The sequence below is a fragment of the Protomyctophum parallelum genome (assembly GCF_964188405.1).
Source record: "Protomyctophum parallelum genome assembly, chromosome: 14".
NCBI classification, from domain to species: Eukaryota; Metazoa; Chordata; class Actinopteri; order Myctophiformes; family Myctophidae; genus Protomyctophum; species Protomyctophum parallelum.
In genome coordinates, this window is record NC_139709.1 from 14,342,486 (window position 1) to 14,486,664 (window position 144,179).

The 144,179-nt window shown below is 41.9% G+C and overlaps 5 protein-coding genes across 8 annotated transcripts; 2 read left to right on the plus strand and 3 right to left on the minus strand.

Annotated features, from left to right (window-relative positions):
- Positions 1–14,551: 14,551 nt before the first annotated feature.
- rpe65a (retinoid isomerohydrolase RPE65 a) lies at positions 14,552–23,167 on the minus strand (the record flags this gene model as incomplete). The annotated part of the gene is made up of 14 exons (XM_083782624.1): positions 14,552–14,743; positions 15,891–16,002; positions 16,652–16,746; positions 16,970–17,084; positions 17,203–17,332; positions 18,100–18,239; positions 18,334–18,466; positions 18,599–18,680; positions 19,676–19,823; positions 20,416–20,557; positions 20,929–21,036; positions 21,176–21,322; positions 21,465–21,571; positions 23,144–23,167. The coding sequence occupies 14 exons, from the start codon at positions 23,165–23,167 to the stop codon at positions 14,598–14,600; spliced, it is 1,629 nt and encodes a 542-aa protein (XP_083638750.1). The 3' UTR covers positions 14,552–14,597.
- Positions 23,168–28,543: 5,376 nt separating this feature from the next.
- Positions 28,544–45,024, plus strand: LOC310870125 (uncharacterized protein). Of its 3 annotated transcripts, XM_083781186.1 has the most exons (12): positions 28,544–28,836; positions 30,959–31,092; positions 33,333–33,448; positions 34,200–34,292; positions 34,385–34,422; positions 35,186–35,316; positions 35,412–35,496; positions 35,872–35,991; positions 36,608–36,670; positions 38,082–38,168; positions 42,973–43,147; positions 44,358–45,024. In XM_083781186.1, the coding sequence occupies exons 1-12, from the start codon at positions 28,715–28,717 to the stop codon at positions 44,547–44,549; spliced, it is 1,356 nt and encodes a 451-aa protein (XP_083637312.1). In that variant the 5' UTR covers positions 28,544–28,714; the 3' UTR covers positions 44,550–45,024. The 3 variants fall into 3 exon arrangements, with proteins under 3 accessions (XP_083637312.1, XP_083637313.1, XP_083637314.1); XM_083781187.1 differs by lacking the exon at positions 36,608–36,670; XM_083781188.1 differs by lacking the exons at positions 28,544–28,836; positions 30,959–31,092 and adding an exon at positions 31,132–33,052.
- A 1,835-nt stretch (positions 45,025–46,859) lies between these two features.
- On the minus strand, positions 46,860–64,304 carry LOC310870124 (ankyrin repeat domain-containing protein 13C-like). Of its 2 annotated transcripts, XM_083781184.1 has the most exons (13): positions 63,541–64,304; positions 63,270–63,311; positions 60,813–60,917; positions 55,937–56,022; positions 55,362–55,407; positions 55,104–55,170; positions 54,801–54,945; positions 54,138–54,269; positions 53,584–53,745; positions 50,253–50,332; positions 50,052–50,150; positions 47,571–47,671; positions 46,860–47,477 (listed from the first exon to the last, which is right to left on the minus strand). In XM_083781184.1, exons 1-13 carry the CDS (start codon positions 63,917–63,919, stop codon positions 47,347–47,349), a joined length of 1,575 nt encoding a protein of 524 aa, XP_083637310.1. In that variant the 5' UTR covers positions 63,920–64,304; the 3' UTR covers positions 46,860–47,346. The 2 variants fall into 2 exon arrangements, with proteins under 2 accessions (XP_083637310.1, XP_083637311.1); XM_083781185.1 differs by lacking the exon at positions 60,813–60,917.
- Positions 64,305–64,774: 470 nt separating this feature from the next.
- On the plus strand, positions 64,775–66,164 carry znf830 (zinc finger protein 830). Its single transcript, XM_083782951.1, has one exon. The coding sequence runs from the start codon at positions 64,820–64,822 to the stop codon at positions 65,879–65,881; it is 1,062 nt and encodes a 353-aa protein (XP_083639077.1). The 5' UTR covers positions 64,775–64,819; the 3' UTR covers positions 65,882–66,164.
- A 61-nt stretch (positions 66,165–66,225) lies between these two features.
- efcab14 (EF-hand calcium binding domain 14) lies at positions 66,226–73,811 on the minus strand. Its single transcript, XM_083782950.1, has 9 exons — positions 73,023–73,811; positions 72,483–72,631; positions 72,191–72,336; positions 71,905–72,003; positions 71,554–71,664; positions 68,429–68,593; positions 68,234–68,336; positions 68,022–68,147; positions 66,226–67,869 (listed from the first exon to the last, which is right to left on the minus strand). The coding sequence occupies exons 1-9, from the start codon at positions 73,196–73,198 to the stop codon at positions 67,850–67,852; spliced, it is 1,095 nt and encodes a 364-aa protein (XP_083639076.1). The 5' UTR covers positions 73,199–73,811; the 3' UTR covers positions 66,226–67,849.
- Between the last annotated feature and the right edge of the window lie 70,368 nt (positions 73,812–144,179).

Genomic DNA, 144,179 nt, shown 5'->3' on the forward strand with positions numbered 1-144,179 from the left:
GGCATCTGTTGACAAAAGTCTGGAGTTTGTTGGTGGTAATATTTGTCTCTGATCCATAGAGGAGAACTGACTTGACGTTGGTGTTAAATATTCTGGTCTTATTTCGGAGGGACAGTGCCTTGGCGTTCCAGATGGGTCGTAGCGTGGTGAAAACGTGTCTGGACTTGTTTATTCTGCTTTTCATGTCATCATCTGATCCACCATCCTTGCCCAGTATGCTCCCAAGATATGTGAAGCGGTCAGTCTTTTTGATGTGGTCTCCCTGTAGTTGGACTGGGAGGTCCCGTTTGTTGTTTACCTTCATGAGTTCTGTCACTTATGTGCTCACAATGAAATTAAACTTAGCAAACGTTTCGGTCCTGGGACCTTCGTCAGTGCACTAGCAGCTTTCCTCATATGATAGTCTTACAGGTGTAAAGCATTTTTGTTATTTTTTGGTGCACGCTTCATCATTTTGTAGCATTGCGTGAGAAAAGAGAGGTAGAGCGGGGGCAAATGCAAAGACATAGAAACAGGTTAAATAACAAATAAAGATACTGAATATCTGATCGCAGGTATATACACAACACATACAGCATTATCTGCGGGTGTGTACATAACGTGCTGCCAGGCTGGGTAAAACAAATACAAAATTAAATAAAGGAGCAGACAAACAGGAGAGATATGGAACAAGAAGAAACAAAATGTGAAAAGGAAATGAAGAAAAGGCATAAGTCTCTCTCTCTCTGTCCCGCGTGTGTGCGCTTACGTACTTGCATCGCCTGAGTTGGGGGTCTTTGATGGAATGGCCCAGTTTAACGCAGTGTTCAGCGGTCTGAGCACTGAACACGTCGTTGATGTTGTCTTTGTTGCGGGCCAGCATAGACAGAGTGCCTGATGATAAACCACATGAGGACATTAACAGACATTCACTCACAAAAACTACAACTATACAAATGCCACAATCAGAGGAATTTCAGGAGATCCGTCTCAGTCTGAACGCAGTAACCTGATCTAAATCGGATTCCATGTGACTTTGTGTTTAGACTTATTTAAACTAATCGGATTCCGGTCGATACGATAGGAAGACCGCCAACGCAGTGTCCAGGACCACTGACCTATGGCCGACGCGGCCAGCTCTTTGGTTTTTGCAGATGAGAGGGTAGACTGCAGGGCCTTCAGCATAGTATCCATCAAGGGCTTGGTAGCAATCACATCTGTCACCAAGAAAAGATTAAGGGAATGACTCATTTTATCGCATCCCGTTAGATTTCTTTGTTGTAAAATACCACTTTCAGGATAAAGTAAAATTATATCTGGGAGTGACAATGCAGAATAAGGAGAAAAAGCATGTACAGATTTAAAAAGAGTCTTTGTGATGAAGCTGGTAAAAGCACCATTATATTTGGTATGAAGGCCGTTATGCCTTGAAGGCATGAATAATATGTGTAGCATGTTGACCTTTTGTGTCATCGACTGAAATAAACACCAAAGCACCAAAGTTATCCAAAGCATTTTCATTTTCATTTAGCAGTCACCGTGGGCGAGTGTCTGTGCAAAACTACACAATGGTTGTTCTTAAAATACCTCTTTACCATGTAAAATATGTCCTAGTAATACTAATACATTCAAGGGTACCATAAAAGCTGCTATTCAATTGGCATAGTTACTTAGATTAGAAGTCAGTTAATTATTGAAAGATGTACAGTGATACTCTTTTTTAACTGGAGGTTGTTGTTCAATCAACGCGCAATGTCACTAATGTTCGACATCCTGCATCATTAGTCAGTTGGTGGGTGTATGCCTGCTATACCGACAGCTTGGTGCAAAGAAGACAACACTCGATGGTTACACAATATAAAGGTTAACCTTTACCCGATGGAAAACCCCAAAAAGGCCATTCGAGTCAAGGCCAGTTCAGTAGTTACCATGCAGTGGCAAAGTGCCAAAATTTTTGGCTGCAGCCGGGTGTATGATTTCGTACAGTAACAACAACACCACACACTATAAATCTTACCCATTTCGAAGTCTTTCCAATGGTTTAGTCCATCTTCTCCCTATATGACAGGGTAAGGGTAAGGACAGCTGCAGCTAATTAAATTGATAATTGAAAACAATCCTCCTAAATTCTATGCAACCTTTACACCTGTCCTTGATTATGGTAATATTAATTCGATCCCGTCCAAAGCCATGTGTTGTACGTAAAGTATGTCTCACTTCTTGTCTCTCTACACTCGCCTATCTAAATAGTATACCACGATAAGAGCCCTCGTTCACCAGAGGTGACCTACTGTGTTTCGCGTCCCCATTTTTCCTACCCCATTTCGCCCCAGTGAGCGGTGGGAGGGAGAGGCGTCTGGACGGCAGACGGCTGTGTCGCAACACAAGGATAAAGGAAACAATCAGTACAAATGTTTGCTAATTCACAAGAGGATACTACAGTGAAGTCGGTTCACGGTCACGGAAGTTGTTGTATGCTTATCTGACGAGGTACCATTTGAGTGGGCAAAACCTTACATAAATTATAATAATATAGCCTCCATAGGAGTATCTTTTTATATTTTTCCAAAATTACAAGTTATGAATCTTGAATCTAAGGAAACTAAAACAATAGTAAAGGTTGTTTTCTGTAGTAAATAAGGCAGTGTGTTTGAATCTGCATACAGGGCTCTCGCCCTCCCACCCCTCACTGGTGCGAGATCGGGTAGGAAAAACGGGGACGCGTCTCAGGCAGCCAGGCGATCCGAGATCTCCGCCTACTGATACGTCTGGGTAAATTCAATGTAGTGGCTATACTGGAACATTGGAGAAAGCCAGCGCTAAACAAACCTACACCCACTGCTTTGAAAACCAATACATCATACATCATATGACGGACTGGACCATCCTTGCATTGGTTCTGTGATGCATCAAATGTAAACAGAATGAGGTACAGTCAAACATTTAGGCTAAAAAGGAGAACACAAAAGAATCCTGGAGAATTGTTTCCATTGGTCCTATATTGCCGTTATACATTTATGTTAATGTTTCCAAGCCATTTTAGTCCATTCCTTGCATTTAGAGATGTCACCAGCATTAGTGGACGGACATGTCTGGCTAAACAAGACTATAACGGGGACAGAAATAGGCCATCCTTTTATAGCAACGGGTGAGGTGACCTTACTACCTTGATGATCTTGATGAGAGAGGCGATCCAGTTGACAGCCTTCACACGCACGGAGTCACTCTGCTCGTTATCATTGCACACCTAATGCAGACACACACACACACACACACACACACACACACACACACACACACACACACACACACACAAATGTAATGCATGCCATCAAACATCTCACCCACTGCTCGCACAAACCCAAAGTAATGACCCACGGAAACTAACCGACAAGCAGAAGTTGACAATCTCAACCTTGTATGGGATGATGATGCGACCATTACACGGCTTATTAAAGGCATCCATCAGCTCATCAAAAGCAACCATCACCGCATCAAACTTCTCCTTGCTGGCTGTTCCCTGTGCACACACACACACACACACACACACACACACACACACACACACACACACACATGATGTTGGGCTGTCGAGTGTAGGCAGTATCCACAAATGTATTTATTATAATTGTTGTATATATTTTCTTTGTTTATATTTTTCTCCAATGACGTGTAAATAATGTGTATAACATGAATATGATTTAAAATTAATCATAAACTGAAATTTGTATGTCACCATAGTCACATGGTGACTATGGTGACAGGAAGACTTGTTGAATCGGCTATCCCTATATACAAAGTCAAACAATGCATCATGATTTCACAGGAACATGATGGGACCAACAACAAACAGCTGCAACTCCTCGGATGAGGTGTCAATCTAAGTTACCGGGTTCAACTGCAGAAGCTTTCTCAGACGTTGGATGACCTTCTGCAGCAGCTCCTGACTTTCCTGAGGGACAATACATCACTTCAATCAACACAGATTACAGAAGGTGATGTTTCACTTGTCTTAAATTACATTTTCCATACAATGTGAACAAAACATACAAGAGATCAAGATAAAGAATGCATCGCCACGTGTTGTGAGGATGTAGATGTGCTATTCGTTATACAACAAAATATTGGTTACGGCTTACGGGTGACTGAATGCAATAGTTAATCTGACAAACTTCCCAATGCTTTTGTTCCATCTTCAAAGCTTCCCTCAAAGAAAACCTGTGCCAGTTTCCCTTCCACAGTAGCTTCACATGCATGTCCTTAGAGGGTATGTGCATGCATAACATTGTTTAATGCAATCAGATTCTCAGACTTTTCTGTTTGGATGTCAAGGTCAGAAAGTCGTTTTTGCCACTCAGTTAGCCATGGTTCATGACTCTCGTATTTCATACGAGTCATGGCGCAACTGATTGTAAATGTAGCGACCGCGTAAAACAGGCGACCTTCAGGGCTACCACTCAGTATACTCTATAGTACCCATGGTGACCTGAGATGGAATGATGATGCCTCACCTTGTCTGCGGCTGCGCCCCCATATGTGGTTACAGTGAGCGTGAGGATGGGGTACAACAGGGCTGTGGGGTTGTCTTCTGTTAACATGGTTCTAGACTCCTCGAGCATACGGGGAATCTCCTTGTAGAAGAACCTGGGTTTGAACTTAACCAGTTCCGTCAACATTAGGAACACCTGGGAACACAAAGGCTCACCTTTAGACTAAATATAAACTTTAGAGACCTAGCGAAATGAAAAATATGTTTCACAGTTTTAGAGCATATCCGTGGTCACATGGGAATACCTAACAAATTACAATAGATGCCAAAACAATGGGGACATTTCCATTTGTGTAGGTTTATATCGAAAGTCCCTAAAAAGATCATCTTAATTACTTCCTGTTCCTGTGAGCAAAAACGTGCTGCATGATGACATATATAGACTTTTTTGTTTTTGGCTTTTGTGCCTTTATTGATAGTATCAAGTGAAGATGGACAGAAAGAGGGAGAGACATGCAGCAAAGGTCGTCATGAACGGGACTCAAACACGCTGTCAGGCAAGACGAACTATTCTGGTGCCCACCGGTAATATAAAATGTGATGGATTTATCTGAACTTCCACTTGAGGGCTGTACCTTTTCTTTCCCTTCTTGGTTGTACTGGTTTAAGTGTTTTTTGTTGAGGAGTTGGAGGATATCTGGCCAGCTTTCAGCTGTCTGATCTTTGGCCACCTCCACAATCAGCAGGGACAGGGAGTGGAGCAATGCAGGTCTGCAACAGAGAGAGAGACTTGAATGAAGGGCCGGTCATTCACATTCAGGCTGTGGTGTTTAACTCATAGATTCACTGTACAGATATTCTACTGTTAGACAGATGCTAGGTTCTTAGCTTGCTTATGATTCTTGATAACTATTTCTATGTATTTGATGTATTACCATGTGTTGTTCTTGTTTACTGTAAATCACTCTGGATTAAGTAGGGCAGGAGCCTATCTCCTGTAGTGTGAGGCAGCTTGATGTACAAGTATACCCCCTGGACATGACGCTAGTATGTCGCAGGGACTTACCCCCAATCCAACCCTTGATGCTGAGTGTCAAGCAGGGAGGCATTGGGTCCCATTTTTAGAGTCTTTGGTATGACCCAGCCAGGGATTGAACCCCAACCTCCCAGTCTCAGGGCGGACACTCTAACCACAAGGCCACTGAGCTGACTCTGGATTAAGAGCGTCTGCTAAAGGCCACAATTGTAATTGTAAATTTATTTACATTGAAGGGGTCGAATACATCGGAGTGACACTCGTGGCAACTTACTGTGACTTTGAAGCATTTGGTTTGAAAGCTTGTAGCACGGCTACCTTCAAGCTGTGGCACAATAAAACAAAACAACCGTATCAAATTATCAATCATTATTATTCACCTCATTATACAAGGAGATCGTATTCCAATGTTTTTTATTGGCTATTTCCCCTACCATAAGCCCAATGGGAGTTGTGCTAATTTGCTTATTTCCATCACTCAAAAATCTATGTAAATAGTACAAAAACCCAACCCCCATTGAGGGCTTATATTAGGGGAAATAGCCAATAATGCACTTTTGCACAAAATAACACCTTTCCAGATCCCTGTTCTGGAGATTCCGAATTCTTTTCACTTTCATCCTCAGCGTATCTGCAGCCCACTTCCGGCGCTAAACAGAGGTGAAAAGATAATAAAATACCACAGTTATAACACAAGTAGATTTGAAGTTAATCTTCAGAGCATATTTAGAGCTCAGGTTAATAAAAAAAAGACATACCTCAGAAGAGATGTTAGAGTCATTCATGGCCTCACACAGTCCAAGGATGACTTCCGACTCGCTCTGAATACTAATCTGACGGAGACGCTTCAACTGCCGGGGGTAAACAGACACCAGACAAAGGGCCGATTCATACTCCTATTTTATCGCTGTTTCGGCGCTGTATTGGCGAAATGATTTCGGCTCGTCAGAAATTTTCAGTAGCACCGAAGAGCCGACTTTAGGACGGTACCCGCCCCCCCGAACCTCAAATGACGTCAAATTGTAGGCTCTACAGCGCCGAACCGACTTTTATTCAGCTCTAAAATAGGAGTATGAATCGGCCCAAACATCACTAGTTAGGTGATTTGGATAGACGCATGGGCACCAGTTCACAGCTTGCATCCTATGGTAAATAGCTATAGGCCTACTTTGATCTTGCTTGTAGCATCTAGATAGAGATACTGTGCTTAGCTATGACCACACCTAGTGACTTGGACCATTTGGTCTGAGTGTCAAATGTCTGTCTGTTTCAAATGTGTATTGGGCTATAAAGCAGTTCTCTTCTGTTTAGTTCATAATCAAAGTGGAGTTAATTTACTTCAGGTTGGACACAAGTTTGTTGTTTTCCTTTTTTTTTTTGTTTGTCTTTCTGGCAAAGTGGTTCTCAACCTGTGGGTTAGAACTGGGGGGTCCCCAGTATCCATCCAGGGGACCGTAAAGTGACAATGCAAGGACTTTTAATACCTTTAAAAAACATGAAATTGACTAATCAACAAACTGAAACTACACAATAAAAACTGGTCAAACATTGGCCAAATAATATAAGAAAGAGGCAAACATTTTGGTAATAGCCATAATAACAAAAAAAAAAGAGAGACACAAGAGACACGCAGCTAAGCTATACATCTCCTTACAACCGTACTCTACCGCTTCTAGGTTTGATAACAGCATTTTTAGTTAACAGAGCAGCCTCGACGTTCCCCAAGGCACTGCATTGTGTTTTAGTCTACACAAACATAATTCCCCTTGATATTACGAGATTGACAGTTCATAAAAGACAATAAACACAAATTGGGAAGGGGGGAAAAACAATCAAGGGCATATGTGTAATGTATGCAAAATCATATAGGCTTAACAAAAGTTAGATGGATTTGTTACCTCCGGGCTCTCTACATCGTCCACAGTAGCAAGGAGTCTTTTCAGTCCGCTCCGTTTTTCCATGTTGGGCTTGTTCTTATTATTACCAGTCTTGCTGGTAATTGTAGCCTACTGTCAAAAGCTTGACAGATAGAATGTCAAATGACAACGAATCCGCAAATAGTAGTTTTGGGTGGCTAGCTTGACAGCTAGCTGTCTGAATTGCCTTAATAACACTGTGTATTACTATAAAATACGATAATACGTTGGCGAGAAGGTGGGTGAGCTTCGGTTGAAGTCGACCCCTTAGAGTATATATAACTCTATGGTCGACCCATGCACCACGCGGCTGACGCAAGATCGAGGCGCTACTTCCTGTTGTTACATTTAAATTGGTTCGGTACAATGACACACAAACATTGCCTGTAGCGGTCCGCTATATTGGATATTAAAGGGACACTTCACCCTTTTAGCAAAATATATATATATCAATGACCTTTATAAGATTTAGAACACTTTCCTTGCGTTATTTTTTGTGTAATCTCTGGTTTTAGATATTTTAGATTATCCGATCGGCACTGACGTCAGAGCAAACGTTCCGTATTCTTTCCGGACTACATTTGTCTCTTCACACTGCAGCTAGACCGGCCCCCAATACACACTCGTCACGGACACTGTTCCACCTACCTACGTTGACTACACCCCCACATGCGCATCTGTCATTGTGTTTGTATCATGTCGCAGCACCAGAGAGAGTATACAGAGAAAACAACTGCTTTGGACGCTTGGTCCAGAACCCAGCGGGTGTCGTGTCACTCGTGTGGATGGAATATTGTCTGTCACGAGTAAGTAGGCCTATATTGCTACAAATGTAGTATTGTATAGCTGTTGTCAACTTCTTACGTTGTCTTTTGTGTATGCTAAACCAAGCTAACCGTGGTCCTTATCTGAGTGCATTGGTTTGTAGCCCCGCTTGGAACCCTATGTAAAGTTTCTGACAGTTGGATGACAATGTGTCCTTGGACGATGCAAAAACGCTAATCCACGCCTTTGTTTTCTCTCGGCTTGATTACTGCAATGCACTTTTTTCAGGACTGCCTAAGAAAACAACTGACAGATTACAACTTGTCCAAAATGCAGCAGCCAGAGTTTTAACTAGAACTAAGATGAGAGAACATATTACTCCAGTTTTGGCATCGCTGCACTGGCTTCCGGTTGTTTTTAGGATTGATTTTAAAATTCTTTTACTTGTCTATAAAGCCCTCAATGGTCTCGCACCTTCCTACCTACATGACTGCTTGCCTAAATATGTCCCAAACCGCCCGCTAAGGTCTTCCACTGCTGGCCTGCTCGCTTTGCCTAAAAAAATGGCAACTAAAAAATACGGGGAAGCAGCTTTTTGCTTCTACGGGCCATCGGCATGGAACAAGCTCCCTCTGTACCTTCGTCAGGCAGCCTCTGTAGACATTTTTAAAGCTCAGCTCAAGACCCACTTCTACAACATTGCCTTTAAGTGATCTTATATTTTGTGTTATTCATGTCCTCACTGTATTGCATTACTGCTTGTTTTTTAATGTCGTTGCCTTGCTTTTCTTTTATGCTTTGCTTTTATTTTATTCTCCATTGTTCTGTAAAGCACTTTGAGCTGCATTTGATGTCATGAAAGGTGCTATACAAATAAAGTTTTATTATTATTATTAATGTCAGAAACTTTATGTAGGTTGCGAGCGGGGCTAAATGGTTTGTTGCCTAGGATTTAGACTCTCGTAGATATCGATTATGACATGTCAGAATCGACAAATACATCTACGACAGAATAAATCTCAGGCTTTGTAACAATTATGATTGTTAGTTGGCTACGTCACGTGTTTCCGCACGCATGTTAGACACCAGGGCTGTAAACATATGCTACGTTATGTGAATAAAGTGTAAGCAGCTTGAGTAATGCTTTAATCGTCCGTTCTTGAAGTAAGAGAGGCAAGAATGAAACAGGCTTGTTTGTTCTAGAGACTTGATATGCCATCTTGTCATTGTAGCGTCCGAATTGATATTCAACCCAGTCCATATAAGTGTTCGTTGTACTTTAGGTAGCGGTGTGTATAATTAAATGTAACTGAAGAGTCAATTCTACTCCACTGCTGTCTTTTTCGAGCTGTCATATTAGTGGAATATCGGAAATATCCCGGTCTATATGTGACATTAGCTATAGTTTACCGAACTATAATCACGTCTGTTTTATACTTTTATTGTCAATTATATCTTTCAGTCAAAATCGCTTGGTTGTGTTGCCTACAGACACTTTCTCGAGTGGGTTCTGAGAACTTCTGACTGCAAGGAGATTTGGTGCTGGAAACCGTCTTCGGATTCGAGGAAGTCTTTGCAGCTATAACATCCCAGCTGCAATAATATATTTTTCTTTTGTTTCTGTAAATAAAACTGAGCTTCACATTTTGGTTTCAATTAATTGAAGGTATGCATAGGCTATAATAAGTAGGCCTACTGTACATTTATTACTTTACCAGTAATTCAACTGTTTCAGTTTGACATTTGCTGCATTCAGCTGTGGCACTGACACTGTAATGTGAAGGGTTATCTTCATTAGAAATGGTCTGATAATAGTCTCATTTGGCCCAGGATTCATTTGACCATGTCTGATACCAGTGTAAAAATATTAGTCCATGTTATCAGTGAAAACATGTGAAGAGTAAAAATCAGTCCAGCTACTGTATGCTGTATTGAATGCTTACAAAGCTTCTAGCTGGAGTTCAATATTTATCACTAATATCAATTTCATGGGTTGACAAATAACATTGGTTGCATCTTACAATGGAAAAGGACACAGTAATGCAGTACGTTTTTTTCTTTTTACTTTCACATTTCCACAAGAATGTTCTCTAAAAGCCAGTGCATTAGAATGACAGTATGCAAAAATAATTGTTGGGACAAAATTATGTAAGGACAAAGTATGTAAGTGGTTAATAGACAAAATGCAAAAAACCCAATATAACAGATCCCTGTTCATATTTACTGAATAGAGTGTGTAATAAGTGCAGTTTGTTATGGAAGATCTGGTAAATGTTAAATAACATAAGTTAAATGCCTCATACAGTATATGTGAAAATAGTAAAATAAAATTGTAAAAAACAAAATACAAGGTCACGTGTTATTCTAGATCTCTAGAAAGGAAAAAAAACGTATTGGCATTAACCCATTTTGGGCGGGAACCCCTTTTGTTGTTAAGCATTATGTTGTAGCAGATCCACAAGGCATTTAGACTCACTAAATTGCGACGGGATGCAATTGTGCACCCTCCGGGGGTCCTGGGATGCAGTACTGTACTCATTGAAGTATTGGACTCATAAAATGTCCCTGGGACGCATCTAAAAGACCAGCCCTGGGTCCCGGGACCCATTACATTGAAAACCCATTTACATCACTGATCTGCTAAATTTGTTTTAATCGTGAAATGTGGCACAAATCTTTGAATAGATTATTTCAGAGCGAACATTCTTTACTCAAATCTTTGCTTCTGGGGGGTCCCTGGAACAACATATTTTCAGATGGGGGTGGGCAGCCAATTACATATATTTTTGGATGACCTTGACATTTCTGAAAAGCCCATGTTTCTATGTCGGTCGTTTCTGTCAGGATTTAGAAGGTAGGCTTTTTGTAGAATCGTCCTCGGGTCTAAATGGGTTAAAATGCAGTAATAAAAACTAAAGTAGACGGGATTATTTTACTGTATATTGGTTTCTTGTTGGAAAATATAAATTGAACATTCAGATGTTATATGTTGCATAAGGTTATTTCACTGTCTCCTCTATAGCGGTAACAGCCTGCAATCATGTAGTCTGCAACATTGTAAAGTGATGACTGCCTTATATTTATGTTTAAGAAGTACCGTACACAATAAGCTCATAGCAGTCAAAATAGCAGAGAATCTACCATTAATTACGGTCCTATCAATTGACAGTTCGGTGTCAGATTTTTATATATATTTTTAGGCTTTATTAGAATGGCCCCTCATGTAAAAACAATAGCCCTGTATTTTTGCTATCATGGCTATTGAGAACCAGTTATTCAGCAACAGGTACAAAGGCTCTTGTCGTCTTGAATTCATGTACTAGATAGACACAACTATTTGCTTCTAATACTTCTATTGTAACAAAGTTTTGCTTTCGGTATGCTTTCGGTATGTATAGAATCTTAGGGTTACTAAAATGTATCATATCGTTATGTTTAATCCAGGCCTTATTGCTGACCTTTCCATATCCTGTTTTGTCTGTCAGGTGACCGTCAAGGTATCTCAGAAGAACGTCTGAACAACATCCTTGAACTGTCCTCAACCCAGGAAGCCGCTGAGAGCAGAAACGGACTGCTGATACGGTTTGTGTGTTTAGTGTTTTCTTTCTGGATGTCCCTGTATGAATGCATTATTCACAAGGAGGCAAATCATCTGATTAAACTGGCTGTATCTCTCAAACAGGGAACCCTGTAACCAGGTTATTGTCATAACCTACAGTACTTGTTAGTTATGCAGTTTCACTTGACTGTACATTGTACTGCCTTTGAAATGTCCGTCTTCAGTTGAAAGTCAGATATTCTGCTCCTTTAAATCAACACTAGCCGTTTCAGTTGTTGTTTTGTTTTGTCAAATTTATAGCTTTGGGAGATTGTGGAATAGTTGTCTGGCTACGTGAGACTACTGTATCCCCAACAGCACTTACCAGAGTTCTGCTATTTTTGTACGTTGGCCTGTGAACTTTGAGATTATTGAAAGAATTTCTTTCAGACATACTGAGTATTTTACTTCTACTCCACAGCCACTACATCTCAGAGGCGAATTGTAACTGCTGTAATTTGTTTTGTATTTAATTTCAGTTATTGCTCATATGCTTATTCAATGCATGTCAAAGTTGGGCCGGCAGTGCCGTTGTTTTGGCTAATGCGGAACCCTTTATATGGCCGTCTGGTGTCAGGTAGATGGGTAGACATAGGTGCACACCTGTCACTTGACAAATGTTTATGTGTTTTCTTTCATTTATAATTATGTGCTGTATTATATTTATGCCATGTCTAAGCAAGTAAGCATTTATGTGTTTGTTACCAGTTCAACGTTGGTTTCAATAAATCCAGCAGTATGCAGAACAACTGACTCATTTTTGGACAAGAGCTGAGGGAGTGATACAAATGATCTTAATTATTTGAAAACTTTAGTTATAGTTACTTTGTAGATTTTGTTTATTAGCTCTGATCAGATCTTCAATCTCACTTCGGCTATTTTCAAATTGCCAAAGTGAGCTTGTATCTCTGACATTTTCAAAGAACTTTTAGACATTTGCAAACCTGTGAAATGGGACCTGCCTAAAAAGTACTTTTTTTACTTTTGGTACTTGAAGTATATTTTGATGAAGTAATATGCAAGTATAGACTAATAATACATTGTATGCATCTAAGACTACAACAGAACATCGGTGAGTTACTTTCACCCACAGAAGATGGGTTAAGTTCCAACTCCAAAAACCAAGCATCTCTATCATGACTATGAACTGGACTGGTTTCATGCTGCAGTAACAGCACATGCCCAGTAGGTGGCAACAATGTTCTATTTAAAGAGAAATGAATGAATGGGGATTGTTGCAGATCAGCTGCAAACATTCTATTTCTATGTTGTCACTAGAGCAGTGGTTTTCTGCTCTAGTGAGAACTCGAACTCTTGACAGTGTTAAATGAAACCAGATGGACCAAATTAAACCATTTGGTTTCATTTTACACTGTCAAGAGTTAGAGATCTAAGAGTCCAGAATCCAACAATAAAATATTCCTTAGTTTTGGGTCTGAGAGGCAAAATCTCATCAAATGGTGGTCCGTGGCTCAAATGCCACAATAAATAATGGGCCTTGACATGAAAAGGGTTAAAAAAAACCCCACTGCATTAGAGTGATTAGTTACTACATACCTCTGAGATTAACATGTGACAGTTAATCAGCTTTACTGTGTGCCACATGCTTTTGATGAACAACACACTGATGAGGCAACACTGACGGAAACAAAAGCTTTTTTGTTGAAATATACCAGGCCTATAGTTGTGTATAGCAATGTGACGCTGTAAGCGTGACTGTTTCACATGTATCCCTAATCTGATTTTGTGTGGCACAAACACATCCAGTTGCATGAGTTCTACCTGAAGAAAGCACTTTACTGGTTGTTTAACCTTTATGCTATAGTCTGGCAGCCGAGGTGTACGTGTGGGAAATTTGGTTTAGTCTTTTTTATTGGCCTAAAATATTGTCTATATATACAGTACATGCATTCGTGAATCCACTTGCTGACCGGCATTGAGCAATTATTTTTATAGGGGTTTCTTGTGAAAATACTCCTTGGGCTGAAAACGGCCACAAGAAGGGTCACAAGAAACCCTATTAAAAAACATAAAGATGGCTCAATACTGACAGCCGGTCAGCAAGTGGATTCATGAATGTATGTACTGTATATAGACAATATTTTAGAAGAAAGAAAAAACGACTATATACCAAATTTCCCACTTTAAACAAAAGAAGCCTGTCGGCTGCCGGACTACAATGCAAGTGGAACAATAGGAAGTTGTGGCTTAAATTACAAACACATCCACAGTTTTAGCTTATATAAATAACCAGCAGTTTTATTTTATTCAAACAAGGATGTATTCAAGTGACAAGGGAAAAAACAAATCCACTGATTTCCATTATTGGCACAACATTATGGTTGCATTGACACTTGTTTGAGATTTTAAAAATGTATAAATGTCTCATACAGTGATCATAAAAAGGCCTACAAAAAGCCATCGCCCGATTTTTCACAGATACTCAACCTTCCTGAATCAATTTGACACCAGGGGAAATGTAATGTTTTTTTGTTGATCATGATAGTGCTTATTCTTGTTTTAGTGCTTATTCTTGTTTTAATGCAGACTAAAGGCTCATACATAGTCTGGATTTACGGTGGTTAGGTGACCACCGAACTACAACATGACGTCACGAGCCGCGGTGAAGAGCAAACCACCGCCACCGCTCCAGCCCTTCTCCCTGTTTTTACTCACCACCGCTCAATGTTGTTTCAGCTCCGGTGGTCAGCTCACCACCAGAGCATCATCACCGAAAATCCAGACTATGAATAGGCCTTTAGTTGATACCATGGAATGGTGGACTGTCGTTTGTGTGGCTGAGAAACGTTGTGTCTATGCTTTGTACATCCCATGGAAGGTCACGGGCATGCTTGACTCCACCTCCGCCCTGGCAATTTCGGTCAGATCCCTGGCATTGAGGATAAGCATATATCCTGGTCTCTGGGCGCCAGGGGCCACAACGCAGGTCAGTAGCACACCTGTAGGTACAGTGCCAACAAATGTATTAGAATTAATATTGCAATTTGCACATCATAATAGTCTCTACAAAAAACAAACAAATATGGGGAGGCAGCCTTCTGCTTCTACGGGCCTGGAATAAACTCCCATTTCAGCTCAGACACGCAGCCTCTGTAGACCTTTTTAAAGCTCAACTCAAGACTTCACTCTTGCTTATAGTTGAGTTTTTAATATCTGTGTTTCTACTCTCTGTTCTGACTGATTTGCTGCGTGTTGTTTTCACGCTTTTATTTCTTATGTTCGTTGCCATTGTTTTACCGTTTTAATGGCTTGCTTGTGTTTTATTGCCATTTTTATGTTGTGCTCTGTAAAGCACTTTGAGCTGCATTCATGTATGAAAGGTGCTATATAAATAAAGATTATTATTATCATCATCTACTTGGCCGGAATCCCCCCTAGGGGTCTGTACTTTACCCTCCCCTTTATCCATTTACATTCTACACCTATACTTCACCCAAGAACAAAATCAGCTATTGTCGCAGAATGTTCATCTATTGTGATATGCCTAGAATATCAACGCCTAATGTTCCGGCGGTTTATGCAGGCCTACTGTAAGTTTATCAATCGTTCCGTTTGATCTCCGTTGTGACTAGGGCTGAATCGATGAATCGGATTATGACACTTATTTAGCTATCACCTTAAAATATATATTTTAGGTTATTTTAGACATATTCTAACAAAATTAATTAAAGCAACTCATAGTGTCTTTAGGCTTATTCTGACTGCATACATTTGATTAAAGAATGGCTACACATGTGTCAGTCTAAAAGGAACAGTACTCTTCTGAAGTAAAACATATATATGTTTTGTTCTTGATACTATAATCATTGTGTCATTTACAAATTTTGCTTTGCAGTCGCTACTGTGCATGTGCAACTGTCATCAGATTGTAAGGGAAGAGAGATGGCTCACTCCTTTAGTTTAGTTACAATTAACACTGGATTGGATAACTATGGTTAAGTGGGGAAACACCTATGATAAATTGCAAAAAAAAACTCCAGTGATTAGTGCCGATTCGATTAATCGATTACTAAATTAGTTGACAACTAATTGAATAATCGATTGGATTACGATTCATGGTTGCAGCCCTAGTTGTGAGCGACGTACCGTCGTCCTCATCGGTGGTCCCGGGGTTCTGCACAAACAGGGGCTCTGAGGGGTACGAGTCTGGCTCCTGCCACACCCACGTCTCCTTGGTCTTCACGTTCAGCTTGACGATCTGCAGGTGAGTGACAAAAAGATGTGTTTGTTGTATGAGCTGCAGTGTTGTTTTCGTCGACTAAAACGAAGGCGAAAAATGTTCGTCGACTACCTTTTTCCACTGACTAAGACGAAATAAAAAAGAATCTATGATGACTAAAACTAAGACTAAATATACTGACAATTTCGTCAACAAATAAAAACTAGACTAAAATGTTAGGAAGGGACTAGTGGACAAGAGATCCAGTTTTATGATATCTACAGTTGATTTAGTCGACTAAAATGTGTTTTGACAGGCCTTGATGTCGTAAAATAGCAGATATACAATCTTGTTGTGAGATTGTATATCTGCTATTTTCAGCATGCAACCAAAGTGTAAAATATGTCATTACAACGACATCAAGGCCTGTCAAAACACATTTTAGTCGACTAAATCAACTGTAGATTTAGTCGACTAAAATCATATGACATTTAGTCGACTAAAACTAGACTAAACACTAGAACATTCCAGGTGACTAAAATGTGACTAAAACCAAGTGAAGACTATTCAAGAGTCTATGACTAAAAACTAAAATAGAAATTTGCTGCCAAAAACAACACTGATGAGCTGCAGGCTGTCCCACTCACTGACCAACCCACTGACAACTTCTCTTTTTTCATTCACTGACCCTGTCGGGGATGAAATGGTTGAGACCCAGGCCATAGGCATACGTGTAGTTCTTCCCCGCACACATCGGATAGTTGATCTGAGGGAACTCAAAGGCTGAAAGACACGCGCACACACACACACACACACACACACACACACACACACACACACACACACACCAAACAGCCATAACAGATTATTTGATCCATTACAAACCACTAGTACACCATTATGATATACAGACTATACAGTAGGTCATGCTTATAATCAATCATGAATAGTAATGTTTTTTACATAACACCTTTCAAATGGAAAAGGATTGGGTAAACAACGGTACCTTGTCGAGGGGCAGAGAAAAGCACCTCTGGTTCCAGGAAGATGTGTCCATCAGAATGCATCACCGCTGTGGCTGTAGTGTACGGCAGGCTGACCAGGTTCTTCCCCTGCTCCTCCTGCATGACACCAAAGCAGAGCAAAGGAAAAGAACATTCTGACATTGATCATTGATCAATACATTATCACGTTTGACAACCAACCAACCTGGGGGGGGGGGGGGGGGGAGACACTCACCTTGTGGATGTCCAGGGGAATGACGTATCTGCGCACCTCTGGCTGAGGTGCCATCATCGCTGCCTTCTTCACTTCCTCCCAGTTGGCTCTCAGGTTAGCCAGCCAGAGGTAGTTGTATACAAACTCAAAACTAAAACAGAAAATAGAAAATAAAAAAACCACAACAAATGGGCATTCCCACATAACTTTCTCAAAGGGATATACACCAAAAGAAATCAGTAACATTAGTTAGTTAGAAGTACATTAGTTGTGTTGTTTAGGCTAAACAACACAAGAATTCCAAAGGTCATCGGTAGATATAAAGGACTGGAAAGAAGTCAGAGGATTTGTAACATATGTAATGAAGCCAGAATTGGAGATGAGTACCTTTTTTTTTTTTGAATGTAAGAATACTAGCATTATGAATTTCAGGCAAAAATACCTGCCAATTTATTTTTTTACCCAACCTAAAAAACAAAAAGTAATCTATAAATTGGGTGCTTTTCTGAAAAATGTTCTTCCACTGTACAAATAGGGAAAGCCTTTCCGATATGTCTATGCATATCGTGTAATGTATTATATACTTTTGTATAAACCATGTGATCATGGTCGTGAGTTCAATAACTGATGATGATGACATCTCTGTGATGTCACTGAGACGTACTTCATAATGTTACTGATTTCTTTCAGACCTCCAGTTCAAGGCAACACAGTATGGGGGGACTTTGTATTATTTCCACACAACTCTAAGATATATTAATGACAAGAGAGAGAACCTGCTATGGCTAGGAGAGTGACTTTGGGTGCCCACACTTTGACTTTCAAAATGACCACCTCAACAACATCTATACCCACAAAAAAACATTATACCATTGCTGAAAACAGTTTAAATAAGTAAAAAGGTGGTTAGATAACTACCCTTTCCATCCGCAGAGGTCAACAACAATGAAGCCGTTGTCCTCATAAGTGTTGATGTGATGGAACATGCCTATGGGGGCTCCCTTGAACCTGTGATCAATGTACTCTCCAGGGTCCTTTCTGGCTATGTGGAAGAGTGTCTGTACAATGCAGGGTAAAACAGATAGAGATGCATTACGAATGATGCAAAAGAAGCCAACTCTGAACATTACTGTATATAACACAAGTATTTACCCCCTGGGCCTCATTGGACTCAAAGCAATCCATGTAGTTGGAGCCTCGGATACTCCAGGCACTCAGAAACTTCAGCAGGTTGATTTTGACTGGGGTCTCCACAAAGACCAAGTAATTCTCTGACATGCCAAAGCTGAGATTGATTAAAGAGAATATAAAAACATCCACCGCCTCCACAATTAGCTCATCAAAGACGATAACAATGTATGCATAAATGCAGTGCAGTACGTCACAACTCAAACTGTTTTTTGAGAAATCCTTGTACCTGTGCACATATGAAGGCTTAAACCGCTCATGGCTGGGGAACTGCACCACCACCTTGGTCTTTGGAACACAGTCAGACTTGTCTGCATGTGGACACACGGAAGAGCTATTCAAAACAACTAGCAATTTGACTGGGAGCAAGATTCATCATCAGACAAGAAAAGCTTGTAGAAATATTTAACCACTTTCAACCCGACACCTCTATATTTGTCTCCACCAGGCCGAAGGCATGTGGGGAGAGTATGTTTTGCACTCCGTCCGTCCGTTTGTGTGTGTGTGTGTCCGTCCGTCCGTGTGTCCGTGAACAGCTAATCTCGGCCACCGTTAACCCGGTCGATGCCATATTTTGCACACACACTCCCTGGATGCCAACCATGAACCTCTGCCCCAAACTTTCCAGAACGGCCTGTTATAGCGCCACCAGGAGGCCGCTTTGTGCAAAACAAGTTTTTCCATGCCATATTTTGCACACACACTCCCTGGATGCCAACCATGAACCTCTGCCCCAAACTTTCCAGAACGGCCTGTTATAGCGCCACCAGGAGGCCGCTTTGTGCAAAACAAGTTTTTGCACAGTACACCTACAGATTTTGTCCAAACATCACGCAAATTGGTACACAGTCTCTCTAGAGCCATTCAACGAAACGGGTCTTTCAGATTTATCAGACTCCATCCTGATTGGTTAAGATTGGCTTCCAAAGTTCACAGGAGTGCTCAGTTTCAAACAAAATGCTGCAAATCATGAACACATCGCGTGATTTCCGTGAAATTGTGCACCCACATTCCCACTAGGCCGAGGACGAAATGCCACATGAACAATTTCAACTCAGCCTCAAGGTGGCGCTATAACTGGCCGAAAAGTGTTTTTACCTCTAACTGCACGGATCTGTGGATAACCTGGTGGAGACCTGTGCCCGGAAGGGCACTTTTTCTAGTTCAACACTGTCATTGGCAGATGAAGTTAAATTCTTCTGTGGTTAATATATTTTAATCGGCATCATACATGATTTATGACAGCTCTCCACTTTCACCATTGGCCTATCATTTCCCTTTAATGGCATAGTATCTCAATCTCCACCTTTCTGGGTGCCTGGGGTCTTGACAACATTGTAGGCCAGTGTTGCTCCTTTCCCCATGCAGTTTCCAATGTTGTACACGGTTCCATCTTTCTCAATGTGAGGGTGGGCAGTCACTCCATTGACGTTGACATAGTTCATCAAATCAACCTGCACAGACATGAAAGGGAGTGTATGGTTTTTACTTTTCACCCAGTATCTGATGCATATTTGCAATCTCAGAGTTTCATTAAAACTCATTAGGAGCATAACGACCTGACCATGACCACCCTGCGTTGAAAGTTGATACTCAGGATTTGCATTTGTAGACCTGTAACAGTCTATGTACATTTCCCTTGGAAAAGCAGTTTGTTTAAAGGGATATTTCACTTTCAAAATAACTTTGTCATTTTCTCTCGGCATATGTGAGCAGTGCACCCCATACAGTTTCTTGATTCAGTATTTAGATATTTGGTATTAGCTGCCCCGCCCCCTTCCTATACAAAGTTACAAACCCATTATACTGTAACTCCAGGAGGCCGGAGGAGACTAAAACATCAAAAAGAATTATTACAAATATCTAATTACTGAATAAAGTTTGGGGTTTGGGGTATTTATATAAGCCAGAGTAGACGATAAAATGACCTAAAGATTTTTTGAAAGTGAAATATCCCTTTAATATACAGGGTGACTGAGTGTCATTATGGAAAGTTTACTAGTTGACACCAGTATGTGGCTGTATGAAGTCATTATATTGATGTACCTTTTTCAGTGTTGCCAATGTGTCAGTGTTGACTTTGGTGATAAAATTGGTTTCTGTTACGGCATAATAATCCTCGCCAATTGGATACACATTCACCAGGCAATTGTCTGTCACTTCAACACCCTTGAAGTAAGAGAAAAACCTGCACATGGAGAAGAATATGCCAGGTAGGTAATCACGACCAACATCATGAATGAAATCTGGAGTAGTTACAACAAAGAAATATTTAGCATGCAAATGAAGAAGAGACAGAGTAAAGATGTAAAATTAATGATTGTAGTACAACATTTGCCTCTGAGATGTAGTGGAGTAGAAGTATCAATTAACGGAAATAAAAATTGTACACAAGTACAGTTCTTGAGTAAATGCTGTGTACTAGTAAACTCTGTCAGACCTAGTTACTTTCCATCACTGCTTTCACTGGCAGAATTCATGATGGGAGTTAAATTGTATTACCTGGTGGATACAACAGAACGTCACCATTTTTAAGCACATAGTTCATTAGCAACAAACCTGGAGAAAATGTTTTTGCAGGGATCAGGGTAGGCAAAGGTGCCAAACTCAGTGATGACAACACGGTTCTCTGTGATGGCTCTCACGTAAGCATCTGTTTTGACAAACCTAAACGTAGCGGAAAGGGGTCAAATTGTGGATTTACAATTCACGTTCAATATACTCTCAGACAGAATCATGAAAATAAATATGTCTCACTTGCTCCTAATGCACTGAAAAAGCATGTATTCTATATTTCTATTCTTACTTTCGGAAGTAGGTGACCTGCCCATCCTTGAAATCAAATTTGTGCATCAGGGCTTGGCCATCAAAGAGATGGTAGAAAGGCTCATCTCCCACCTCAAAGAGGCCAGGTCCTAAGCGGAGAAGACTTCCTTTCAGAAAGGAAGGGATCCTACCTGTAGAACACCAATATATAAATATAAATGGATTATGGTAAAGAAATATCTTAGGCAGAGTTACTTGGATTGGGGTTGAGTTGGTTAAAACGGTGTAAACATGGCCTGAAGTGGCATTGAAGGCTGAGAGATGCACACAAACCTATGATTGTTGCTGGTATTGGCTCAGACAACTCCTCGCATGTCTCAAAGATCTTTTTGTAATTACCAGCTGGGTGTTCAAATCTGTAAGAGACAAAAAATACCTTTATCAAACAGGATTCATTTGGGTATCTCGACAGTTTATCAACTCACCGCAATGTAGTGCATTTTAGTTTTACTTCACCTTCATTTAAATTGCATTGAATTGAGAGAGAGAGGATAGTTGTTTAGAGTTAACACTAGAGAAAGTAGGAATGCAACATTTTAAACAACAAAGTACCGAAACAATGTAATTAATTAGTAAACTATTCCTGAAATGGTAGGCCTACTTATCATTGATATTCACATACTCACCTTTTTATCATCATCTAGCTGACCATTTAATTGCACAAAATAATTTGATGACTTTGGAAATGTACCATAACATCTGTGAGTTTGACACACTACACTTATGAAGACAGCATATTAGCATAACGATGAAGACATCGATGAAGACTTTTCGGCATGGCGACTTGGTAAACTGGCGAGTTCTCCGGTATTCTTCATTTGTAACATTGAGGTTGTACAATTGGAACCTTATGGTTCAATTTTTGCACTAGTGTCAAAGTCTCAAGTTCAATACCTCAAAGTATTCCTTAAATTTCAGCTGCATGTACATTAGGCATTCCTGTCAGTCTGGAAGCAGCAGGATAAAGTCACTTCAGCTCAACAAATATCTAAATACAAAATTATGAATGTGTCTAATGAAGATGTTGTAATTCAGTCCAAGTCAACTTTATTATGTGCCGTTTAATCTGACAATATAAAAAGAATGAGAGAGATTGCATGACAAAGAGGACATTTTTTACGCCTATAAACCTGTGACCAATAAAGTTGAAGATGAGTTGAGTCAATGCCTTAGTGATACAGTAGCAAGCATGTACAAAGTGCAAAAAAAAGTTTGTTAGAAAAATAACTGTAGGCCTACATTGTTTATCAGAGCTCGGAATTAACTTCTTTACTTGGTAGAGTGCCAGAAAAACATTAGGAGCACCGAGCACCCATCAAAATTGAAGAAGTATCAATATGTGTAATGCTTTTTTACATTCATTATTGCACAAGTGCCAATAAACCATTTGACAATAGAATAATTCAATTCCAAATGCTGTTTCTGCTATGATTTGTAAATGGTTACGATATTTCATCTGTCTTGTTTTCACTTGCTGCTTCCAGATCAGGGTTCTTTTTATAACATCATTAATTTGCACCTCTAACATTACATGTGTAATCTGCAGTGGTAGGAAGATGCTGTGTGTGTGTGTGTGTGTGTGTGTGTGTGTGTGCATATGCCTGGCTGGCATTCTGCACACACCGAAAGACAAGTCTACTGTGAACCCGAGGATGTTTAACCTGTGTAATGATGATCCTTTTACTATAGCCTGGAAGAAGCCTTTCTAACCAAAGTGCTGAAGTATCAGCAGCTATTGCAGACCATTTCACAGCTAGGCTCCAGATGTAAACTTTTAGTTTTTAATCTTTGGCAGCCTAGGGCATGTACATAAGTTGGTTGTGAGGGACTTACAAATGGCCGGCCTTTCCAAAAGGAGAGCCAAGCAGTTAGCGAGGTACTGCTCAGTTTCAGCCACTCAATTTGGAGGAGGCGTTGTTTCCTTTATCCATGATTTAAGTCTGCTGACCTGTGTCCGACCACTGTCCGACATGTCAGCTGTATGTAACGATGCTTTGCAGTCCATGCACGTTGTAACTGGCTGCTCTCCTATTGTCAAACTGCACTGGCAGTGTTTATGTCCTTTGTACAAGGTATTCCTGTACCTCTCATAATGTGGACATAAACATTTCAAGTGTGTGTGTGTGCGTGTGTGTATGTGTGTGTGTGTGTGTGTGTGTGTGTGTGTGTGTGTGTGTCGAGAGAGAGAGAGAGAGAGAGAGAGAGAGAGAGAGAGAGAGAGAGAGAGATGTAGATAATCACCCAATTCATTCCATTCATTCCAATTCCACGGGAGGTTAGAGTGAGAGCAGAACAAGGACTTTTTCTTTTATTTTATCACAACTCCTGGAATGGATTCCCCCCCCCCACATGCTCAGCTGGACGGAACCGGCCCGCGACCGGTTTCGGTGGCAATGCACTGGTGCTCCCTCCCAATTATATTTTATTTTGTAGATAGCACAGATTAAAATTCAGGCGCATTTGCGAACAAAACGGGTCGCAAACTTTCGGGTCGCAATTTCGAGCACTGTTTACTTTTGCACTCCCTATTTAATACGTTAAATAATTATGCAAAGGGAATACAGCTGTAGGCTATGTAATTTAATCAGGAATAGCCGAATAGGTGATATTAATTGTTAACTCACCGGCTGACCATGGTTCCTTCTTGCTGTGAAAACAGATACACACTATGGTATCCTCTGGTCACTACTGAAATGGAAGTTTTGGGTCTCCCGGTGGATTTAGGGTTTTTATACATGCTGCCCCTCTCCCAGGGCCAGTAACTACATTCCTTGTCCTACGCCATTCTCAGCTGGCCAATCATGTTGCACAGTGAACAAGAAATCTCATTACAACCATTTGCCAGCTGACTCACTGGCTTCCCTTTTGAACCCGGATTTGTGGCAGTGAATATTTCACACAATTAGAACTACGTCTGGTAGTGTTACAATGTGTTGCAATAGTACATGTGATTTTTCAATAGCTTCAATTGTTTGCAACAATGCCTAACGTGCCTTACATGTGCAGAGGTACCGAATAGTACTTACATGATGTATAGGCTTACATTAACCACTTAAACCCCCGGCATCTGTATTCTGGTCTGGAGAAATATTTAGCTGAAAATAGCCAGTTTATAAAAGTCACTATAGTAGACAATAGTATAGACTAGAGCCCTGATGGACAACCAATAGTGGGTTTAACCCCTTTTGGACGACTGGGTCAAATTTGGCACATAGGTACCAGTTAATGGCCAAATATAGGCGATGTAGAAAAAGGAGGCTGTCAATGCCTAGTGGGTCAGTTTTGGCACATGCCAAGGTAGGACTGGAAGTACTTTGGCGCCGCTATCAAGTGGTTTGGAGAATAAATTACATTCATTTGAAAAAGCAGGAAGTGGAGATGACAGCACATTGCTCTAGGCTGCCAGTGTAAGACTTACTGCACAAATCTGATATTAGTTGTGCAACTTGTGCTAAAATAAAAATACACACCAGCTAACTCGATGACTCAACTATAGAAATATTGACGTAGATTATATTTTACCTTACATACTGTGGTTGGGTAGCACCACCCAAGTCTGAGATATTTGGCAATGTCTGTTTGGGACAAATTTGACCCATCAAGCACTAGGACATGGCATCTCACAATAGAGATAGTAGTAACTGTAATAGTGGAATAGTGAAATCGTGTAATAAGTCAAATTTTGTAATGTTTACAAAATTAAGTTAAGTGAGGTTAAGTGGTTAAACTGTTATCCACGAGATCCAAATGGTCCTATACTCTCCATGTGTGTGGCAAGTATAGAGATAAACAGTTTGTATGTCAAATGCTTATACATTCTGTATTAGAAACCTGGAAATAATTGTGTTGTTATTTTGTGGGGAAAGCACCGTACTATACTGTACGCTTCACGTTCTAAGACTTTTTTTATGCTTTCTGTTAGTAGCTGTTTTATTTTACTTACTTACTTACACCTATTACCCCTTCTGGGGTTTAGGCCGTCAACAAGAGTTCTCCAAGCATCTCCATCCTCAGCCAGCACTTCCAGCTGTCCCCAAGTGTGGCCCATAGTTTTTGCATCTGCCTCCAGGTCTCTGCGCCAGGTGTTACGTGGCCGACCTCTCTTTCTTTTCCCTTGGTGTTATTTTTGGGTGGCAGTAATTCATGGGTGAAATGTGCCTGTTTTTCTATGGTCTGAAACCTAGATGAACTTCAGTGGCTTCTCTCCAATTCAGCTATAATCCAGGTAGAGGGATAATACTCAGCATGGAGTGGACTGAACAAAGGCCATGTTGTTGTTTTTAGTCTCTTGGTCTCTTGAGAAAAAGCATCATTAGTAGGGAGGTCACTGTGATGGGCTAGTAGCCAGTCCTAGTAAAAACACATGTTGGATTGTCAAAACTTCATCCAATTAATGATAATAGGCCTATACTCTTAAACATATCAGACATGTTTTGCTGTATACTAGTGCATCTTAGAAGAACAATAATTGCTTCAGATATCCTTTCATAAGCTACTAAGCTTCCATGGATGATGCATAGGCTATAGAAGGGGCCCGCTGGCCTAGTGGTCCAGGTGCATGCCACATATAGGCTCTGGCCTGACAGCGTGTCATGTGTTCGAGTCCCGTTCATGACGACCTTTGCTGCGTGTCTCTCTCCATCTCCCTCTCCCTCTTTTCTGTCTTCACTGTAACTATTAAAGGCACAACAGCCAAACAAAAATGATGCATATAGTAATCATAAAAATAAGTTTGAACATGAACAACATGTCATTAGAAGTAAAACAAATAAAATCCACACACTGGTTCTCAAAGTTTTGAGCATCCTAATCTAGTTGATCTTGCCCTATCCCAATTAGAACCTTGGGCTTATACCTTTTGGCGGCGGTGGCTCAGGGGTAGAGTGCCTGGATGGCAACCGTAAGGTTGCCAGTTCGAACCCGGGCTCCCCAAGAGTTACTGTCGAAGTGTCCTTGAGCAAGACACTGAACCCCTAATTGCTCCCGATGTGCTAGTTGGTGCCTTGCATGGTTTCCGCTGCCATCGGTGTATGAATGTGTGTGTGAATGGGTGAATGTAATGCACAATCTCTGTAAAGCGCCTTGGATAAAGGCGCTATATAAATGCACCATTTATTTTATTTATTTATTTTTTGACAACACAAGTTGACAAGAGTCAAATCTAATGGATCCAAACAGGCACACAAAGGCAGAACTCTACATATTTCTTTACAACCATATCTAATGTGGCAATAGGGTATAACACCCCCCACCCCCCACAGGCTACACTGATTAACTGAATACATTCTTGAGAATGTAATGCTCCACGTGACTCTCAAATCAGCATTCCTGAACTTGCAATCCATTGGACTAAAAACGAAAGAGTACTCAAAACAGGGATTGGAATAAATCCATCACTTATACCCATTTCTCTGGTGAAGCCAGCTTCTGAGCCAAACCAAAATAGATCTATGACACGTAATGATGTGAAAGTTATGCAGGCAGCAGGCATGTAATAATGATGTGAACTTTGCTCCCTTTATTGTGTTAAAAGTAAAGGAGAGCAGACAAACGAAAACTATTCCAGCAACAGTGCAAGTGCAGAATGCCAGCCAGGCTACACACATGCGCACACACACACACACACACACACACACACACACACACACACACACACACACACACACACACACACACACACACACACACACACACACACACACACACACACACACACACACACACACACACACACACACACACACACACACACACACACACACACACACACAAGGTTTCTTTGACTGTGCATGCACCTCTTGGTACCACAGCATCTCAAAGGCCCTTAAAACAAGGCTCCAGACTTCCCAAAACAAACTTGTCAGGCTCCTACTTGGCCTCACCCCCCGAACCCACCTCACCCCTGCCCACTTTGATAGGCTGGAATGGCTTAGGGTCGACGAGTACAGCATCTTGCAATGGGTCTGGTACACAAGATTCGATACACCACCAAGATACCCATGTACCTGTCTATACCTCCTTAATGTTAACGAAGTCCACACCCACAACACCAGAGGGAGTGCAACGAACCATGTACAGCCCAGATTCGGCACAAACAAGGGACTAAATTATTTTTGCTCCTATGCCACCAAAATGTGGAACGCCCTACCAACAGTCATTAAGACATGCAAATCCCTTTACTCCTTCAAAACCGCTCTCAAAGGGCACCTACGGACGGCTGCAATTCGAAACGGGCCCCGTAAAATCTGAATCCCCCCCACTGCCCCCCCCCCCTTCCCCCCACTGTATATGTTTTTTTTCCCTTTTTACGTTTTATGATGAATTCCTGTTCTGTTCTTTGTCTATAGAAGTGTCTATTTGTACGTCTCTAAATGTTTTGATGAATTGAACATGGTGGACCCTCTTGTAAACAAGTGTAATGCTTATTTGTCCACTCACAGTTAACAGTTTTCGTATTGAGTTTGTGCTTGAAATGTACTGTAATTCTACAAACTGTTAATAAATATTTCAATCAATCAAAATAAAAACACACACACATGCACACACACACACACACGCACGCACGCACGCACACACACACACACACACACACACACACACACACACACACACACACACACACACATCTGTCTGTCTACCTACCTACCTATTATTAGACAGACAATGTCATGAGATTAACAATTTGCTCATTGTTTTTATCATGCAAATTGGTAAAACCACCAATCTGGATTCTGGCTAACCTGACTACGCCAGCTGGTAACAGTCAGTAGAGTACCTACATGTACTCTCTACTGTACCTGTAACCATCTGGCGGAGTCAGGGTAGATACCAGCCACCAAATCAAAACAATTGACAGCTATTTTGACCCAGGTAAAGGGATTGAGACTTGTTGTGTTGTGCCTGTTCTCCACAAGCGACCTCTCCTGGTCATGACCTGTGTGAGCATCAGAGCATGATTAGTGCGTTCACACGGGCAGACGCAAAGACACAAAGACGAATGGGAGTATGATGAGTATCATTAAAAAAAAACAGCTACATGCATCATTGCGTCTTTGCAACGCACGATCGCTGGCTTCCAGTTCCATTGACAATGAATGGTAGTTATGGTACGCTGCGTCTTTGCGTCTGCCTGTGTGAACGCATTAACGCAACATTATGCTCCGAGGTGTAGGAAGGCGAACAACTAGATCCCATAGCTCGACGGGATAGACCGTTCTGTGATCTTTGAATTGATAGGCTGGTTGGATTTTGCCAACAAATCACAGTGCGAGCGTCCCCGCCGACTATGGGGTCTAGGCTCTACCTCCTCTGCAGAGTTGAAAGTGCACGCGCTTGGCTTGACGACAGAGACTCACAACATGGCGGCGGAACGCAACATCCTCTAGCCAAAAAGCAGCAAACTATTGAGTCTTTACTCGGGTCAATTTGCTATCCATCTGGCCTATAGTGTTGGCTGCTCAGTGTAGGTAGAGGTTATTGTGAGTAGTTGTACCGTTTTGGTTATTCCGAGTCGGGGAAAATGAGTTACTCTACGAAGGTAGTCCAAGTAACAAACGTGTCCCCGAGCACAACATCGGAGCAGATGAGAACGCTTTTCGGATTCCTCGGAAACATCGAAGAGCTCAAGTTGTTTCCTCCAGAGTAAGTGGATGCTTTAACGGTGGCTTGCATTTTCCATCTATGATAGGACTCTTTGATGTTTAGCTGTCTCTCAAATGCAAGGGAATCCTGCAGCAGGCTAGGCTAGCCAGAATGCCAGCTAAAAAGGTTGCTAAACGGCTAACATTGCTGTCAGCAAGGCCCGCCTTGACTGACTGAGAGTGGCTTTTGTGGAGTGTCTGGACTCAGGCGAACTTTACTCTACATCTACAATGTGTTTCATGTCCGCCCTTGGATTTGATCTCTGTTCTCCCGCGTGGGAGAACAGACTTCCACCGCTCCGCCAAGACTGATAATTCATTCATTCTATTCAATTCAAAGGAGCTTCATTGGCATGAGAAAACATACGTTTACATTGCCAAAGCACGTGTCAAAATAAGATAAAAACTGTTGAAAATGGGGAAAGTATGTAGAGTTGCAGGAGGTACAGCATTTTTTAAACGGAGCACATTGCATCGTTATAAACAGGGCTTAAAAAAAAAATAATCTTTTTTGCAGTCACTTTGGGACAAATAGCTTTTAACCCCCTCAAGACTATTTAACCCCTCCGATTTAAGATGTGTTTACATGTGCAGTAGGTCACATCCATCTATCTATCTAAATATTATAGTATTCTGGTATTCTAGTCTAGTATTCTGTACTTGGTACAGAATACAGATGGTAGTCCTTAGGGTGGTTGTATTCCACTGGCTAACCTTTTGTCGCAACAGTTCACAAATCTTGCTCCTGATATTGGCTTCCGGCAGAACTACCTGTCAAGTCAACCTGTAGTAGGTGTCCTACCTGACACCAATGCCTACATTTCTCAATGGAAGAGTAGAGAGAGAGAGAGAGACCAGCTCCAACCATTGCAGATATGCTTGTCATTATATTGTACTAGATTGGTTAGGTTAGAATAACGTTTGATCCATTAAAATTGGTTCCGGATTGCAGCTTTGACTTGCACTTGTTGCAACGAAAGTTTAGTTTATTTTTTAACAAGCTCTTTAAAATTCCCCTTAGCATCTGCATTGGCAAGACTATGATAGATACCGGTAGATGTATTTCATTGATTCTGACATCATCTGCATATCATGGATACGAAAGTAAAAGTCTTGAGAAAATATATTTATGATGGTCTTTCTTTGATCAAGACTGATCAAATCTCTGTAGCAAATTAAAGGCTTATGAAATTAACACATTTTGGTTAATGCAAAATTAACTCACAATGCAGCGCATTAAAACAAAGTAAATATACAGTGATATTTAATTTGTCTGTCGCCGAGTAATACTATCACACCTGTGTGAAATGAGGGGCGCTCTTATCATCGTGCATCTCATCATGATGATGTAAAAATAGACACTATGCCTATTTGCAGACACTATGACGTAAAATTCAGTCATTGTCAATGGGAATTAAATGTTTGTTTTAAGACGAAGTTTGTGGACGGTAACTAAAAGCTGGATGTAGGAGGAGCTAGCGCCCCTCAAAAATACACGTCTATGTTTTTGAGGGGCGATAGCCCTTCCTATGCTTTTGGTGTATATAACCCAATTTTTGTCCCAACACACAAACATTAAATGCCATCGACGATGAATGGACACATTTTTAGTTTTTGTGTAAACCCAAACATTGCGTAACAGAAACATTGACGAAGGTGAGGACGCAAATTGTGACTGGCCGGAATGAGATGATGTACGATGAATGATAAGAGCGCCCCTCACTTCATACGGGTGTGATTTTGATATTAACCCATTTAGACCTGACACCAGATTCTACAAATCCTGACAGTTTTCTGAAAACCCTATGTTTCTATGTCGGTGGTTCTCAAACTATTTCATGTCAAGGACCCCAAAGATCATATGTAATTGGCCGCCGACCCCAATCTGAAAATATGTTGTTCCCCCCCTACTCAAGCAAAGATTTGAGTTTAAAAAAAAAAGTTCACTCTGAAAGAATATATATTGAAAAGATTTGCGGCACATTTGAAAGGTTTTTTCAAAAATAGCAGATCTACAAGCTCGTAGCGTGGCACTCGGTGCCGCGCTATGAGCTTGTAGCTCTGCTATTTTTATTTATAATGTTATAACTTATTATTTATAATGTTCCCTTTTCCCTCAACAGTGATTCACAGATGCCAGTGACCTCACGTGTCTGCTTCGTGAAGTTCCACCAGCCAGAGTCCGTGGGCGTGTCTCAACATTTGACCAACACCGTCTTTGTGGACCGAGCGCTGATCGTTGTCCCGTTTGCAGAAGGTTTGTGTTCTAGTTATCTTCATATATTATGAGTGCCCATTTTTTCAGATCAAAAAACGCCACCCTTCTGGGATGGTGAGGCAAAAGAAGTTAAAAAAAAAAAAATGGAATAGTCCACCTGTGGTTTGAATGGATGACTGGGGTTCACTTGTGAACTTACAGTATGAGGTCATTTAGATACTCTTATGAATGCCATCAAAGAAACCCCCCCCTCCCTTTTTCTTCTGTTTTATTTTTTGTCCATAGTATATCCATCATTATGAATCCCAAGATCATGGACGAGGCATTTAAAGCAGATCTTCCAAATCAGATTCTTGGTATACTGTGGTTGGGTAGCACCACCCTTAACGTATTGACTCCAGCGGGAATATAAGAAAACAAGCCATTAGATGCCACCTGACCTCTCCGTTTGTGAGGCATGTAAGAGGCACAGTATACCAACATCTGCTTCAGAGGTGTAGGACACTGTGGGCGCCGCAGAGACACTTCAAAAGAAAGAAGGAATAAAGTTGTGTAAACACTTTAACCATGCTTTTTATTTTCTCCCCCGTATCACACTGTTCTCTGTTAAACTTCTCTCTGTTATTTGTGTGTTTGTGTGTGCGCGTGTGTGTGTGATTTTTGTAGTGGAGAAGGCAAAAAGCAGCCACCCTCGTTGATGGCTGAAAGTGGTCCTCTGCCTGCCAACAGGGGATTGTAGACATTTGCAAAGGCCAGCAAGCATTCAAGCCCCATCCCTCTCTCTCTTTTGTCATCTATTCTTTCTCTGCCTTGTCTTTCTCTCTCATTTTCCCTTTCTAGGTACTGTAGTTTGACTGTATGAAATAGCTTGAGCATCAAAGGCATAATCTAATTAATTAGGGGTCAGCCTGCAGCATATTTGCACCATCCCTACATGCTTTATTGATGGCCAAATGTTGTTCCCTGAGAACAAATTATTTAAATTGTGAGCAACGGCATGATGTACAGCACTTCAGCAAACTGAGGGCTGATATACTGAGCTGAGGCATGTACTATTGATCAGGTTCAACTTAACTGGTAAGAGAAGAACACAGTGAGTGCTCAGCTGTTCCCAAAAAAAAAGAAAGGTAGTGGGTGGGTAGGTGGGTAAGCACAGGTGACAATCTAGCATTTATTAGAACCCTGCTAAAAGTAATTACTTGACTCCCTCCTGCTTGTCGTACATTCTTCGGCGTTGATTTTTTTCCCTGCATCTTGTCGTCAGTTGTGTTACATGCCCAACCGACATGACACAATGTCGGTGCAATACTCTCTCTTTAACAGTGGTCTTTTTGTTGTTGTTGTGTTTTACAGTTCTTTTTCATGGCTCAGCCACTCCTGTAGACCAGCCCTGCTGAAAATGCCACCCAACAGTTTTGTCTCCTGCAGCCAAATTCTCTCTCTCCAGTGTGCCCTTTTGAAAAGAAAAAAGAAATGTTGTCATTGTCGTGAATGTGTCTGTATTTAGGCTGTATGTGTGTTCTATTTTTTTTAAAGAATTATCTTTGAGGTGTTATTTGTATTGCATTTGGGTCTTTTTTGTATATAAAATGCAGTGCAAATTAAGGTAATTGAACAATTTATCAAATTGACCAGTTCCTGCATAGGATAGCTAAATTGATGCAGTGACAGGTAAGAGTAATAGGTTATTGCACAGAACACAAGATTCTTAACCCAGATTTCTTTCTATTTATCGTTTGGTCTAATTATCACTATATCTTATGCTATTTGTTTTATGGGTTAGTAAAACTGACAGCCTGTAAAGTATTCTTGCCAAATCCCTGAAATTCTCTCTTGTTTTGTGTATCTCCGATTTTTCTCTGTGTGCTTTTAGTAGCGAAGCCGCCAACGTGAGTCGCTTGTTTCAGTAAACATCTATATGAAAATTGAGGGCACACCCCCACTGGAGAAGCCGCTGTGCTTGCTAACGTTTGGTTCATGACTTAAAAAACATGTTCAGGTGATATATTCTTGGCAGTGTTCATTGGAGTAGTGTGATATTTTCCAAGCAAATAGTTATGCCACTGCAATGATTAAAATGAATTAAGGGAATTCTCAGATCTAAAAGGTAATAAACCATGTTGAGATGATACATTAATTAAGAAAAAAAAAAAAAGTGGTGCCATGTGAAGTTGCTTTTTTTTTTTTTTTTTTTCTTCTTTTACAATGTCTCTCCTCTCTGTAGTTTAAAAGTCAACATTGTCTTCTTGGCCTAATATAGCCCGTTTGTTTTCCCATAGGCTCTATTCCAGATGAGGCTAAAGCTTTGTCACTGTTGGCGCCAGCTAATGCTGTTGCAGGAGCTATGCCGGGAGGGGGACTACTTCCAACACCCAACCCAATGCAAAATCAACAGGTAATTGAGTTCAGCTTTCCTTTCCCCTCTGCAAACGTTTGGATTTCTAACTTGGCGTAAATTAACGTTGCGTTGTGTCCGGGTGCACTGCTAATGAAGTATGCCATGTTTCAGAAACTAATTCATTATAACTTGTTTGAATAGAACAAATGTTGAATGTGGGCGGCGAACATGAAAGTGCTACTCACGCTTACTATGGAAGTGTAAACCTGTGCTACTACTAGGCATGGTAGTGTTGTCACCAGTGCTGTTTTTGGCAGCAAATTTCTATTTTAGTTTAGTCATAGTCTTTGGACTAAAACCTCATTTAGTTTTAGTCATATTTTAGTCACCTGGAATGTTTTGGTGTTAAATATCATAAGATTTTAGTCGACTTTAATCTACAGTTGATTTAATCGACTAACATGTATTTTGGCGGGCCTTGATGCCATTGTAATGACTGATTTTTACACTTCCTGAAAATAGCCGATCTAGCGCGACGCGTTGTGAGCTTGTAGATCGGCTAATTTCAGCATGCAAGTGTAAAATGACTTATACTGGATCTCTTGTCCACTAGTCCCTTCCTAACATTTTAGTCTAGGTTTTATTTGACGACATTTTCAATGTTTAGTCATAGTTTTAGTCGCCATAGCTTTTTTTTCTTTTTTATTCAGTTTTCGCCAGTGAAAAAAGGTAGTCGACGAACATTTTTCGTCTTAGTTTTAGTCGACAAAAACAACACGGGTTGACACCACACTGTGACACATTTCAGATGGGAGGAAATCCTTTTGCTGGTCCTAGTATGGAAGCTCAAGCTATGGCTGCATTTGGATTCCCGGGAATGGGACCAAATATGAATCAGCAGGTAGGAGACATTTTTGGCGTAACATTAAGTCTTGCAAAGTCTTCACAGTTGGATGCATTCTTTATCTAAACTAATTATCAATTTCCTTGCAGGCAGCTGATCAGTTTTTTAAGTTCATGACAGATCCAAAGTGAGTAGCTGTAAACGTGTGGTTGAATGAATACATCAGCAATAGTTTGTGCTATTTCTGGCAGTGATTTACCCTTTAAGATTGTGTCTGTATAAGTTGGTCCTATATATAAAATGTGTAACTCGTACCGTTGTATATTTGTATGACATGCCATTGGTAATTAGCTCTTCGCTAAGTCTCAACCCGTCCTTGTCCAATAGGCACATTAGCAGCGAAGAGACAGGTCAAGCTGTCCTTCTCACCCATAGAGATGCATGTTAAATGACGGGATTTCTCCGTATAAATGATGGATCATTTCAGAAGCAAAACCTTCAAAATGTCTTCTAAATCTAGTCAACCAGGCCTGCAGTAGGCTATGCACTGACTGGGCAAATGTGCATGACATTATTTAAATAAACTAGAAATACGAGGAAATGACAGAGGGAGAAATCAACTTTTAACGACCGCCCGAGTTTTCATGTCGCACGGTAAGACTACGGTCAGACTCATTAGTATTATTGCCATCACCTGGGTGGGTCAGTCGTGTAACTTTCCCGACGTTGGGCCACGTATGTTTTCAACAACACAGCCATGCAAAATAACATTGACGGCTATGAGGTGGTGAAATCTTGACCTGCATAGCAACAGTTGCTAAACTATTTGGATTGCCATTGGACAATTGCTTTTTGGGGCGATCTAGCGCAGGGCTAATTGTAAAGACGACACTGGTGAAGGATGGTCATCCTTTCATGATTGGAATTGTGATGAACGTCTTCTCCTTCAGACTGAGTCAGATGGCGATGGGCATGAGCATGAACCAAGGCATGAAGCCTGACTCCAATAAAGAGATTGAAGAGGCCATGAAAAGAGTCAGGGAGGCCCAGTCTCTGATCTCAGCTGCCATTGATACATCAAGTGAGTGGCCAGAGTTTTGACAATTCTTTTTCTCCACATTCTTAATTGACATTAACATGAATTTATTCACATTTTCTTTTTGATGGGGATTCCAGATGAGAAGGAGGAGAAGGATAAGAAAAAGAAGCACTCCCGATCCAGGTCAAGGTCTAGAAGGAGGAGGTCCCGTTCAAAACACAGGTAAACCATCTCTACTGTTAAAAAAAAGGTTTACAATTGCGTATTTTTTAATCTTGAGTGTAGCAGAGGTGTTCGAGGCTAATACCTCTTTGGCTCACACACAGCTCTTGTTGTACAATGAGTCAAGATATGGAAATTATATACTCTGAAAATACCATGTTAGCTATTATTTAAGCTATACTTCAATAGAACACAAGTAGAACATCTACTGCATCATCTCACAAGGCATTGCATGTAGATTTGCCATTTTCGAAAAGATTCTTTGACTTGGATTTTGAGATAATGTTTACCTCTTAATGACATCATTTTGAATAGGGTTGGCAGGATGAAAGAGTCTTAACTGGATTATGTTATATGTTTTGTGTTGAACTCCAGGCGATCCAGGAGCAGGTCGAAGCGCCGCTCTGCTTCCAGGAGCAGACGGCACACCACCAGCCCACGGAGGAGGAGGTCCCCTTCCAAAGACAGAGGCTGGAAGTCTCAAAGCAGGACCAGGTTTGGAACGGCGTTATCTCAATGTACTGCTTTTTTACCACTTAACCCATTCTGACCTGAGATCAGATTCTAAAAATGTCTTAATACATCCTGACAGTTTCATTATTAACCCATTTTGACCTGAGATCAGATTCTAAAAATGTCTTCGATTTTTCAAAAATAGCAGACCTACAAGCTATGAGCTTGTAGATCTGCTATTTTTCAATAGCTAAAGCATAACATAGTGCTAACACCAAAATGGGTTCCTTTTGGTGTTTTTAAGCATTATGTTGTACTTTTAGCTTTTCAAGATTCTTCGAAAATGGCAGATCTACAAGCTCATAGCGCGGCGCTATGAACTTGTAGGTCTGCTATTTTTGAAGAATCTTGAAAATGTGGCACAGATCTTTGAATATGTTCTTTCACAGCGAACGTTTTTTTTTACTCGTATCGTTGCTTCTGGGGGGTGTCCCTGGAACAACATATTTTAACTTTTTCAGATGGGGGGTCAGCGGCCGAATACAGATAATTCTGGGGGTCCTTGACATGAAATAGTTTGAGAACCAAACTATTGGGCTAGTCTACATGCAGACATTTTTCATGAAAAATACTAAATTTGCTTAATTGTTGTTCACAGAAAGAGATCTAAAACGCCACCTAAAAGCTACAGCACAACCAGGAGGTCCCGGAGTGTGAGTCGGTGAGTTCAAGTATTATTAAGCTTATTGTGTACAGTCTGAAAGAAATTCAGTTTCTTGAAATGCTGGCTTTATTTGTCCTGTAACTTCACTGAGTACTACTACTACTACAGTGAAGTTACTGTAGTACTACCTAGGGCTGTCAGAACGAATTTCATAATATGAAAGAAATTCGAATATTAAAAAATATATATATATTCGAAAGCTAAATGGCTAAAATTGCCATTCAAATGGAGCTTTTATCATTTATTAATTCTATTTAATATTTTTATTTTGTTTTATGTTATTTTATCCGCTCACTAAATGGATTGAGTAACGAATCTACCGCTGTGAAATCTCCCCGGCCGCTTCCACTGGGTAACAAGACTCTCGAGCGAATGTGGGCCGGGTTCCGGACCCCGTGGCCTCGCGACCGTAATAGAGACGGCTTAGTGGCCCGGTGATAAATGAGCGGAGACTAGCCAGCTACACGAAGGTGACAAGGGCACCGATTGCAAAGGCTGAGCACGCGGTCAAAAACGTCGAAATGTCTCGAAAATATTTTCGGAGGCTCGATTTTCGTGCGTTCTATGCCCCGTGGCCTCGCGGTACCGCCGCTGACAAGCCCGCGGTTCCGTGGGTCCTGAGCGGGGCGACGAGGGCTACTCCGCATGGTCAAGCCCGTCGCGCAGAACCCAGGCGGTACCCCCGAAAAGTTCCGAAATGTCCGGAGGAACGGCGGCGCTTAGAGTGAGCTAAAGCCCCCCTGGTGGGCTGCTCGCAAGCCACAACCAGGGACGCGGGACGCCCGTCCGAGACGAGAGTATTGACATGATATGCATAACTACGCCTTGTCAGAGCGGACTAGTCCACTGGTCCCAACGTACAGGGGGACGGGGACACGTGCAGGACAGACAGACATAGCGCCTGTCAGGGCCACGGTCACGGACCACATTAAGCACGGCGATATCACGACAGTATGACCGCAATGACATGACATAATGTCTGTGGAAACACAAGCATTCGGTGGGTCTCGTGCTAGGCCTGTCGTTTACGTTTCACGTTCACTGTAAAATGCATTTGCACTATAGACAGACAACAATCTTACCGTGCTGAGTGCACTGTGCTCAATAAGACAGTTTAAACGCTATTTTGTGCCGTGAAAACCATTATTACATGTGCTGAAAGTACTGCTTTCTCGTTTGGAAGGGGGGGCCCTCTAGTGGACAGAACGTGCATCGTATTATATTCTGTGTATTATTATAGGCTAAATATGAGCTAAAATAAACAATGTAAATATTCGAATATCTTCGAAAATTACAAATAATGAAGCAATGAAATTCGAATTGGATTATAGAGGTGAACTGACAGCCCTAGTACTACCATAGTACTACTATGGTTTATAGTACTGTGTTCTATGCTGCCATTAAATAGGGGAAGACGCAAACCAAGTCACAGTGCCAGCCGGTCCCCTAAGAGGTCCCCCAAGAGGAAAGTCTCCAGGTCTCCTTCTCCACGGAGGTTGGTTTTATACTATTCACTGTCTCCACGTTGGCATTCACAACATGACAAAATGTCAGTATAACTTGAGTCAAAGCAAAGGCAATTTCAAGTTAAATGGACACTTCAACCTTTTTTGCAAAAGAATATGTTAATGGCCCAGGCGGTGGCGTAACCGTCTGGGCACCCGACTGGTAATCCAGTCGCAGTGTGCCGCGGGTTCGACTCCCGAGCCCGACACGGCCTTTACTGCATGTCTTCCCCCATCTCTCTCCCGTTTCCTGTCAGCCTACTGTCTGTCCCTTAAAAAAACAAACAATAAAAGGCGTAAGCCGCAAAAAGATATCTTAAAAAAAAAAAATGTTAATGACGTTTAGAAGATTTAGAACACTTTCCTCAATGGGGGTCATTATGTGTGTAATATGTGGTTTTTTATATACATGTTGTCTCAGTAAGAAGGCTCTTCCCAGTTCCCATAGACCATACATGGGCAACTGGCGGCCCAGGGGCCACACCATCATGTAATGTGGCCCTCAGGTTAATATCAGAACATTGATATATTATTGATTTCAGCTAATTACTAGTATTAAAATGTTATTGTCTATTTTTTGTCCAATGTATTTGTATTTCATTCATAAAGTTAACATAACTATAACTAAATGCATTAAAAAAAAGAAAAAAAAACTTCGACAGGATTCCAATAAAAAAATAAAAAAATGGCAAACAAAAAAGAATCAGGATAAACATGGACACTTTTTATCTCTTGGTACTGGACTGATGACTATTATCTTGATACGGTGACACACTGACTGTAACTAAAGGACACTTTATTCCTTTTTACCTTCCATAACCGAGAAAGAAAGATCACTCATCATACAGTATGTGATGTGTGATTTTAAGAGCAGAATGAATGTGATGTGACATTCCGTGCTCAACCAATCAAATCATCACTGTGATAATAATAATAATGAATTGCATTTTTATAGCGCTTTTCCAAGTGCTCAAAGCGCTTTACAATGGTTAATTCATTCATACATTGGGAGGTGAAGCGGCGAACAGTCGAAGCCAGCGTCCTCACTTCCCACATTCACACACCGACGGTGGCGAGCTCACAACGACCAACTCATTGGAGGCAGTGTAGGGTTCAGTGTCTTGCCCAAGGACACTTCGACAGTGTAGACAGGAGGAGCCGGGATTCGAACCGCCGACCCATGGATCATTGGACGACCTGCTCTACCTTCTGAGCCACAGCCACCCACAGACACACAAAGCTGCATGGCATAGGAGGGGCCGGTGCCTCTCAAAAAAAAAAAGAAAATCACACCTGTGTGTCAAACAACAGTTCGACACGAAAAGGCCTTTCGGGAAAAAAAATAATACGTTTTTAAGCCCGTTTTAAAAGACTCCATGGTCTGCGGTACCGTCAGGTCCATATAAGGACGGCTGTTCCACAGGCGTGCTGCTGCCCAGCAGAAGGAAGGCCTGGTCGTCCCCCATGGTGTACATGGTTGGTATTTGGCTGCTGCCCAGCAGAAGGAAGGCCTGGTCGGTCCCCCATGGTATACATGGTTGGTATTTGGCTGCTGCCCAGCAGAAGGAAGGCCTGCTCGGTCCCCCATGGTGTACATGGTTGGTATTTGGCTGCTGCCCAGCAGAAGGAAGGCCTGGTCGTCCCCCATGGTGTACATGGTTGGTATTTGGCTGCTGCCCAGCAGAAGGAAGGCCTGCTCGGTCCCCCATGGTGTACATGGTTGGTATTTGGCTGCTGCCCAGCAGAAGGAAGGCCTGGTCGTCCCCCATGGTGTACATGGTTGGTATTTGGCTGCTGCCCAGCAGAAGGAAGGCCTGGTCGTCCCCCATGGTGTACATGGTTGGTATTTGGCTGCTGCCCAGCAGAAGGAAGGCCTGCTCGGTCCCCCATGGTGTACATGGTTGGTATTTGGCTGCTGCCCAGCAGAAGGAAGGCCTGGTCGTCCCCCATGGTGTACATGGTTGGTATTTGGCTGCTGCCCAGCAGAAGGAAGGCCTGGTCGTCCCCCATGGTGTACATGGTTGGTATTTGGCTGCTGCCCAGCAGAAGGAAGGCCTGCTCGGTCCCCCATGGTGTACATGGTTGGTATTTGGAACCTCCAGTAGGAATATATTTTCAGATCTGAGGGTGTGGGTGGGTTTTTGGAGGGTAGGGTAGGTAGGGAGGGGCAGTTGTGACGGGTGCCCCAGACAAACAAGTCAAAGGCACCGCTCACTTCACTCAAGTGTAATTCTTTTTTGCCGTTTTATGAATTTGTCCGATTTTTGAGGGTACCCTCCTATAAACAGGTTTAATGTTTGTCTTTAGTTCTAAGTTTGTTTAGTAAACGCATTTACAATGAAGGGAACATTTACGCCATAATGTGTCGTTTACGTAATATTGTCTCTTTATTGTTAATGGCGTTTAATGTTTGTGTTGGCACTGTTTGTTTTCACCTAATCAACATGACTGAGTTAGACTTTAATATATTAGCGCCCCTCACTTCACACGGGTGTGATTTATATTATTTATATTTCCTTTATCGTAGGCATGCTTTTATCATGTCGGCGTCGTTGGGTTGTTATTGTTGGTTGTCATGGCTGCCAGTTCCCACCTGATGTCGTGTGTGAGCTCCGACTGCTCCAGACCGTACTGAATGACTGCTAGCTTACATAATGTCTTGAGGCTAGGATTCAAGTCTAAGACATACAGTTCATCAGGTCGGGTTAGTCCTCCAAAGAGGAAGATACGATCTCCCACCATGCATGCAGCAGTATATTCCTTAAATCGGACCCGGACCTTTCCCTTGGGCTCAACCTTCTTCCAGGAGAAGGTCTCTAGACTGAATTTCCACACATTATTATTGTTCCAGGCAACAAATATGTACAGCTCTCCATTGTAGGTAAATGCTGAATGATAGAGTCCTTCTAGACGAGGCTGTGGATATGGTGTGCTCAGCCAGAGGTTGGTCTCTGTGTCAAACACTCTGAGGGGGCACAGATTACAAAGCCCCCCAATAACAAATATCTTTGTCCCGATGATGGTTGAAGAGGGAAAGCATGTAGCAGTAGGTTGAGTTCCAATGGTGTTAATTAAAGTCCAGACCATTGTGCTGGTGTCCAACTTGTACATGTCAGTAGTCCATCCAGTCAGCTTGGTGTATCCTCCATGGATAAACATGACCTTCTCCAACACACAGGCTGAGTGGCAGTACCGCTCCTCTGGAACAGTGCCAGAAACCCTGGGTTTGAACCATCTGTAGGCGTCAACATCAAATGCATAAAGCACATTGCAGTAAGGCCTCCCTCCCCAGATGTAGACTATATCTTCAACCAACAGCTGTGTGGCCAGAGCGCCTGGATGGAACCTCTAGGTGGCGTCGTTGTCCTCTTCCTGGGGTCAGCTTCCTCCAGCATAAAGGCACTGTGTTGAAGACGTGAACATCAATGGGATCACGGTTTCCTCCAAAGCAGTACAGCTTGTCCCGCAGCACCACAGCTGGATGGCGACATCCCTCTGCTCCTCTTTTCAGGGGGACGGTCCATAGGATCATTCTAACATCAGGTTGTTTTTGCTTCTCTGTCCCACAATGCAGTTCTGTCTCTCCGTCTCTGTCCCAGAATGCAGTTCTGTCAACCACACGCTATCTCTTATATCTCTACAGTGGTACAAACGTCATGTGACGCCTCTGGCCAATCCATGAAGCCGGTGTGTTGCGTCAGCCAGACATACAGTAGTCTATCTGTGTCCGTCACTCAGGGAAAAGGCTCCAGTTTTCAGTGTGACTGTGTGTGTCTATCATAGAGTAATAAAATGATAGAGACCGAACCGGAGCGTTAGCCCCCCCCGCGCTATTCATTTCAATAGAAGTTGCTCAGTGGCGTTTTGATGCATCCGGAAGACTGCCGGAAGTACAATTATAACTCAACTCAATGGCTCGAGGGAGCGGGGGTTTAGCCTAGCCTTTAGCTAGGCTAGCCTTACTGGGGGCTTGGTGTCTATGCCATACATGGGCAACTGGCGGCTCGGGGGCCACATGCCACCCCCACCATCACGTAATGCGGCCCTCAGGTTAATATCCGAACATTGATATATTATTGATTTCAGTTAATTACTAGTATTGCAATGTTATTGTCTTCTCTTTTTTTTACGTCCAATGTATTTGTATTTCATTCATAAAGTTATAAGATAACTATAAACTAACTCCATTTGAAATTCAATAAAACTTTTACTTCAAGATTCCAATAAAGAAATGGCAAAAGAAATATTCAGGATTTCAATTCAAATATAGCAAAAAATAGCTGATCTACAAGCTCAAAACGTGTCGCAGTGCGACGCATTTTGAGCTTGTAGATCGGCTATTTTTGCTACGACATTAATATGCAATGTGGCCCCACTGGAGTGAGTGTGGAAATATTGTGGCCCTCTCTATCGTCAAAGTTGCCCACCTTTGCCATAGACATAAACGTAGTATACGGCTCTGGAGCGTATGTGCTCAAGGGAGGGCAAAACCTTCCCAACACACATTGCTCCCAACGAACTGCAGCGGCCCCAATGAGGCATATATTGTTTTTTAAATATCTATGGCTCTCCCCCTAGCCACAAGGAGGAGCAGTGCACCAAAGCATTATGGGAATTGTAGACCAGGAAGGAAGTGAGCCCAGTGTCCATAACATCAGAGACACTGGGCTCACTGCTAAAACATCTAAAACCACATATATTACACACAAAGACCCCCAGGAAAGTGTTCTAAATCTTCATTAACATTGTTTGTGTCCCTTTTTTTTTAATGAATGTTTTTCTCCACACATCCAGACATAAGAAGGACAAGAAGAGGGACAAGGAAAGGGACAGAGACCGCCGGAGTGACAAAGGCCGCATCCGTGAGGAGCGTGAACGCTCCGTCAGCAAAAAGAAGAAGAGCAAAGACAAGGACCACGAGCAGCAGGAGCAGGACAGGAAGTCTGACGGAGAGAAAGGAGATGTAAAGGTAGGCGCCCCGCAATGATGCTCCCCCACAGTGCACCACAGACCTAGTGGTAAACAACTCCACTGTTGTTTTTGGCGGCACATTTTGATTTTAGTTTTAGTCAGTCTCTTGAATAGCTTTCATTTAGTTTTAGTCACCTGGAATGTTTTAGTGTTGGTCTACTAAATATCATAATCATCGACTAAATCTACAGTTGATTTAGTCGACTAAAATGTATTTTCTCGGGCCTTGATGGCGTCATGACTGATTTTACACTTGCTGAAAATATTGTAGATCGGCTATTTTCAGCATGCAACCAAGGGTCAAATGACTTATAGTGGATCTCTTGTCCACTAGTCCCTTCCTAATATTTTAGTCTAGTTTGTATTGACAAAATTGTCACTATTTAGTCATAGTTTTAGTCATCGTAGCTTAGTTTTCATGTAGTTTTCGTCAGTGAAAAAAGGTAGTTGACGAACATTTTTGTCTCCACCAGGGCGAAGGCGAACCTCTGCCCCAAATATTCCTCAACGGCCTGTTATAGCGCCACCATGAGGCCGATTTAGGCAAAACACAGTTCTGTAGATAACTCGTACACAATTTGGTATCTCCATAGTCATGTGATCAACACGGATCTGCACAGTTTCCCATCTTCCATCCTGATTGGCTAAGATTGGCTTCCAAAGCTCCCATGATTGGTCCATTTCGAACAAAATGCCACAAATCAGTGTCCAATTTCCATGAAATTATACACGCACATTGGCAGACGTCATGCCACTATTTCTTCCCCAAATCAGCCTCACGGTGGTGCTGTAACAGGCCAATTTCTGTTTTTACCTATAACTCCATCGATCTGTATACAACTTATGTATGTGCACTCCCTAGAGGCCATGGAAAAACATTGAACACTGATCTAAAGTTTTCAGGAGTAGCCCGTTTTGTACAAAATGCTGCACATGTCCTGCTCATCCAGAATTCTATCCTCAGAGATGCTATGAGTGATCTGGCTCTGCATTTCCTCAACAAAATGAAGACAAGTAAATTGTTGCAAGAAACAAACAAACAAAAAAACATGTTTATATTACTCCTAAACATTTTGCCAACATCACACACTATCCTATCCTCCCCGTGGAGACTTTTGTCATAGTTTTAGTCGATGAAAACAACACTGAACACCACCACTATATGTACCCCTGGGGAAAACATACATTCTGCACTGGTGTCTCAACAGGTCACGAGAGACTACGATGAGGAAGAGCAAGGCTACGATAGCGACAAGGAGCGCTTGGTGGACAGGAAGGATTCCGATGATTCTGCCGCCGCATCTCCTCATTCGGTAGAGGGTGACAGTAATGGCACAGAGCGGCGGGCGAAGGTCAATGGAGACGACGACCATCAGGACGACATGGACGTCAGCGACTGAAGTGCATAGCTGTTTTTTTCTCTGCCACACTGTATAGCCTCCACACAGATCCCTCCATTTTGATTGTGAACATTATGTAATTGGGTATTTTTCTTTCCTTTTTTCGTCATTTGAACTATCAAATGTGAAGTGTTTAAAATATATGCTTTTTCCACGTAGCCTTGACTGTCCTTTTTGTATTTGTGGAAGGCCGAATCTTCAGTTCACCGGATGTTGACACTTAACCGTATAGTTCTGTACATTGCAGTAGTCATTTTTTATTGCTTTGCAAATTCAATTTAATCTACAATTTGATGTAAGTTTGTCATTTGCTTTGCTTTTATTACTAGAGCTTGTTACTTAAGTTTTTGTCTGAGTATTGTGGTGCGGCAACCACTTTTTCCCCTACTTACTCACAACCATAGTTGCTAGATATGCTAAATGAACCTGGAATGTTCTGTGATTTCCTTTTGTACAATAAAACCTAGAAATTACACTTTTGCCTTTTATTATACTGCATGGGTGAGTGTCTTACAGTGGAATGGAAGCCCTGATATGGAGAACATTTGTTTGAAAGTGGTGCTGGTGCTTTATTTAAAGGGATGTCAAGTAGGTAAAGCTGCAAAACATGTTACGTTAGCTAAAACCAGAGACGTCATAGCTATCTCCCATGTTGACAATTTTTGGATATCCTGCAATAGATTTCACAGTTGACTTCTTGGAAAAAAAAATTATACTATTTGTCACACGGAAATCAAATTCCAAGTGGGCTATGATAGAAGTGTTTAAAATGCTAGTGTTAGAATGTTCTTTTTGTTTACATAGGATTTCTACAGGTATAATGTAACAAACTTATAGGAAACAGCTCAAATATGTATTAGTGGTCCAATAGGATAACGGCCATAGCATGCATTAAATATATTCAGTGCAGTATTAAAACTAGAACAGGTTTCCTGATATCCCATTGGAGTTTGCACACATACAAACGACCCATGATGACAATTATTCACTCACAGAACGGATAGAATTCATACAAACACTTGAAACAAATGGAGAAAGCCAGGAGGTAACGAGCTAACCTGAAAATGCAGGAGATTGTATCCTGCACTGAAGAAAAAAGGCTTGGGTATTTAACTGCAAGAATGCAGTTTTATGCCGAGCTTTCTCCCAGCTGGTTAAAAACATTCTTAAATATTGGAAATGTATTGCTACACAGTGTTGTTCCTTTGAGTATATACTGTATATATATATTATACATGAAAAAGTTAAGCTCAATTTAATGACGTCTACATTTCTAGTACTTTTTAATCATTACATTAGTTATTTATAGTGAATTATTTACAGATGTCAGTGCACTTTCGAGAGAACTAAAATGCCACGAGAAAGCATTGATCTGTATTCAAAGAGCATAAAATAGACTACACCAACACTTCCAAACTGGGTCTTCTCTGACAACTTTCACAGGAGAGGACCCCAGCTGAGTGCGATAGATTAACTACTCCTTTAACAATAGAGCCCGACTGATAGCCTATAGTGGCTTGCTTGACCAATGTGACCAAACTGTCTTCGTAAATAGTTTTTCACCAACTGAGCATTCTCAGAAGTGGTGAACGGGAACACCATATTTTCAGATGGGAGTCCTTGACATGAAAATGTTTGAGAACGACTGACATAGAAACATGGGTTTTTCAAGAAAACTGTCAGGATTTAGAAGACATTTGTAGAATCGTCCTCAGGTCTAAATGGGTTTCATAATTATATTTTTTTCTGCTATTTGCAATACTAGTGCAGTGCCTGTATCCATCGGATAGACACTGTACCTCCTCAACAGTACACCTGCCATGTGTGAAAATCGATCGGATGAGTGATGCACTAGATATGCATGCCCGCTCAGACCGGGCCTGTTCTGGAGAACTGCTGATCCAATGGACTTCTGCACTGGGCCCTCTGCAATGCACCTGCCAAGTGTGAGGTCGATTGGATGACAGACATATTTTTATAGAGTTTATAGATGTGTGTAAAAATGATTTCGTCCCGGGGTGCATACTTAGTTTAGACTAGTCATTGGTTAGACATAAGGTTGGTGAGGGCGTGCGTTAAGACGACCGGATTAAGGTTGGTGAGGGGTGCGTTAAGACGACCGTATTAAGGTTGGTGAGGGGTGCGTTAAGACGACCGGATTAAGGTTGGTGAGGGGTGCGTTAAGACGACTGGATTAAGGTTGGTGAGGGGTGCGTTAAAACGACCGGATTAAGGTTGGTGAGGGGTGCGTTAAAACAACCGGATTAAGGTTGGTGAGGGGTGCGTTAAAACGACCGGATTAAGGTTGGTGAGGGTTGTGTTAAAACGACCGGATTAAGGTTGGTGAGGGGTGCGTTAAAACGACCGGATTAAGGTTGGTGAGGGGTGCGTTAAGGGTTGGGAGAGGGTTAAGGTTAGGTTTAGGAGCAGCCGTTGGTGGTTGTAATGCTCTAAAAACGTAATCTGGCATCGGTCGGGCTCTAGTAAACACTGAAATAAAAACGATTGTTTCAGAAACATGTGCCGCTGTTATAGTTTTAAATGTTATGGCACTATGACTTCTGTTTGCATTGGATTGCTGAGGATCTATCTATAAAATGAAGAGGAAAAAAAAGTTCCAACAGATCAATTCCCTTTTTAGTAAAACACATAAATAATAAAAACAAAACAGCAACACTGTATTCCTCTTTTTTCTCCCTCAGCTTCCATTAGCTGTTCATTTAATTTAGCGAAGAGTCCCATCTCTTTCAGTTTTATGCAGCTGCCACAATTGACTGCTTACAGTAACCACGCTGACTCAGAGATCTGGGAAGCGACTGGGGTCCTCTTTGTATTCAGCAGGGATGGAAAAAATGGACGCTTCAAACTCATCATAGCGGAATTCCTGAAAGGTGACAGTTGCTGTGATGGTGGGAAAGACGGGGATGTCTGAAAAGTAAGAAAGTAAACTTGGGTCATAAAAAGCAATTATATCTACAGTATATTATGCTTATTGAATTCCCAAAAATAATCCAGACATACCTAGTTTGACTGGAAACCCTGGAGGAAGTTTCATCTGGACAAACTCCCTAAGCTTGTTAAAATGCTTGAAAGGAGCTACAACCTCCAACACATTCAATAACCTGAAAGCACAAGAAGAAACGGTATGTCTGTTAATTGATTTTCATAATCATAGGGCATCTTTAATTCTATTTAAGTTCGATCCACTATAGCTGTCGAGTTAAAACTCGTAAATGGAGCATGGATCTTCTACAAGACACCTCAGACAGACAACTACATCTCCCAGCTCTACCCCCAAAGACGCCAATGGTCGGTTATGTTCTACTTATTCTACAGTTTTATTCTACTTCTACTTTATGCTTACTGCTTAACAGTTTCCGTGCCTTGAATGGATTACTCCAGGTTAATGTCGCTGCCGTATCGGACATACCCGCCTTTTGTTTTATGTGTTTAATCCGCCGTAATGTAATGAATCAAAAGAAAATCCGTCTTCGTCGCGGAGTATGAGACTGGATGCCTTCGCTGTGATGACGAAACCGGAAATCGTCACATGCTGTGGGCTGCTAGGGCTTCTGGGAAATTGAGGCCAATGGAAATGCATTGGATGCAACGCCTCATTGAAACCAATCTTGTGTGCGTCTTCCGGGTGCACCAAGATGGTGGATGCTACACACAGATCATAACAAACCACGGGAGCTTTTTTTGATGGATTTTCGCGGATTAAAAGCCCAAATAATTCAGCGTATGCTCTAAAGGTAATACAACAATCTCGGCAGTGAAGGGGGGTTGATTAAAATGCGGGTTAATCGTAAAAAACAGTCAAACTGTTAATGTGGTTAAAAATCTGGCCTTAATGGTCTAATGTCTGTAGATTAAGTTTAGTTTGGAACTTTCAGTATAGCCTGGTGGAACCGCTCCCCCTGCTGGACGACATTTGCATTCTGCCAGCAGGGAGAGTCTGGAATCTCTGGCAGAGATGATGTACTCCAGACCAATTCTGGTCGGAGCGATATGCGGCTGTATGCGCACTATGCGGCCGCTAGAGGCGGGCGGGATCAACGCGAGACTTATGACATATTGAAGCACTGCCACAGCGCAAATGTAAACTCAACCTAACAAGACTACAACAACTCAAAATTATTGTGGAGATATCAGATTTTTGTCTTGCTGCTCATCGTTTCTGCTCGAGAGATCCCAGATGCAGGCAGGCAGGAGGGAACTTGTGAACTCAATACTGCCACAATCTGGCAGCCAGGTTACTATAGCCCGTAACTATAGTTACTATAAAGTCAGCTTAATATTGCTTATAGCTTGTGTAGCTGTCCCAGTTATGGGTATGCTGTAATATTTTATTTAGCTTATTTTTCTGAAAATGCATATGGTAAATTGTATTTTTGTTTTCTCTATACTCTATATTTCGGTATTTCTATGGTAAATGCATGGTGAGATAGTGCCATCTACTGTGCTCTGTATTTGTGCTCTGTTTGTCTGTTTCATGGGCATGATGAATTAGGCTCGCTTAAGCAGCTAATCACCTCATTTCAATCACCTGTTGGGTTTGGGCATGTTTGAGCAGCAGACCAAACAGAGCAGAGGTGAAGAGAGGAGCTCTTTCATGTCAGAGTCTCCACAAAAGATAAGAAAGAAAGAAAATAATATAAAAAATAACTTAACTGAACTCCTAAAAGTCTGTGCAGAAGGCACATACGGTATGTTACCAGTTGTTTTGTTTGGTGTCTGTAAAAGTTATATGGCCATTGTATTGTGTATTTGTTTGTGGACATTTCATTGTGAGAATATGGACAATTCATGGTCATTTAAAAAGACAGCATGACTGACTGACAAGGGCATTCGTAATTTCATGTGGTAATAATTTATTGTGGTTAAAAGATATTATGTGATTTCTTTGCAGTTTTTCACGTCGCTTGGGATAACTAAAAAGCCCTCTCGATATCAGTTGGGACTTATTTCTTATTTCTGCACCAGATGAAGATGGTTTAAGGAGCAGTTACAGCTTGATTGAAGACTACCCCAGATCAACTCGGAATTACGCCATATGGCAGCCAAGTCTACAGACTTTTTAATGTTTGTTTAGAGAACTTGGATTGCACTCACCAAGACTGCATTTCAGTCATTTATTCTTGCCAAGAATAAAGGGCAAGAATAAATGACTGAAATGCAGTCTTGGTGAGTGCGACCCATTAGCGTTATTTATAAACGCACCTTAAGTCAGAGCGCGGTGGTCACATGAAGAGTTGTTTAGAGCACTTAACATGAAGTCATGTGGCAGCCAAGTCTATGGACTTTTAAAATGGACAACAGCCTGAATTGCTGCATGGCAGAGCAAACTGACCAATCCTCTAATTATCTGCTCTGCAACCGCTGGTAATCTAATAAATGTCTGCCACGCCAAATTCATGCTGCCGTTGTGTCTCCCAGCGTTCAGTAACTCGCGTATAAACGTTAGTAAAAGAGATCTAAAGGAAACTCGGGTGTGCTTACGATTCGATGCCCAGAGGGAAGTCTTGGCTCATGGCTACAGTAGCTTTGAAGTTTTTCTTGCTCTCCTTGCACACAAGCTCTCTCCCGAGATGAGGTGGCCTGGAGGAGTGAGCAAAGGCAGACAAAACAGTTTATTTTTATGATTTGGTTTGGTTGTTTTCACATTCTTGAGATTTGTGCCGACACAAAAGAAGACCTTACTTTCCATGTTCTGCGGTGATGTACTCTTCCCAGGAAATGGTGTTGGGCGCTGGGGCTACGAGGGACTGCCTTCTGACAGGCTGAGGAGAGGAAATGGCAGTGTCACTGTTATCATCATCAAACAGGTACCACAGTGGTTCTTAACCCAATTAGACCCGAGTTAAAAACATTCACTTTGAAATAATATATATTCAAAGATAGCAGACTTACGAGCTGGTAGCGCGCCACTCGGTGGCGTGCTATGAGCTTGTAGATCTGCTATTTTTCAACAGCTAAATTATAACGTAATGTTTAAAAACACCAAAAGGGGTTCCCGCCCCAAAATGCGTGGTGTCTGAGGGGGGTTCCAGAGGTACCCCAAGTCACAAAATCACTTGTTGCCGCGGAAACCCAGCCAGCGGTTTACTTTACACTACGTTGCAAAAATCATTGCTGTGGATCGCTATGGAACAGAGCCATCTGTTGCAGCTCAGCATTGCCAAAATATTCCTATCACCTCCTCTCTCTGTCAGGCATAAACTAAACTCAGTGGATCATGCTGAAATAATCTGATGCGAGTTGTACGCCGTTGTACGGCTGCGACTCATTGTTTATGATGCGTTCTGTAACATCTGTGCCCAGAGTCACATTGGTTCAATGCATTTTTTGTTTGCTATGCACCATTTTTCATGTATTTTATTATTTTCTACCAATCCGCTGCGCTATGAAATGTTTCTAGTTATCTGCTGGACTATATGCCATGAGAAACCAGTTGGATACATGTGTTGCTATGGCAACAGGCAGTGATTGGGAAGCCCCGCCCACAGCTCACCTGGCTGATGGAGGGAGGGGCAATCACATTGTTTGAGCCACCTGGAGAGATTGACTCTGTCAGTCCAGAGTTGAGGTGCAGGGAGACAGACAGGCTGTCAGTCCAGAGTTGAGGTGCAGGGAGACAGACAGGCTACTGCCGTGAGCAAGAGGAATATTTCCCAAGTCTTGCCATTCTTTCCCTTTTGGATCATTCCCTTAATATTGGATTATACCTTTGGATTTAGAGATCTTCTTCCCATTCCTGGAGTTTGGATATTCGACCAGACTTTACAAAGGAGTTTAAGGGCGGCCAGAGGAGACTGGCCACACTCTGGTTTGGATTTGCGTTATTTTTTGGACACCTGAGTTTAGTTTTGGACACATTGAGTTTAGTTTGGACTGAGTTTAGTTTTGGACACATTGAGTTTAGTTTGGACAGTGCTAGGACACTTGGGACTTCACACCCCTACCTTTTGAGGGTTTTATTTTATGTTGATTTGGTTAAGTGAACATTTTGTGATCGAGAACTTGATTTTTCTTTTGATTTAATAAATCACCGTTAAGCTTATTTACTGATTTCTGTAGTGATTTTTATTCTGAACTGACCCACCACCTCCCTCATTTTTGCTATAATAGGTTTATTTAATTGTTATTGTAACCGTTATAGTTCATTTTAAGTGTTCATGACTCGTTTCTGTCACATCATAAGATACTGATGTAATGGTTAAAATAAAATCACTGAGATCTAGGAGCAGATGATAGATCAGACTGTCAGAGCAGACTATGCTGCTTGCCTGTGCCTGGGAGCTCAATGCAACTATGGTAGGCAGAGAGGGGCGAACATGACAAGGGGCCATCTTGTGGCGATAGACTGTAATAGCAGTCTCTGATTGAAATGAAATAAATTCAAATAATGCAAACACATGGCCACGTTAAAATCAATTAAGACTGCAAAAGCCGGACACCGGGGTGTTTTGGTCATACTAAACCGGGGTTTTAAATTTAGCAAAACCGCCCAACCTTAATACTGTCTACCGTTTTGCTATAGTTCCTCAACTCTGAGCAAACTTGACCCCTTGTTTCATGCTGCATTGAGGTTCATAACCAACCACACCACATCCCCCCCCCAGACATTTCTCCTACTTTGACGTATAGCAAATGTTGGTTCTCTTGCTTTTTAGTTTATTAGCAAATTTCATTGCATAGTTTTTTTTATACATTAGCCTTTATTGGTTGTATTATTAGACGCTCCTGTTCTTCCTTTGAGCTTGGAGGTTTTTACTGGTTAACCCATTTTGGGGCGGGAACCCCTTTTGGTGTTTTAAACATCGTTATCATTTAGCTATTGAAAAATAGCAGATCTACAAGCTCATAGCGCGCCACCGAGTGGCGCGCTATGAAAATGTGCTTCAAATCTTTCAGAGAATTGTCATGATTTAATAATAATAATAATAATAATAATAATAAAACTTTATTTGTATAGCACCTTTCATGACATCAAATGCAGCTCAAAGTGCTTTACAGAACAATGGAGAATAAAAGAAAAGCAAGGCAACGACATTAAAAAACAAGCAGTAATGCAATACAGTGAGGACATGAATAACAAAAAATATAAGATCACTTAAAAGCAATGTTGTAGAAGTGGGTCTTGAGCTGAGCTTTAAAAATGTCTACAGAGGCTGCCTGACGAAGGTACAGAGGGAGCTTGTTCCATGCCGATGGCCCGTAGAAGCAAAAAGCTGCTTCCCCGTATTTTTTAGTTGCCATTTTTTTAGGCAAAGCTAGCAGGCCAGCAGTGGAAGACCTTAGCGGGCGGTTTGGGACATATTTAGGCAGGCAGCCATGTAGGTAGGAAGGTGCGAGACCATTGAGGGCTTTATAGACAAGTAAAAGAATTTTAAAATCAATCCTAAAAACAACCGGAAGCCAGTGCAGTGATGCCAAAACTGGAGTAATATGTTCTCTCATCTTAGTTCTAGTTAAAACTCTGGCTGCTGCATTTTGAACAAGTTGTAATCTGTCAGTTGTTTTCTTAGGCAGTCCTGAAAAAAGTGCATTGCAGTAATCAAGCCGAGAAAAAACAAAGGCGTGGATTAGCGTTTTTGCATCGTCCAAGGACACATAGGCTCTGATTCGTGCAATATTTCTAAGGTGAAAAAAGGCAATCTTGGTAACATGATTAATGTGTGAATTAAAATTCACACATTGGTTTAGAAATGATTTAGAAAACTTATTTTTTTTTTTTTTCGACGCCAGGCCTGAATGGGTTAACCCATTTTGGGTGGGATCCCCTTTTGGTGTTAGCATTACGTTGTGCTTTAGCTATTGAAAAATATCAGATCTACAAGCTCATACGAGCTTGTAGGTCTGCTATTTTCGAAAAATCGAAGAACGACTGACGTAGAAGACATTTTTAGAATCTGATCTCAGGTCAGAATGGAAAACTGTCAGGATGTAGAAGACATTTTTAGAATCTGATCTCAGCTGGTCAGAATGGGTTAAATAACATTAAATTCAGTCTTCCTCATCTTCCGCTCACCTCAAAGTTCTGCTCGCTGATGCTGCCTCCTTTGCTGAGGCTCTCCATGATGGCTTTGTTCCTCAGGATGTCCTCCTCGCTGAGGTGCTCTCGCCGTTTCCTGGACTCCAGCATGAGGCCGTTCACTGCATAGAAGTCAGCCAGGAAGTTCCCGACCCTCTCCTGTTATACACACGCAAATATCATGGTATATGCGAGTGATGCGGCATATGTAACACTTTCTGCTAAGCATGTGATATGGCCTTCATTGGAAGAATTCTACATGCAGAGGCAGCGGTGGCCGAACGGTTTGCGGAGCGGTCTTGATATCGGAAGGTCGCTAGTTCGTATCCCCGGACCGGCACGTTAAAATAACCACCGCTGAAGTGCCCTTGGACAAGGCATTGAACCCCTACCATGAAATGTTCTATGAGCAGGGCCTGAGTTCTTGAGCTTAGTCCAGTTACCCTGGGTAAACATAGTACCTTTCCTTTCCTTTCCAGGGCTATCCATCTGACATTTAACATTTAACTTTCTTGAGGGGTACGTGCGTGAGTGAGGTGTTGGGGGCTTACCGTCTTGTCCTCTCTGAAGACCCAGCCAATCTGACTGCGGGAGAAAGAGATGGACTTGGTGGACAGAGTGGCCGAATAGACATCGCTGCTCATCAGAATGTCCACCTCCTCCTCGGTCTCCATCTCAGACTCCTTTGAGGGGGTGGGGACATTAAGGGTCAGTCAGTCATTATTTGCTCATGCGTCAATGCCAAAGTATTGACGCACGGAAGCAACACAATTAGGAACTAGTAGGCCAGTCAATCTAAGATTTGACCCAAAAACAAATTGCAAAAGTAAGTCCTTGGGCTAAAAACGGCCATAGCCACATGTGATGAGGTCAGCAGATTTGGGGACATTTGGGCAAGTGGCTATGGCCTAATTTAGCTTTTTTTCAAGCTTGGAATGGAGTCAGAATCATTAAAAGAAAACCTAGTTTGACACATTACATGCTTCTTAAAGCATAATTACATTTTAGATTTGATTTGCCTTAACGGTACTCCAACTTTCAAACCCTGAATTTACCATGATCCACAATTGATAGAATACTCAATTTTTGTTATTTTTTTGTTATTTGGATGAACCGAAGGATCATAAAAAAACCTTGAACGATTGCTTTTGCAATTTCTTTTGGGCCCTTTTTTTTAGCTTAGCCTATACGTAGGTGCTGTTCTGTTCCCTCACCTCGTGATGTATTCTTTGGTACACTTTAGCCTCATTATCCAGGACCACAAAGGACTTGGGCGGCGCGGCGTCTCCGGTGAAGATGAAACTCAGGTCTCCACGTTGACACTTCATATCAGTGAAGTCAATGAGGGTGGTGTCTAGTCTGATTCAGATGAGGGGGGGAAGGGTTCTTAGCATTGAATGTAAAAACTGCACATACATACATACCCACAGACTTAAAACGGGAACCGGATCTCTAAAAAAATACAGCAGCATGGAGGGAGGGCAGGCTTTGTTCAAGTACATGAACTAAAGTCTTACCTGATATTAATTCCCTGCTTGTAGATCTTACAAGCATCAGATGGCAACATCCGGGACAACAGAGGCACTGCAATGAAGGAGGGACACTGGATTAATTGTTATGCACTTACAAGTTGCGTGAAGGAGCTGAACTGTCGACAGCAATCCTCAGGCAGGTTGAAAACAAATAACAGTAAAGTTACGGGTGAAAATCAGCTTATAACGTCACATGCCGTAATTCTTTTCGCACTCTCGCTGCTCTCAAGCAACAACACTCACCCCAACTCTGAAAGTCCCAATGCAGTTCCAAATAGAAATCACCAAGCTATGGAGAAAAGGCAAGCGTTGTGTTATTGCTGTTTTTATTATATATATATTATAGTATCGTAACAGTATGATATAGTACGACTTGACTGTTGGTGTTAGTGCAGTATGGCATTTACAGTATATGAGAAGAACATAAGTCTATGTGTGTATTATGGATGAAGACAACACATTGAACCAACTATATTTTTTTGTATATTTTGAATACTTTGCAAAGGGTTTCTGTTTCTGTTCAAAATACAGTAGTCTTTTATTAGGTAAGGTAATGGGTATATGTATAACTGTGTCCTTTGTTCCACAACATGTCTGAGCTGAGCTGTCTGTTTTTGTTTGTTTGTTTTTTCCTGTCTTGTCTTTGTCATAAAATGTAAAATCAATAAAGATATTATTGAAAAAAAAAAAGCATACCGTAGTCTGAACGGAACATGGTTATTTATGCAAATCAGAGCCTGAGGAAAGTTTGTACAAAAGGGCAGAAAATGCAGTTGCAGTATATATACGAGTAATCGATACCGTTTAATATGTCTCACCTCCCTGAGAGCTTTGAGTAGTTTTGGCCTCTTGTCCTCCACGCTATCCCTGGACTGCTGCTTTAGCTTACGCAGTATAGCTGTAACTGAGGAGAGAGAGGAGTAGAATTTAAATGGCCATTTACCATCCACAGCATGGCTGTGTGTGCTCAAGGGAGCTTCTAGTACATCGCACAAGCACCACTCGAAAATAAAATGGATGTTTCATGGCTGTACAACTCTCTCTTCCACAAGCTGAACACTAGGAATAGCCACTTTCAACGCATTAATTATTCTACCACCAGGTGGATGGGCTACGACGTGATCACCGTTATGACTGACAAATTGAGGTCTTGTACAATCTATCTGGACTAGAACACACTTCATGTATGTTGACCACAGGGAATAGTGGACTGAGAAGAAGGGAGTAGGAGAAGAAGCGCTGACAGAGGGCTTTGCTGCAGTGGGTGGTGGTGCAGCACTGCACATTGTATAGGGACGCCTCGAGGGAGCTTCTGTCGCAGTGTGAGCACAGACTGCACGTGTGTGTGTGTGAACTCTATCTACAACAAATGCCTTCTAAATCCTAAGTTTTCTGAAAAACCTATGTTTCTATGGCAGTGGTACTCAACCTTTTTCACGTTAAGGACCCCCATAATTATCTGTATTTGGCCGCCGACCCCCATCTGAAAATATGTTGTTCCAAGCAGACACGAGTTAAAAAAAACGTTCACTCTGAAAGATTCGTGCCACATTTTTACGATTTCCCCCCAAAAAAAGCAGACCTACAAGCTCATAGCGTGGCACCGAGTGCCGTGCTATGAGCTTGTAGATCTGCTATTTTTCAATAGGTAAAGTATAACAAACGATGCTTTAAAACACAAAGGGGTTCCCGCCCAAAATGGGTTGAACCGGATGTGCCACATTGTTATCCAAAGCCATGCTTTGCCGCTGGGAGTTTTGCCTCGTCTTTGCCTGTCCTTGCTGTACAGCACCCCTCCCTCCCTCCCTCCCTGTCTCCCCTGGTACACCCCTCACTGTGCCATGACCTTCCCACAGCTTAGCTCCTGCTCCCAGTCCCCAGCAGGGGAATAGTTGAAACACATTCTAACACGGAGCGGTTGAGGAGGGTCATTTATTTTACTGTTGGGAATAATTTTTGAGTGGTGCAACCACTCCAAGGAACAGCAATGTCCGTCCGTCCTAACCTATGTGACTATGAGTACCAGTAGGGCCAAAAGTGGCGCTGTTGTGCCAGAAACACACAGAGAGACAGAGAGAGAGAGAGAGAGAGAGAGAGATTGTTTTGCACTGTTGCCTGCTAATTGCAGAGAGAGAGAGAGGCAGGGGGAGAGGGTTGTTACACCACTCAGTTCACATGGGTGTGATTATTATTATTTTTACAATTTTGGCATTTAGCAGATGCTAGATATTAGAACATACACCATGGAAGTATTATGGGAGGACACCGGTAATTCACAGAGTGGACCAGGCATGTTAATCTAACTTCGCTTATCAAAAACGTGAAAATCAACCGAGGCACTTTGTTGATTAAGGCAAAAGAGAACATACCACAGTATTCAATCTAAATAATACAAAGTGAGTCTGCACCGGACATCACATTCAAAACAAATAAAAACATGGAATTCCAACGAGTCAAGCCATTAGCCACTGCCCTTCACAGGCAATTTGACATGTTTCATTAGCTGTCATATGGATCTAAAAGCAGTGGCATCGTTAATCAGAGAGAGAGAGAGAGAGAGAGAGAGAGAGAGAGAGAGAGAGAGAGAGCTCAGGGCTTCCCACCAGTAACCACGCTTCAGGCTACAGTATGTTCCAGGCAGCCCATCTGGATCCAGAGAGCTTTGAGAAAATCCCCATGTCTCTTTTTAACCCGTTCTGACCTGAGATCAGATTCTATAATAATAATAATAAAACTTTATTTGTATAGCACCTTTCATGACATGAAATGCAGCTCAAGGTGCTTTACAGAACAATGGAGAATAAAAGAAAAGCAAGGCAACGACAAAAAACAAGCAGTAATGCAATACAGCAAGGCAACGACAAAAAACAAGCAGTAATGCAATACAGTGAGGACATGAATAACAAAAAATAATAATAATAAAAAAATAAAAAATAAAAGATCAATTAAAAGCAATGTTGTAGAAGTGGGTCTTGAGCTGAGCTTTAAAAATGTCTACAGAGGCTGCCTGACGAAGGTACAGTGGGAGCTTGTTCCATGCCGACGGCCCGTAGAAGCAAAAAGCTGCTTCCCCGTATTTTTTAGTTGCCATTTTTTTAGGCAAAGCGAGCAGGCCAGCAGTGGAAGACCTTAGGGGGCGGTTTGGGACATATTTAGGCAGGCAGTCATGTAGGTAGGAAGGTGCGAGACCATTGAGAGCTTTATAGACAAGTAAAATAATTTTAAAATCAATCCTAAAAACAACCGGAAGCCAGTGCAGTGATGCCAAAATTGGAGTAATATGTTCTCTCATCTTAGTTCTAGTTAAAACTCTGGCTGCTGCATTTTGGACAAGTTGTAATCTGTCAGTTGTTTTCTTAGGCAGTCCTGAAAAAAGTGCATTGCAGTAATCAAGCCGAGAAAAAACAAAGGCGTGGATTAGCGTTTTTGCATCGTCCAAGGACACATAGGCTCTGATTCGTGCAATATTTCTAAGGTGAAAAAAGGCAATGTTGGTAACATGATTAATGTGTGAATTAAAATTCAATTCAGAATCAATAATAACCCCCAGGTTCTTTACTGTACTGTTACTTTCTACAGTCAGGTTGCCAAGTCTGCTTAATATTGATTATTTCTGTTCACTAGAACCGATTATAAGAACTTCTGTCTTATCCTCATTTAGCTTGAGAAAGTTCTCATTCATCCAACATTTGATGCTAGACAGACAGGTAACCAGCGGGTCTAAAGCACAGGGATCATCTGGAGCCACAGAAAGATATAGTTGGGTATCATCAGCATACGAGCATAGAAATGAAAATTGACTCTGTGATTGGCAATGAGTTCGCCCAATGGCAGTATGTACAAGGAGAAAAGCAGAGGGCCAAGAATCGAGCCCTGTGGAATACCAGAACTGATGTCGTGTTTGTCTGAGTCAAACTCGGCTAGATTGACAAAGTAATTCTAAAAATGTCTTATACATCCTGACAGTTTTCCATTCTGACCTGAGATCAGATTCTAAAAATGTCTTCTACGTCAGTCGCTCTTCGATTTTTCAAAAATAGCAGACGTACAAGCTCGTAGCGCACCACTCGGTGGCGCGCTATGAGCTTGTAGATCTGCTATTTTTAAATAGCTAAAGCATAATGTAATGCTAACACCAACCTTGCCACCGAGAACGATCCAGTGCTCCAGTCCAGTGACTAAAACTAAGACGGAAAATGTTCGTCAACTACCTTTTTTCACAGACGAAAACTAAATGGAAACTAAATGAAAACTAAGCTACGATGACCAAAACTGAGACTAAATATATTGACAATTTCGTCAACAAATAAAAACTAGACAAGAGATCCAGTAGAAGTCATTTTACACTTGGTTGCATGCTGAAAATAGCCGATCTACAAGCTCACAACGCTTCGCAGCACGACGCGTTGTGAGCTTGTAGAGCTGCTATTTTCAGCAAGTGTAAAAGCAGCCATTACGACTGCATCAGGTTTGACTAAATACATTTTAGTTAGACTAAAACTAGACTAACACTAAAACATTCCAGGTGACTAAAATGTGACTAAAAGTTTAATTCCAAAGACTATGACTAAACTAAAATAGAAAATTGCTGCCAAAAACAACACTGTGGTCCACACAGTTCAGTGTACGTGTTAGAAAGTCCTTCAAACCATTTAGGTCTAGGTCTAGGAAATTTAAAAAATGTCTTAAAAATCCTGACAGTTTTCTGAAATACCTACGTTTCTATATCAGTGGCTCAATATTTCATGTCAAGGACCCCAAAAATTTTATGTAATATGCCTTCGACCCCCATCTGAAAATATGTTGTTCCAGGGACCTCCCCAGAAGCAAAGATTTGAGTTAAAATGTTCACTCTGTAATAATATATATTCAAAGATTTGAGGCACACTTTTTCAAAAATCGCAGACCTACAAGCTCGTAGCGCGGCACTCGGTGCCATGCTATGAGCGTGTAGATCTGCTATTTTTCAATAGCTAAAGTATAACATAATGCTTTAAAACACCAAAAGGGGTTCCCGCCCTAAATGCGTTAATCCAAGTTCCAATGTGGTAATGAGCTAAATATATTCCTTCCTCAACATAAATAATTTAGAACGTTTGGTATTATTTAAAAGAATCAATCTGAATATGCAAATGACTGATTAAATATGGCAGTGCTATAGATTCAATTCAATCTGTTAAGGATAAGTGATTATTCAATTCATAATGATTAATTACCTACATTTTATATGGTGTTGGTTAACTTTCAACCTGGTGTCCTTACAGTATCTCTGCAGCAGAGCTAAACAGAAAATACTTTTTCAGGTATGGGATGAGAATTTCATCCAATCAGGAATGAGAACGCAATACAGGATACAAGATAAACATGTGGAATCATGAAACAAATACATGAGCAGACAACATTTCAACTGGAACACAAGCTCCCATAGATGATCTTTGCAGGGTTTCTCTCTCCTGATTGGATGAAATTTGTAACCCAGCTGGAAATGTATTTTCTGTTTACTCGCGAGCTGGAGAGATAGGGGCAACGATAGCAACGATTGCTGTAGTGTAATGACACTGGTCTGTAACAAAATTAGACACGTCAACCTATGTCCTCATGATTGACAAGTTCAACAACAGATGGACTGAACAATATTAGCCGTGCCCAAGAGACACCGATTTGCAATACTCAAATAAATAAAAGATAACTTACTCATTTGCCTGTCTCCGTAGCTGATGGCTTCTGCTAGAGGGCTCCATCCTTGAGCATTTTTTATCTTTACTGGGGCATTATGGGCCAGAAGTAAAAGGGCACACTCTGGAAATAGACAAATGCACATTTAAGAAAGGTTTCTCATAAAAGAGGCATATGGGGGTTAACTCATGACATCATGTACATCATGTACTAACAATCCGTAATGTGACCCTGAAGAGTTTGCCAAGACATTCTAGTCTTTTTGTGTAGTCATCATTGTTACGGCCCTATGTGGCCTTAGTGTTGTTGTGGTTGTGTTTAATCCACTGTCAGTGTTTTTCAGTGCTGTATGATGACTGGAGGGTGGATTGGAGGAGTGGCTTAATGTCTGGAGACACCTGGGCCTCTATTTTCAATCAACCAGCCACCAGTATAAAAGCCTGGGAGAAGCTCCTCATCAGTCTTGCCATCCGTCACCTGTGCTGCTGAACCCAGTCTGTAGCTAGGGTAGTGTCTGTAGGCTGTGTGCCTTACCTGCTTAGTTTGAGGTTTCTTTATTTACTGTGTGTTTAGAGAACAGACCAACCTAGTAATCTTTGTACATAAACCACTGTCCAAGTATCCCAAACCAAGGGAAGCTGTATATGGTAAGGGTGTGCTGCTATTTATTTTGGTGCCCCAGTTTTGACCAATTGTTTAATGTTTAGTCAGGGAGCCTAGATTGTAATTTTCTTTTTGGTGTAGTTTAGTATTGTTTCTTTTCTAGGTAAGGTTGGGGGGTGTTTTGTTTGTTATTTTTAGCATTGGCCACCCTGAAGAGATATATATATATATATATATATATATATACACACACATGCTTGCCCTGTTATTGTGAAGCTTTTCTCAATAAATGTACACCTTTTTGCCTGAATTGGTTTGTGATCCACAGCCACAACATATATTCCTCCTTTGGAGCCAAGACCCCATAAGGTCAAAGGTCTTAATAATCATCATTTTTGTCATCATATATTAGTAATAGTGTGTATATATATATATATATATATATATATATATATATATATATAGACTATTTTTGCCATGCTTTATTATGTTCACTGACTAGTTCAATTACAATTGACAATATATGCAATGAGAAAATGCTATCATTCTTCTGAGGGATTTACTGTAAACATACATCTGAAATGTAATTAAATGGGCAGCAAAGAGAGTGCTGTGGAGTGAAGTTTAATGTGAAGTGATTTATTTTATACGGTTGTATTTTACATAGGCTTGAGCTATTCATTGAGCTCAGCATCAGCAACATAATCAGTAACCTTCCATCCTAATTGCAGTGGTGGAAAAAGCACTCAATTGTTTTACTATAATGTAAACAGTACAAGTCCAGAATTCGAAATTTACTAGAGTAAAAGTACAAAAGTATTGGCATCAAAATGTACATAAAGTACCTAAAGTAGAAAGTACTCACTATGCAGAATGTCCCATTTCAAGTTTTCAAATGGATAACATATTTTGAAAATAGCTGATCTACAAGCTCACAATGCATTGTGAGACGCATGCTAGCGACATTGTGAGCTTGTAGATCGGCTATTTTCAAATGGCCGAAATGTAGGCTATATATTATTGCTGTTGTAGTACAGTACAGTACTTGAGTAAATGTATAGTTCAACTATTTTCCACCCCTGCCTAATTGTCTGTCCATTCTGGTCAGATTAGGTGGACTTTCCCCATCAGCCCTGCCAAACTGCTGACATCATAGTATAAAAAGAATATTAAAAACAATGACAGAGGACAGATGAGATTAACGGAGTTCAGTGCTGGGCTGAGTACACACAAAAGTAAATAGACTAAATATAATGAAACGGTAAAAACATGCAGCATGTGGATGCCAACATTTGGGATAGAGTGAGATTGTGACAGATGGCAGGATTTTGTTTTTTTATTATGACAGAATAGCTTATTTTCTTTCTTTTTTATCTGAGTGCACATTCTGCCAAAGAGCAACCATTCGTTAGTCTTGCATCCTGTCTGTGACACCAAGTTCTCTACCTAACTTAAAAAGAGACATGGGGATTTTCTCAAAGCTCTCTGGATCCAGATGGGCTGCCTGGAACATACTGTAGCCTGAAGCGTGGTTACTGGTGGGAAGCCCTGAGCTCACCTCTCTCTCTCTCTCTCTCTCTCTCTCTCTGCTCTAATTAATGATGCCACTGCTTTTAGATCCATATGACAGCTAATGAAACATGTCTGTCAACAATGGGTTTTCTCATTATAGCAGTGTGTATATCTAGTATACATATAAAAAGTAGAAATTGGAGAAAAAAAAGGGTAGCACATCCCAAATGTCAAATCAATGGAGTACTCAATTTTCACAAACCAATAAATGAACACTTTGACTTATGCCGTTTTCCCATTATCAAAGTTATCTATTGGTTGATAATTGATATATTGATTGACATATTGATTGATTTTTACCTTTGTGACCCATCATCACAGCTATGTGGAGTGGAGTATTTCCTGAAAGGGGAGACAAGACAGCAAATATCCTCAGTAGAAATTAAGAACATGGATTATAACAATATAGCATTCATTTCAAAGAGAGGGCATATATGCCTTCTTTTGAAATTGCTGCTATATTTGTAAATATATATTTATATATCATAATTGCACTAATCCGTCATGTAGTTGGGATTAGTGCAATTACTATTATTTATGTTATTCCATGAGGAAATCCATGATAACTCACCGTGCACATCCTTGTGAGAGATGCTATGGGTCCTGATGAGAGAGGACAGCCGACGCACATCTCCCTTGAACACACATTCGTGAACAGGGAATTCCAGGTCCTCATTGGTCAGAATGATTGGGTTCTTGTTGTTATCGTCGACGACATTATTGGCATTAATGTTATTTGCGTTTATGTTTGACAGCTGTTGTTGCTGCAGTGCCGAAGGATTCGTTGCTTTGTGAAAAGCCTTGTTCGACCTGAAAGTGTGGTTGGTACCGTTCGGGATGCTTGAAGATTCATCATAAGTGTCCATCATCTCATCACCATCATCAGCCTCATCATTTTTGTTTGTCTTGTGGTGGTCCTTGCGCAGGGTGCGAATCTTTTCCCCTGTCATGTCTAATAAGCAATTTCGGGTAACCTAACTACGATAAGCAGGCAAACCAATGCAACATTAAAAAAACGAGACCAAGCGAACACGCAGCAGATCTATTTGCAGATGTTCTCGTGTGTGATAATGTAATAATCTGGTAATGCACCTGCTGTTAGCTGCTAGCAACCATGAATACAAAATGAATGTGGTGGTGGGCGCGGTGTTGACAACAGAGACAAAAAAACACACACTAAACAACAACCAAATCACGAATTAAATTAACATTCAACTAAAACTGGAGACAAACAGCCCACGACTACATTGTTGGCGGCACCCAATCCTCAAGTGTAGGTTTTGAAAAAGATTCCCATTTGCTTTTCTTTGCGGGGAAACACAGCAGGACGGTGAAGGCTAGCTAAAATGCTAGCTTTGTTGCTATGCTCGTCTCGCGAGATTACAGTATGACAGAATCCGAGAAATCTCACTTCCGTTCCTAGTAGTAATAATATTAATAAACTTTATTTATATAGCACCTTTTTAAACAATGTTTATGATTACAAACAATCATAATCACCAACAGTCTAGAAATAAACATTTATCTCTGAGCTGATTTTACTGTGCTTTATAATTTATAATGATACCATTTATTTTAGAATAAATGTCCGAAAGATACTTTGTTTGTACCAACACTTTTGCACAGTGTCTCGCCGAAGACGGCAGATCTACAAGCTCGCAACGCGTCGCACCCGCAACGTGTTGTGAACTTGTATATCTGCAGTCTTCGGCGCGCGACACCGTCCGTCGTGCGATGAAGGAGCGCAATAGAGGATGTACGTCATCTTTATGAGACAGTGCTGTGTTTTCCTCTCTTTAGCCGAGTCGCTAACAAAAAAAGTAAAAACAAGCGACGTTGTTTCTGTGAGAATGGCTGCCCTGAAAAAGAAGGGGAAGAAGGTCATAAACCAGGACGAGCTGAGGCGTTTAATGCGAGAGAAACAGAGGCAGACGACAGATAAGAAGCGCGTGGAGTCTCCCTTCGCCAAGTACAACAGCCTGGGCCACCTGAGCTGCGTCCTGTGCAACGTGCAGGTGAAGACAGAGATACTGTGGCAGGCTCACGTTCTGGGCAAACAGCACAAAGAGAAGCTTTCTGAGCTCAAAGGTTCGAAACCGAGCGGTTCCGGTGCCAGTCAGACACCCCAGCAACAACAACAACAAGCACCGAAGAGGAAAGCACCGGATTCCGAAGGCACCGATGGGAAGAGGGAGAAAAGCGCAGGCCAGTCAATATCAGGGCTACCAGGGGATTTCTTTGAGTTCAAGAAGCCGTGCGAAAGGGCACCAAAGTGTACTACGACATCTGCTGGGCTCAGCCTTTTGGCTGGAACATATGACAAGGACGAAGAAAGTGATGAGGAAGATGACACAGACACTAACCACAAAGGGAAAGGAACCACAAGTGTGTCGGGTGAAAGTGCCCCAGAGGGACTCCCTGCTGATTTCTTTGACAGTTCAATACCAACCGTCCCCTCCGTCTCTCATTCTGGATCCATTCATAAAGCGGACGAGCAGCAAGAGAAAAGCACGTCGAAGAAAGAAAACACCGCCGAAGCGCTTCCAGAGGGATTCTTTGATGATCCAGTTAGAGACGCCAAAGTGCGAAATGTGGAGGCACCCAAAGACCTGATGGACAAGGAGTGGGACGAGTTTCAGAAGGAAATGCGCCAGGTGAACACAAAGTCAGAGGCTATTGTGGCCGAGGACGACGAGGAGGGTCGTCTTGAACGTCAGATTGATGAAATCGACGAGCAGATTGAATGCTACAGGAGGGTTGAAGTACTGAGGGACAAGAGGGATGTGGTAAAGAGCAAGTCTGTGGAAGCGACGACTCAGGAACTGTCCGACCAAGGCATTGACGAGGAGGATGAAGAGGAACTACTTCACCTGTTGTCCCGCGACTGGAGAGCTAAAGGGGCGCTTGCCTAAATCCCTACAATTGTGATTTACAAACATCCATGGAATGTCTTGTTAAGAAACGAGAGAAAATAAGCCTTCTGTATGCTATATATAAACCTGTAGCCTGGTTGACCATTCCATTAAACATTTAATTCCAAAAGTTTTCAAGGGGGAGTGCTTAGCCAGGCTAATAAACCTGTGCAGTCTTTGTAAAATTGATATCCAGGTTTGTACCATTCTGTTGTCCAGGTGATGGATTTGTAAGTGTTGATTAAGAGCTTGTATTACCCCAGTAAAACATGTACATGAGTTACCACAGGTCATTTTGTGAATTCAAAGAAGTCTGACAATGTTAACAAATGCCACAACACAGGTTGATTTGAATACTATATTTATTCACAAGTTATGTTCCCACACAAACACAAAAAAACAACTTGGCATGGAAATATCACGTAATATCAGAAGCTGTCAATTGTATATAGCTTAATTAGGCCTATTCATTGTCCTGTGCAAACAGATAAAAAGATAAATTAAATATTTGCCCATGTTACATTGTGAGCAACATGCAAAGCACAAATTAATAGAATTTAAGAACACAAAAACCTCAAAGAAAATCTGACAAACCACTCCCTACCTATACAAGATATATTTTCGTGGATGCCACATTCATTTTTTTTATTACCAAATGCAACAATATTGAGTAACCTGACAATGTATTTAGTAAATGGCTCCAAGGCCTACACAAATGAAATAAAAATGTAGTGATGTCAGTGCTCTCACTACCTGTTGCACAATGTGAGTGCAATGGGGTGCACGTGCAGCCTCCTACCTACTGTAAAATGACTGCTTTAAAACAAATTCAACGCAAGCACTATATAATATCTGCAACGGCAAGTCATTTCTTCCATGAGTTATTGCTACATTTCACCTTGAGATTATCCACTTCAAAAGTTTTGTTGAAATATTCAATAAGAGGTTATAGCCCTTCAAATAAAAATAATGTACACTTAAACTGCAAAAATAAAGAGAAAAACCAAAACCTCACTACAGACAATTAAACTCGTAACCCAAATTAAAATGCAGGAATTAAAGGAAGCCACAATCAAATTGTGAAAAACAAGTCTAGTCATGTAAAATGAGCATGAAATGAATGGCATAAAATGTTTAGGTCCAATAATATACTTAGTTTGGCTAAAAACATTCTGCTTCCAGTAGGCATTTGTAAACATTCTTGAGATTTTAACTTGGGTTGTAAAGTATGTAAAACCAGGTGAGTTATTAGGAGTGACATGTCATTGTTCTGACCGCTCATTAGTCCGACCATAACCGTACACGGAAGCCATGGGGGTGAGTCTTAACCGGCTACGTAGTCGGACTAACAGGATGTCAGACTAATGCACAGTGAGTTCCCGTTATTAGGTAGTGACGTGAGGGACAGTTTTCCAGTTTTTGCACAGCTAATTGCACATTAGAAAGATTCCATGAAGATGAGAAAGACGTGAGGTAAACAAAACGACACCTGCAAGAGCAAGTCTACATATTTCACCTGTAAAATAAACCAAATGGTTCATGACACTTTATTACAAGGTTTGTATAGAACACTAAGAAAGTGTGTGCACAATCATGTCTTAAAATCAAAAAAGTTCGGTCCGGCGTGGACCACGTTGCAGTGTGGCGAACCAGTTGCGGAAGTAGGGGGGCGTGCCAGTGCCATTGTTCAACAATCGGCACGATAAATATTCAGTTCAGAAAAGTGCAGCAGTCACAGGAAGGGTGTGCACGGCACGCACCCCATAGGGACCCTTCTGTGTTCTCAATACTGTTCATTGCCATCAATGCTGTGCTCACAAACCTGCTGCAGCTTTCAGTTCAGTTTGTAAGTACCAATTTGGTCCCCATCTTTTTTTCATAGTCCTCCATGATAAGTACGTCAGGATATCGAAGCTCGCTCAGGGCTTGGCAGGACATTCTGACAGAATAAGCCCAAAAATGCGTCAGCTAGACGCTAGACTCCGGATCTGTATAAACACATTTTCAAACACATTTTCAAAATTGTTAATAAATGGGGGAAAAATATGCTAATAGGCCTCATGATAAATAATTACAGCAAAGCTCTGCTTCTGAAGCTGTATTGAATTGCTTTGTACTACTAAACAGTAGCAGTGTTGACCTTTCTGAGGACTGACACCACTGGGCGGCTTTAGGCTTCGCGGCACAACATTTCTCTTGGAGTGCTTTGGAGTCAAGAATCTCCGTCGTCTCTTTTGCTTAGAATCCGATACTGGTGTGAATTGCTCTGCAAAGAATACAATAAAACATTCAGACTAGGTTTGAGGTAAACAAAGAGTACACCAATGTAATAATACATTCTATATACAGTACCATTTGCAGTATTGAGTGATGCTTCTGCTGTAGTAGCATCATTAACAACTTCAGTTGCTTGGCTGCCAATGCTGGGCTCATGTGCAGTCTCACCCATCGAGTCCTTTAGTTATGACGCAATAGAAAAGAAGGTGCTCACTGATCATGTGGCCTAAACAGTTTGTATTTTTGCGTGGAACTAAATATGTTACTCACATTTGAATTTGTTTCTTGTACAGGCCCATGCTCTAAAGAGTATAGCCTCTGAGAAAGGTTGGAGACTGTAGAGATGAGAGAGTGGATCTGGTGACCAACTTGGGACTCATACAGTTCCTGGGTCTTGTTAGCCTCGCTTACAGCTTCTTTCAACTCAGTTATGTCCTAGAAGAGCACGGGGAAACCAAAGTGTGCGGTCAGATTGGTAGACAGCGAACAGTCATGGAGTCACATAATGTAGGTTGCACTTAGTTTGCTCAACAAGCAAAACAAGATTGACTACATTGATGCTAGAACGGATGTATTGAAAATAAGCTCACTCTCTTAAAGGAGAATTCCATACTAAAAGGCTTTCTTACCTTTCTTTGTAGTTTGTAAATTAATTGCATTGAATTTAATGGGAATTGAATTGGGCTATGGGGTGTTGTGCTAATTCGCTTATTTCCATTGCTCAAAATTATTTAATTTTTGTATATATCCTCTCTTCATAATGTAAATAATATCCCAAGCGGCACACTTTACTACTTATTTTGATGGAAATAAGCAAATTAGCACAACACCCCATAGCCCCATTCAATCCAATGCAATTCATTGAGGGCTTATGGTAGGGGAAATAACCAATAAGGAGTTTTTGCACAAAAAAACACCTGGACCACTTTGGTGGGGATGTAACGACTACAAAGAAAGTTAAGAAAGGTAAAAAAGTATTCTAGCATGGAATTCTCCTTTAATAGTGTCTCAGAAACACCACACTCTATTTTCATACCCCGGTATGTACATTTCCTATTTGCATTGACAGTTATTCATTGGATAAATCACTGCATGCAAAATACTGTGTACAATGACCATTGTGTTTGTACTAAAGATAAAGCAAGCATGACGGTTACTGGAGTAATTTTCCATCACACTATGGAATAGTAACATGGAAAACAGTTCCTATCAGTTCTCTCATTTTGATATGTTAGTTAATTTTGCACGGTGGGCCCAGGCCGTAGCGTAACGGTCTGGGCACCGGACTGGTAATCCAGTCGCAGTGTGCCGCGGGTTCGACTCCCGGACCCGACACGGCCTTTGCTGCATGTCATCCCCCCGTCTCTCTCCCGTTTCCTGTCAGCCTACTGTCTGTCCCTTCAAAAATCAATAAAAGGCGTAAGCCGCAAAAAAATATCTTTAAAAAAAAAAAGTGCTATATATTTTACAATTTTTGAGGCTTGTACGCGAGTTTGGAGGATGAACTTAGTTTCAGGAAAATGTAAAACTTAGAGACGTATGAAAAAGGATGATACAGAACAGGTGCTCGTTTAATAATGCATGAGACTTTATCTCAGAAATAGCTACTGAATCTTTATTCCCATCTGACGTCCCATGTTACATACAAAGAATAAAGTAGAGAGAAATGTCTCAAGTTGTCATGGATATCCGATCTGACCCAGTTTTGCTGAGCAGAGTAAAATGTCTGAGCTCCCAAAATAGATATTGGTACTCGTTTCATGTATTATGAATGAAAATGCAAAACCACAAGGCGACAGTGGCTCAGGAGCAGCGACCTGGGAACAGGAAGGGTTGGTTCCCAGCTCCTCCTGGCTTTGTGTCCAAGTGTCCTTGAGCAAGACATTGAACCAACGGCTTCCGATAAGCAGGCAGGTTGATGCCTTGCATGGTTGCCTCGACATCAGTTTGTGAATGAGTGTAATGTAATCAAACGCTATACTAAATAAAAAGCTTTGGATCAAGCCTTGAGCATAACACCATCCTTTTTTTCTTCTTTCAACCCCTCCTTCAGACCTGTAAACTTGTGATAATAAAGTCGTCCTGGGGAGTCGGGACTATAAAATCGTATTATGTATTTGGGACAAAGCTGATTTAGTTTTTCCACTTGGAAAAGTGCAGACCACTGGAAATACCAACTCATGAAAGTTGCATGTTAAAATATATTAAATATTTTTCTGTGAATCTCTTATTTACAGCAACTATTGCATTGAGGTGACCTTGTGTCAAGGAAGCAAGAGTGAAAGTCATAAAGAGAAATTATTTGAAATGTTAAGATTTCAGCAAATCTCTTAGGTCGCATTCTCCCCTCTACTTTGGTGCGAATGGGTGGAGAAGTTGCATCATTCTTGTATTTTTAATTTGCTGCGTTTGCACCACACTGTGCTGTATAACCGCAGCAGGGAACTTTATCAATGTGTTCAATTCATAAGACTACAGTGAAATCTATGGTGTTAAAATTATACTTCGAGTAATAGTTAGGACGTAAAGTGAGGGTAACATACGTGGATGCCTCAACCTATGTACGAACCCCTTACGTAGATAGCATTTTATACAGACTTAAAGCATTTTATGCAGACATAGCACTTTATAGTATACCGGTAGTTTCATTATATAGATATTCCACTGTTTCTTAGCTTCTTACGCATATTGCATGATAACTACTTTTTATGAATGTGATGTATTGCCATGCTTTTTTGTTCTTGCTTAATGTAAATCGCTCTGGATTAAGAGCATCTGCTAAATGCCTAAATTGATGCAGTGTATCGTCGGGGAGACGGGGACAGGACGTATGTGTGTGAGTGCGCACACGCGCACTGATCTTTTGGGCACATTGCGGAGGCAGAGCGGAGACGGGAGCACAAAATGAATTATCTGACGTTTATCCTCATTTAACCACGTCTATCCACGGTAACGCAACATCTTTGCTCTGCGTAAAATATGCCCTCTCCAATAGCGTTTACTCCTCACGTTTGATTCCCTTTATTTGATGCGGATTGCATTCACACCTGCAGGGAATCGAAGTCAGGTGTGCTTTGAAGCTCGAATGCAATCGTTTTGATCCGCATCAGACTTCGAATGAGCCTTCACACCTACCAAACATAGCACACTTTGACAATACGCAGCAGGATTCGTTTTAATCCCAGCAAAGCATCCTGGTGTGAATGCGACATCAGTTATGCGAGCATTGATCTTATGAAGCACTTTTGTTCATAGGTGAAAAAATAAGTAATTTTAGCCACAGCATCCCAATGATTTAGGAAGAGCATGTCACATATTATAAAACTGTGTCCATCCATGTACAAACATTTTCAAAATAAAACATATTGAGCAAAGTAGGAGGCTGATTTATTTACCATAGTCTTTTTCAAACTATCAGTATCCGTCTTCTGATTTTCAAGAGCAGACTGCATAGTCTTAACATCATGCTGCACGCTTGTTAGTGTGCTGCCAATTGTGGCCACACTCTGGAAAAGAAAATTATAAATAGTAATTTGTACTGTAGGTCATGTCAGATTAAGAAACAGAATATGAACAAATATAAGCCACATTTGTATTACTAGTATTTCTCAATGTGGTTCTTAGCTAAAACAATTATCAACAGTATATATTACAATTATGCACAGTTTTTTAAAAGTCTCTTCTATGTCATTGGTAGGAAATATGTAATCAATCGAAAAGTGTTTCATTAAAAAATGTGGCTTTACCTTTTGGAGTTCTTCAACTGTATTTGGAAGGTTGATCAAGTCTGAGGCAGATTTGATGTTGGCCTTTAGATGGTTGACTGCTGAGTCCAGTAAACTGATCTATAAGGAGTAAAACAAACTAGTTATATTTCACAACAACTGCAGCACAATGACAACCTTGAAACCGGGATGTTATTTGATGCTATTGCAGAAAGTCAAACCTGCCATATTCTCCATTTATGAAAACTCCCATAAGTCATAGTGTCAGTGTTTCAACATTAACAACAAGGCTGCAATGACAACTTACCTTTCTGTTCATCTCCGTCAGGTTAGACCAGAGTTTGCTCAAACCCTTGTCCCCACTTTCAATTTCCTCAAGCTTTCTTTGCTTTGTCTTCAGCTCCTCACTTAGTTTTGGTATTTCGTGTGCCGATGCTTTTTGGCTCGATTCCACTGTCGGGACACAACATAGAGACGTTGTTAACAACAGGAAAGTGCAAATAACTGAGCCATACTACATTATACATTCCAAAGATCAGTCTGTTGTTTATGACAAGTCATTTCAGATAGATAGGCAATCTGTGTGAGCTTTGCCTTACTCGTGCGCATCTTTTCCTTCATGGAGTCCAGATCTTCTTTCAATGCAATCTGCATCCATATGAGCCCGGCACATGCCATGACACAGGCAGCTAGTATGATGAACAGTAACAGGGGGTAGCACACCGTGCAACACTTTGTGTAACTTCTCCTGGAAAAGAAAGCCAAGCACAGAAAGGACATTAATATTTCACATACTACTCATGCAACATTGATGGTGCCATAGGTCAGTGGCTCTCGAACTCGAGGAGCCACCCCCGCCTTAGCGTGTATCTTAAAGTACAGCATCAAAATCAGTACAGTATATCCACTTTAACCCTATAGCCCATTTGATAATAGCAGATCATGACAGACGCTATATGAATTAAGTAAGTACTTACTAATATTAAATTCAAGCTGAACTAAGCTATTATTACAATAGCTACAATGTGTGAAGCTTGTACATCTAAAACGTTTTAAGAAGGGGTCAGAAAAAGATTGAGAACCACTGCCATAAGAAACACTTGATTAATCTCTGTGGTTTCACCGTATACATGACTTACTTCCCAAAGGCTGCAACGGTGCCCATGTTGCTGAACTCATCGTCGTCGGAGCTGGACTCGGATTCGGAGTCCGGGGGCTCGGTTCTGAGGAGCCGGTGACCGGACCCTTTCTTGGTCTTCTTCCTTTTACTGTCCCCAAGTCCAATCAGGGCATTCAGCTCCTTCCTCTTCTTCATCTTCTTCTGAGGGGTCAGCGATCCCGCTGAACCCGTCTTAAACCCGACCAGATCCAACGTTTTGTCCAGCTTGGTGGATACTGATAGTGTATGGATAGTGTCTATTAACCTCGTCGTGCTAAAGGACTCATCTGCCGAGTGTCTATCGCTTCTTTCTTATTTTTTAACAGTGCTTTTCGATCAGAGCTATATAACCTAACCTGCCCGAACCGTAGGATTGTGTAACATCCGAGCCGAGGTGATATAATAACTGTTTACGCTTAGCATTCGCTACCTCATCTGACTGACACCAGGGCCCAGCGCCGCCGTGCTAAAGCAGCTAACTAAGCGCTACACAATGCAGTTATATAACTGCCAGTCTGCCACCACACCATGGACTCAATGGAAAGTCAACATGCCGAAGATCGGTGACGACGATTGGCAAATAACTTAAAAAATAAATATCTAAACGGCCGCATCTATGATCTAACATACATGTATATCGTCTCTTGCGGTAAAGATTTAAGCTATGGTGGTTCCTTCCTCGTTGTTTTGACAGCAAAGTCCAAGTAACCTTACATGTGAATGGTGGATTTACGAGCCTACGTTTCCCTGGTGGGTCCTGAGACGCCATCGCCGATTGGACGCAGCGACAGACAACATTTTGACTGACTGCGCTTTAAGCCAATAAATCTTTTCTTGGCCAAAAGGAACACGATGGCGAGAAGAAGCCCACCCTTCTGGTAGTGCTTGTGGGGTCGGGCCGGGATGGGTACCCCTACCCTACCTACCCCCGGGGGTCATCGAGAGACGTTGCTTTGGAAGATGGTCGGAAATAATGTAACTATATATACATGATTTTAAGTTTTTAACATTTAAAAAGATGGTGCCCCACTGCCCACACTGCTCAGTGTTGATTGATTGATTGAAGTATTTATTAACAGTTTGCAGAATGACAGTACATTTCAAGCACAACTCAATACAAAGACTGTTAACTGTGAGTGGACGACTCCATAAAGCATTACACTTGTTTACAAGAGTTTACCGTTTTCAATTCATCATAACATGATGAGACTACAAATATACACTTGACTTCTATATAGCCAAAAACAGGTAAAAAGAGGGGGGGTATACAGTGGTGGGGGATTCAGATTTTACGGGGGCCAGTTTCGAATTGCAGCCGTCTGTAGGTGCTCTTTGTGAGCGGTTTTGAAGGAGTCAAGGGATTCACATGTCTTAATGACAGTTGGTAGGGCGTTCCACATTTTCGTTTGACTACAATACGGATATGCATCGTAAGGAAGCTCCTGTGTTTAAGTCATTTTGTCGGTTTTGTGATCTGCATAGTATCAGTCAGCTAATTACCCAACCCACAAGAGTGTGTGATTCTACTCAAACTGTCATTGATCTCATTCTGACTACGGACAAATCCAGAATCTCCAAGAAAAGGGTTATTGCATGTGGGCTTAGCGATCATTTTATGATTTTTATTTTCTGTACCCGCAAAAAACAAAAACAAAAGTTTGACTGTCACAAAACAGTCATATCTAGGGACCTCAAAACCTACTCTAGGGAGGCCTTTAACCTTGAACTGGAGAGTCTGGATTGGTCCGATGTGCTCAGGAGCTCACTAGTCGAAGAAGCATGGCTTGGCTTTAAAACCAAATTTACATCAGTACTAAACATCATAGCTCCTTTGAGAACCGTTGGGGTCAAAACCCGCTCGGAGCCAAGGATGAATTCGGACATACTGACTCCAATGAAAACCAGAGACAACAAATGCTCTGAACTTCTTAAATGCAAGTCCATGCTAGCCAAGCGCTTCGACAGTGATCTCCAAACTAAACTGTACATCCTAAAAACCCAATGTAACAAGCTAAGAAACGGTGTTATTGCCATGACCAAATCAGCAAAAAGTAACTTTATCAATGATAAAGCCGAGGAAATTAAAAACAATCCTCGGGAGCTTTGGAAGCTACTAAACAACCAACTAGGCTGTGGTCAGAAACTAAAAACCAGGTTTACTAAATAAACATCAAATCGAATAACACCCTCATCACTGACAAGCTTGATGTAGCCAACCACTTGAACATCTTCTTTACAAACATTGCAACAATGCTGGTTAACAAACTGCCCTCCCACTCTGGGCGTTTTGGTGTAGAGCACATCAAAGCCTTCTACAAAAACTTAGGTGTTTGTAAAGATGATTTTAAAATGGCAATGGTAACAACTGAGGAGGTACTTAAAAAACTGAGTGCCCTCCAACCCCACAAGGCCACTGGCCATGACAATATTCCCTCCAAATTTCTCAGAGACTCAGCCATTTCCATAGCTCCCGTCATCACCCACATAGTAAACCTCTCCATCAAACAGGGACAGGTCCCCCAAGATTTTAAACTGGCCAAAGTAACCCCCCTGTACAAAAAAGGGAGTAAATTAGAACCCGGCAACTACCGCCCTATTTCTATTCTAAGCTCCATCTCGAAAGTGATGGAACAAATAGTCTATGAACAGGTTGAAAAGTATCTTGCCACTAATAAATTGCTGTACGAGTTCCAATCTGGGTTCAGAACATCCCACTCCACTGACACATGCCTCCTCTATTTGAGCGACCACATCAAACACGAGGTGGACGCTGGAAAATACTGCGGCATGGTCATGCTGGACCTCCAAAAGGCTTTTGACACCGTGAACCACTCCATACTGGTTAACAAGCTTAAAGCTATTGGTTTTGATAGCACATCAGTGAGCTGGATGCAATCCTACCTGGAGGGGAGAGAACAGATGGTGGAGGTGAACGGAACACTGTCCCCTCCCCTCCCAGTGAGCTGTGGCGTCCCACAAGGAAGCATACTAGGGCCTTTACTGTTCCTAATATATGTTAACGACATGACTTCAGTTTGTGACTGCAACTTGTTCCTGTTCGCAGATGACTCAGCACTGCTGGTCTCGGACAGGAACAAACTGCAGGTTGAAAAGACCCTCAGCTCTGAACTCGGTAGAATCTGCACCTGGCTCGCTGATAACAAACTATCCTTACACCTGGGAAAAACTGAATCCGGATCAAATAGTAATCTCAGCAAGGCAGATGGCTTCTTGGTTAGAGTGGGTGACAATATTATCACACGAAAAGATCAAATTACCTACCTAGGTTTCATCCTGGAGGCCAATCTTTCCGGTGATAAAATGGCCACCAACGTAATCAAAAAAGTCAATCAAAGAACAAGATTCCTTTACAGGATCTCCTCACTGGTCAGCAAAAACACCTTGAAGACCTTAACAGGAGCCCTCGTACAAGGTTTCTTTGACTATGCATCCACCTCTTGGTACCACAGCACCACAAAGGCCCTTAAAACAAGGCTCCAGACCTCCCAAAACAAACTGGTCAGGCTCCTACTTGGCCTCAACCCCCGAACCCACCTCACCCCTGCCCACTTTGACAGGCTGGGATGGCTTAGGGTCGACGACAGAGTACAGCATCTTGCAATGGGTCTGGTCCACAAGATTCGATACACCACCAAGATACCCATGTACCTGTCTAAATACTTCCTTAATGTAAACGAAGTCCACACCCACAACACCAGAGGGAGTGCAACAAACCATGTACAACCCAGATTCGGCACAAACAAGGGACTAAATTATTTTCGCTCCTATGCCACCAAAATGTGGAACGCCCTACCAACAGTCATTAAGACATGTGAATCCCTTGACTCCTTCAAAACCGCTCTCAAAGGGCACCTACGGATGGCTGCAATTCTAAACTGGCCTCTATAAAATCTGAATCCCCCACCCCCCCCCCACCCCCACCCCCATTTCCCCTCACTGTATAATGTTTCTTTTCCCTTTTTTGCTTCCTATATGATGAATTCCTGTTCTGTTCTTTAGCTACATAGAAATGTCTATTTGTATGTCTCTAAATGTTTGTATGTCTCTAAATGTTTTGATGAATTGAACAATGTGGACCCTGTTGTAAACAAGTGTAATGCTTAATTGGGTCGTCCACTCACAGTTAACAGTCTTTGTATTGAGTTTGTGCTTAAAATGTACTGTAAATTCTACAAACTGTTAATAAATATTTCAATCAATCAATCAATCGTGGCAAGGAGCGAAATTATTTTAGTCCCTTGTTTGTGCCGAATCTGGTTTGCACATGGTTTGTTGAACTCCCTCTGGTGTTGTGGGTGTGGACTTCATAGACATTAGTGAAGTATTTAGACAGTTACATGGGTATATTGATGGTGTTGTGAATCTTGTGGACCAGACCCGCAAGATGCTGTACTCTGTTGTCAACTATAAGCCCTGTTCTAACTTCTATGGTTATCCATGTTGAATGTGTTTTTTTTTTAATATATTTATGAATTTACTCATACAGATTTGTTATTGGCATATAAATGTAGATGGTGTTACTACTAATAAACATAAATAAAGACTGCCAGGTTAGGTATAGACTACTTAATAACGTTAATAATAAGTCATACACTGAGCTCTCTCGCTTTGATCTCCTGACAGCTCTGCGCAACTCTGCCAACAGAGTTCAGATGCAGGACTCGTAAATTAATGAGCACATTTCCTTCCTCTGTGTAAAACAGATCAAAGTACAATAATATAAGGACTTGGGGACGCTGTGGGCGCTGTGGGCACTGTGGGCGTGTTCTCTCCTCTGCGTCATCAGTCAGTGCCTATACCCGAGGCGGGGTTGGCAAAAGGCCCTTTCTGTGTGGAGTTTGCATGTTCTCCCCGTGTCCCCTAGGGTAGGTACCCTCACAAAAAACATGCAGTAAAACCTGGTCTCTAAACTATACCTCCCCCTGGCCAGCTGGGGTGCCTGATGGAGGGGAAAGGAAGTGGTCGGAATAACGACGTCCGGCCGGGGAAACTCTCCCTTGTCAGGTGAAAAGAAGCAGCTTTGACTCCTCATGCATAGATGGAAGCATGAGGTCAGTCCCCTGCCCCCCCCCAGGTTGGCAGAGGAAATGTAGCGCCCAGGATTACATTAGATAATTGACACTGGGTGAAAAAATGGGTTGCAAAATCGTGGGATAATTCTTTTATAAAATAATTATAATAATAAAATAAAAGGAGGAGGTTACAAACTGACGATTGAGCCTACGACACAAAGTATGGCAGCCCCATAGGTTCCAGGTGTTCCAGACACACACACAAAAGTAGGAATACAGTAATTCCTAGTAGGAATACAGTAACATAATAATAAAGAAAGCGCCCTAAATGTGTCTAAAAAAATACATATTTAGCTACTAGTTCGAATTCCCCCGCCCCCCCCTTGTCAAAAATAGCTAAAAACGCTAAAACGAAAGAAAGCAGCAAATAAATAAATACATTAACAATCACCTTTTTACATTCTCTAATAACAACCTAAAACATGAACCTTGGTTGAAAAAAAAAAAACTTTATTCATTATTCATGCTGTACGTGTAGCCTAATTAGGGTTATGTATTTGCTGATCTACAAATTTGCTGATCTAAAATCAGTGTAAACTATTATTGATAGATTTGTAGTGAATGACACAACTATTCTCTGTTGACACTTTGTTGATCTGTGACTGTGAGCACACCTGCTGTACTTTTTGTGTGCTTTTTTCACTACCGCACGCGCACACACACACACACACACACACACACACACACACACACACACACACACACACACACACACACACACACACACACACAAGCAGTGAAGCAATGCATTCATTAGGCAACCACCACCACACACTTGACCTTTGCCAAGTAGGGGATGTGCAAAAGGGGATGGGCATTGCTCAGTGCTCACATAGCTCACATAGCGACATCATGGAATCTCCAGAATCTCTCAGACTGGGTGGAAGCACACTTGGGATTCCATGAGCGGCCAAAAGCTGCTCGTTGCGGGTGTCTCTCCCGTTTTTTTATACGGCTTTTGGCATCTTCATGATGGGTTCTCTCAGGTGTGCCTGCTCTCAAGCGTCAACATGGCCATGAATTACACTGACTAGCTTCACTGTCAAAAGCCTATGTTTTTACTTATGTTGTGAGCTGTGCTAGCTGAGAGTTTATACACTCTCTCTTTTTCAAAGGTAAAGAACACATAATAATAACAACAACAATGTAGTAGTAGTATTAACACAGACTTTCACCACGTTCAAAAGCACATTCCTACCTTTTCAGACTTGCTTTCCCTACATACTTTTTAACTTTTAACTAGTTTATTTGCCTAATGAAGTTGTTTTTATTCCATTTGTCCTGTAAAGCGACTTTGAGTACCTTGAAAAGTGCTATATAAATCGTATACTATGTATTATTATTATTATTATTACTTTGCTTGCGTGAAGTTTAAAATGACATTACACGTCTAACGTTGTCATTTTAAACAGTAGTTATTCAAACTGCTTTTTTAGGTGGCTTTATTTAAACAAATTAAACCACAATCAAATTATGAAGTAATTGGTGGCTTGCAAAGCTATGTTTTCAATGTATCTTCGGTATATACACTTTTCTGCCCTCACTTTTAGCTTCAATATGTACTTGCTATGGGGTGATCAGCCAATCACAAGCCAATGTTTGTGTTCACACACAAACCCGGAAAGCTGGGAATAGGAGGGGCTAGCGCCCCTAAAAAAAAGAAAAGAAAAAACTTGGATGCTGGTGGCAGAGATGGGCAGTATTCCAAAATACATCTCTGGCTGGTGGGATATCATGAAGGTATTGGTGGGAATGGACATGAGAATGGATGGCAGAATTTAATTAAACTTGGTAAAAATTCGATGCTGTAACATTTTCACAGGAGCAAATGATGACGTATGATCCATATATTATAGGCCATCTAAAATATGAATGTAATTCTGTTTTCCCAGAAAGAATTAGCATGCCTCTCCTGGCATGGGAGGAGTATCCCCAAAATACAACTAATCCAATAATGGGCTGACATAGCACAAGTGCAGGGCTGAAAAGAAATGGTAAGTGATGCATCTATTTTCTCTCACACTGTCTTTGACTTAGCAAATACGCCCTTTTGCTAATGATGATGAATGAAATTCATTCATTCTTCAAACTGGAGCACATAATACCAAAGGGGAACCACCTAAACATCCATGAATGAGGTCATTCAATTGTGGGCAAGTGCATTTGAAAATATGCCTAATGTCATGAAAATGACATAATGCCACCCATATAATCACTAAGCCGATATTCTCAAAGCTAGCCTGAGCAAGCACCAGGGCGGGGGGATATTTGTGTGAGAGCAACACGTACTTTAAATCCAGCATTATCACATGGGCGGTAGAGTGAAATTCAATCAGCAGCTCATCTCTACTAAGAACACCTGGTGATGGGACAAGCGTCATGCTGAGTGCCTGTGGTAACCTCACAGCATGAGGCTTCTGTTCAAAGCATCATCGGCTCTCTGCGCTGCTCCGTTTTTCAACCAGGGTGTAAGAAAAAGATTGGTAGTTTACCTTGTGTCTCCCCACATTACAGCCACAAGGAAGGGATGAGACGTTTACTAGACTGGACTCTGTCTCTGATTACAATAAAACACTTGTTTTCATACGTTGTTCACAGCAGGGGCTGTGCTCATATACTCACCAGGAGTGTATTCCCTACAACTCTCTGGCACAGAGCTGTCTTAGCTGAGCTGAGAGAGAATGTAAATGGTGCTGGCCTGATGGGAAATAGCGAGTAGAATTGACTTCTAATTGGATGCTTTCATCTGACATGACAGACTGTTTGAATACAGATTAACATCAGTTGGAGGGCTGTATAGCTGGAATACCAAATATTTCTCATGAGTCATGAGGGACATTCTCGTTCATTGTAAATCTGCTAACTGGTCTGTTGAATGGCTCAGCTAGACGATAATAAACGAGAACTGTGCTTCACTGCTTTGGATTGGACTTGCGTATGTCAAGCAAGGATGTATTTAGTCAAATGAACATGATGGATAAGGAATTAAGGATGATGGTATGTCAATTGCAATTTCCCTCTTGTGTATTTAAGTATTGACGTTAAATGGACATACCATGCGATGACTAACCATACAACAAAATATAAACGATAAACCCTCACTACCAACCTTCCAAAGTATGCAATAAGAGAGGTTCTCAAAGTGGGGCCCGGGATCCTTGAGGCGGTTCCAGAGGATCCTCAGCCAAATCAGTTAATATAGCATACAAATCTGCCACTTTCACCCTGCTGTATACATCAGCTATTAAAGTTTTGTAATATTTAATCTTGTATGTGGGTCCATGGGCACAAAGTATTTCCACCCCGTGGTGGACAAATTACATGGGGCATCCTTGACATGAAAAAGCTTGAGAATCACTGCAATAAGCAATCAGTAGGGGGCACTGTTCTCACACCAGAGAATGATGTGACAGCAGCATGAATGAATGAACTAAGGACATCATACTGTATTAGCTCACAGCCATCGACCAGGTTTGATCATGTTGCAGCTGCAGCAGTGTCAGATTTGTCAATAATTGATCATAGGTCAATAGGATCATTTATACTATGTTTGGTTCCTTTTGGATATTGGCATCAAAGACATGTATAGGCACCAAATGATAAATGCCCAAATTAGGCCAAAATAGGCTATTTAAATGTCGTCAGACTCAGGAAGGCAAAAGCCTTCTGTCCTGTACTTTGTATATTGTAGGTACACTTTTCTGATGACACAGGGGAAGGAACTGAATGTACTTCAGATCATCCAATCATAAATAATGAATGCACATTATGCCATCAGTGCTTTTTACTGCTTTATGTATGTAGTTCTTAATAATAAATGCAAATAGTTAAAGATACATGTTCTTTCAGTACATTTTATGTCAACACAATTCAGCAAAAACCTCCAGTCAGTCCTAAATTAGGTGGTTGGACATGGCAGCACGGTGACACCAGCGCCAGAGACTGCTATTACATGGATATAGCAAAGGTCTGATCTAATCTCACACAGATAAAAGAGAATAGATTAATAGATTAAGCAAATGAAAGGGGCAAGGGGGGAAAAATAGCAGCGAGTTCTCTTTGATTTAATTTTGTTGGAAATGAAGCGCTTGTGTAAAATGCCTTGCTTTTGCACTTTAACTTCCTTCAAGATGAAACTTTCGCTTCTTCAAATCTGGATAAATCAATATCACAAGCCACATGTATAAGCCTAAACACACAAATTCTGTGTTCTTAGAAAATCTTTTATTTAAACTAAACTGTAATCGCCTAGACTGTGTAATTCAGCTGAGTGTGAGGAAACTTCAAACATTTTCCACAAAGGAATATCCATTCATTTGTATTTTAAAAGACTGGACTGGAAGGCTGCTTTTGCAGCCAGGAATGAAGTATATCCAAGTTTTTTCATCCATGTAGTATTAAGCCAGTGGTTTGCTTTGTCCATTTGTATCACATTTGTAAAAGCTAGTCTTTAGCTTCAGTTTTATTTTATTTTAAAAAATAAAGGCAAAACATAATTAAAGGTCTCATAATTGCATAATTTATGTGGCTGTTGCAGTTCATTTATCCATTTTCAGCTGTTTTACTGTGATGCTGCCTCAAAAGAAGAAAGCACATGATTTAGATAAGTTGTTCAAAGTTCATAGATTTTTTTAGAGATTTGTCTAAAACATTTTTTAATATATTGTATTAATAATGATTGATGATTGAAAGATGACCTGCTCTTCTGAAATCAGTTGAATATAATGTTCAACTGAATAGAAAGAGAATTAGCTTTATCACACTACCCTATTATTATTATTATTATTCTTGAACTCCAGATATTCAAAGAGATGAAATTACAAATAAACGGTCCCCAATATGTATTTGGGAGATAGAAAATAGTGAGTGTATATGACATAATACCTTTTTGTGCTGCCATATTTTATTTTATTTTACTTTACTTTACTTTACTTTACTTTACTTTACTTTACTTTACTTTACTTTACTTTACTTTACTTTACTTTACTTTACTTTACTTTATTTTATCGGTATTTTATTTTATTTTATTTTATCTGTATTTTATTTTATTTTAACACTCAGCATACTGTGTTTAATTATCCAACAATACACCTTAGTGTGCAAACTGTGCATGTTAGGGAGGACATTATTGACTGACTTTCACAAGCTCTTTTTTTTTGCCGGACTAGTAACATTTCAGCTACACTAACAATGACAACTTTCTCAATAGTAATTAAGAAAAGGATCTATACAATCTATAGCACTTTCCTGTCTCTGTGTGAGATTTTTATCAATCCAATCCACCAATATAGATGAGAATGGCTTCAGAATTCCTGTCAAATCAGCAGAGGCACAACAGTCTTGGGAGAACAAAAATTATACAGAAATTGAAGCTAGTACCAAAAATGTGCTTACATCTGGCCATTTTGGTTCAATTGTTGTCATCAATGAGCAGTTTTGCCTACCCGACGGACTGCTGCTGATTGCATGTTTTGGGGTCCAGTCAGCAACAGTATGAATGGCCCAAAGGTACTGAAACCATCATGCCTGGCATTGAGGATCATAGCACACTCAAAGTCACTTAACTCACCCATTTTGAGTATTCTGACATTCTGTCACGGAACAGCTGAATTCCTAAACCACATGTGGTGATGATGACACATGACACACACACTCTAACTCCATGTCTGTGGAAGTGATCCATTTTTCACGAAGAAAATAAAATCACTGTAACGTATACCTCGTGAAATATCGTTGTTAACCTTTTTTTTGGTATTAATAGTTAAAGTAATTTAAGGCGTAAACGTACAACAAGGGGACATTTGCAACAAGCTGTTAATATGTACAGGTTTCATTTTCCAGGCAGTGCAGGCAGGCAGTGGTGTTTGGACCTAAGTTGTGCTTGACTGTATTCATCTGCTGTCGACGTGCTGGGGTTGATCTGGGATTCTCTTTGTACTGGCTCCTCTCCTCTGCATAGCTCAACAGGCCATGCAGACACACAGAGGGAGGAAACCTTGATGAGGTGCATGAGAGTAAACCCAGCACATTTCGTTATGAGTAAAACCTTCAAAGCATTCTCAGACCTTCGGTTCTTTAAATGCTACAGCTTTAACTACAAAAAAAACAGTGCATATAGAGAGAATTGTTATATTTTTGGCCTGCATTATTTGTGTTTCTCTGGACTTTGAGTTTCATGCAGCGACTCCCCACAAAATGAAGTGCGAGTTTGCAGCAGCTGCCAGTCTAGATGTATAGTACAGAAACACAGCTTGCCGCAATGAGATCGAGAGGACAGACCATTTTTTTGGGGTGGGGGATTACAGCCTCCAACTAGGACATGTGAGCCCTGAGGTGTTCCCTGTGGATATCAAGGTATAATGCATAGGATTAGCATCAGGGTTGCTTCTAATTGAAGTGATTGACAGCCTAAAAGACAACAGATGAGAGTTTCAGGAGTATAGTTCAGCTGTTGAGGGTTAAATGTGTGTGATGGTAGTGACAGTGATGATAAAGTTTGGCAGCCGAGCTGAGTGATGACGGTTGTGATAATGGTGCACTATAGTTCAGACCAGCCACGTCGAAAGCCATGGACAGTTTGCTTGATAGCACCGTTTGTTGCCGAGTAGAAATCTGCTGCCAGAGTTTCTCTTTGTATTTGTAGTGACGAACTGTGCTTTCCGGGGCATTAATGGTTTTGATGCTGAATGAGACTATACCGCAGTGTGACCTTGAAAATCCTTGACCTTTTACTTTCCGCTGAATTTCACCACAGAGGAGTGGAAGCCTCTTACATTTTTATGACATGTTTTGACACAGTAGTAGTCTTACAAAAATAAAGACACCCAGGCCGTTTTATTGACTTTCACATTACCATATAAGAACCTTGCAGCAGATGGCATTCTGAAGAAATAAACAGTACAAACAACTTGTATTTTATTGAATAGTTACGTATGTTTGAAAGGGGATGAAAGTACCTTTGATTATTAAAGAGGACATCATACCGTTGAACTGTGTGAATGATTGATCTCGATCGTTCAGAAGAGCTTTTTCTAGTAGTGTTTGAAACGTTGAGATTCATCTCGCTGGAAAAATATGTTACAATGTGGAAATTAAAGTTTCACATATCAACTCGTTTTCAAAAGCCACGCAGTAGATAAATGTAGTGGAATTACTTTTATTTATATTGTAATTATTAATTACAGTATATGTTTATGGAGTACATGCCTGATCGATAAGGATGCTGCTCTAGCGAAGCCATTTCAATTCATATGCTCTCCAACCATATTTTCATTTGGTAAATCATTGAAGGGCAAATTAATGAATTACGCCGACAGATTGCACTGTGATTTTCAATCAAAGATATTTCCAATAAATAAATAATGAGTGAGGAAACCAATATCAAAGGACAGAAGGTCCATTTATGTTTTGCGTGGCAGTTGTTTAGTAGCGGAATAGCAGAACATTTTAGTAAACTAAATAAATAAACATTTGTGCCATTGAGCGGCTTCTTCACATCTTGTGTTGCTTTGTTTACTGCTAATCAGGATTCACTTTACTTTGACCATAAACAACCCCACAGGGCTGAATTATCCCTTTTAGGTTTGTTTTTCTGTGCCAGTTTGATGTCGAGTAGAAGTATGAAATACACTTTCTTTACACAGTCTTTACGAGGTTGAAGAATACCATTATGTTGTGTCTCTTTTTGAATTGAAACGTAACCTTAGATTTGAATGCAAATGATCCCAAACAAATCAGACTACATTTTTAACAATACAAAACTAATTGTTTTTTTTATCAAACAATTAGTATAGAATATCTTCAAGCTCACAATGCAAGTCATTGTGAGCGTGTAGACCCTGCTATTTTCTTGCTTTCATGTCCGCCTATTAATTATTACATATGGGCGCCGGGATTAAAATGTTCAAATCGATTGCCACGGCACTGCAAATAAAACATATGGGTGTACGATATTGAGCCCTGGTGTGTATATAATATACAGATTTTAGTGAAGGGGATTATCTGTGAAGACGGAATATTTCTGCCATCCAATGCATGTTTCAGATTACATTACACTCCTTGAGCCGTTTCCAAGCGGGAAGAGTGTGCCTGCAGCGTATCTAATTGGCCCATAATACCAGCAGAAATAGAAAATCTCCTCCCGCAGCCACATCCTACTGGTTTTTGTCTGACGCTCCTCTTGTTGGAATTGGTAAATGCCTACAAATCTCCCATTGACATTCCATTAACATTATAGGTCTAGGAATAAATCAATAGATGCATGAATACATTTCATTGTGTGTTGTGTGTTGCGTGTAGTGTGTGTGTGTGTGTGTGTGTGTGTGTGTGTGTGTGAGTGTGTGTGTGTGTGTGTGTGTGTGTGTGTGTGTGTGTGTGTGTGTGTGTGTGTGTGTGTGTGTGTGTAATAATAATGAATTGCATTTCTATAACGCTTTTCTATGCACTACGTGCCTACTCAAAGCGCTTTACAATGGTTCATTCATCTATGCATTGGGTGACGCCAGCGTCCTCACTTCCCACATTCACACAAGCTCACACCGACCGACTCATATACTATATACTGTATACAGTACATACACACACACACACACACACACACACACACACACACACACACACACACACACACACACACACACACACACACGTCACACACACACTCATGCAAGTATGCAGTTTTGTCTGACCTTAACTATCCGTAATAAAGAGACATTTGGTATTATGGGTTAGAAATGAGCTGTTTTGATTATTCAAGATATTAGTACTAGAATAGTCAAAACTTGTAGTAGTAATAATAATAATAATAAGGGTAATAATATAATAATAATAATAATAATAATAATAATAATAATAATAACGATAGCACGGTACAGGGTGCAGTCTTGAGTACTGGTTTGGAACACAAGCGCAAATGTTATTCTGATGCAATATATTATCAAATTAAGATCAAATTAAAAATATGTATTTAAATTTGATTATTTCTGTTGCGGGTGTGCGGGTCTTTGTGCACGTCATGTGCATTCTTCTGAATACATTATTTCTGTTGCTAAAATAGAACAGCATTATAAGTCAACAATGAGGAATAAACAACGATGATTCACACCTGTAACGTTGAAAGGTCTTTATCAGTTTGCAGTGAAATGAGCAGTTGTATTTCACCTTTCAAGTGTTAATCAGACTCATGTACTTGAATGTTTCAGATTAATTTGCAATTTAAACCCCGCCTAGACTTTGTAAACTAAAAAAATTGCCAATCTATAAGCTCACAACACGTCGTTGTGAGATTTTTAGATAGATTCTTTGGCTAATGTTATGCCCAGAATATGGATGTGGGCGTTCAAGTGGTTAGAAGTTGAGATTTGGGGAGGGTGTTAACAGTTATCTAGCAGTGGTTCCAGTTGAGGAGGGTGTTAACAGTTATCTAGCAGTGGTTCCAGTTGAGGAGGGTGTTAACAGTTATCTAGCAGTGGTTCCAGTTGGGGAGGGTGTTAACAGTTATCTAGCAGTGGTTCTAGTTGAGGAGGGTGTTAACAGTTATCTAGCAGTGGTTCTAGTTGAGGAGGGTGTTAACAGTTATCTAGCAGTGGTTCCAGTTGAGGAGGGTGTTAACAGTTATCTAGCAGTGGTTCCAGTTGAGGAGGGTGTTAACAGTTATCTAGCAGTGGTTCCAGTTGAGGAGGGTGTTAACAGTTATCTAGCAGTGGTTCTAGTTGAGGAGGGTGTTAACAGTTATCTAGCAGTGGTTCCAGTTGGGGAGGGTGTTAACAGTTATCTAGCAGTGGTTCCAGTTGGGGAGGGTGTTAACAGTTATCTAGCAGTGGTTCCAGTTGGGGAGGGTGTTAACAGTTATCTAGCAGTGGTTCCAGTTGAGGAGGGTGTTAACAGTTATATAGCAGTGGTTCCAGTTGAGGAGGGTGTTAACAGTTATCTAGCAGTGGTTCCAGTTGAGGAGGGTGTTAACAGTTATCTAGCAGTGGTTCCAGTTGAGGAGGGTGTTAACAGTTATCTAGCAGTGGTTCCAGTTGGGGAGGGTGTTAACAGTTATCTAGCAGTGGTTCCAGTTGAGGAGGGTGTTAACAGTTATCTAGCAGTGGTTCCAGTTGAGGAGGGTGTTAACAGTTATCTAGCAGTGGTTCCAGTTGAGGAGGGTGTTAACAGTTATCTAGCAGTGGTTCCAGTTGAGGAGGGTGTTAACAGTTATCTAGCAGTGTTTCCAGTTGAGGAGGGTGTTAACAGTTATCTAGCAGTGGTTCTAGTTGAGGAGGGTGTTAAACCTTTGTCATGCCAAGGACCCGCAAATTGACACTAATCAGCCCACGTTTTTTTTACGGCTCTGTCTGGCATGCGATTCTCAACCCGTTTAATTTCAAGGACCCCCAGTTTGACATGCATTAGGCTACGGACCCCCCATTTAATGGCATTTCTATCTCTGGGACCCCCATTGTCCGGTTTTTGGTGAGATTTGCCGGGATCCGAATTCCCAAGAGATACAGCAGATAAGCTACGTTCAATACGCACAATTGATTTATTTAATGCTTCAATAATTTCCTTGTTTTACGAATCAAATATGCTTTTTATAGGGTTTTTATTATAGTTCATTCCTTAAACATAAAACACATATAACATTCACACATTTGTTCAAACTTCCCCAATGCAGACTGACAAATAGTACCTCGGAACTTGTGCATTTGGCACGCCCTTAAAGTCTAAAGCCTAACCTACTCTCATTTGGTGAAGTGTGGTTAATATTGAACACTTGTAACTATGTGTGGCGTGTGCCACTTGCAACTATGTGCCAACTAGTGTGGTTTTAAATCTACCATTCAAGATTATTGATTTGGAGAAAGAAACACAATAAACACTTGGTTACAATCTAATTATCATTACACATTTATAACATATTTATGGAATAATGCACATATCATATGATTATATTTACCGCTGGCCTCATGCTGATCTCTATCTTGTCACGGTGGTACGGTGTAGAATCTAACTTCCACTTTCCATCAACAGTGTACTTAGACCAAAGAGAATGCCTTTGCAGCCAATCAAATGACAGGGTCAGTTTTTCTGCCCCCGTCCTTTAGCCAATGAGAAGCCACAGACACTTTCTCCTGTGGATCCTGACATCAGCCCCTTACAACAGCCCCGCCACTTCCGGTCATGTGAGCTGTTGTTTATCTAGATCAAATTCTAGATTAACTGTAAGATCATTACATTCTTATATTATCTAGGCTTTACTAACCCAGTATAATAATGGTTACATTTAGAACACATTTCACTCAATGAAAGGAAGAATTACCAGATTATGGCATCTCCCTATACATGTTCTGCTCAGTGACTCAGAGTTCTCTCCTGCCAGCCTGTGGCCAGGTCATAAATCCCTTTGTTCCCACAATCAAGATTAGATCACAACCCCCTTTACCAGGTTGCTTCAATGGAATGTGCTGTGAGAGACTGCAGTTCTCCCTTGCAGTCTCATCAGGGTGAAAATAGCTGATCAACAATTATGACCTAAATATATTTACCACACTTCTGATAACACATCCTCGCACATCCATATATAATTCGACACCCCCTATGCAGATATGAAAAATTGATATGGTTTTGATCAATTTTCCATATCTGAGCGATTTTTCTATTCGGGCGTCTAACATGGTTTTAAGTTATAACGTTTATACAACTTTTAAAACACACTAAATAACACAACACATCAACTCATTAGAAATCAATGTTACTTAATGTCTGTACTAATAATGTGATTGCTGGAAGTGAACTATATTTGGTTAGTTCCTCCCCTTATTTCACTCCTCCACCCTTTTGGGAGAAGCAGATTCTTGCCATGTCAGTCAAGCCTGATCGCCATGGCATTATTTCACCTCCTGTCCGTTTTTATGGCTTCCTGCCTGGACACAAAGTTAATTCTTTATCTACACATTCCTCTAACTTAACCTAGTCAAGCTGGAGGAGAATAAACAGTCGCGTCTGCTAACCTTATCTCAACACCCCCATCTGTCTGTCCACAGGATGGAATTCACATCGGATAAACACAGTTTCAACGAATGCAGTTTATTACCTAGCTAACCTGATCACAAAAACCTTTTGGCTTTGCTACTTTGTTAGGGACATTCCAAATTGTAATTGAACAAATAACCTATTTTGTATTTCAAACAACTTGGTTTCTTTCAACCTTTTGGATTTTTTAACTTTAAAGCAACCCAATTGAAAATTGCAAGTTTGCAACATTTTCACCACACTATGGGCCTGATTCTTCAACGCGCTTCCGCTTATATATTGACGTGACGCTAGCGGAAAGGCATTTACGTGGATTTCCCACATTAATTTGGAATTCATGAAAATGGCCGTGAACTTGACGCTGCCTTTGGTTTGTCGGAAATTCCGCTAAATCCTCCGCCACCTCTTTAGGTGGCGGAGAAATTTTCGGAACCATACACTTGCGTATAGATTTATTCAGAAGGCTTTAGTCTTCATGCTGAATCAATAAATTGTTCCCAAATCTCAGATAAAATATGTAGGCATGTGTCCCCAACATATTGGTCATAAAAAAATGATAGCCTATATATATATAGCCTATAGCCTATATATAAAAGCAGAGTGCACTTGTATGCCTTTAATGCATGCATTAGGATATTTCTATCATGCGCGATTGGGGCTGCTCACTTGACAGCTTTCTACTCGCAGTGCAACGCGTTGTGAGCTTGTAGATCGGCTCTCGCGGACTCGCTGCATGTTAAAAAACAAACTCACAATTATAATAAGAACATAGGCCTGGTTAGTGTTGTATAGTTAGTGAGTCAGTTCTCTGACTGTCGGTGTGTGTGTGTGTGTGCGTGTGTGTGTGTGTGTGTGTGTGTGTGTGTGTGTGTGTGTGTGTGGGGGGGGGGGGGGGGGGGGGGGGGGGGCAGACAGCAGCGTGCTGCCGATCCGATTCACATTGGAAAAAAATAGAAGACCACATTAGCCTAATGAATGGCATCAGCGTGTTTGAAAGTCCGGCCAGTCATATCATAGTTTTAAGCCAGCTCACCTGCACTCGCACTTGTTCACAAACATGACGGGCAGACTTTATAATAATGTATATTATTGATGTTGATCACATGCATGGATGCCACACACAGAATAGTTTAACTCACTGGATAAACTCACTGGATTATAATTTCTTCAGACAAGAGGATCCCAGGCCTACGAGGTAGGCCTATAATTATTCACTTATGAATGTATGGGCTACTGTTCTTTATCGCGCAAACCAGTGTCGAGGGCCCATGCCCCCCTCCCTCTCTCTCTCCTCTCTCTCTCTCTCTCTCTCTCTCTCTCTCTCTCTCTCTCTCTCTCTTTTGCATTGACATATATCCGATATTTTAAATATCAGATATGTTTTACATCTGCAAAGGTGTGAGTGAGCACCCGCCTTGGTCCAGAACTTAATTAAATAAATTATAATTATATTGCTTCAGCGGAGCACGCACCGTTGTACATAGTTTGTACATATAGTAGCCTACAGTGGTAATATACAATGGTGCAAAAACGACATAACATAAAAGCCCTAACTGTCCTGCTCCTACATGTGTAGAATTATTAAATTAATAGAGTGCGGGCTATATTCATAGCAGTGACCGCGGCTGTAATTTCTTTCCAGCAATCATTTTTATTGTAATTTGTGAAGCCGCTATATAGTCTGCGGCTGCAAAGCCTTTTTTCTTTTTTTGACAGACGGATCTCAGACAAACTGCTGTCTGCTGAGTCATGCTTGAAGCCTTTTATGGTACGATATGGGGCGTGGATCTATGCAGATGAGGTTGTCGGTTGCTTTTCCGATCACTTTGCACCCGCTGCATTCAGTATGACATACACCTGCGATACGCCTGCGAACCTGTGGTACACACCACTCTCTGAATAACACGTCATCTCAACTTAGCTTGATCGGACGGATAAATACGATATCTGTTTCCGCCACCGTTACACTCTGGCGCATTTCGTTTTTGAAGAATCAGGACCTATGTGTTTTCCACACATGTGGTTGTTTGTGCGTGTGTGTGTGTGTGTGTGTGCCTGTGCGCGCGCACGCGCTCAAACACCACCTCTTCACACGTGCACTAAACTTCTCTCCCCTCTTTGTAGAGAAGTCAATCATTATTCAGCATTCTTCAACACAATAAAACACCACATTTTTCAATGCACAGTTCAGTCACACATTTGTCCATGTGAGTGTGTGTGTGTGTGTGTGTGTGTGCTGATTGCAGATTGTGACACCTGATTGTCACTACATCCCCATTTCCTGCTGTGTGCAGAACAATGGGGGGGGGGGGAGAGCAAATCACTTGCTCTCCTTGGTTGTGTCAGCCCCTGGTCTCACTGACTCAGAACTGGCAAAAACGTTTTTCCACTTCCATTTCACTTTGTTTATATTAGGGTTGGACAACAAAGCTTTTTCCTTAGCCTTGTGATCTGATCGACAGGCCCTGCAATGACAAACAAGCCCACAGGCGCATACCTGTGTTGGCACCGTGGTCAGCTTCTTTGTCTGTGGCCCAGACGGCCCAGATTGCACCGCACTGGACTCCGCCACCCCTGGTTTGTGAGGTGACTTACCCCCTATGGTGGTGAATCCCCGGGCTGTGAGTGTGTGTGTTTTGGATGTCCGCTCTTCTCCCACCGCCTGAACGCGTCGACTGGCACCGGTAATGCCCATCGAACCGCTTAGCGTCTTCGTGATGAGGTGCTTTGACTCCTTGGCCCCGCCTTCGATCTCCATCGCAGGCACGGCGTTGATGGGCAAGGTGGTGTCAGTTGGATCTGACCCCCCCGCTCCTGTTGAAGAAGTGATGTGATGCTCCAGGGTCTCGATCCCTGGCCAGCTTCTCACCTCTCCTCCTTTTGACAACTGCTCTGTGGCGGTTGTCTCCCCTGTGTCGTCCACAGGAAACTCCACGCCAGCGACGTCCGTCACTGGCTGGACCTCGATGGACGAGCAAGTGACTTCCTCCAGGTTCTGGACCCCTGGCAGGCTCACCGGTCCCGTCGTTGTAGTCAGCTGCGCTGTCTCTTCTGCGATGTCCACAGGAAGTCCCACGCCAGCGATGCTTGTCGCCGACGTGGGTACGATGAACGACTGCTCTGCTGCTTCCGCTGCTGCCGCCGTCCCTTCTGTGTCGCCCACAGGAACTTGCCCCTTGCCAGCGGCGTCCGCCTCTGGCATGGCTTTGATCCCCAGCTCTCCCGCTGGGCCCGTGGATTTGCCCACGGTGGAGGGCTCTGGTCCTGCAGGATTACTGAAGTTACCAGGCTGCTCCGTGGCGACAGGCTGCATCGGTGGCCGCCCCTCTGGCGTCCACGTGGCTTCCGGAATGTCACATCCGGTCACCTCCCTCACTTCTCCCCTGGGATAGAGAAGGATCATGGTCTCCAGCCTCGGCCGGCTTTCCCTGCATTCTGCAGGCTTATCACAGGGGCCTATCTGGCTCCCTGCTGTGTTCCTAACACTTCTCAACTCTAGAGCCTCCATTATTTTTTCGAAGCTAAATACAGAGCATATTTTTAAACAAGATACTAAGTCTTGCTTCTCTTTTTCAACAATATCAAACCTGCCCACGCTTTCTAATCTTTTGATATAGAATGCGGAGAGATCTCTCACGTCTCCTCTTTCAATTTGCAGTTCAATTACCTGATCTGGAATACTGCTTAATGAGCCCCATTTGAGGCTCTCTCCCAAACTAAGCGCCATATTACAGCAACGAAGTTTGGACTCTTTACAGCTATCCTGTAGCTGCTTAAGCCAATTTTCTGTAAAAGCCATCTTACCCCCTCCTCCCCCACTGTTAACAATTTGTTAATAGGGTTAGTAGACAGAGGTTAGTGGTTAATTGACTTCACAACTCATTCACACAATTGCAAATGGTTAGTTTTCGCCCAGTTAATAATAGTTATATTAACTTGGACTCTAGGACACTCACTGTGCCCTCTTTTTACCGGGCGTTTCACGATTCGTATTTACGTATTTCGCGATCTCCACACGGTCTTTTATCCTCCCGAGACCGAGAGAAATAAGCATGCAACTTTTTCGAGCTGTCGCGTTGGCCTTTGACAAGGCAACAGCCTCTAACGGGTCCAATGATTTTATGCTTTTTACCAGGAAGGCCGTCCTTTTGACGGGTCCAAAATAAATGCCTCACTGGTTACCGTGTTAGTGTCGCGTTTATAGTTATGATTAACATTCACCATGCTAATTTAACATGCATAACTATTTGTATGAATTAAAAGGATCCCATAAATCCCCTAATCAATACCTTAGCCAATAAATCTTTTATTAGTAGTCCACTACCAGATGTATATTAGCCGCGGACTGTCTACTCTATAGCATTATTAAATCTCCCAGATTTTACTATAGCACTATTCATAATAGTGGACGCTCCCGGCGCCAGTTTATATATTGACACGTCCTTAGATGCGATTTACCTACTTTGAAAGCACGCTTTTGCAGTGTTAAAACATTATTTGATTGTAACTATTTAATTACATCACGTTAACACAGCTTATCAAACCAGTCCCCTGTCACTCTCGTGTCAGACGGACTGCTTTCAAAGTCCCTTGCACTGTTAAGTACAGGGCACATTTGCATGACAAAGTCACTCTGCGCAGTGAGAAGAGGGTCTCCCCCGCCCACACATGCATCAACTGCTGTTTCAGTGCTGCTTGAGCACCCAGCTAAATAGCCTATTTTTATTGTGTTGTCACAGATAAAAGCACTATTATTATTTTAAACGGTCGGTTCCTAATCCGGCACAATTAAAACTTTATGTTTGGTTCAAATAGTCTCAAATCAGTTCCTTACCGACCGCCGATACAGAGTATTTTGCTCTAATCGATCAAATGACTAAATGCCAAACTTTTGTTTAAACCAGTCACTCATTTGGGGTGGCTGTGTTTAACTCCGTTTTCCATAGACCCATATCTATATGACAACGGGTTTTTTACGGTGTCGCATTTAGTTAGCCCAAATCAGACGCATCGCGCGTTTGATATGAGGACACTAAACATGCGCATCGATCGCCATGCGCTGTTACGCACGGCTTCACATTCGTCTGAATATAACCACATCAAACAATCCACAAACAGTGTGTCGTTACCTGAACGATCTGAATTGAGGGTTGTTAGTGGGGCACGATCCAAACTATATGTGTGCCGCGGTCTCCACTCACGGCTTTATTTGTTTAGATTGTGGTTACTTTAGTAACTTCACCGACGCTGTTTCTAGTTTAGACAGCCCTCGGCCACAACATAAACTACGGTAGCAATTTAAACTGCAATATGTCCAGTTGTTTAGACCATATTATGTCTTAAATTGCCCGGGCATAACCCGACTGTACGCTGAGCCCAGCGCACGGCACCACATTGCTCGCTCGGCGGCGAGATAATACCTCGCACGGCGGCGAGTCCAAACTGCACTAACGGACGGTTCTTTTAACCGCACCCGCTCCAAACTGTACAGCCTGATTTAACCTGGTATTAATCGGGCGCTTTAGCAGCCCCACCAAGTATAAAACTGTGCGCTGTCTTCAGCGCACAGCATCGGATTGAAACTGGAATATTTTATTCTGTTTGACTGTTTCAATTCGAGTTGCTGCTGTAGCAGCGGTTTAAAACTGTGCACTCCCAGTGCACAGCTACGCAACGAATTAAACTATTCGCTCTGCGGTTTAAACTATTTGAACGGTCGGCTCTTTAACCGGCCGTGATCTCGCACTGTGCGCTTTAGCTGCACTGCGATTTAAGACTGTATATTTATACTGTTTTAATTTGTGCGCTCCGATAGCGCATCAAATCGCACCAGTGCACTGATTAAGTGCACGGCCGCGATTTAAAACTGTGCGCTCTAATAGCGCATCAAATCGTAACTGTGCACTGATTAAGTGCACGGCAACGATTTAAAACTGTGCGCTCTAATAGCGCATCAAATCGTAACTGTGCACTGATTAAGTGCACGGCAACGATTTAAAACTGTGCGCTCTAATAGCGCATCAAATCGTAACTGTGCACTGATTAAGTGCACGGCAACGATTTAAAACTGTCCGGTTTTTGGTGAGATTTGCCGGGATCCGAATTCCCAAGAGATACAGCAGATAAGCTACGTTCAATACGCACAATTGATTTATTTAATGCTTCAATAATTTCCTTGTTTTACGAATCAAATATGCTTTTTATAGGGTTTTTATTATAGTTCATTCCTTAAACATAAAACACATATAACATTCACACATTTGTTCAAACTTCCCCAATGCAGACTGACAAATAGTACCTCGGAACTTGTGCATTTGGCACGCCCTTAAAGTCTAAAGCCTAACCTACTCTCATTTGGTGAAGTGTGGTTAATATTGAACACTTGTAACTATGTGTGGCGTGTGCCACTTGCAACTATGTGCCAACTATGTGGTTTTAAATCTACCATTCAAGATTATTGATTTGGAGAAAGAAACACAATAAACACTTGGTTACAATCTAATTATCATTACACATTTATAACATATTTATGGAATAATGCACATATCATATGATTATATTTACCGCTGGCCTCATGCTGATCTCTATCTTGTCACGGTGGTACGGTGTAGAATCTAACTTCCACTTTCCATCAACAGTGTACTTAGACCAAAGAGAATGCCTTTGCAGCCAATCAAATGACAGGGTCAGTTTTTCTGCCCCCGTCCTTTAGCCAATGAGAAGCCACAGACACTTTCTCCTGTGGATCCTGACATCAGCCCCTTACAACAGCCCCGCCACTTCCGGTCATGTGAGCTGTTGTTTATCTAGATCAAATTCTAGATTAACTGTAAGATCATTACATTCTTATATTATCTAGGCTTTACTAACCCAGTATAATAATGGTTACATTTAGAACACATTTCACTCAATGAAAGGAAGAATTACCAGATTATGGCATCTCCCTATACATGTTCTGCTCAGTGACTCAGAGTTCTCTCCTGCCAGCCTGTGGCCAGGTCATAAATCCCTTTGTTCCCACAATCAAGATTAGATCACAACCCCCTTTACCAGGTTGCTTCAATGGAATGTGCTGTGAGAGACTGCAGTTCTCCCTTGCAGTCTCATCAGGGTGAAAATAGCTGATCAACAATTATGACCTAAATATATTTACCACACTTCTGATAACACATCCTCGCACATCCATATATAATTCGACACCCATTTTTATATTGTAAAATCAATGTTATTTTAACTCTGAGAGTGTACAAATGGAACCAAATGGACCCCATTTGGTTCCATTTGTATACTGTCTGAGTTACAGACCCATAATGATCCATTTGGTTCCAAACTATCATTTAGCTGGAACTCCCTCAGGTACCCCTGGGGGCCCGCTGGAACTCCCTCAGGTACCCCTGGGGGCCCGCCGACCCCACTTTGGAAACCACTGATCTACAGGTTTGTTGGTCTGCCTGTTCACTGGGGAGCTGATGGTGTGTTCCTCCTCCCAGTGACTCCATAATGTATTGGAGGAGGATGGATACATGTTGTTTTCTACACCACTGGTTCTCAAAGTTGCGTCCTGGGATCAATAGGGGTCACTGAGAGGGGTTCCAGGGGGTCCCCAGCAAAAAGTAACATATTTTATTTTTCAACAACTTGAAAATAGACGATCTACAAGCTCACAGCACTTTGCGATGCGTTTCTTGAAAAATAATAATTTGGATTTCTTGGCGCCCCCTGGCACAAAATATTTTCAGATGTGTTCCTTGACATGAAATTGAAAAAAGAGAAATAAAAGGTTCAAGTCATGTGTCGTATAACTTAAGGCTCGACCTGCAGGTATAGCTCATACAACAGGGTTGTCTTTTTCTGTAGGCATAAAGATGAATCAAGTTATAGTACGCAAGGCAAGGTGGGTCACACTATAAAATGGTAGGAATGCTGCCATGCATTTGATTCCGTTTTCTTTTAACATGGAAGGAATGTCACGCATTTGATGTTTCTGCTCATTATTGTCTTACGATCTCACAGGTGTATATATGATCAAAAGCAGCAATCGTAGCTTCCGGCAATGACCTCCTTTTAAGCTACAGATAAAGTCTTGCCTCCTGGGTGAAGCCGAGGGAAGTATAGAAGGTGACATGGTGATTCACGTGTGTTGCATTCTCCTCTTGCTCCCTTTATGTCACAGTTGACATTTTATCATCAGATACCGCACTGCAATCTCTTTAATACAGATACTTCCATCTCCAAGATCTTAAGAAGAGATCTTCATTCAATTCAAAATGACAACACTATGTGAGGGTAATAACGCTATGGCCTACTTTTGTAGCATTCATTTCCAGCTGTCCTAACAGGCTTTTTACTTAATCAACATTTGTACGAGGTCCACATCTATAGCTTTCGTAAGTCTTACTGTAGATTTCTAGAGTTGAATTGTGTCACGGCGTTAGCAGTAGTTGTAATATTGAAGGCTAAATTAATACTTAGTAGTATAGGTATATCTTTCAATGATGGCAAATGCCAAACATATTTGAAAGCATTAATTTCCTTGGTTTAGACTCGATACATTTGCAACTTCTACCGACCAGCATCATCAGATAGTTGCTTATCCATAATTTTGACAATCCACTCATTTTGGTCAAGAATTCTTTCTGTCAGTCATTTACATATAGGTCTCCCCAGTTTGCAGCTTAATCAGACACTTGGGATTTGAACAATGGCAGTAAAAACACAATAATAATTGTGAATGGAATTCTTTTTGACACCAATCTGGTATTTCAGGCACTCTGGCAGTACGGGACCCAGTCCTTGCCCTAGCTGCTCGCATCCTTAAACGCCTTGCTGCTGTATAATTCCCACTGCACCGTGCCAGCGCTGTGTTCTATGTCGTGCTCATCACGCCACAACACATTTGTCATTTCAGACCCAGTCGTCGTCTTTTCCCACCATTCTGTTGTGTGTGGAAAAAACATCCAGAGGGCCTCGCATGGGCACTAACAAATACAGCTGTCGGTACAGTGTGTTGTGGGTGGCATACAGTGAGGTACACGACACTATTTAAAAACTTTTTTCCAAGCCAAGGTGTGACGTTTTTTAGGCCACTGCAATCTTGAGCGTGAGCACAATTGAGAGGATTGCTGTTTACAGTTAGCTTGTTATCCAGAGCGACTTACAAGTGCAAGCGTGGGATGGCACTATAGAATCCAATTGACTGACACCGGTGTCAGGCCTCTTGTCAAGACAAGTGTGTTGGCCATTTAACGAGTACATCATTTGAAAATTGGTCTCCATCCCTCTATGATATAACAATATGTCTCTGCAAATCATTCAGATAATGGTTTATGGCACGGCAACCCAAGATGTTGAAAGAGCCATTTTCGACGAAAAATAAATTCAAAATCTATCTGGAGCCGCAAAAAAATGTACGCATTATAATGTGGCTTGCCAAGCTTTATTATCTCCTGGGTTGCAACGAAACTATAGCAGCAGTGGTTGGAGTTTGAAGATGCGATCCACTTTCTTCAGCAGTTTCTGCAACAGCACTCTCTTATTCCCAGCTGGGTGGTCAACTGAAAATGTAGCATGCTTTCCCTGGAAATGTCTTTCAACGTTACTTTTTTTGTTGTTTGATAGCTTCTCACTGCAGATTAAACATTACAGGCAGTCAATCTGCATTGGCTGTGAAGGCAAAAGCCTCTGTCCACGAACTGTTAAATCCTCTGTTTTCGTCGGCTATCTTTATTTTCCTCCGTGTAGAACCCATTATAATAGTAGCGTAGCAGGCAGCAGCCTCACACACCCACCGGTTTGTTTATAATAGACACCTGGCTGGCACGACGCAGAGTGTGTCGCATGCTATGACTATGACGCAAATTTTAGTTGACATATTATGTGACAAAATTGGAAAACGTCATGTTTGGCCTCCTACAGAAACCATGAATGAAATATAAAAATGTGAAAAATAATCGATTTTTTTGGAATGCTACAGGGAGCCACTAGGGGTGTGCTCTAGAGCCGCCTGTTGCCGACCCCTGGTTTATGGTATACAATATATATGTTTATAGGGGCAATCCCAAAAAGTCTTGAATGTACAGCATTTCCAGAGAGGAGGGTAGACTTTTGTTACTTTAGGTACTTAAAAAATATATTCTGCTGTCCAGGACAATATTATGGAAATAAATCTACTGAGATGGAGCCTGCTGTGTGGGCTATAATCCCCAGCACAGGAAATCCAAACAGTAAGAAAATATTGTCAGAGAAAAGTCACCAAATGAACACAGTAAATGTAAACAATGTAAATGTGAACGTAAGACAATACAACATAATGCCTAATCAGAGAATTGGTTCCAGAAATAGAAATAATGAAATACCTGCCTGTTTATGTCACGGCCAGAGCCTTATCTATTGGCGAGTTGCGTCACTGAGGGGTCAGTAACAGCTCCGGTCACGTGGTTCATGCAGTGGTGTAATGGTGACTCCCCCCCCCCCCCCCCCCCCCCCCCCCGCTACCACGGAACGTCACGTACGCACGTACACACGGGCACGCACGCACCTACATGTGCGCATCGCGGCAGCTGATATAGCCTAAGCCTATATTGTTAAATTGTGTATGAGAGTTTTAAGCCCTATAACCACACCAAAGGGTCACCAACATTGTGCAACTCCTTGGGTCCAAAGGGTTGCAAGGAGTTAACGCTAGTAAAAACCGTCTTGACCCTTTGCTGTGGTTTTTGCTTTTAGACACACAAACACAAAAGTAGACTTAAAATAATCAGACACAACGTCTTTACTGTGCTGCAGTAGCGAGACTAAAAATCACACCCGTGTGAACCGAGTGGTGCAACTCCCCTCTCCCCCCCCTTCCCCTCTCTCTCTCTCTCTCTCTCTCTCTCTATCTCTCACTCTCTCTCTCTCTCTCTCTATCAACAGTGCAGCACTGTCTCTCTCTCTCTCTGTTTCTGGTGCCCCTACTGGCAGCAAGGGCAGAATCCATTTCTTGCGACCGACGCCGTCGCGACGGACCAGGTCCGTCGCGACGGCCGTCGGTCCGTCGGGAGGTCCGTCGGTCCGTCGGGGGGTCCGTCGGTCCGTCGGGAGGTCCGTCGGTCCGTCGGGAGGTCCGTCGGTCCGTCGGTCCGTCGGGAGGTCCGTCGGTCCGTCGGGAGGTCCGCCGGTCCGTCGGGAGGTCCGTCGGTCCGTCGGTCGTAACTCTGTCATTTCTCTACCGTTTTGGACGGGGGTGGTCTCATTTGAATCGTGTGGCCCCCCCGGGGGCGTCTATGGGGGTCTCGAGGTTCGGGGACCCCTGGGGGCCCCCAGGGACCCCCACATTGTAACTCTGTCATTTCTCTACCGTTTTGGACGGGGGTGGTCTCATTTGAATCGTGTCGCCCCCCTGGAGGTATCTTTGGGGGTCTTAAGGTTCGGGGACCCCTGGGGACCCCCAGGGACCCCCAAATGGTAACTGTCATTTCTCTAGCGTTTTGGACGGGGGTGGTCTCATTTGAATCGTGTCGCCCCCCCTGGAGGTTTCTTTGGGGGTCTCAAGGTTCGGGGACCCCTGGGGACCCCCAAATTGTAACTCTGTCATTTCTCTAGCGTTTTGGACGGGGGTGGTCTCATTTGAATCGTGTCGCCCCCCTGGAGGTTTCTTTGGGGGTCTCGAGGTTCGGGGACCCCTAGGGACCCCCAGGGACCCCCAAATGGTAACTCTGTCATTTCTCTAGCGTTTTGGACGGGGGTGGTCTCATTTGAATCGTGTCGCCCCCCCTGGAGGTTTCTTTGGGGGTCTCAAGGTTCGGGGACCCCTGGGGACCCCTGGGGACCCCCAAATTGTAACTCTGTCATTTCTCTAGCGTTTTGGACGGGGGTGGTCTCATTTGAATCGTGTCGCCCCCCTGGAGGTTTCTTTGGGGGTCTCGAGGTTCGGGGACCCCTGGGGATTAATAATAATAAAAATATTAATAATAATAATAATAATAATAATATTAATACTAATAATAATAATAATAATAATAATAATAATAATACAAAGTAGTATTAGTAATGATAATAATAATAATAATAATAATACAAAGTAGTATTAGTAATAATAATAATAATACTAATAATAATAATAATAATACAAAGTAGTAGTAATAATAATAATAATAATAATAATAATAATACAAAGTAGTAGTAATAATAATAATACAAAGTAGTAGTAGTAATAATAATAATAATAATAATAATAATAATAATAAAAATACAAATATTATTAATAATAATAATAAAAATATTAATAATAATAATAATAATACTAATAATAATAATAATAATAATACAAAGTAGTAGTAATAATAATAATAATAATAATAATAATACTAATAATAATAATAATAATAAAAATATTAATAATACTAATAATAATAATAATAATAATAATAATAAAAATAAAAATATTATTAATAATAAAAATAAAAATATTATTAATAATAATAATAATAATAATAATAATAATAATAATAATAATACAAAGTAGTAGTAATAATAATAATAATAATAATAATACTACTAATAATAATAATAATAAAAATATTAATAATACTAATACTAATAATAATAATAATAATAATAATACAAAGTAGTAGTAATAATAATAATAATAATAATAATAATAATAATAATACAAAGTAGTAGTAATAATAATAATAATAATACAAAGTAGTAGTAGTAATAATAAAAATAATAATAAAAATAATAATAAAAATAATAATAAAAATAATAATATTAATAATAATAATAATAATAACTGACATTGACATTGAAATGACAGAGTTACAATTTGGGGGTCCCCAGGGGTCCCCAGGGGTCCCCGAACCTTGAGACCCCAAAGAAACCTCCAGGGGGGGCGACACGATTCAAATGAGACCACCCCCGTCCAAAACGGTAGAGAAATGACAGAGTTACAATTTGGGGGTCCCCAGGGGTCCCCAGGGGTCCCCGAACCTTGAGACCCCCAAAGAAACCTCCAGGGGGGCGACACGATTCAAATGAGACCACCCACGTTCAAAATGGTACATCAATTACAGAGTTACCATTTGGGGGTCCCTGGGGGTCCCCAGGGGTCCCCGAACCTTAAGACCCCCAAAGATACCTCCAGGGGGGCGACACGATTCAAATGAGACCACCCCCGTCCAAAACGGTAGAGAAATGACAGAGTTACAATGTGGGGGTCCCTGGGGGCCCCCAGGGGTCCCCGAACCTCGAGACCCCCATAGACGCCCCCGGGGGGGCCACACGATTCAAATGAGACCACCCCCGTCCAAAACGGTAGAGAAATGACAGAGTTACAATGTGGGGGTCCCTGGGGGCCCCCAGGGGTCCCCGAACCTCGAGACCCCCATAGACGCCCCCGGGGGGGCCACACGATTCAAATGAGACCACCCCCGTCCAAAACGGTAGAGAAATGACAGAGTTACAATGTGGGGGTCCCTGGGGGCCCCCAGGGGTCCCCGAACCTCGAGACCCCCATAGACGCCCCCGGGGGGGCCACACGATTCAAATGAGACCACCCCCGTCCAAAATGGTAGAGAAATGACAGAGTTACGACCGACGGACCGACGGACCGGCGGACCGGCGGACCTCCCGACGGACCGACGGACCTCCCGACGGACCTCCCGACGGACCGACGGACCTCCCGACGGACCGACGGACCTCCCGACGGACCGACGGACCTCCCGACGGACCGACGGACCCCCCGACGGACCGACGGACCTCCCGACGGACCTGGTCCGTCGCGACGGCGTCGGTCGCAAGAAATGGATTCTGCCCTCCCTCCCTACTGGTACATACTCGTGCTCATTAACGTCACATAGGCGGACACAGAGTCACAGCTAGACATTGCTGTTCCTTGGAGTGGTTGCGCCACTCAAAAGGTTTGCTCTGGACGAATGAATCATGTTCTTTGATGGAGGAGGAGGAGGCATCCTTGTTGTGTGTCAGAACACCACGCGCTGCGGCAGCGACACGCAGCCGGCAGTAGACTGTATACTGGAGCCATTCTGCTGGCTGTGATGTGTCGCTTACCGCGTATAATGAGAACATGCGCTCAGATAACAGTTAAAGGAGAATTCCATACTAAAAGGCTTTCTTACCTGTCTTTGTAGTTGTTACGTCCCCACCAAAGAGGTCCAGGTGTTATTTTGTGCAAAAGCTCCTAATTGGCTATTTCCCCTACCACAAGCCCTAAATTAATTGCATTGAATTGAATGGGAACTGAATTGGGCTATGGGGTGTTGTGATAATTCGCTTATTTCCATCGCTCAAAATTATATATTTTTTGTATATATCCTCTCTTCATAATGTAAATAATATCCCAAGCGGCACACTTTACTACTTATTTCGATGGAAATAAGTGAATTAGCACAACACCCCATAGCCCCATTCAATTCCCATTCAATTCAATGCAATTCATTGAGGGCTTATGGTAGGGGAAATAGCCAATAAGGAGTTTTTGCACAAAAAAACACCTGGACCTCTTTGGTGGTACAAATAAAGGTAAGAAAGCCTTTTAGTATGGAATTCTCCTTTAAAGCTGTTCTGCTGTTGTTATGAAAAGTAGTAGCCATCTGAATTCGGCACTGTACTTGACACAGCGTTTTGGAAAGTCTGGTGACGTGGAGGTTAGGTCTTCTCTTGAATCTAGAGGGACGCGTTCTAGCGTGCACGCACGTGCACCGTTCCGTTCAGTACCTGCGCGTGCACGTCACAATCTTTTGGGGTACCACCACGGCGTGGTACTGCGTTCTACGAACATGACACCACTGAGTTTGTGTCACTCCAAATTGTGACAAATGCTCATAGTGCACATTCCACAAACTTCCGGTTCAGGGCTTATTTTGTTACTATTCGCCAATCGAAGGCTATGTATAGAAGACCTGGCCCGATTAAGTCAACGGAGGTGACGCAATTCTCCTTCAATGGCTCTGGTCACGGCCAATGATAACGCATGCAATTGAGATTAAACAAACATGACCAGAAAGGTGCACTCAGTGGAGTGCAAATCTCCACCAGGATGATGCACACCCTGTCCTCCTCCATTGTTGTATGTGTGACGCATGTGATGACACACATATACATCAAAGGGGGCTTCAGCCCCTGCCCTTTTATCCGTCTGTAAAACAACTGCCCTTTCCAGACGACGAATGCAGCGTTTACTACACTAGTCCTTACCCGTTGTGAGATATTTGCCCCCCCCCCCTTGTGGCCGTGAAGGGTACTGCGCCTGGGTGCGTTTGTAATTGACTAATAAATAAATAAATAATCATTAATGTGTCAAATCGAAAAAAGGGCTTCGTTACGCCCTCCATATTCATATGGTCAATGCCTGTGTGAAAAGGGAGTGATTGGTGCAGGCAGTAAGGAGTTATGGCAATGTTTCTGACAGACACACACACACACACACACACACACACACACACAGACATTCGGTTAATTATAGTATGATGATGATGGTGAAAGAAACGCAAATGCCACACTCCTTTCCTTGCCATGCCGGAAGGCAGCATTCAGGAGCGTTGTTGTTTCAGTAGAACGTTTTCCGAAGTCTCCTGAACTTGAACACAGTATTTTGCGTTGAACAAATTTGTTTAGAAATCCATGTCGCTACACACCGCATCTCCACTAGCTAAAGAGTGCTGGGTTGCGCTGCGAAAATAGCTGATCTACAGCTTGTAGATCTGCTATTTTCGCTATTTTTGTTTTAGGGGCTGAAATCTTACGGGATTTCAGCCACTCTCTGCACGTCGCCGGATGACATTGTGTGCGTTTATGAAAAGGCACAGGCCAGGCTGGGCAATAGGGGGAAATCTATGATAAAGGCTTATGATCATTAACTAATGCCTTCTGTCAATTATGTTTGCACAGGGTCAGACTGGGAACGCACATTAGGCGAGGAATGTGCAGTAAACGACAGGCCCGGCTCCCATGCCTGTCTAAATTGAAAAAGTATTACAAACTGGACAATTTCAAAGAAATTGCAAAGTGTGGTTTGCGACGACTTAAAGAATGTGGGTCGCAGCCATCGGGACCTATAAGGAAGCTGGGGGGGGGGGGGGGGGGGGAATAGCATTTCTCTGACATGCCGTGCAACTTTTGGCATTTGCGAACCGTAGGGGCCTCTCGATTGTATTGGTGCAATTATCATGTACAGCATGTACAGTAAATCACGTCACTTCGCGTTGGGAATGTGCTGCTTTAGATGGTGTAACCACCTGTTCGTTCAGTCCCATGTACATCGTTTGACAAGCCTATGCTTCGAATAGAATACGTTACTGTAAACTGCTTTGTTACGGGGCTATGTTTGTGATATGGTTTCAAATGAGAAAAAACATTCAGAAGGTATATCCTTGTTTTGCTTAGTGCAATCCTTCTTTCTACTTGCATTACTGAAGTATAGCCTAACCGAAGAGGTCATTGTAAGGACCCAGAACTGGCAACACAACATTACAATTTTATGTAATGATACGATACTTGTAACGTTACAATTCACAGCAATATATATTGTATTAACAGATGACGTTTTTGAGGGGGTCATCCCTATGTTCCCCACTTACCTTAGGGTTTAGGGTTAGCGTTATAGGTTTCTGGTTTAAGGACTTCAGTGTTTTGTACTATACAATTGTATGTATAAGTACAGAACAAATGTGTTGTTCTTGCCATCTTTGTTGAAGAGTCTGAGCAATTAGGTTTTCGTTTATTTTATGCCAGTGTTAATTTTTAGTTGGCTAAGACTAGATAGTTTAAGTAGCCTAGGCAGGCCTAAAGTTCAATGGATTGTTCAAAGACAATCAGAATTTACTACTAAAAGTAACTCTAAGACTAAGTTGTCTTACTAGAATTACTAAAATTACTAGGTTAGGTTTCTGGTTTAGGTTTAGGTTTATTCCAAGTGGGGAACAAAGAACCTTTTTTGCATGGTGGGGAACATAGAACCTGGGGAACATACTGTAGGTACGCTCCCTTTTTGAGTCTATGACCAATGAGTCAACACTACAAGGACAACAGGGGGTTGTTATAGCACCACCATGGTCAAATTTGAACAATATTTGGGAATTGAGTTCGGTGGCCTACTGGCAGCGTGCACATGAAATATGAGTTGAGTTCCATGGCATACTGGTATTGATAAACACAAACAGACAGACGGGGGCGAATGCAAGACCTCCGGCCATTTTCGCGAATGTCTGTAAGGTCAACTCAGATCAGATTGCGGGAGGTATAGTAGTGGTCCCAAAACATACATATTCACGTCAATCACATGATAGCACCGGGTCACATTTATTTCCGTGATTTAAAACCGAATTTGACCCGAGGACGTGGAACGTCTAATAAAACAGCCTTTTCAGTCAATTTTTACAAGTCTATCGTGGCCTTTTTAAAACATCCAATGTCAAGAGCAGGCTTTTTCCTATACTTGGCAGTTGTTTATTAAGACAATAATACCATACTGGAGCGCAAAGTCTCGTGGGTCAGCCTTTGGAAAGCCCGAGCTCCATTAAATGCATGTCTTAATCCGGGATGTCTACGACATTATATTCTACCAAGCCCATCCAACGTGTTCTGCTGGGGAAAGGTCGAGTCACCGGCTTGCCCTCTGTGACTGAAGGGAGGGACCCTGGAGCATTTCCTTCCTTTTAGTGCTGCCAACGAATATGCCATATTCTAATGAATATTCAAATGTAAAAAAATAAAAGAATAATCGAATATTTTAAATTAGGATTCGAATTAAAAAAATAACAATAAAATTGCTGTGTGAGTTCTGGCGAGACTCTGTGCCACGTAAACTAAAACATTGTACAAAAGTTAGGCTATTAAGATCATTATGAATCATTCATTTGATCTCGCAAGACTCAAGAGAGTGCATTTCTCAGCACCAACCGGTCCCATACAGGATCGGGCCATATACAGTAGATAAAGAAAGAGAAAGTTTTACACCACATTATTATGCAATATTCATATCATATTCATATTTAAATCATATACATTCGAAATCATTCGGAAATTGTTCGAATACATGTGGTGTTTCAAAAGGAATATTCGACTATCATTTTTGACCAATTCTGGCAGCACTATACCTTTGCTGCTGTGTGAAAGCCCTGGGTGAGAAGCGAGCACCCCACAGCTGGCACCATGACCAAGTCCTGAAGTCCTATAGTCACTGTTTCCACACCTAAGCGCAAAACGGCCGACAGCCGCGGACAGAAGAAGCTGCGTGCAGCTTCTTTTTCCGGGGTTTTTAGACAGCTGGTGGATGGAAATTAAGCTCCACCTCCGCGAACGACTGACGCAGAGGAGAGCGTTTCCGGGAGTCTGGCCGTCGCGTGCAAGTCGTCCGCGGAAGTGGAGCTTCTTTTCCATCCATGCAGCTGTCTTAAAAATCCGGAAAAAGAAGCTGCGCACAGCTGAGAACGTGCGCGGCTCTTTAGTAAGTCTGGCAGCACCTAGTGACGCCGTACACACCAACTGCAGTGGGATGGGCCTATGCAAGTGCATTTGCCCAGTACACTTAACAACTGGGGACAAGCTACTGCCGAGTGTACCATCATCTGCCAGGACCACCTCCATACTGGCCTGCTGCTTTAAAGCAACTGAAGCTCCCAGAAACTGCTTGCACAACAACACACATGGTTATGATCTTGAGAGAGCTTCCAACGCAGGTCATTCTTCTGGAACTGGCCTGTCCCTGGGAGGAAATTGAGGAGGAGGCTCAGCGTTTGCACAAGTTGTGCCGAGGTGGCTGTGGACCGGGAGAGGAAATAAAGCCGCGAGTGGGGTAGTGTGACAGGTTTTACGGCTTAATCAACCCGCCTGGTAGGATCACCTGGTCTGGGTGTCTGATTATGATTTTGTCATATTATTTGCTGTATATTATTTGAAGATTTTATTTATGGATATAAATAAAAGATATAACCCAGTATGTAGATTGACTGCCATTGAACTGGTTTTAAGTGTTACAGCCTCTCTAAACAACACAAAGGCTCATCTAGAGACTTTATAAAAGGGTGCCAAGAGACAGCGAGTGAGTGTGTGTGTGTGTGTGTGTGTGTGTGTGTGTGTGTGTGTGTGTGTGTGTGTGTGTGTGTGTGTGTGTGTGTGTGTGTGTGTGTGTGTGCGTGCGCGTGCGCGTGTGCGTGCGCGCGTGCGTGCGTGCGCGTATCTTTCAGTGCTCCTTAGCTCCGCTTTCTTGGGAAGACAAAAACAAACAAACTAAGCCTTTTCATGCCCCTCTCATGTCAATGTTGTGCCTGTGTGACCTCTTTTTATCTGCCATAGGCTTGCACTTCTGTTTCTCGTCTCGTGCTCGGATCTTCTCAGGCTGAACAACCAAACGGCGCAGTATCGTGCCCTGCTGCATGCAAAGTGATGTGCACCTCCTCAAAGCTATAGTTTGTTTAACTTTTAGGCTAATCATTACGTTAAGAACAGGCTTTTTCCCTACTTGGCAGTTGTTTATTGATACAATAACACCATTATGTACACTGGAGCGTGTGATTGATTGGCAGAACACAGCCAATCAAACACAAATGTTTGGTCAAACCAATCAGTGACTCCCATTGGAAAAGCATTGAGGCGGCCGCCGGCCATCGACAGAACAACAGAACATGCGTTTGATGTGTGTGTATGAGGCCAACGGATGGGCAATATTGCACATTTGCAAGGCTTTTACTTAGTGACATTTGACGGGGGTGTACGATTATGACATTTTGACCGATATCCGATCTCCGATTATTTGCAGGGTCGTATCTGCCGATACCGATTCTGACCGATTCCGATATTATACAGACGACCACAATGGAAACACGCCTAGGCCCTCCTATTTTCTTTCAGGAAATAAATAAAACCTTATATTTATTTACTTATAATAACATGAGAGGGAGAGAGGTGGTGGAGTTAGTTGCTTTAGCAGAAATTTTGATGGTCCAATGGAGTGAAGAGGTTTTGTCCAAAGCACCTTTTATTACTTTCCATTGGTTCAATATTTTCGAAACAACAGACAGACATAAAGGCTGTTCAATAGCACTGATTTATGCAACCAACAAAAAATCAAAAACCTCAAAAATGGAGTTATGAGGTTTCCTCCCGATGATATTGGCCTACTCTTTTCCAAGTGTCTGTTTTGACAACTGAATGACAAATTAAATGTAGTATTAAATGTTATTTTTATTTATTTTTTGCTGGTGAAAATCGGTATTATTTTGAGACCGTTCCGATACAGCATTTTTATGGCCGACATGGATATGGCCAATTCCGATTATGCTACCGATGAACCGTGCATCCCCTAATCAAATCAAAATCAAAAACTGAATACAACCAAAACAACCAAGTGTGGTCTCGGTGCACTTCACCATTTCCTCTTTATATAAATGTGTTGATTGTGTTTATGTTGTTATACTCTCTAAGTCTAGCCTATATTCCACAAGTCCTTTATTCAAGGTTTAATGACCGAAGGGAAAACAGAACAGAGACAAAACAAGTTTGAATGAGCGCTGCTGTTTACATTTGCAAGCTTCAAAACTATATTCCGAAGTGAGCAATGATATTTACACATCTCTGTGTTGTTTTCCTCCAAATGAGGTATATACATGATTGATTAACAGTAGAGAAAATACTAGTTTTGTGATGTGGGGGAAACTGCTAAAGGAATTGTTACCTGCTGTCTGTCTGTCTGTCTGTCTGTCTGTCTGTCTGTCTGTCTGTCTGTCTGTCTGTCTGTCTGTCTGTCTGTCTGTCTGTCTGTCTGTCTGTCTGTCTGTCTGTCTGTCTGTCTGTCTGTGTGTGTGTGTGTGTGTGTGTGTGTGTGTGTGTGTGTGTGTGTGTGTGTGTGTGTGTGTGTGTGTGTGTGTGTGTGTGTGTGTGTGTGAGAGAGAGTGAGCATGGATGAGCACTGAAGTACCACACCTTACCACTGGATGGCACTGATGAGCACACACACACACACACACACACACACACACACACACACACACACACACACACACACACACACACACACACACACACACACACACACACACATTTTAACCATTTATGTATGTCCACACAAAGGATATGCATACAAGGACACAAATAGTAAAGGTGCAGTAGAGTTACACTTCCTGGCATGTGTTTTCATGGTGCAATAGGCAGGTCACTCATATGTATGGGTATAAGTAGAAGCGTCTCTGCCATATGTGGGCGGCTGCCAATGATAGCAGAGACACTACGATACTTTGCCAGTCTTTTTGCCTCCTTTTTGGGGCATATCCAAGTTGTTGGAAGTTGGAACCCCCTAACAACCAGTCTGTGGGTAATATGCCCTAGGCATATCAAAACAAATAGTCTGCACCTATAGCCCAGCTCTGAGATATGGTATTTAGAAGTGGTTGGTACAATGGTATTTACTGAACGTGGCCATAAAGGCTTCCTCTATATAGGCTGTGGTCAAAGGTGCAGGCCATCTCTAATACAGATATGTCCCTGGACTCTTCATCAACCACAACAACATGTGGTGTATTAGCTGTCAAAGATGTCTGGGTTATCACAGAGTTGAAACATGGATGGAATGACTCGCTGAGATGCGTGACATTTTGATATACAGTCCTTGCTATGAGCTCCACTATTCTATCATGGCGTGCTATGTACCGTGCATCCCTTTGTGTGCATAACATCCATTCAAGATGTGTTTCAGTGATCTGTTCTGTGGCGTGCTGCAAGCAGTGAGGAACCCGAGTGCTGGGGAACCAGATGGACAGATTGAGTCTTTGGTGGGAAGGACTTGTAGTCTTGCTTTTAACTGTGAATGTGATGATGTCCTCATTGAGTGCAGTGTTCTTCAGGAAAGAGTGTGATACACTGACATGTATCATTCTGTATCAGATGCAGAGTGATCAGCGTATAGGGAAGACATGCGAGTTTCCCTTGGAGTTTTGGTCCAGTCCAGTGTTGTTGTTGTTTATGTTGGTGTACAACCAGGACCGCATAGGTGACCGTTGCCCTGACCTGGATGAGGGGCGCAGTTATGATGTCCTCATGAGACCCTCACAGTCTCTGAGGCAGACCAGACCAGTGGCCTTGTGGTTAGAGTGTCCGCCCTGAAACTGGGAGGTCGGGGGTTCGATCCCCGGCCGGGTCATACCAAAGACTGTAAAAATTTGGCCCAATGCCTCCCTGCTTGGCACTCAGGGTTGGATTGGGGAGTCAAATCTACTAATCAAATGATTCCCGAGCGCGGCGCACGCTGCAGCTCACCGCTCCTTGGCTGCGGCTCACCGCTCCAAGAGATGGGTCAAATGCGGAGAACAAATTTCACTGCGGTAACGTGTGTGACAAATCATATGACTTTGACTTTGACCGCACCCACTCCAAGGACACTCCAGTGCAGACGACACAGAGGTCGTTCAGATCTGGCCAGTTCCGACGAGACCCCAAATCCAGCAGAACGGGTGTCCAGTTTCCACACTGGGTTTTTTCCTCCTAAATCCAAGAAAGTGTGGCTCTAACTCCCGGCAGGCCAGTGGGACCTTTTACGCCTTCTTATACGTAGGTCTATAGGAACAGGGTAGGATCGAGCCAGCTCCCTTAACCCATTTTGGGTGGAAACCCATTTTGGTGTTAGCATCATGTCGTGCTTTAGCTATTTAAAAATATGTTTTGAAAAATCGAAGAGCGACTGACCTAGAAGTCATTTTTTGAATCTGATCTCAGGTCAGAATGAAAACTGTCAGGATGTAGAAGACATTTTTAGAATCTAATCTCAGGTCAACATCCTTGTCGTCGTCGTTCAGCATTATCAGAAGGTGGGGAAATCCGCATGCTGGTGTATATAGATCCATTCTACGCAGCTTGGCAGCCCCAACCCTCCTTCCCACTGTGGATGAAATATAATGTCACGGGGTAAGCAAAGCAAAGCAAAGTTACCATGTTTACCCAGGGTATAACTGGACTAAGCTCAATAACTTGTTTACAGCCAGGCCCTGCTCATATAGAACATTTCATGGTAGAGGTTCAATGCCTTGCTCAAGGGCACTTCAGCGGTGGTAATTTGGTGGTAACGTGCCGGTTCCGGGGATATGAACTATAGCGACCTTCCGATATCAAGAGCGCTCTGCAAACCGTTCGGCCCACCGGGTACTGTGTGAATTGAGCTCACAGTTTTGTTGTTCATCCCACACACAGTACCTTCTGTGGGGATGTGGACGTTGGAAAACAGGTGTTGGGACACTTTGGAGAGTGACCACCTGTCTGAGAGCTTCCAGCTTCATGGTCAGAGGCATCAGTGGACATCCGCCGGTCAGGTCCAACCTATAGCTGTATATTCAGACAGGGTGTTGTCAACCTGCTCTTTCCCTTCACCCGCCATGTTAAATTTATGTTCCCTGGGGAATTGTATAATTATGTCTCGTGAAGGGAGTAGTACACACGTATGGGTTGGGTTCCAATGCTATTGTAAAGACTGGGGCGTGTGTCTGTTGTTGAATGGTACCACGGGTTCCCTCCACTTCTCCTCTCGTACAAAACAGCACATTTTGTGTTCTTAACCTCCAGGCCTGACCATTCTGAAAAATGATCTGTCTTTTTATAAAGTATATTTATTGACATTACACAACAAGAACATAATAACAACAAAAGAAAAGAAAGAAAAGAAATACAGCTCAGGCACAACACTATTATAAATAAAAAGATTGAATATACAAAGACAATGACAAGGACAATGAACCATAATGACAAGTGGCTTCCGAATTTTGATAGACTCCCATTCAGGAAATACATCCATACAGTACATACATACATTACATTATTACATACATACATATATTAAAAAGGCAGACAATAGTTATCATAGGCACCAAATCATTACCAACAAGAGCAGACCCATGCATGCTCCACTCAAAGTACAGTACAGTACAGTACAGTACAGTACAGTACAGTACAGTACAGTACAGTACAGTACAGTACAGTACAGTACAGTACAGTACAGTACAGTACAGTAGCAGTATTTAAGATATTGTTGGGGCTTTTTCTACCTTTATTTGATTGTGTACAGTAACCTGACAGGAAATGGGGGGAGAGAGAGATGGGGTCTATAGTGTTTATTTGTTGACGAAATTGTCAATATATTTAGTTTTTGTCATCATATAGCTTAGTTTTCGTCAGTGAAAAAAAAAAAAGGTAGTCGACGAACATTTTCCGTCTTAGTTGCAGTCGACAAAAACAACGCTGCAGTCAAGTTCAGAATTGACTTCAAAATACTCAGCGTCACATACAAAGCCCTCAACAACCATCCCCCCCCCCCTCTACCTCTCTGAACTCATCCAACGCCATGCCCCCCCACCCGCTCCCTTCAGGTCAAGCACTGCCAACCAACTGGATCCCCCGCAAGTCCAATAAAGCGAACCCGGGGTGACAGCCAGGGCCTTCACAGTGGCCGCCCCCTCACTGTGGAACCCGAACTCACTCCAAGCTCCCGTCATAGAGCTGCCCCCTCGAAGCGTTCAAAAGCACTCTCCGTCAAAACCCACCTTTTCAGACTTGCTCTCCCTACATAATTGTTTGTCTATTAGTGTCTAGTTTTTAACCTTTTTTATCTAGTTTAGTTTTATCTAATAAAACTGTTTGTTTGTTTGTTTTTTCTTCCGTAAAGCGACTTTGAGTATACCTTGAAAAAGCTACTGTATAAATTGCATGTATTATTAATAATTACTTTAGGTATGTTGAGCTGCAGCGGTATACCTTCAGTACTTTCAGGCAACGAGGCATGAGTGAGGGCTTTGGATTGAAAGGTTTTATTTTATCTGTGCCGAAATCTGTATAGTCAATGCCTCGGGGAGAGATTAACCCCGTCCTATACAGGCTGTTTGATGTTGAAGGTTTGATGTGCGGAAGGCACAGAGGCATGGAGAACTGTGTACAGATACAACACACTACAGTCCTGCTTAATGCACAGGGTTCTGTATGAGGCATGCAGGGACGGTCCATGAAGCATGCACTCTGCTGTATAGCCCCTCCAGTCTCTTCCTAACGGCTTCCAGCTAAAAACATGATGTCACTCTTTGCCCCGCAGAGAAGTATAATCTGTCTGCCGTGTGCCTGAAGGGCCCCTTAAACCATTCTGACCTGAGATCAGATTCATACAAGGTTTCCACCGGACACACACTGGTCTGATGAACCCATTCTGACCTGAGATCAGATTCTAAAAATGTCAGTCGTTCTTCGATTTAAAAAAAAATAGCAGACCTACAAGCTCGTATCGCGCCACTCGGTGGCGCGATATGAGCTTGTAGATCTGCTATTTTTCAATAGCTAAAGCATAACATGATGCCAACACCAAAATGGGTGCCCGTTCAGAATGGGTTAAGGAGAGATATCTGTCTTTTGATAGTTCTCCGTTTCCAGCTGATTCCGTCTGCAACGTGCACCACTTCAGGCACCGCATATGTATATGTGTGATCGAATAACAAACATGCTTAGCCAATCCCTGTCATTAGAACCAGAAAGCAAGCGCCGCGAAGATCCTGCCGGAGAACCGGTTCCAAGTATAGACGCGTTTTATTTGCACAGCTTTAATATCAAAAGCGACAAACTGCTAAGCCTTGCAAGAAGTATGATTTACATATATGCATTGCATTGCATGCATCGCAATCTGACATAGATACAGCCCAAAACATAGATTCGTAGATTCACACACGCACGCACGCACACACTCACTCACTCACACACTTGTGTCACTTCCTCTCCTGCTGCTCTGTCCTTTTGAACCTCTTCGCCCTCCACGCAGGGAGTCGAGGCAGTGGTATTTTGCTCTTTGTCATGGTAATAACGCTAAGCCTAAACTGTCCCCCATTTTGCCTGTCAACTTGCGTTTATTTTGTTTTCCATTTTTCCTTTTTCTCTCTCCAAAGCATGTACTGTCAGGACTTTCTGCGGCTATGTTTTGAGTCCCTCCCTACCTCATTCACCACTCCTGGAACCAATTATATTATCCCAACTGGCCCTTTCAATTCTGACAAAAAAAGGGGGACGGAGCCCCGAATCTAGACCTATTCTATACACGCTGGTAGTGTCACACCTTAAAGAATTAAAAATAAAATAAAACGTAAGATTTTCTTCTTTTTTTCTCTCCTTCTTTTCGCTGAACACTTTCCCTTCCTGAGGTTTTCCCATTCTTCCCACGAAGGCTTCCTGGAAGTGTGAATAGGGGTCTTGTAGTGTGCGACACCAACATACTGCTGTGTGACACGTGATTTGGTGTATTCTGCCTTTCTTTCACCTCTCCACAAGCGGCCCCGTCGCATTGTATCGGCCATCGCATGGATCATAGTGGTATTTTCACTTTGTTTTCTTTGAGACCTTTCTCTGTACCCTTCCCCCCCCCCCCCCCCCCCTGGCAAAAGTACGACTACTATGATCGCGGTACGTGCTGGCCTATTTGGGGCATGTCGGGAAAGACGCAGGTCCAGTCCATTCATATTGGATATGCGTCACAATCTCACAAACATTAAAGATGGTGTGCCGTGGCCTGGTGGCTCAGTGGTCCAGGCACCGTGGCTGGCAATCCAGTCTGGCAGTGTGCTGCGGGTTCGACTCCCGATACCGACGGCCCTCACTGCATGTCATCCCCCCCCCCCCCCCATCTCTCTCCCCATTTCCTGTCAGCCTACTGTCTGTCCCTCCATAAAATAAAGTGTGCCGTGATTTTTCCACCCTAAAACTTGATCATCAGGTATTATCATTATATAAGGAAGGAGGAAGAATGTCTTAAAAAAAAAGTGTACAGTATTTGTTATAATGTCGTTAATGTGGACACGCCCACCAATTCATTACGTTTGCCTGGTGTGTGATGATGGGTGATGATCCACCTGAACTGAAGTTGAAGTTCTCAACAATAGCAGATATACAAGCTCACAAAGCACAAACATTTTCAGATGGGGCACACAATAAAGAATGTGTGTTTTCTCAGACCCACGGCCGGGGCTGACAGATACAGATGAGATATTCATGGTGGTTCGGTTTCTCGGAAACCGTTGGTCTGTCCGAATTGTCGCTCGGCACGGCACACACCTCGGGGTCATCTGCGACACATGCCAAGTTTGAGACCATTTGGTTGGATGCTTTCCAAGTTATGCCGGCCACAGAGTGACAGACACACAGACATTTGGCCAATTATAGTATATATAGATAGATTCCAGTGAAAATGCTGAAAATGCTGCCAGTGGTGCTGCTATACACATTTGCAGCATATTATACAAGCCACAACACCAATGTTTTTTTGCAATTTGATAGCTTCAACATTTCAATGTCTTTTGAAAATGGATTTGTTGCAATGTTCTGCATGTGTACATATTATATATACCGTGTGATACTTGGTACCTGATACCAAACAGGCTCTGATGATGACCGACAGCGAGGTCCTGGGTTCGAGTCCTCATCCTCGGCGAGCCTGTGGCTCAGGAGGTCGGAGAGCAGGTCGTCCAATGATCCGTGGGTCGGAGGTTCGAATCCCGGCTCCTCCTGTCCACATGTCGAAGTGTCCTTGGGCAAGACACTGAACCCCACCTTGCCTCATTGGCAGGGGCGGCCTTAGGAATCTGGAGGCCCGTTTCAAGACCAAATATGAGGCCCCCATATACCTATGACATCATTATTTTGTTGATACAGCCGTATATTGATACGAATAGTTTGACTGTTCAATATCACACGCAGCCATTACTCTCGACAATTAGCAACAACACCTTTCCTCATCCTGTCGTCCCTTCACAATGAAAGTGTCTCCCCTTTACCTCCCAATACTGCACATTTTACCATGTTATTTACATAAAATAGGTGTAACTTTACTAACTTAACATTAACATTGTGGGAGAGAGCAAGGCAGTGAGTGAGTGAGAGAGAGAGAGAGAGAGAGAGAGAGAGAGAGAGAGAGAGAGGGCCAAGAGTGGCGGGGGTTGACTGAGGGGACTTCAGTGCACTGTACACTCTTGCTTCGTGTCCCAGGTTGGCTTGGTGTGGAATGTGAATATTATGTGGAATATTCAAAGTCTGATTTCCATTGATTGTTGGCTGTGTTTAGCATGTATATGGCTGTGGAGTTTTGGCATGTTTAAACCTCCAGGGAAATCCGTGTTGAGGTTCTTAATCCACTGTTTTACAAAGGTCTGAAGAAAAAAGGGCAAAAGTAGCATGTGCTTAAATTCATATTTAGAAAATGTTTCAGATGATAGAATGGTGATGTTTGATGATGGTCATGGAAGGGGAACCTTCTGAAACCTTCCTGGGCAAAGATAATTAACTTTAAAATATTAAGAAAACTGTCAAAATGACCTCTCAGACCTTCTAGTGTTAAAACGTCTTCGTCCTACTGTCCAGTTGGGATTGTGTTGAAGTCCAGATACTTTTAGAGCTTCAATGCCATGTGCCATGTAATGTTGAACAATCCTTTTAGTTGTCTTTTTTGCATTGTTAATATTAACATATATTAGTATTTGTGTTGTCTCAGCCTTGTAGCTATTGTTTTACTCGTTTCTCCGACATATATGTAATAAACACAGTTGCTGGTGCTGGCTGTTATGCGTTTTGTAGTTCTATTTTTAACTTCATTTGTTTGGGTTTGAACTATTCTAGTCTCTGGCGTGCTGGTGTGTTGATTCCTTTTAGCTTGCTGTGTACCAGATAGTCTTTAAGATTATTATTTTTTCTGTAGGCCGAGTTTTGCGATTATTATTTTTTTGGCAAAAGGAGAAGGAAAAAAACCTAACAATAACAATAAAGGACCAAGTCCTTTTCAAAGATCATAGAAATAAAGAGTTCCACCGTGTTCAGTTTGGAACATACAGACACAGGTTTGTGTTTCCACCGCATTGTGTTGGACGGAACAATTGTCATTGTTTGATGCCTAGCTGAATGGTTGGAGAGCTTGTCTGGAGAGAAGGAGTCTCCTGAGGTTTGAATCTCAGTAAGTGATGCTGAGAGGTGGCTCACCATCAGGTGGGATGAGATGTTGATCCATCATTTCTTGATCTTACCTGCTGTTCCTTCGTCTGGAATGTGGTCTCGGTTGTTATTGTTGTTGTCGTCTGTTGTCGTTGGTTGCCATGGCTAACAGTTCCCACCTGATGTTGTGTGGGAGTTCTGATTGGTCCAGAGCATATTGAATAACTTCTAGCTTGCATAATGTCTTAAGACAAGGACTCAAGTCTAAGATGAACAGCTCATCAGAGATAGTGAGATCTCCTTTGTATCCTCCAAAGAGGATGATACGATCTCCCACAATGCAACAGCACATACTATTCATTGGACATGGTCCTTTCCACTTGGGCTCAACCTTCTTCCAGGTGAAGGTCTCTGGACTGAATTTCCACACATCATTGAAGTTCTGGTTACCGTTCCAGCCACCAAATATGTACAGCTCTCCATTGTAGATGAATGCTGAATGACACCAGCGTCCTTCTGGTAGAAGTTGAGCAGAAGGTGTGTCCAGCCAGGCGTTTGTCTCTGTGTCAAACACTCTGATGGTGTTGTAGTTGTAGCCCCCCTGGGACCTCCTGCCCCCGAATACAAACATCTTGGTACCAATGACGGTGGCAGAGTGACAGTATGTAACAGGAGGTGGAGTTCCTCTGGTGTTAATTAAAGTCCAGATCATTGTGCTGGTGTCCAACTTGTACATGTCATTAGTGTATCCAGTCAGCTTGGTGTATCCTCCATAGATAAACATGACCTTTTTCAACACACAGGCTGAGTAGTAGCACCTCTCCTCTGGAACAGTCCCAGAAACCCTGGGTTGGAACCATCTGTGGGAGTCAACATCAAATGCATAAAGCACATTGCAGTAAGGCTTCCCTCCCCAGATGTAGACTGTATCTTCAACCAACACAGCTGTGTGGCCCTGGCGCATGGATGGAAACTCACGGTGACCGTCCCCTCTTCCTGGTTCCACTGGAGGTAACTTCTTCCAGCATAAAGACACTGTGTTGAAGACATGAACATCCATCTGTTCCATGGTGTTGAAGGTCGAACCGTAGCCTCCAAAGGAATACAGTTTGTTCCTCACTGCTACAGCAGCATGATAGAATCGCTTTGGTCCTCCTGCTTTGGAAACGGTCCAAGACAACATTGCTGTCTGTCTGTCTGTCTTTCTGTCTGTCTGTCTGTCTGTCTGTCTGTCTGAATGTCTCTCTTCTCTCTTGACGTCTACAGTCATTTTCAACACGGTGCATCGTCTTATATCTTCTGGTGTGACATCACACGAGACACAAACTGTTGCCATGCACACCTTAACGACGCCAATTAGTGCAGCTGTTCTTCATCTGCACCCTTTGAACTATGGGTCTTCCACACGTATAGCATAGTATAGTATATATGTATAGTTTATAATATAGTTTCATAGATATTCCACTGTTACGTTCTTAGCTTACGCATGTTTCATGGTAAATGCTTTTTATGTGATGCATTCCCATGCTTTTTTGTTCTTGCTTAATGTAAATCACTCTGGATTAAGAGCGTCTGCTAAATGCCTAAATTGTAAATTGCTACAGCGTTCCCTAACACTGAGCTGTGTTGTGTTTTGAGGCTGTGTTTGTGTGTGTGTGTGTGTGTGTGTGTGTGTGTGTGTGTGTGTGTGTGTGTGTGTGTGTGTGTGTGTGTGTGTGTGCGTGCGTGTGCGGAATGTGCTCAAGCTGACTGGCTGAGCACGGAATGTGATGTATGGTGATAACAGTGCCGCTCACGTCACGCGGGTGTGATATTTTTCTCCATATCGCTGTGTGAGAGACAGTCCACTGAGCAACTCAAAGTGAGGCTGAATGACAAGCATTTTGCATTCTGGCTCTTTGAGGGGAGCTAGCGCCCCCTATGGCCAGCTTGGTGTGTTTGTGTGTTCTCAGGGGCGGCCTTAGGAATCTGGAGGCCCGTTTCAAGACCAAATATGAGGCCCCCACATACCTATGACATCATTATTTTGTTGAGGCCCCCCTGAGGATGGAGGCCCGTTTCAATTGAAACTGGTGAAACATACTTAAGGCCTCCTATGCTCATTGGTGTGTGAATGTGGGAAGTGAGGACGCCGGTGCTTGTCGCTTCACGACACGTCCCAATGTATGAACGAATGGACCATTCTAAAGCGCTTTGACGCCTTTGAGTTAAGCACGCAGTGCATAGAAAAGCGCTATAAAAATGCAATGCATTATTATTATTATTTGCTGCATGTCACTCCCTGTATCTCCCTCTATCTCACTCAACACTGCTGTGTTGTCTCTCTAGCCCATTCTGACCGGGCACCCATTTTGGTGTCAGCATCATGTTATGCTTTAGCTATTTAAAAATAGCAGATCTACAAGCTCATATCGCGCCACCGAGTGGCGCGATACGAGCTTGTAGGTCTGCTATTTTTGAAAAAATCAAAGAACGACTGACATTTTTAGAATCTGATCTCAGGTCAGAATGGGTTCATCAGACCAGTGTGTGTCCGGCGGAAACCTCGTATGAATCTGATCTCAGGTCAGAATGGGCTAGAGAAAAGTATTTGCTTTTTACTCCCTCTCTCTCTCATATTTCTGAGGTGAATCATGGCAAATTGGCAATCAGATCTAACTACCACAGGTTGAGCTTTGTTCAAAGGCAGAGAGGTGGATTTCACATGGTGAACTTTTCTTTCATCTTGCCGTCGCGACGAGGCAAGACTTTGGCCCAAATTATCAATTGGGATCATCAGTTCCTTTCATGTGCATTTTGCAACTCTTTGACACCGGTCTATGTTTAGAACCGGCGATGCTCCGTCTCTGATGGATTTCATGTGAAAGTGTGTGTGTGTGACTGTGTGTGTGTGTGTGTGTGTGTGTGTGTGTGTGTGTGTGTGTGTGTGTGTGTGTGTGTGTGCGTGCGTGTGCGTGTGCGTGTGTGTGTGCTTTTCATCCATTGAAATCTCCCACGGTCTGACTTAAAGAGAGGTGAGGCGAATGAACCTAAGAATCTGATTGAAATTCCAGTGGTACATTCAAAAGCTGTCTTCGGTTTCAGCGGAAAAGCAAGCCCTGTGTAATTACCCTAATCACAGTTTAAAAAGCAATGGAGCTGTCAAATATTTCCATGTAGAAGCATGTTGTACATTAGAGGCTGAGAAACAGCTATTCTGACAGGCACGACGGTTCGAGTGGAATGTCGCTCGGTGAACACGTTTGCCCTCCAGCAGCATTGCGTATGTATATGCCTTCATGACAGTGTTGATTTCGTCGACTAAAACTACGACGGAAAATGTCCGTCGACTGGGGTGCAATGGGCTGACCTCGATTAGTCGAATAGTCGACTAATCGATCGGAACGGGTCTCAGTCGACTGACCACCTCATAGTCGACTAAAAAATTGTATATAAAAATACAATATTTACAAAAATATACAAAAATATTGTATTATTCCACTAGGTCTGTGGGGGACATAAACACATTTGAACATTCTGACTGTTCAAATCTCCAATGTGCATCTGGAGTGTGTCTGCCTGTGTGGCAATGTGCCACTGCCTGTGACTTGAATCGCACAGTGTGCTGGCCTGATAGACTCCAGAATCTCAATCTCACCTGCTGTGCTCAATCTGGCTAATGACAAGCCTCTCAGTTGTTAAAAAGAAAGATTTGAACAGTCAGAATGTTCAAATGTGTTTATGTCCCCCACAGACCTAGTGGAATAATACAATATTTTTGTATATTTTTGTAAATATTGTATTTTTATATACAATTTTTTGGGCCAAAAAAAAAAAAAAACTTTTTTTTTTTTTTTTTTTTTTGCTTAGTCGACTATTAGTCGACTAACAGCTAATTTATTCATCTATCAGTCGACTATACAAATCCTTAGTCGGGGACAGCCCTAGGGTGCATACTTAGTTTAGACTATATGGTTAGACATGGGTTAAGGTTAGGTTTAGGTGTGCTGCCCCGTGGGAGGTTAGGGTTAGGGTGAGGGTTTGAGATAGGTTGTAGTTGTAGGACTAATGGCTGGTCTAACCCAATGACTAGTCTAAACTAAGTACTGCACCCCGTCGACTTCCTTTTTTCACTAAGGAAAACTAAATGGAAACTAAATGAAAATTAAGCTATGATGACTAAAGACTAAATATACTGACAATTTCGTCAACAAATAGACTAAAATGTTATGAAGGGACTAGTGGACAAGAGATCCAGTACAAGTCATTTTACACTTGGTTGCATGCTGAAAATAACCGATCTACAAGCTCACAGCGCATTGCGCTGCGACGCGTTGCTTGTAGATCGGCTATTTTCAGCAAGTGTAAAAACAGCCATTACGACGGCATCAAGGCCCGCCAAAATACATTTTAGTCGACTAAATCAACTGTAGATTTAGTCGACTAAAATCTTATGCTATTTAGTCGACTAAAACTAGACTAACACTAAAACATTCCAGGTGACTAAAATGTGACTGAAACTAAATGAAAACTATTGAAGAGACCATGACTAAAACTAAAATCAAAATTTGCTGCCAAAAACAACACTGCTTCATGATGACACTATTTCGTAGTTTTTCTTTTTTTCCATTTGGTGGTTGATCTTATTAGCACCATTTAGTTGAAAAATAGATGTGTTTTATGTGATGATGATGATGATGATGAGGATGATGAAGATGTTTGTTGCTGTTGTTGTGCTATTGTTCATTGGCCTTTTGTTTGTCCGTGAAGTAAATCATGTCAAGCTAACAACATACGGTCATCTACATGTCTACTGTGTATACTGTATCTCCAGTTTTCTTGAGTGAGAAAAGGAAGGTCTTGCTGACTGGATATTTTGGGCACTTTGTAATTTTGTGAAAAGAATCAAGAATCCCTACTATTCCAGAGAACCTTGTTACCATTTTGGACAATGGCTGTACTTGTCTTTGGGTTGAGGGGAGGAATGGTGAATATTGGCAATCACAGTCACGAGGTAATACGGACGAATACCAAACAACTCGCCCCCTTTGCCAACTCGCCCCCGCAAAATGTTTAATGTAGTTAACAGTTAATTTACTATTTCCCTCCCTCTCTGAAATCTGATTGTATAGTAGTCGATCTCTATACTCTCTATACTCTGTAAAATTAAGAAAGAACAACATGACACAGAGACGTTGACTGCTTAATTAAGTTAATTTAGTTCTAGCGGTTAATTTCGTTTTATTAAACACATTTCTTCCATGTAGCCCATGTTGGGCTGTAATGGCATCATCATGCTATTATGCCCGTGGATATACAGAGTGAAATTAACAATGATACATTAATATGACAATACCTTTTATATAATCACCAACATGAATTATGTTTGTTATTTACAGCTAGGTAGAGTATGGACTGCTGAAGATACACTATAGGTGCATGCTGCCCTCACAAGCTTATGGAAACAGTGGGGGTAATATGCAGTTTGTAAAAGATCAAGTGGGAAATGAGGATGCGATCACTCCTTCTTCATGGGCGGCATTGTGGGTTGCTGTTGTTGTGTGGGTGGCAGCGGGATCAAGTGTGAAAACGCGGTCTTCCTCCGTGATACAGATTAGTAGAAGTGGCTGAATGCCCACTGGGGGGTTTCAGACTCTTAGCCTCGCAGCCAGAGGGGTCCTGCATCCTGCCGTGGAAACTCTGCTCCTGGGATATGCAGAAAGCGATGCAGGCGAGGATTGCAGATAACCTCCCGTGGACCTATTCTTGTATAATTGCCTATCTAGATCTATAGACATGATTTATTTTACAGGAAGCCCGGATTGCGAACCGGGAATGCATGGCCGTGGAACAAGAGAATTGCTCCTTGCCATGGCTGTCACAGTATTAGTCACTTTGCTAAATAATTTGCATGTGTCGGTTGCGCTTGTACTGCATTCTATAGTCATGTCCTATATGTTATATATCCTGTCTTGGAAAACAAGACGTTCTTCTCACAGTGCGTCACCCGCATTGCTTCAAGTTTTATTGACTCCATGAAATATTAAGTATCCTGCGTTCCCTCGGTGATAACTATATGAACTAAAATACCATTAGATACCGTGCGTTCGTTCAACAGCTGTCAACAAAGACACCGCTCAGAAATACAAATGGAAGATTCAATTGGGTCTGATACGGTATACTGTCGCAGTGTCTCACTGGGGATGAAACACTGCACCCATTCCATAACTTTAGAGAGGGTTGGTTTTCGTCATATCAAAATACCAACAGCTATTCCTGAAGCCACAGGCCGTAGCTTAGAAACATCCACAGCTGCCTGTGTTTAAGGGGCTATTAATCCCAAACTCTGACTGTTGAAAGATGAAACGGATGGCTCTAAACCATAGTGACAAACTTTTGTGCGATGCAGGATGAGAAAAAAAACTTAAACGAAAAGGAAAAAAAAGATAGAGAGGCCTCGTTAGGCTGGCTTTGTTTCAGTTATTTTCCTCTGTCATTATATCTTCTTAACGCTGCCAGCATCATCACATTGTGAAGGAAAGGATGGACGGCAGATTTAACACACCGACCACCAGACTTTACATATTGCTGTTTCTTTTCCCCCCTCCCCCCTTCTTTCTTTTTTGTGTCCATGGATATTTTTGGTACATACACAGTTCTGACGGGGGGGTGGGGACTAATCCAAAAAGGAATTTGATCCTGCAAGACATTGATAAACTTCTGTCAGTCCTGTATGTATGTATGTATGTATGTATGTATGTATGTATGTATATAACAAAAAAATAATAACGTTTACAAATCCCAATGTACATTCATGCTTCATCAGCCAAGTGGAGTTTGCATTAGCATACCTTTTACAGATTTACGTTTTTGAACATATTCCTCCTTGAAAGTATATTTCTCCCTGCTGCCTCCATAAAGCTTTAACACCTCTGGGGGGCACTAGAGGCATCATCACTTCCTTTCATCTCCTCCTGGCTGCAGGAAAAGGGCAAGGTCAGGTGGGATTTAAGCTTGGCTTACCACCACATGTTTCTTTGCTTGCCCAGTGTTGCTTCAAGGTACAGATTATCACTATATATATACCGGGGGCCGCGGCTACTGTAGGAGCAGCAAACCTATTGCAGCTTTCTGGCAGGCCAGTTCCTGTTACCAGAGAGATTTGATTGGCTGTCAGAAGGCCGGGTGTTCCACTAGTTTACTTTGACTTGCAACTTTCTCTCTAATCAAAGCCTTCTCTGCCCACCATATGAGGATACACACAAACACCACCGAGACTTTATATAAACATCTTACAGGATGTCCAATCAGGCATTTCGCTGGCCACCTCTTTCAAAGACATGAAGAAAGCCGAGTGCGTGATAAAACATTAATAAAGCTTTGGGTATGTGCACATATATACTTTGACAGCGCATCCTTTGAGTGGCCTACATCTGAAGCATGCGGTTTAAATTGAACAAACTATATCATCATAACATAGCAACTGTACCTTTGCTTTCCAGTATTCTGTACATATACCTTCAAAGGTTTGGCAGAAAACAGCATGGGCATGCAGGGAATGACTTTAATTTATGTTTCCGCTGACGAAATGAAGAAGGAATGAGAAAATATGCCTTCCTTTTTTGAAAACATTCAACTTGGCTATTGCAAAGAAATACAAAATAAAATATAATTATGCAGCATAGATTTGAAACCCCTACACTTCCATTAAAAAAAACAGTGCTTATTTTTCATTGCTCCTGCCTTCATGAACAAACACAAATCGATGTCTTAATTGTCAGCGTCTCTGAACACTGAGTGCAAGGGATACATTATTTGAAAGTGTAATAATGTCAGGTGTACAAAACTGTGTTGTCTCTCTCACGCACGCACGCACGCACGCACGCACGCACGCACGCACGCACGCACGCACACACACACACACACACACACACACACACACACACACACACACACACACACACACACACACACACACACACACACATCTTGCTGCTGTTAGTTTTACTTCGCTCATTCAGCAGATTCTCTGGTCTGACATAACCCGAATTGACTAACAGACACACTCACATATTGCCTTAAGTAATGGAAACAAAAAGAAAAAGACACCGTTGGCAACAATACAAACTCGGCCCATTGTTTTATTATGTTTGGTTGATGGAGAGGGTCGTCTCTGGAGGACACCCGGCCCAGAGTCCCAGACTGGCTGGGTGTAAGTCATCCAGCAGTGGCCTCCCGTCTGGCGTTTTACCCAGAGCACATCCTGTGGGAGAGAGAGATTTGGAGCGGGCTGCGCGACCACATCAAACAATGGCTTTTTGTTGTAAACAAAGCCAGGGCAGCTTGCCTGGGGCCCGCTCTCTCTCTCTCTCTCTCTCTCTCTCTCTCTCTCTCTCCTCCCTGCTTGCGGCCCGGATCCAGTCTGCCCACCATAATTCTGGACTGTCAGTCTCTGTGTACTGTTTGTGTTTGTACATAAGACCATGAACTTGGCAGTGCTACAAACCATTTCGGATTAATTGAAAACAGTAAACAACACCCCCCCCCCAAAAAAAAACAACTAAAACGATAGGTTTCCCACCCCCAAAGAAATGTATTCACCTGGCCAGTTGCTCTGTTTGTATTTACATATTTACTAGGGCTGTCAATCGATTAAAGTATTTAATCTGATTAATCGCATGATTGTCCATAGTTAACTGTGATTAATCGCAAATTAATCGCATATTTTTTATCCGTTCTAAATATACCTTAAATCAGTGGTTTTCAAGATTTTTCATATCAAGGTCCATTATTTATTCTGCATTTGAGCCACGGACCACCATTTGATGACATTTAGCCTTCCAGACCCAAACTAAAGAACTGTATTGATGTTGGCCAATGGTACCATTACGAGAGATAACAGGCCATGTTGATCAAAATAACATGTTTTCTAAGTTTTCTAATTGTGTAGACTTAAATTAACTTAAGTAATGCAACTGTTTAACAATTATTCAACTCTTCAGTGTAAAATTGCCATGCGTCTCTCAACCATTCTGTCAAACTTCACAGTGCGTTAATCGTGCGTTAAAAGAAATAGTGCCGTTAAAAGGATTGTGAGTTAACTAGTTAATAGTGCGTTAACTTTGACAGCCCTAATATTTACATATGCTGCTATTTATTGATGAGTGTAGCCACTGTGTCAACCACTTTGCCCTAAGTCAGGCATTTTCCAGTCAAGCATCACAGACCATTTATGTGCAAATTATTTTCCCCCAAATATAGACTGATTTTTTTCTAATACTATTTCTATTTTCTTAAGTGGCACATTAAGCGCTTAATGTCAACTGTCTTTGCAACAAAGGCTCCATTAAACGGCTATCAACGGACAGTAGACTCCCAGCATGTTGGCTCAGCTAGGCATATATAGTGACCCAATATGACTAACAAGCTACGCTCACCATGAAATTACACTTAATAGCTGCCCAAAGGTGCTGTGCCACACATTATATTGGGAAAAAAAACCCTGCTTGCTTAGGGATCAGAAATGCTTTGAAGGACTGCAAAATGCTTGCAACACACTGTTGCCCCAGCTATTTCATCATTGCGCCGGTAGCTTTCGGCTCTCATATATATATATATAGCTGGGGCAGTGCTATAGGAACTGTAAGGGGCGACAATGTGATATTCTTCACAGTAGGCTTTGTGTTCATCCCACGATTAGGCCCGTGGCACTCTAGCCTATAGAGTTGACGGCTGCACTCAGCTGGCTTGGAGCACTGATCACACTCCAGCTCTGATAATGAAAGACGCCCCGTTCTCATTGACATGCTGTTCTGTGGGCAGCAGCTGGGATGTATGCTTAGCCATTATCACCACTAATAGTTTTGATGGTAAAGGAAACAGGAGGGTTCATCTCTCTCACTCCCTTGAGCTTCGGGGACACGTACGCGGCCCGCACTCTAAAGGCTACGAACAGCCACCGTTGTTCCATCATGGCACTCGTGTATATCTTTACCCCCTTTCTCATATTACGTCAGCACATTCGAGCACAAGGACAATTTGGAAAGCCGGTTAATTTGTAGGCTCTACTGATAATTGTTTCATTAATTCTAATGTGGTCCTATTGTCTCTGCCCCAGGCCCGTTGGGTCCTAGCTTTAGCAGAAGCTTGGATTTGTGTTTTTTTTCTTTTCTTTTTCTAATGGAGAGAGAAATGGAACAACCTGCTTCAGTGACCTGCTGATCCCCGGGGGTTTCACCAGGTTTTGCTTTCTCTCGTATGCCTAATGTGTCAAGGGCATTCCTTATTTCCAGGCCTCTGGGAAACTGTGGAGGTCAATCGTTTTGAAACCTGGAAGAGGAGCTTTAACATTTTTCGGGGCAGGCTTAAATAATCTCTCCGATAGAAAGGGGGCGAGGGTCGTTTAGTTCCCGGTAAATACTGCCGCTTGCACCCTGACCTCCTTAAAAGAAAAAGAGAGACAGAAAGAAAAATAAAACCTACATTCGTAGAAAGAAAATGTACATTTGCAGTATCGGGCTCGGCCATCATTTTGACTTTGTTCAAGGAGAGAGAGGATTAACATCTTGATGACATTTATATCCTGTTTCTGTTTCACATGAATGAAGTGCAAATTATAGAGGGTTGAATTCTGGCCAAGTATGTGCATATATACTAACCACTGCAGAGAGACACAGCGTAGCTATTTGAGATCCACAGGCTCAATGGCAACGGAGAGAAAGAGAGATGGAGAGAGAGAGAAAGAGAGAGAGAGAGAGAGGGGGGGGGGGGGGAGGGACTAGAATATCATTCATTGGCAAGCACATGTTCCAATGGGATATGGGGATGCAGACCTCCATGGGCGTGTGCACCTGGGGGGGCATATAGTGCATATAGTACTATTTTGTTTTGCCATTTGGGGTACTATTACTGCCCGACGTTGAGGAACAAAGTTTCTATTAGATTTGGTTCGGTGCATCTCCAGCTGGGGGCTTATGTAAATTGCCTGAAAAGTACCTTTTAAGTGTGCAAGGAAAGGAGTATAGTCTAGAGTCTATTCTACTACAGTGGTTGTGGTTCCCAAACGTTTTAGCTCGAGACGCAAAAGAGAAGTTTGCCCGGGACCAAAAAAAACAATAAAACAATAGCAGATCTACAAGCTCTACTACTTCTTAAAAGTATTTTCCCCCCTCTAATTAAGTTTTCTTAAGGAATTATTCTGAAAAAAACCCCAAACATCAATCACAATCAATCATCGTTCTATGATCCAACTAGACTAGACTGTACCATTGGTCCTACTTTTAAAGATATATTTGGGGGGGGCCTATATTCATAGATTACAGTGTAGATTGACAGGAAACAGGGGGAGAGAGACGCAGGAAAGATCGTCGGGAACGGGACTCGAACCCGCGGTGCCATACCACCAGGCTGCTTATGTGCCTAGATATAGGTGCCTTGACCGCTGGGCCACGGCCCAGGCCGGTCCTATACTGAATGTCTCGCCTGTTATATCATGCAGTGCTGGTGACTGGATAGTTGTCCCTTCATATCTGCTGACCATCAGCTGCAAGCAAGCAGACATCCTGCTGATAATAAGGATTTCTGGTTTTGTTCTTTTGTATTCAAGTGCTTTTTTTTGGGGTCATCTATAGCGGAATTAACCCATGCAGCACAAAGTACATTTCCAAGGTCTCTTTGTTCCCCACAAATAAACAGGATGCCGCCCGTCTTTCCAGTGTGCAGTTACTCTCTAAAATAACCAATTTTGAGCAGGAACCCCTTTTGGTGGTTATACATACATTATGTTATAATGTAGCTATTTTTCAATAGCAGATCTACAAGCTCATAGCGCGCCACCGAGTGGCGCGCTATGAACTTGTAGGCCTGCTATTTTTGAAAAAACGTTAAAATGTTGCCTCAAATCTTTCCGAAAATTGTCATGATTTAGAAAACTTTTTTTTTAATTTAATTTCGACGTCATGGGCCTGAATGGGATAAAGAAGAATCCAATCCCTTCACAGCATAGACTCTTCACAGCAAGGATTCAAAGCCCAGTTCAGCTTTGAATCACATTTGTAATGCCAGGGCCCGCCGCTGCGTTCATGGAAGTCGGTGCGGGCTACAGAGGGTTAGACCGAGAAGTAGGGCTTATATGTACCTCATTTATGCTCCAAGCCGACGACAAAGTATAAATCAGTGCTTCTTTAGTGTGAGAGAAAACAATCCTCAGTCATGGCTGGTGGCTCTTCCCTTGAACTGCAGAAACACGTTAGTGAACCGAAGCGCCTCTCTCTGTGTATAAAGAGAAGGTCTATCATTTATTATTCAAATGAAATGAGGTCCGGCAGATGGTGGAAACAGGGCCGTGAGGCAGAAAGAAGAAGAAAAAAAAAAGCCCGCTCTCCACCTCTGTGATTTGCTCCACCCCGCGACGGAATAGGAGAAGTTCAAAGGGAATCAGCGACCATGATGCGGGGTCTTATTAGCATAGATGGGGAGGAGGATCTTCCATGCGGGAACTAATCAATGTGTGCTGTGTACACATTAATGCCGCTTCACTGGGGCTTTCATTTGCACCGAACACTGAAGAGTCACAGATATATCTCTCTGCCATTTAAAGGTGCCTCTATTTTGAGGCACCTAAATTGACCTGAGATCAGATTCTAAAATTGTCTTCTATACATCCTGACAGTTTTCTGAAAAAGCTATGTTTCCATGTCAGTGGTTCTTTGATTTTTCAAAAATAGCAGACCTACAAGCTCGTAGAGTGGCGCGCTATGAGCTTGTAGATCTGCTATTTTTCAATAGCTAAAGCATAGCATAATGCTAACACCAAAAGGGGTTCCCGCCCAAAATGGGTTAAAGGAAAGGACCACTTCACCACTTTTCAATTTATCTTCCTACGATTGGTCCTCAATAATTGTTCATGATAAAATACAAAAGAATATATGCTCGCTCTGTGTCTCATAGGAGGGCTGTGGGCAGTTCAGAAACCCCTCCACCACAGGCATCATCATTAGGCAGATTTTCTTTTTTAAAACAAGATTTTTAGTTTTAATATTTATTTTTATTATTGTGAGGACGATGGCTTCCATTATCGCACTCCGACTTTTCAAGAAATATATAGCTTGCAGTTTCTATTCGTTTGGATTCCCCGTTTGGATTCCCCATCCAATGATCATGATGTCACTGGTGGACGGGTTTCTGAAGTGCCCACAGCCCTCCTATGAGAACACAGAGTAGATAGAAAAACAATTGTGGCATTTCATCATGAACTATTAGTGTGGATCAATTATAATTATTATATGAAGGCAGGTTGAAAAGTAGTGAAGTGGTCCTTTTAGGCCATGCCACATAATGAAATATTCAGATCCAAAGAATATTCAGATGATTTCAACTTCAGCTCTTGCAATCTGTGGATAGTTTTCTTTTATTTTTGAGTGGTACAACCACTCCTACAACCAGCAATGTCTGTCTGTCTGTCTGTCCATATGTTTTTTTTTCTTCAACAAACCACATTCATATTTTTCCTATTATATCACCTCATAGAGAATGCACCAAATTCTCTGAAAAGCCATATTCCACCAGAAAAACACTTTTTGCGTTTAGCCCCTTATTCAGGTGTCAGAGGTCATTATTTTTGTTCCATTTTCAGTTTGTCCCTAAAGTCTGTTATTGCACCAGTGTCTATAGGTACAATAACCCTCATATTAAGATCACAAAAGCTGAGTCAATGTGTCTCATTGCAAATCCTGCTCCACAATAGCTGCTGTAAATAGTTATGGTTTTTCATGAAAACACACAATGGTTCCATTGAGTCTGTGGACACTGCAGTATTATGAAGTCAAGTCCCATCGTAGCATTTGCCAGTGCACTGTAAAATACTGCCATGTGTTGGGTGAATCCAGCATAAAACTGAGGCTGCCCTTGTAAAAAAAAACATAGAAATTCCCTTCAGACACATTAGACCTCAGCACCTGTCCGGGCTCCGGGGGTCACTCGTGTGTCTCCTTGTAACCATGGGCACGCTGCAACAAGTAGCCAGCTATACGTACATGCTCATGTTTACAGTATGTTTGTTTGGTGTCATTTGTTTAGTAGGCTACATTTTCCTTTTTTGCGGGAGGCCCCGTTCCCTTGTTTTTTTGTGGAGAGCGCCACGCCATTTCTGATTTGAAATAACGGGCTGGGAAATGCTCTGATCCCCCAGCAGGCACGGACTGTATTTCAAAAAAACTTGAAATCTGAGTGAGTTTTTCTGTAGTTCCCTGTGGTGCTGTTCTTTTGGACCACAACAGGCCGCAAATTTGGCAGCGGAGACCTTCTCCCTGCGAAAGTACAGACGAACATTTACCCGTTAAATGTGCTAGAGGAATCTGGTCAGAGTTGGAATGTAATAAAAAACAATATATGAAATAGCCAAATTTGACTTTACACAAAGGTTCTAGGAGTGGCAGCAAATGACGGATATGAAAGAACACATAGATCACAGCCATGCATTTATGGAATGTGAAGGAACCTTGACTGTGATATATATCCTGCAAGTCGGGTTTTCCGCGATCACTGCAGAATGTTCCAACTCAGTATAGAAGACAGAACATTCATTCTTTGGTCCTAAAAGCCACAGCGACATAAATCGTTGTCAGTGTTAATCCTAATTTGGAACTGATCAACACGATCACTTTTTTTCTGTGTGTGATTTTTTTTGTTTGCGTCTGCATCAGAGTTAGACCCCGCGTACAAGCTAATAGGTTACAGTAATACTATAATATCCTCTCCGACAAATGAAAATGTGCTACTTTGAAAAATGGATAGCATCATAATGGAAGTCTTTAAAGTGAAACATTTGAATCTTGGCTTGGCAGCACATGGCTCCTTTGTTCAGCGCAGATGAAGAATGACTTCAACCAGTGCTACAATTGAACAGAAATCCCACTGCTGGGAAAACACCCAAACCTTTACTTTTTTGGCACGAACGTTATAATTCAAATATTGTTCATGTCTGTTTTAAAGATTAATGACAACTGTGTTTCAGAACCATAGAGAGAAGAAATAAGGATCTAGCAAAGGGGCAGAACTCGTGGATTAATTGGTAAACGAGTTTGAGAATCATTTCCTAAAATCTTGGATTTGGGAAAAGTCACAACACTGTAGGGCATTCAATGGTCTTGAAGGCATTTCCACTTTTCAGGCAATAAGGAGGAGCCACTGCGAAGCCATGTGAATCCTTATTCTTAAATAGAAGCACCAGCACTTTCCAAGTGTCACCTTGTAAATTCCTGCCTCCCACACTTTGCATACCCAGTCGTCTAATGTAGGAAAAAGGAGGAGACCACCAAGGGTTTTGGGACATACCTAAGCACACGGCAGATTCTTCTTTTTTTTCGCCCCCCTCCCCCCCCCCCCCCCACTCGGCAACTCACCCACTTCCTATATACTCTTGACTCGGGGACCAGAATAGAAGTGCCAAAGTGACATTGACGAGCCCACTGGGCCTGCGCGTCCTCTGAGCCCACCCTGGGATATGGATCTATAAGGGAGAGGACCACCCCAGTGGGCTGCCAGGTTCCAGGTGTCCGTGCCAATTTTACGACACCCACAGTATAGCTGATTGCGTTGCAGCCACTCTGACAAGCAGAGGCTGAGTGATAGAGATAGAGATAGTGTGACTCTGTCTGTCACCTGCTCACTGCAGGTGACTGATTGATTGATTGATTGATTGATTGATTGATTGATTGATTGATTAACATTTTTATTTCACCGTGTGCAGAATGGGTACATTTCAAACGAAAGCACAAGTCAATGCAAAAACTATTACTTTGTGGACGATCCATGATAAAGCATTACACTCGTTTACAACAGGGTCCACCATTTTCAATTCATCAGACACAGCGGGGGCCTCTTCTTTGATGATGATGATTAATAATAATAATAATAATAATAAATGATTTTCAAATTGGTCAAATTGCACTGTGCCTTCAAAGGTAGCGAATAATCAGAAGCAACGCTCCAGTCTGACCATATTATAGAAGCAGTGAAATTGAGACCAGACCAGAACGAGGATGAGGCGTAATCCAGAGCAGATTCTCCCCTTCAGCCTGAATAGGTCTTTGTGGCCAGCCCTCGCTACGTGCTCTGGTAACAAGCCTCTTCTGTGACCAGGGGAGAAAGAATTCATAAGCACAAACAAGGTGGGGGTGACCTTCTTCCCTTCTCCTAGGTTAGAGGCACGCTGAGCTTGCGTGTGTCAGTGTGTGTGCGTGTGTGCGTGTGTGCGTGCGTGCATGCGGTGGGAGACAGTGGGTATACCCCCACCCCTCACTTTTTTTTTAACCAACCTTTGCGCAACCCAGTGTGCACGCAAGGCACGCCAAAATAGATAATGAGGAATGTCAGCCTCGAAAAAGAAAATCACCTCTACCAAGTCCAAGCTGTTCCAGAGCGCCGGTCCGCATTCCTCTGCAAGTCTTGAGTGATTTATTGCAACCAAAAAAGACAAGTTCTTCCGAAAAAGACATTTAGCCACACAGCTGGTTAACGCCAACTGGTTGTGACTGCCGATGAGTAATGACATCCCTTTGAATTAGTAGCTTTGTTCTACCACGTCGGGATGATGGATCGGTCCTGTGAATTAGTTTTCAAGATGTTTGCAGATGATCCATTTCATAATCATTATTTTCTTTCCATCGACAGAGAACTCTGCGAGGAGTGTTTTTGTCTCGTTCTCCTGTGGGCCGGTTGCGTTATCGCGTTTCCTGTGTACCACTATGGCAGCGCGAGGGAAGTCCACTCTTCACTGTGCTCATCAACGGTAGATTCAAGGTCCATACAAACCCGATTAAGAATCAATTTGAGCCCATGTCAGACAGTCTGGCGCCTGAAGAGGGGGTAAATGCTTTTGATATGAACATTTTATCTCACAGTCTTCCATGGTCTAACGGTCTGCCATGTGTAAAGTATCTGTCATGATGGCTTACGCCCTGAACACCGCCGCAGCAACACCAAGTCAAATAGCCTCCACACATGGTATGCATGTGAAAGAGAAAGTGCAAATCCAGCAGTGAGGAAATATTGATATGCTAAGCAATATTCACTTGAAAGGCATAACTCATACAATGTAGTCAAGAACAATGGGGTTTTGACAGTAGGGGTGATTGGCATATTTCTCTACTTTTTATCCAGTCCAGTACTCACAGTTCAGCCTCAAGACAGATGTCACACCGTGACATGTGTTTTTCTCACCAGTGATATTGAAGTGGTTATTTTTTTATTGTGAACACACTTGAAGGGGGAGGAACACACATTCGCTACTTTAATTGTGATGCAAACACCACCCAGAAGCATTTTACATCCTTCAAACTGGCAGCTGTCGTACTGGGGTCATACATATTCGAGTGAAATCTGCATATACCTCATTACTTTATATTATTTTGATAACTAGCGAGTCGCGACTAAAGCCTTTGTTTTCCGTTCTAACAGTACAAATGACAGACAAAAACATAGAATATGTCTGCAGTAACTGGTAAGACGTTTGCACATTTGCGTTGTTTATGGTTGGACAATTAAAGCAAAGTGCTTCCATACCAGGTATAAGAGTATATTGTTGGTACTATTCTTCTATTTGTGCTTCCACCAGGTAGGAGTGCACTGTTTGTTCTATATTCCGTTGTTAGTGCTTCCACATGTTTGTTCTATTGAATTGTAAACCTCTCAGTTGACACGAATCTGAACTTAGAGCAAACGACTGCATGAGTAATATCTGAAACCTAGACGGCAACAGCGTGGTATTGGGCAGCTCCGACCATGCTGGGATGCCGTTGGCTGTGAAATGCTGCACTTATCCTTCGAAGCAAAGCTGTGTGCACTAAAAAAGTGTTGTATGGAGCTGCCGCTGACAGCCAAATAACAGCCATGGCCCCAGACGGAGCCATATCCTCTGGAGGCTTTCACCTGTGAATGAATGCCATACATAAGCACTGAAAGGGTCCTCAGACTTGTACCCTTATTGATTAAAACAGGTTAATGACTGAGATTCATATGGATGGCAAATGTCCTTATCCACTTTCACCCTAGTCTCTCTCTCTCTCTCGGAAGAAGTGTCGGCTCCCACAGTTTTCAAATGCTTCCAGCTAACACCTAACAGTCTATACTTCAGACGAAATTAATATTATAAGTAAAGCCAATGTCCCGTCATTTCCCCACTTTCATATTGCCTGCACAGTCGCATAAATAACTCCTATTGGAAACCAAAATTGGTCTAAGCCTAGCTAGCTACCTGCTTAGCAGAAATAGTACAATTCTATACAGAAATTCTAAAATGTATATATATTTTTGACTACCCTTCCGGTCTGAAGCAGATAACAGACCCTCTGCTCTGCAGTATTTCAAATGTTGTGGAAGAGATATTCTGGCTTGAGAGACGTCTTTCACCCTGGTGTCCCTATTTGTCATTACAGTAGGAGAAATATTTCAACATGTTTCAACAATAAAAGAAAATATAGCAGATCTACAAACTCAATGCATCGCCATGTGATGCCTTAATTGTGAGCTTGTTTGAAAATGTTTGAATAGCGCTTATGTTTTACGTACATGGGCAGCATTCCGAGACAATATGAGTGGAGGAATGTTGTTTTACATTTTGTTTCTCATATTATTATTATATTAATATATTTGTCCCATATTCCTTAAGCAGCATTGCCATTACTTAAGTGTTGGGAATCATAGCACTAATAAGCATGTATTAGTCATAATATATTTAATATATTAGTTATTAAATATACTTTATGGGAGCATTGAGTAATTAAATATATACATTTAATCATTCCATATCTTGTAAAATAAATACATTTACAAATACTATATAGAAATAGTTATCAGCTTTTAATAGCTTGGCTATTGCAATTGAGGACAGATTCAGTGCGTTTAATTCAACGGCAACCTGTGTGGAAGGTTTAAAATGATACACTGCCGGTACATTAATGCATGTTTTTACAAAACTTCAAAGAAATAAGTTATGCTTATACTGAAATGAGCTTATTTGTAATGAATGACTCGGTTGAACCCAAGAGAATATTCTGTGCGCCTTTACAGTGGTTTTATGATTTATTGTGTCTGTGTGTGTGTCAGGGTTAAACTGTACGGTATGCTTCCAAGCTCCAGGTGCTAAAATTAGAGGCAGTCCCAGGACTCCTTGAGTGACAACAGATTCCATTCGTTTGCACGCAAAGATGACCCATTTCCTTTCCCCCTAAAAACGTAATCAGCAGCTATATCGGGGCGTGTCATTCGTTTATTGATTCACCGCAATATTCGGCTACTTTTAGGGTCTATGCAAAAATGTTACCATTTTGTCTGTTGATTCGCATTACCTTTTTTATATTTCTGAGCATGTTGTTTTGGTCAATAATGGGTCAGCGAGGATGGCATTTCAATGGAGAGAAGGAAACTAGGTTGTCAGCTACTGTTGAATGGAATCATTATGGATGCTGTAAATCTTTCTCCTGTTCTTTTCCAATTTTCACAGTGGAACAATCGGCATCTGCTTCCATTTACAGCATTTCAACCTCTGTGAAGAGGGAAGGCTGACCGGCTTCAGAAACAACAGAATAACTCTATAACCACACCACACGCAAAAATAAATATTGCACCATTGGAAACCTAATCAAAAGTACACAATGCTCTTCAATTTCCTACATATAAGTTGAGCCTTTTCCCCATGACGATTGATTGATTGACTGACTGACTGACTGACTGACTGACTGACTGACATTGACATGTATGTTCATGACATGTCATGAACATATACTTGAACATTTGAACACGTGACAGTTGGAAGTCATTGATTTATACAGGGAGAATGTATTTCTAGCATTTCCCCCTATATATTATAAGAGACATCCCAAGGACACCGAGAAAGCAAAGTTCTGTGAGCCAAAAAGGTCTCGAAGGCATGAAGTCTGGATCCACGTTGCTTGTCAGATTATATCTATTGTAGAGGGTTGGATTCTTTCACTGCTTGATTTAACTTCTGTCCACTGAGTCTCCCATCTCTTCCACTGGGAAGAGATTGAGGGCTAGTTTGGCGGAATAGAGTGTCTACGGAAATACAAAGCAATTTAAAGACGCAATCTTCAATTCAGCCCTCATCAGAAGGGTTAGCAGACTCAAAAATAGTCATGTTTTTATACAAGGAGAAGGACTGTAATCATTTCACCCATGAAGTTATTTAAACTTTATTGTTGTTTATATGATCAAGGGAGCTAAAATAAATTGTAATTAATTTAGTTACATTTGTTTTCTATTTCAAATGATTATAGCCTACTTTAAAAGCTTTCACACGGACGGACGGACGGACGGAGTGCAAAACATACTCTCCCCATGCCTTCGGCTGGTGGAGACAATAAGTCAAGTTGGTGCCTAATATAATGCCTTATTTATTAAGAATGAAGTAGTTGATTGTGGTTGGTGTTTTATAGGTTTTATAGAGTTAACAGTGACCCTTATTTGACTAGCAATATAATGATCATCATTCCCACCCCAAACTTTTGTTGCCCTATAATTATAAAACTATAGAGATGCTATACACAATAAACTCAAAGTGGGAAGTGGTTGCTGCATGGAATTAGCTTCATCTCAAGATAGAAGGAACAGAGTGTTTCTGTCTGCGTGGAACAAGACCATTTATCGCATTCTGAAGAAAATCCCTCAAAACTTAAAGTTTAGAGTTAGAACCCTTTCATTCTCGCGATGGATGTCTTTTTTCCCTTTCAGACCGAGATTCCCTTTGAATGTGTGGCTTTTGATCATAATGAGTAAAACCACCTAATAATGACTCTAGACACATTCACCACAACATTCTCCGCTATAGCCTCTTATTTACCACATCGCTGTTTGTTGAAACACCCCACAGTCTTGCATGAGGTTTTGCCCATAATGTGAACAGCCCATTTGAAGGGGAACACACATACGTACTGTATGAGAAGGCAAAATCAAAGAAAGTATAGGGGTTAAAGACTAGGACTGTGAGACATGTTGACTCTTTGGGGGGTCTCTGTGACTGCAAAGAAAGCCACAAAAATGCCACCTTCAGAATGTCCAATTATTATGTGAAGTGTGAGAATAAGAACACAACTTGGAATTGAAGTAAATAACTGAAAATTATATATATATATATATATATATATATATATATATATATATATATACACACATACACAGTACACCCTTGCTGTAAATCCTAATGTGGTTAGAAACTTTTGAATATAGTGGAAATAACAATTGTATACCATTTCATAAGCATGCCAGTCTGTGTAATGTAATGTAATGCATTCACTGTTATGAATTATAATTAATTCACAACTGCAGCTAACAAAGACATACACTCCTGGTACAGTAAAAGCAACAACAGTAACAAACAAACAAAAATGAAAATATCATCTGTTTAATGTTGACCAAAACATACTGAATGCGCGAAGGAGACATCTTTAGTGCCTGGAAACAAAGTCAGTAAATAGGATATGACATGCTTTCTTTCATACCGCAAAGCTTCATTATGGAGGAGAGCAGTAACCTAACAATCGTGAGAAAGCCTGCAAAGGGAGGTGATGCATATGTATGGGTCGCATCCATTGTTCTCACCACTAGCGAAAGACTCGAATGAAGGGGGGAAAAAAACATACAATACCTACAGTTAGATGTACGCATTTGGAAAGAGAGCTTGTCTGTAATAGTGCTTTTGTCATTTCGGCTCAGCTTCGCATATAACTCTGTAAAGACCAACAATCAACACCTAAGACTGATAAAGAATCTGATATTTTTACATTAATTCTATCATGTTGAAGCATTTACAGGACTCAACATCAAGGACCTAACATTGGTTTTGCATTGCAAGTGCTGGTACTTTGTTGTTTTGATTGTGACATAAAAAAAAAGGTTTTGGAATTGTTCTTTTTTTTAGGTTTTCTAATCTCAATTGCACCCAAAAAACATGAACTTTTAACATTCAGTAGATTTTCTGTGATCTGGGGTTTTCTGGCTCAAACAGGTGCTCTGATTTGCCGGCAGTAAGTGATGTAAGACCCTGCAAATCCCATATATGTCAATGGGATTTGCCAGCAGATGTCACTGTTTTCACTGTTTGCCTGTTTTCATTGTAGCCTTCCAAGGCTTCCAAACCCCAAAGAAAACTTCAGACCACAGAAAATCCACTGAATGTTCAAAGTTCAGGTTTTTTGGGTGTAATTGAGGTCATAAAACCTAAAAGAAAAAATAAAAATAAATGAAAATGAATGTCATAAAACCTTTAAAGGTTTTCGAATACGTGACTTCAGGCAAGAATGACAGGGTCACTATTCCAAATTCCCAAACAAAAATGGTATGACCACCCCAGAAGTGTTCATAATACACAGAAAAGGACTTATTGTGCATAGTTGGATTTACATTGACCACAATGTATAAAGCACAAATAACCCAAGCGGCAAGCGCTCACAGGTCCGTTCAAATGAAGTGGAGTGTTTATACTTTCAGTAGTTTCCCCATACATAAACATTATTTTACTAAATAAGAATATGTGACCAGAACCATTACATCTGTTTTCTCTTACCCCGCTATTCTTTATTATGTAAAATTATGCCTTGGAAAACATGAGAGCTCTGTACTAATCCTCTCACTTTCCACCTGGTGAATTTGACCCAAATTGGCATTTCCCTTGTGCGTCCAGGGGACTTTTTTTTTTTTTTATTGAAGCCACGTGTAACGGAGACCACTGACCTGGCTATGTACTTTGGCTTATGAGCAAAGAAGAAGAGAATTAATCTTTGGGACATTAATAGCCCCAAACATGGCTATCAGGTTTGTGTTGTTCTAAGACAGTCCTCTCTCAGATAAATACATTTGGACTGTTACAATGTCAAAGAGTTATAGGATCTAAAAATAGGGAGAGTGACAGTAAGGAGTGAGAATTTATATTGACAGTACAATATCACATTCAAAGGGACTCTGCGTGGGCCTAAGCCAGAGAAACCTGAGGAAAATGTTACCTTAAACGATGGTACCTTAAACTCTCAAGCTGGGGTAGATCCATTTCCTTTTAGCACATCTTTTGTTGAAATATAGCCACACAATTGGATAGCTGTATATATATATATTTGTATTGAGATAGAATTACAGTTTGGTATATCTGCAATTATGGCCTCAATGCAAAAAGGTGAATGTGTTTGGGGGTGTATAGTTAAAACATAGGCTGTGAAACAAGGCAGATAAACGTCGTATGATTACTATGCTACCGCTTTCAGCTGCGAGTGCGAATCTGTCTACTATCCACTCAGAATGTGTGGGTGAAAAAACCCATTTGTCATTTACTGTTGATTCATACACTTTAGTGTAATAGCATTAAAGACTTTGTGAGAATGAAGAACACATGTTCTGCCGTTAGCCCATTAAAAACTACTCCGCAATCACCACTAAATCTCTGGACGGATATGCTTAACATATGCATGATGTTGTACAGGTTATAATAATGTAATTGGATTTGTTCACAACTTTCAATTAATCCCTAATTTATTCCAGCTCATAATAAAACACTTAATAAATTTGGTGACAAAATCCAGCAATATTAAACTTTGATCTAATTATATATATATATATTTTTTAATTATCTATTTTGGTGATATCTGGTCTCCCTTATTTAGACCTTGTCATTGTAATTGAGTAAATGTATATATATATATAAATGTATATGTCCAGACGAGGACGTATTCTGCGTTAAGTATTTAGCCGATCTGCCCTTTCTGTCACACGGTGACGTTTTTGGGGACTTAACCGGCTAATTTTGAAACCACCTTCCAGAGTGGGAAAGTTTGGAGACGCGGCCCAGTTGCTAGGGAACAGCTTGGGTCCAAGTTTATTTCCTGTCAGCTATACCAATCACAACAAGGGAGTGTGTGTTTTGTGTGCGCATGTGTGTGTGTGTGTGTGTGTGTGTGAGAGAGAGAGAGAGAGAGAGAGAGAGAGAGAGAGAGAGAGAGAGAGAGAGAGTGTGTGTGTGAGTGTGTGTGTGTCCACTGTTTCCCAGTGGACATTTAATGCATGCATTCACCTGTATCCTTACTTAATACATACTGTATATAGGCCTATTTCCATGCATTATAATAGGCCTAATAATATTCTCTGATGATGAATCACACGAGATGACCAAAATGTACACTTGCTGGAGGTTTATCTGGTTTAAGGTCCGCCCTTGAATTTGATTAACTATAGTCTATAAGGGAGTATAGTCATTAGTCAGAGTAGGTAGGTGGTATAGGTACTAGGAGCTCGTCGTTTGTTGGTGATGCAAGGTGGTGAAAATTGTTATGGGGAGGAGAAGAACAAGAATTCATCCTTGGCTGTGATCATCATGATCTCTCCACCAGTATCTCCACACACACACACACACACACACACACACACACACACACACACACACACACACACACACACACACACTGACACACACACAGCACTCCGCTCCGCTCCAGCCTCCAGGTTTTGTGGTCGCCCGTTCCCCAGCCAGCTGCTGCAGTCAGAGCAGGCAGCAGCCGGTGCGGTGCGCCGTTTTTCCTCGTCTCGTTTGCCTCTCGAGTCTCGAACCAGTCGGACTTGACTGACTGCCGTCTGCCTGCCTATAGCTGCCACACAGCGTGGATGGAGCAAAAAAAGGAACATGTCATTGTCATGGGCAGCCCCGGAGGACGGACGGAGGAGCATTATTAGTATTATTAAAGCCTGAACTGTAAAGAAGAACTCGTGTGACTGTCTAGTCTAAGTCTGACTGCACGAGGAGGAGGAGGAGGACATTTGGAGGACCGTCTCCTTTGAAGAAGCAGGGCATGTAAGGAGAGTTATACGGAGAAGGAGAAGCGTTGGTGGTGTGTGGTGGAAGACGGCCGCGAGTTTTATTTTTATTTTTATTTTTGGTGTATAAACGAGCGTGCTGCTGCATCTTGAGTCGTGTGTGTGCAGTGTGCACGTTGCGCACTAAAGGTTATTACACTGTACGCGTTGAAGAAGTGATTCTGGTCGTTTTCTTCTCCTGCCTGTTCGGTTCGGAGGAGAGACTGGATGCGTTTATACTGGCTTTAATAAAGGGGGGAAACTAAAACTAATGG

Excerpts from the sequence above, each read along its gene's own strand:
- LOC310870125 (XM_083781186.1), top strand. The coding sequence starts at position 28,715 with ATGAGTTACTCTACGAAGGTAGTCCAAGTAACAAACGTGTCCCCGAGC. Across the intron at positions 34,293-34,384 it reads GACCAAATATGAATCAGCAG|GCAGCTGATCAGTTTTTTAA; the intron begins GTAGGAGACATT and ends ATTTCCTTGCAG. Across the intron at positions 35,317-35,411 it reads AGCTGCCATTGATACATCAA|ATGAGAAGGAGGAGAAGGAT; the intron begins GTGAGTGGCCAG and ends TGGGGATTCCAG.
- LOC310870124 (XM_083781184.1), bottom strand. The coding sequence starts at position 63,919 with ATGACAGGGGAAAAGATTCGCACCCTGCGCAAGGACCACCACAAGACA. Across the intron at positions 54,946-55,103 it reads AAGCAGGGAATTAATATCAG|ACTAGACACCACCCTCATTG; the intron begins GTAAGACTTTAG and ends CATCTGAATCAG. Across the intron at positions 47,478-47,570 it reads AGGGTTTCCAGTCAAACTAG|ACATCCCCGTCTTTCCCACC; the intron begins GTATGTCTGGAT and ends CTTACTTTTCAG.
- znf830 (XM_083782951.1), top strand. The coding sequence starts at position 64,820 with ATGGCTGCCCTGAAAAAGAAGGGGAAGAAGGTCATAAACCAGGACGAG.
- efcab14 (XM_083782950.1), bottom strand. The coding sequence starts at position 73,198 with ATGAAGAAGAGGAAGGAGCTGAATGCCCTGATTGGACTTGGGGACAGT. Across the intron at positions 71,665-71,904 it reads CAGTTGAAGAACTCCAAAAG|AGTGTGGCCACAATTGGCAG; the intron begins GTAAAGCCACAT and ends TTTCTTTTCCAG. Across the intron at positions 68,148-68,233 it reads ATCACTCAATACTGCAAATG|AGCAATTCACACCAGTATCG; the intron begins GTACTGTATATA and ends TATTCTTTGCAG.